Source organism: Ranitomeya imitator, chromosome 2 (assembly GCF_032444005.1).
Source record: "Ranitomeya imitator isolate aRanImi1 chromosome 2, aRanImi1.pri, whole genome shotgun sequence".
Lineage (NCBI taxonomy): Eukaryota > Metazoa > Chordata > Amphibia > Anura > Dendrobatidae > Ranitomeya > Ranitomeya imitator.
Window position 1 is genome coordinate 24434622 of NC_091283.1, and position 132694 is coordinate 24567315.

General features: G+C 46.9%; 2 protein-coding genes across 4 annotated transcripts; both read left to right on the top strand.

Annotated features, from left to right (window-relative positions):
• The first annotated feature begins 257 nt into the window (after nt 1-257).
• LOC138661478 (RNA-binding protein Nova-2-like) lies at nt 258-61385 on the top strand. The gene is made up of 4 exons (XM_069746188.1): nt 258-803; nt 50909-51055; nt 55637-55803; nt 59907-61385. The coding sequence occupies exons 1-4, from the start codon at nt 653-655 to the stop codon at nt 60747-60749; spliced, it is 1308 nt and encodes a 435-aa protein (XP_069602289.1). The 5' UTR covers nt 258-652; the 3' UTR covers nt 60750-61385.
• Nucleotides 61386-93078: 31693 nt separating this feature from the next.
• LOC138661479 (myb-related transcription factor, partner of profilin-like) lies at nt 93079-105176 on the top strand. 3 transcript variants are annotated; one of them, XM_069746189.1, is made up of 3 exons: nt 93079-93176; nt 98481-98918; nt 103837-105176. In XM_069746189.1, exons 2-3 carry the CDS (start codon nt 98516-98518, stop codon nt 104451-104453), a joined length of 1020 nt encoding a protein of 339 aa, XP_069602290.1. In that variant the 5' UTR covers nt 93079-93176; nt 98481-98515; the 3' UTR covers nt 104454-105176. The 3 variants fall into 3 exon arrangements, 2 of the variants coding, with proteins under 2 accessions (XP_069602290.1, XP_069602291.1); XM_069746190.1 differs by having other exon boundaries at nt 93165-93518; XR_011317934.1 differs by lacking the exon at nt 93079-93176 and having other exon boundaries at nt 98899-99037; nt 103837-103973.
• Nucleotides 105177-132694: the final 27518 nt, after the last annotated feature.

Consider the following 132694-nt stretch of genomic DNA (forward strand, 5'->3'; position numbering starts at 1 on the left):
CCGGATTTTGACCCCCCACAGACTATGACTATTGGGTAGGCCTGGGCGCAGTAGTCCCACTGCCGCATGCTGCCCGGCCTCATCCTCGGCCTTGGTGGAGGATGCACTTGCTGTTTTATCCTCATCCTTAGAATAAAGCCTGGAGAACATCTGCCTATCAGGGGCCGGGGGTGTGTGGAGAGAGGGCAGCTCCCGTCCAATTCCAGGCTCAGCATCCTGACGTCAGCCCCTGGCCCTCTGCTCCCAGCTCCTTCTATAGAGATGCTAATTCTGTGCCTCGTACAGGACTGATCCCCTCATCCCAATTCCAGAATCTGATCAGACTGAACCCCCCAAATCTTGCTTCCCCTCTTCATTGCGGCCCCCTCCCCCTCTCATCCTCTTCTCCGTATAAACCCTCTCACATCCCATTTCCTTCCTCCCTTTGTCTTTTCCATCCCTGATTTTTTTTTGTCCTCAGCTGTGGGGGAGGGATAATATGAAATGAAGAAACAGCAATAAGAGAGGCAGGGAGGACACACACCGGGGGCTCCAACATCATCACAGCCCAGGAGACCTTCTACATTAATGGCACTGTGAGACCCCCACCGCCCCACACTCAGCTCTCCAGCCTTCTAGTCTCTATTCCTCAGTTGCTGCCTCTAGGGCCACAATGGCTGGAGGGTCTCTCCATCAGAACGCTCCTTATCCTCCTGCACAGCAGCAGCAAAACCCACAGATGGAGACGGAGGCTTCAGATTCAAGGAAGAGACCCCTGGAGACCCCAACCGAGGCGTCCAGCACCAAGAGGTCCAACACAGCAGGTCAGTCCAGATATGTGGTATTATACGACAACACGATCATGAGGTCTATTTTTCTCGGTGGCTGCTGGGCTTCAAGGAGAACCTCAGCTCTATGGTGATGATTGTACGTCGGGCGGCTTTGACCCGATGACATTGATCTTTGTTCGCTCTACATGGGGGAGTTTTGACCCAATGGAGATGTTGAGGATTGAGTTCAGGATCTGCATTTTCCTTCTGTCATTTTGCTGCTGATCCTCGGTAGAACGTCATGGACAGGATGGTGCAACCTCCTCCATGTCATCTCCATTCATTAACCCTTCCATTGTCTGCAGACTGTGGACCCTCGGGCTTTTGTGTCCTTTGTCAATTCCACTAATTCCACCACAACATTTCATTTTCTTGAAGTCTGTTTTTGGGGGGAATCACTGAAATCTGAACATCCAGAGACTGGGGATCAGGATATTTTGAAAAGAAATCTCCTGGGTTGCACATTGAGCCTCTTAAAGCCCCCATTTTTCGAAACACAGAGGATCATATGGTGCTTGGCTCAGGCCTCCGAGTAGATGTTATAGTTCCTTATTCCACCAATATCTTCCTGCACACGGGGGGCAACAAAGGCAAGTGCCCATCAACAGAATAGATAGAAAGTAGCACGAACTCCAAACATCCAAACCTACAATGGACCGATGGGAGGAAGCGCGTGGAATATTAGTAGATATGGATGCCAAGGCCTGACTAGAGCAGGCCTGGGTAAGAACCTTGCCCTGAAACCAAAGATGTGATGGCAGAGTGCCTATTGCATCTCAGGAGTTAACCCCCTGTGATTGTGACGATATAGGAAAATCGATCAGCGCTCATTTTCCCATCACAATAATGGGTTGTACTCCATCACTATTGTTTACACGAGGGATCTGCTCCCGACCAAGATAATTTTTGTGCCCACATAAAAGAAGCGATCAACGACTAAAGAGCTTTTTCTTTGTCGATTGCCTGGCAGTTTACATTGGGAAATGATAGGGAATTAACATTTGAATGATCGTCGCCCTACGCAAAAGGCCCTTTGTATGATTAGGTCACATAGTCCTTCTCAGTGTCATCTTTTGGGGGCACCTGTTACAACTCCATCATGGGGGCAGATTTCTGAAGCTGCCTAAAAGCAACCCTGTCTTTTTTGCTCATAGCAACCAATCACAGAGCAGCTTTCATTTGTCAAGAGCAAAATATGAAATGAAAGCTGCGCTGTGATTGGTTGCTATGGGCAACAGAGGCCATTTTTCTTTTTAGACAGTTTCATAAATCTGCCCACACATGAAGAATGTGATCTAGACAAGGTTACCGCTGAGACGGAATAATGAGACATATTCTGTATATATTGACGTCACTGGCACAGACGTGGACAGCAGGGACAAATCACTGCTGATGGCTGAACGACTGTCATGGCTGGGGGGGGCGATATTCTAAACCCCCTGCCTTGGACACAAAGAGAGCTTGTCCCGCCTCTGCTGTGACGACTTGTTTTTTTTCCTTGGTGGGGATTTGCTTCCTTTCAGTGATGACAGAGAGGACAGATGTAGTAGACGCCATAGAAAAGCAATATTTTTCTGGAGATCTTCGGCAGATCCAGCTTATTTTAGTAGCATCTGCCGTTAATTTTATGTGCACGGCCATTATAGACTCCATATTATCAGCAGCTCTCACCACGGTCAGCCGGATTTGTGAACAGCTCGTGTGTATGGTTAGCGATAGTGTCATGCACAATCGCTGATACACGGCGTATAGCTGTCTGTCCAGCTGACACCTGTCTCTCCAGACTCCCACATACACCTGAACACTGGGCTCAGCTCAGCCTACATGTCAGGAGAGGGGAAAAATGCTATCAGACCATTTCAGACCCCTCTGTCCTCTTCCAAACTCCTCTGGCCTCTCCATACTCCTCTGTTCTTCTCCAGACCCCTTTGCCCCCTCCAAGGTCCTCTGTCCTTCCAAAGCCCTCTATCCTCCTCCAGACACCTTTGTTCCCTTGTTTCCTCTTTTCGCTCTAGACCCCTCAATCTCCTCTAGATTCTTCTGTCATCCTCCAGACTCCACTGCCCCTTTACTCCCTCCAAACTACTGTTGACAGCCCAAACCCTCTATCCTCTGCCACACTCCTCTGTCACCTCCAAACTCCTCTGTCCTTCTCCAAACTCCTCTATCCCTTCCAGTTCAATCTGTCCCCACCAGACCCCATTGTCCTCATTGAGACCCCTTTGAACCCTCCAAGGTCCTCTGTCCTTCCAAAGCCCTCTATCTTCCTCCAGACACCTCTGTTCCCTCCAGACTTTCTTTTCCTCTCTAGATGCCTCAGTCCCTTCAAGATTCTTCTGTCATCCACCAGACTCCTCTGTCCCTGACAGACCCTTCTGTCCCTGACAGACACCTTTACTCCCTGTAAACTACTGTTTACGGCCAAACCCATCTATCCTCTTCCACACTCCTCTGTCACCTCCAAACTCCTCTGTCCTCTCCAGACCCTCTGTCCTCCTCCAAACTACTCTATCTCTTCCAGGTCCATCTGTCCCTACCAGACCATACTGTACCCCTTCAGACCCGTCTGTCCCTTCCAGATTTCTCTGTCATCTCCAGACCCCTCTTTCCCGTCACACTCCTCTAGCCAGCATACCTAAATACAGTACAGTACTAACAGCCACCTTAATTCTAGTACACAGGACTTCTCAACCATACTTCTAATCATCATTTGAGAACATTTATAGGGCCAGATTTCTGGCTATAACGAGTGCTGACAAGTCAATTACCGCTAGGCTAGGAGCCTTATTTACATGGGCCGATGCAAACTATATGGGAACAATCATTAATAAGAACATTCAATCCGCAAACGAGCTTGTTTTTTGGTTGACTGCAGCCCTTTCTAAAACGCCTGTGTTATAAAGGTATAAAGGTAGGAGCAATGAACACTCGAGAAAAAGAAGACTGAATGGGACACAGGTGTCTGGAAAGAATAGAGAGGTCTTCAGATGTTGTGAGAGGTATGGGGGGGAATAAAAGAATCTGAAAAGGACAGATGAGTTCTGGGAGGAAAGAGGTGTCTGGAGATATTAGAGGAGCATGGATTAGACAGAGGGTTCTCGAAAGGACAAATAAGTCTGGGTATCTGTAAGGGAATAGATGGGTTTGAAGGAATAAACGGGAGGCTGGATGGACAATAAGACTGATAAAGATGGGATAAAGGGATCTGAAGGTCACAAATAGGTATGAAAAATTCCAGTTGGACAGGAGGGGGCAAATGGGTTTATATAGGGCAGAAAAGTCTAGAGGGGAAAGAGGAGAGATTCTATATAGGACAGTGAAGTCAGGCGAGGATAGTGGCATGCGAACTGAGAATGAGAAAAATGCATTGACCTCCTGAACACACAGAAAATATTTTTTTTATATTTCCTGCAGTCATTTTTGGAAATCTCTAATGTTTGATCACCTGCAGTCATCTCTAGTCTTGTGCAGTGTGTGGCCACCTTCAGTCATCTTTGGTTATCTGTAGCATCCATCTTCATAGTGTCATCTCTGATCATCTCTGGTATCTAAACACCTGTAGTTATCTCTGGTATCTCTTTCCTCCACCCATCTGCAGTCATCTCTAATGTCCGGCTATCTGCTGTCATCTCTGTTCATGTCTTGTTTCCAGACTTCTGCAGTCATCTCTGGTCTTTTCTGGTCTCTGTGGTGTTTGGGCACCCGCAGTTATCTCTATTATTTGGCTACCTGCTGCCATCTCTGTTCATGTCTAGTTTCTGACCATCCACAGTGTAGACATTTGTCGTCATCTAAATTGTCTGACCATGAGCAATCATCTCTGGTCATATCTAGTTTCTGGCCACCAGCATTTATCTCTGGTCATATGTGGACATCCATAGTGTCTGGCCATCAGCAGTTCACATTCTGTTATGATCTATAGGTCAGGGTGAGCAATATAGACCAAAAGATATGGCACAGTATTCAGGATTTGCATGACAGAACATGGAAAGGTATGCTGGAAGGCAGGCAGACAAATGGAGCAGGAAACAACAGAAGACATTGCTAGGAGTGGCATCATACACAGAAACTGTAGATGTATAGTCAGTCCAGGACATGCAGCAAACAAATTATTAATGGCAGAGTTCTATGCTATCAGTAGACAGATGGTCAAATGGCAGACAAATACAATAATCAAACAAGTTGTTAACCGCAGGCAATAGTGATGAACAAGCAAACTGAATACTTGCTTGAAGAAAAGATTACAAATTATTGCAGCAGCACAATAGTGTGAACAGCACCAGTAAAGGTACCATCACACATAAAGATATCGTTAACGATATCGTTGCTTTTTGTGACGTAGCAACGATATCGTTAAAGAAATCGTTATGTGTGACAGCGACCAACGATCAGGCCCCTGCTGGGAGATCTGAAGACACAAAAGAGAATAGTAAAACCAAAAACACTCAGTTTGAAAAAATGTTGCAGTAATCCGCAAGTGCTAGTAAAAGATGTAAAAAACAGGGTATTTGGTTGATACGTTTTTTGCAAAAAATGTATACTAAGCTGCTCTACCAATCTTCACGGTATACCCTTATCAGAGCAGTCCTAACTAATGTATGCAATCCCTATCTGATGTATTTAAAAACCTGATCATCTGTATATAACCTGTGTGAACAGGGTTCAGAGAGGAAAAATCCATGTGTGCATACAGGGTAGAACAGCTTTTGTGCAGATAGCCCAAGAGGAGTGGTGGAACTCCCCAGTCTTGTAGACACAAGAGAACAATTATGGAAACAGGAACACATGGGCTACTTGCACAGTGAACAAGTCTGTATGATCATGTTCACACACCACCAAGAAACCTGAAGACACAAAAGAGAATAGTAAAACCAAAAACACTCAGTTTGAAAAAATGTTGCAGTAATCCGCAAGTGCTAGTAAAAGATGTAAAAAACAGGGTATTTGGTTGATACGTTTTTTGCAAAAAATGTATACTAAGCTGCTCTACCAATCTTCACGGTATACCCTTATCAGAGCAGTCCTAACTAATGTATGCAATCCCTATCTGATGTATTTAAAAACCTGATTATCTGTATATAATCTGTGTGAACAGGGTTCAGAGAGGAAAAATCCATGTGTGCATACAGGGTAGAACAGCTTTTGTGCAGATAGCCCAAGAGGAGTGGTGGAACTCCCCAGTCTTGTAGACACAAGAGAACAATTATGGAAACAGGAACACATGGGCTACTTGCACAGTGAACAAGTCTGTATGATCATGTTCACACACCACCAAGAAACCTGAAGACACAAAAGAGAATAGTAAAACCAAAAACACTCAGTTTGAAAAAATGTTGCAGTAATCCGCAAGTGCTAGTAAAAGATGTAAAAAACAGGGTATTTGGTTGATACGTTTTTTGCAAAAAATGTATACTAAGCTGCTCTACCAATCTTCACGGTATACCCTTATCAGAGCAGTCCTAACTAATGTATGCAATCCCTATCTGATGTATTTAAAAACCTGATCATCTGTATATAACCTGTGTGAACAGGGTTCAGAGAGGAAAAATCCATGTGTGCATACAGGGTAGAACAGCGCCTCGACGCTTGCGCCCAAAAAACGCATGCATCACAAAACGCAACAAAACGCATGTCCATGTGCCCCCCATGTTAAATATAGGGGCGCATGCGTCGCCGCGGTTGCGCCCGACGCACCGCAAATGTGAACGTAGCCTAACAGGTTCTTAGGTTATTTGTTATTTACGAAGAAACTCTCATTTAGCAGCTTCATGTCTGTAAAGAAATAGGACTTGCACATCTGTTACCCTATAATCATTTAAAGGTATTTTATGGCAGATAAAATGTCTCCTGGACTGGAGGCAAAGAAATTCCAAACACGAACATCTACGGCAGGAAATGGCTTGCCTGTTACTTCCCGTCCCCGGTCCAGGCTTCATGCTGTAGAGAATAATGATGTACTTCTCCTCTAACTACCTAACGCCTTTGTTCCTTTCTCATCATGCTCAACATTCCTCTGTGCGCTGACAACCATCTACGTGGTTCTTCTCCTTGTATTTCGCCTTGTATCCCTTCACTTTGAACCTTTTGTTTGGAGTAAAAAATATTCTCATGTTAAAAAAATATTTCATCAAATTATAACTCATTAATTTAAAACATTTTCATCATTACTATGCATTATAAATTAAAAATTATTGCAATTTTATGTTGTGCTAACCATAACTTTTCTGTGAAATCTATATCTAAGCATAACAATACCTCTAACCTCAACCACCACCGCTCTAAGCCGGTCTCTAACAATAACCTTAGCACTAAACCCAACCGTAACCAAAACCAGAGCTCTAAAACCAAGCCTTTCTCCAATTCTAGCCTTAATCGTAACCTTAGCTCTAACCCAAAAGTAGCACACGGAAGTTTCCCTACACAGTTTGGCAATATTCCCACTAATTAGACATGTAATACTGGGAAGTGACACTTTACTATGACTAGGAGGATGTGAATAATAAATTGCCAGTTAATTTCATGGATATTTACTAAAACAAACTTAGCAGCAGAACCAAAAGAATAGACAAAAAATTACAAATATTTCTACATATTTCACCACTCTGGACAGATTCTCTATATATTACACCGTACAGGAGAGCTGACAGATCCTCTATATCCTGCACCACACAAGTCACGTAACCACAAGTATGCGATCTGGATACATGCGTTCATGTGCCAGGTGTGTTGGCTTATTGTATAGAGGATCTGTCAGCTCTCCTGTGTGGTGTAGTATATATAGGATCTGTCAGCTCTCCTGTGTGGTGTAGTATATATAGGATCTGTCAGCTCTCCTGTGTGGTGTAGTATATATAGGATCTGTCAGCTCTCCTGTGTGGTGTAGAATATATAGGATCTGTCAGCTTTCCTGTGTGCTGTAGTATATAGAGGATCTGTCAGCTCTCCTGTGTGGTGTAGTATATAGAGGATCTGTCAGCTCTCCTGTGTGGTGTAGTATATAGAGGATCTGTCAGCTCTCCTGTGTGGTGTAGTATATAGAGGATCTGTCAGCTCTCCTGTGTGGTGTAGTATATAGAGGATCTGTCAGCTCTCCTGTGTGGTGTAGTATATAGAGGATCTGTCAGCTCTCCTGTGTGGTGTAGTATATAGAGGATCTGTCAGCTCTCCTGTGTGGTGTAGTATATAGAGGATCTGTCAGCTCTCCTTGTGGTGTACTATATAGAGGATCTGTCAGCTCTCCTGTGTGGTGTAGTATATAGAGGATCTGTCAGCTCTCCTGTGTGGTGTAGTATATAGAGGATCTGTCAGCTCTCCTGTGTGGTGTAGTATATAGAGGATCTGTCAGCTCTCCTGTGTGGTGTAGTATATAGAGGATCTGTCAGCTCTCCTGTGTGGTGTAGTATATAGAGGATCTGTCAGCTCTCCTGTGTGGTGTAGTATATAGAGGATCTGTCAGCTCTCCTGTGTGGTGTAGTATTTAGAGGATCTGTCAGCTCTCCTGTGTGGTGTAGTATATAGACGATCTATCAGCTCTACTGTGTAGTGTAGTTGGAGCGCCCCCAGACACAGGGCCACGGGTTCTCGATACCGGGCCCCTCAGTCTCTGTATTGGGGTCGTCACGGTGGCTAGACCCGGTCCGTGACCCTGCTAAGGGGTGCCCAATGAAAGGTGATGGTTTGGTGCGTGGTGCGAGGCGCGATGAATAACAAGGACACAGGGTTGCAGTCTCTTTACCTCTTTACTGAAGGCTTTGGGATCCGCAATCCAGAGCACTCCTAATAGGGCTGGCTGAGACCGGCCGGTCCGAAGGCACATCCAGAGTTTCCTTTGCAGGTGGAAATCAGTGCCTACCCACTAGCGCCTGTGTGTTGTAGTCCTTCCCTGCTGAGCACCAAGGGATAGTCCTCACAACTGTTGTGTGTGTTAGTTGTTCTTTCTCTCTCTCTTCGTCCCCCAGATGATATGGTTAGGACGCACCCGTATGACGGGTAGGCCTGGAGTTATTCTGGGACCCTAGAGACGCCCCTCTCCCACAGTTGCCTCCCTTGTCTGCTTAGGTGATTTAGGTGAGACAGCCAACCTATAATTAACTGTCCTGCCGTGTTGAAGTAATGCGTAAAGTCTCTTACTTTCTCGGTGCTCCGGCCACCGCTATGCGCCTCAGAAGGATGTTGCCTCAGTCTCACGGCACGACTCCTACTGGCTCTATCTCTTTTACACTGTGATCCCGCTTCTCACTTCTCCACAATCAACTTCGCTTCGTGTCCTTTCTTAGAATACCGCCGCAAGGTAGTGCAGGCGCGGCTCCGTTACGATCTGTTCTCTTTCTAGACCGCTGTCAGGATCCCACCCATAACAGGTCCTCTCCCGAACTCTCCCGGGCTCTTTCTGTCTAACTTCCTGTCCAACCCCCAGTTTTACCAGAGTGTGAAGAGTGGCCTACTAGATAGAACCACTCCCCCTGGTGGCCGGAGTGTGAAGTGTCATGTGTGTTTGTGATACCTGGTCAGAACTCCTTTAGTGCCATCTGACGTACCATCACTCCCCTTAGTGGCAGAGTGTCATACTGCAACGACCAGATCTCTGGGGCGCTGCACTCCCCCCCCGGTTAAATCCAGTACTCCTGGACTGGGAAGAAGAAGAACAACAATACATGTTAACATAAAACATATAAAATTTGTGAAACATTATGAACAAATTAACATAACAGTACTTCCCTTTATGGGAGGTGAAGACGCTTGAACGTTGCAAAAGTTTGGTAACACACACAGTTCATGACTCTCAGTTCAGTTGGGTGCCACGTTAAAGCAGCAGGGACCCCGGGTAAACAAAGGGGCCCCTGTGAAGTTTTTGGAGCAATTCACTGTCCATTACTCCGTTGTCCATTTTTAAACTTGTAACAAAGATATTTACACAAACAATAGCACTTATCATTAGTATCTCCAAGCTTTGTAGCGAAGGGGAGTCTGATTCTGGGTGCTACGTGTGGACCTCCGCAGTGCAGGGGCTGTTATGGGCCTAACAGGGCCCACTAAGTTTGCTATCGCTGGTGTAGTGCACTGTCTTCTAGCTACACTCCTAGTGAGTCTGGGCAGTACTGGCACGTTGGAGTTCTCAGAACCGCTACTACTACCGATGGGCATGGCAGATTCACCATTAGCGGAGGGAAGACTTGCCGGTTCAGCAGTTGGCATGGCATCTTCTGGTGAGGTCTGTTGTGTTGGCGGATCGGGATGACCTGGCTGCACATCTAGTTCTGGCGGGGTCAGTTGGCGAAACGTCAGGACAGGTACCACGATGGCCTGATTTATATGCGTCCAAGACTGGGGAAAGTTGCCAAGAACAGTGTGTATCATCTTTTCTCCTTCCGAGGCCGGAGTCATCCCAGGGTTGGCTTCCCCATCTCTCAGTTTATCAGGGCATATTTTAAGGTGGTCCCTGGATATTGCCGTTGAGGTTTCCCCTCCATCTTTGCTGATGAGACAGACCTTTGTATTGTCGAAATCAGATGGCAGAATGGTATATGGTTCCGCTTCCCATTGGTCATCCAGCTTGTGTAGCCTCCTCTTCCGTTTGAGTACTTGCTCTCCAGGGGGCAAGGGAGCCGCAGGGGCATGCTGGTTGTAGTCCCTTTCTTGTTTCTGTCTGGCTTGGGCAAGGCTTCTTTCCACACATTCCTGTACTTTGCGGTACTTTTGCTGCCTCTCCGTATCCCAATCCGCATCGGGCGAGATATCTTCGGGGGTCAGGACCCCCATGTCCAGGTCCACAGGTAACTTACTAGACCTCCCTCGCATCAGGTATGCTGGGGTGCAATTGGTGGAATTCACTGGGATGTGGTTGTACATATCCACCAGGTCTGACAACTTTGTGGGCCACAAGTTCCGTTCCTCCACAGGTAAGGTCTTCAGCAAGTCGGTCACTACCTGGTTCATCTTCTCACACATCCCGTTGGTTTGTGGATGGTACGGCGTGGTTCTGATCTTCTTACACCCGTACAGATCACAGAACTCCTGGAACACCTCCGCCTCAAATGCTGGCCCCTGATTGGTTAGTACCTTCTCCGGGTACCCATGGGGTCTACAGAAGTACTGCTGGAAGGTTTTGGCAGCTGTCCTAGCCGTTAGATCCTTGACCGGCACGACTACCAGGAATCTGGAGTAGTGGTCCACGATGGTGAGAGCGTAGGTATAGCCTGACCGGCTGGGCGTTAACTTCACGTGGTCTAACGCAACCAACTCGAGCGGTCGTTTGGTGATGATGGGTTGCAAGGGCGCCCGTTGGCTGTCACGATCCTTCCTGCGTAGGCTACAGGGGCCACACTCTCGACACCACTTCTCAATGGCTTTCTTCATGCCAATCCAGTAGAATCTCCCACGGAGTAGCCTCTCCAGCTTCTTCCATCCGAAGTGCCCCGTCCCATCGTGGTATGCCCCCAGGACCACGGGCACATCTTGTCTTGGGACCACAATCTGCCACACCAATTCATGAGTGCGTGGGTCGATGTTCCTCCGGCACAGCTTTCCATCGTGAATAAACAGCTTGCTCCTCTCCTTCCACAGCTGTAATGTCTCCGGTGGATCATCCGGGCCGGGATGCAATCCTGCCTGCGTCAGGAGCTCTTTCACCCGACGGACCGCAGGGTCACCATCCTGGTTCTCTGCCCACCCATGATGGGGCAGGGGGTTCAACGGGGCGCCCTGTTTACTCTTGCGCCTATTCTCCACCTGATGAGAACACTGAGTCGCCTTGGGGCGATGGAAAGCGGGCAGTTCCACCTCTTCAAATGCTTCTGGGTCTTCCTCCGTTTCGGGCAAGTGAGGCATGCGTGACAATGCATCGGCATTCGCATTCTTGTGCCCAGCCCGGTATTTGATGGTGAAGTCGTAGTTGGACAACCAGGCCATCCACCGCTGCTCCAGGGCACCGAGTTTTGCTGTGTCCAAGTGCGTTAATGGGTTATTATCCGTGAAGGCAGTGAATTTCGCGGAGGCCAGGTAGTGCTTGAACCTCTCTGTCACGGCCCAAATGACGGCGAGGAACTCCAGCTTAAAGGAACTGTAGTTGTCAGGGTTCCTTTCAGTGGGGCGAAGTTCCTGCTGGCATAAGCGATTACTCTCTTTTTATCCTTCTGGACTTGGGATAGCACGGCTCCCAGTCCCACATTGCTGGCATCCGTATACAATACAAATGGCTGGTCGTACTCAGGGTGAGCCAGCACCTCTTCTCCCGTCAGCGCCGACTTTAAGCAGGTGAACGATTCTTCCAGTTCATCGTTCCAGTCGAATGGGGCATTTTTGCCCTTGGGTTTCTTGGACTGGCCCACCAACAGGTCTTGCAATGGCGCGGCCTTCTTGGTGAAGTCCTTGATAAACCTCTGGTAGTAACCCACCAACCCGAGGAATTGCCGGACTTCATGGAGGTTACCGGGCTGCGGCCAGTCCTTGATCACCGTGACTTTGTCAGGGTCTGGGGCCACTCCTTCGACACTCACCACATGGCCCAGGTACTGCACTTTGGGTTTCAGCAGATGGCATTTGGACGGTTTCACCTTTAAGCCAAAATTGGGCAGAGCTTCAAACACCTCGGCCAGGTGCTTCAAGTGGTCTTCATAGGTCTTCGAGAAGACAATGACATCGTCCAGATATAGCAACACGGTTTCAAAGTTCTTATGCCCCAGACAGCACTCCATCATCCTCTGGAACGTTGCCGGAGCATTACACAATCCGAAAGGCATGTAGTTGAACTCGCAGAGGCCCATCGGTGTCGTGAAGGCCGTCTTTTCCTTGTCTGCCTCCGCCTCAGGAACCTGCCAGTACCCACTGGTAAGATCTAAGGTAGAAAAGTAGCTAGCGGACTTTAAGGCAGCCAAGGACTCCTCTATCCTGGGTAGGGTATATGCATCCTTATGTGTAATGCGGTTTAGTTGCCTATAATCCACACACATCCTCATGGTGCCATCTTTCTTCTTAACGAGAACTAATGGGGCTTCCCAGGGGCTACAGCTGTCCCTCACTACCCCAGCCTCTTCCATCTCTCGCAACATGTCCTTGGCGCACTGATAATGAGCTGGGGGCACAGGACGGTACCTCTCTTTTATGGGCGGGTGATCTCCTGTGGGGATGTGATGTTGAATCCCTTTTACCTGCCCGAAATCTAGAGGGTGCTTGCTGAATACCCGCTCATACTCATGAACCACCTTGTAGGCCTCTTGTTTCTGGTGAGACGGGGTAGAGTCAATGCCCACATGCAATTCCCGGCACCAATCTTTTGACTGTCCTGCATAGCCATTGTCCTCCGCCGGCTCGAACGGAACCAAGGGCCCAGGTGCCTGTATTACATTATTACTAACAGTGAACAGCTTGGCAAGTGTGGCGTATGTGGTAAAGTGGACTTCTTCCTCCCCACAGTTAAGGACGCGTACTGGCACCCTCCCTTGGCGGACATCGACCACCCCTCTGGCTGTCAGGAGAGTAGGCCTTTTATCTGAATACACCGGCTCTATCAGGGCCTGATAGGGGTAAAAATTAAGGCCTATGGCTGCCCGACACCATATTAACATTTCACTCCTGGGGGGTATCGCAATGGGGTTTGAATCACTCACTGTGACCTGGCCAATTTTACCACCAGTCAACTCCACCTGCTGTCTCTGCATCAGAGCTCTGATCTCTTTCTGCAAGGCACACTGTTCGCTGTAACCAGCTGTTTCGGCTACCTGCTGCAACAAGACAATAACTTCTGCAAGACAATTTTCTATAACATTAGTACCGATAGTCATCATGGGGTTACATTCACGTCGATCAATATCAACAATAACAATGCCCTGGGCCTCCAATTCTACCCGCCCCACGTTGATGGTGACCTCCTTATACCCCACTTGTGGCAGTGGCTGACCATTACTAGCTATGATGGTGAAATCGTCATCAGGGCCACGGGTAATGTCGGTGTCCTCCCAATAGCGTTTATAGAGGACGTAGGGCATAGTCGTCACCTGGGAACCGGTGTCCAACAGAGCGTTCATGGGGATACCGTCGATCACGATGGGGAAAACTGGTCGCCCTCCAACGTATTTGGCTCTCCAATGTTGCGGGCCTGATCGTCCTATTCCTGGGGGTTGGCCCTTTGCCCCAGGGGTTGCTCGTTTAAAGGACAGTACCTTGCAAGATGGCCCATTTGGTGGCAGCGGCGGCAAATCGGTCGTCCATCCCGATGGAAGCGATCGTCGTCTCGGCCTCTGGTCGACGGGATCCTCCTCTGTCGCTGCCAGGGGACATCCTCCGGTCTGGAAGCCAGCTGGATCTTCTCCTTGGGGACCTCCTGTAGGGACTGGACGGTCCGGGCTAGGGCAGCAACGCTCTTGGTCAGCTCTTGCATCTGGAGGCGTAGTGCTGCAGGGGAGTCGTCATCCAGAGTCTGGGCATCGGCCTCAGCAGAGACGGGTGTTTCTGGTGCCACCTCCTGGTGGTACGTGAGGGATTGATGCCTGGGGAGTACAGCACGGCTGGGCTGTCGCTCTGGGAGCGCTTGGATGGCTTTATCTTTGAATTGCGCAAAGGTCAGGTCTGGGTTCTGCATGGCTAAGAAATATAACTGAGCCCTTTGATTACTGCACAGGAGCCCCTCGATGAACCGCTCTTTCAGGAGTTTATCTTCATCTTCATCTTGCATGCTGCTGGGGTCACTCTGCTTGATGGCCCGCAGTGCCTCCTGAAGATTGAGGGCATAGTCCTGTAAGCTATCCTGCGGCCTCTGCTTGCACCCATAGAATGTCAATTTAATTTCCGTAGCGGTGCGGGTGTCAAAGGTGGTTTTTAGCTTTGCAGGACCTGCTGTGCAGTTTTCTTATCCGCGGCGGGCCAGGACTTCGCTTCTCTCAAAGCCACGCCAAAGAGCTGTCCAGTTATCATATGAACCTTCTGAGGCTCTGTCAGGGGATAAAACTCGAGCAGGCTGCAAATCCCCTCTTTAAAGTCAGTGAACGAGTGGGCTTCTCCGGAGTATCGCGGGAGCCAGGTGGCTCCTGGTAGGTACGGCATGGAGAAGGGCATTATGGCTGTTGTGGCTGCAGCAGTGTCCAGCTGGCCGATGGGAGTGGCAGGCCCCGCGGCTTCCGGCGGTGGTACCAGGCCCGCGGCTGCGTCTACTACGGGGTCTGGAAGTGCCCCCGCGGCTGTGGCCGCCGCTTCTCCTGGATCTGACATGGCCGTTCCTCCTTCCTGCTAAACCCCCCCCCGGGGTCGGAGTTCCACTTTTGTAATCGGCACTTCACAGCGCCTTTTCGTTCCATGCTCTTTTCGGCCGGCTCCGCCCATGAAACAATGGTTCCTCCCCTCGCGCCACACTCGGTGCGGCAATGGCGGATTTTGGCGGCAATTAGCAATACACAGTCTTTGCAAGGGATCACAGTTCAAGTACAATTCAACACAGTTCCAAGGCACACATGACCTGATTCTTTCAGGTTTAAGTAGATCCTGTTCGTGACGCCAAGTTGGAGCGCCCCCAGACACAGGGCCACGGGTTCTTGATACCGGGCCCCTCAGTCTCTGTATTGGGGTCGTCACGGTGGCTAGACCCGGTCCGTGACCCTGCTAAGGGGTGCCCAATGAAAGGTGATGGTTTGGTCAGCTCTCCTGTGTGGTGTAGTATATAGAGGATCTGTCAGCTCTCCTGTGTGGTGTAGTATATAGAGGATCTGTCAGCTCTCCTGTGTGGTGTAGTATATAGAGGATCTGTCAGCTCTCCTGTGTGGTGTAGTATATAGAGGATCTGTCAGCTCTCCTGTGTGGTGTAGTATTTAGAGGATCTGTCACCTCTCCTGTGTGGTGTAGTATATAGACGATCTATCAGCTCTACTGTGTAGTGTAGTTGGAGCGCCCCCAGACACAGGGCCACGGGTTCTCGATACCGGGCCCCTCAGTCTCTGTATTGGGGTCGTCACGGTGGCTAGACCCGGTCCGTGACCCTGCTAAAGGGCGCCCAATGAAAGGTGATGGTGTGATGCGTGGTGCGAGGCGCGATGAATAACAAGGACACAGGGTTGCAGTCTCTTTACCTCTTTACTGAAGGCTTTGGGATCCGCAATCCAGAGCACTGCTAACAGGGCTGGCTGAGACCGGCCGGTCCGAAGGCACATCCAGAGTTTCCTTTGCAGGTGGAAATCAATGCCTACCCACTAGCGCCTGTGTGTTGTAGTCCTTCCCTGCTGAGCACCACGGGATAGTCCTCACAACTGTTGTGTCTGTGTTCGTTGTTCTTTCTCTCTCTCTTAGTCCCCCAGATGATATGGTTAGGACGCACCCGTATGACGGGTAGGCCTGGAGTTATTCTGGGACCCTAGAGACGCCCCTCTCCCACAGCTGCCTCCCTTGTCTGCTTAGGTGATTTAGGTGAGACAGCCAACCTATAATTAACTGTCCTGCCGTGTTGAAGTAATGCGTAAAGTCTCTTACTTTCTCGGTGCTCCGGCCACCGCTATGCGCCTCAGAAGGATGTTGCCTCGGTCTCATGGCACGACTCCTACTGGCTCTATCTCCTTTACACTGTGATCCTGCTTCTCACTTCTCCACAATCAACTTCGCTTCGTGTCCTTTCTTAGAATACCGCCGCAAGGTAGTGCAGGCGCGGCTCCGTAACGATCTGTTCTCTTTCTAGACCGCTGTCAGGATCCCACCCCTGACAGGTCCTCTCCCGAACTCTCCCGGGCTCTTTCTGTCTAACTTCCTGTCCAACCCCCAGTTTTACCAGAGTGTGAAGAGTGGCCTACTAGATAGAACCACTCCCCCTTGTGGCCGGAGTGTGAAGTGTCATGTGTGTTTGTGATCCCTGGTCAGAACTCCTTTAGTGCCATCAGACGTACCATCACTCCCCTTAGTGGCAGAGTGTCATACTGCAACGACCAGATCTCTGGGGCGCTGCATAGTATATATAGGATCTGTCAGCTCTCCCGTGTGTAGTATATAGAGGATCTGTCAGCTCTCCTTGTGGTGTAGAGTATAGAGGATCTGTCCTGTGTGGTGTAGAATATAGAGGATCTTTCAGCTCTCCTTGTGTAGAATATAGAGGATCTGTCAGCTCTCCATGTAGTGTAGAGTATAGAGGATCTGTCCTGTGTGGTGTAGAATATAGAGGATCTTTCAGCTCTCCTTGTGTAGTATATAGAGGATCTGTCAGCTCTCCTGTGTGGTGTAGTATATAGAGGATCTGTCAGCTCTCCTTGTGGTGTAGTATATAGAGAATCTGTCCTGTGTGGTGTAGTTTATAGAGGATCTGTCAGCTCTCCTGTGTGGTGCAGTATATAGAGGATCTGTCAGCTCTCCTGTGTGGTGTAGTATATAGAGGATCTGTCAGCTCTCCTGTGTGGTGTAGTATATAGAGGATCTGTCAGCTCTCCTGTGTGGTTGAGTATATAGAGGATCTGTCAGCTCTCCTGTGTGGTGTAGTATATAGAGGATCTGTCGGCTCTCCTGTGTGGTATAGTATATAGAGGATCTCTCAGCTCTTCTGTGTGGTGTAGTATATAGAGGATCTGTCCTGTGTCATGCAGTATATAGAGGATCTGTCAGCTCTCCTTTGTTGTGTAGTATATAGAGGATCTGTCAGCTCTCCTGTGTGGTGTAGTATACAGAGGATCTGTCCTGTGTCATACAGTATATAGAGGATCTGTCAGCTCTCCTTTGTGGTGTAGTATACAGAGGATCTGTCCTGTGTGGTGTAGTATATAGAGGATCTGTCAGCTCTCCTGTGTGGTGTAGTATATAGAGGATCTGTCAGCTCTCATGTTTGCTGTAGTATATAGAGGATCTGTCAGCTCTCCTGTGAGGTGTAGTATATGGAGGATCTGTCAGCACTCCCGTGTGGTGTAGTATATAGAGGATCTGTCAGCTCTCCTGTGTAGTGTAGTATATAGAGGATCTGTCGGCTCTCCTGTGTGGTATAGTATATAGAGGATCTCTCAGCTCTTCTGTGTGGTGTAGTATATAGAGGATCTGTCCTGTGTCATGCAGTATATAGAGGATCTGTCAGCTCTCCTTTGTTGTGTAGTATATAGAGGATCTGTCAGCTCTCCTGTGTGGTGTAGTATACAGAGGATCTGTCCTGTGTGGTGTAGTATATAGAGGATCTGTCAGCTCTCCTGTGTGGTGTAGTATATAGAGGATCTGTCAGCTCTCCTGTTTGCTGTAGTATATAGAGGATCTGTCAGCTCTCCTGTGTGGTATAGTATATAGAGGATCTGTCAGCTCTCCCTGTGGTGTAGAGTATAGAGGATCTGTCACCTCTCCTTGTGGTGTAGTATATAGAGGATCTGTCAGCTCTCCTGTGTGGTGTAGTATATAGAGGATCTGTCGGCTCTCCTGTGTGGTATAGTATATAGAGGATCTATCAGATCTCCTGTGTGGTATAGTATATAGAGGATCTGTCAGCTCTCCTGTGTGGTGTAGTATATAGAGGATCTGTCGGCTCTCCTGTGTGGTGTAGTATATAGAGGATCTGTCAGCTCTCCTGTGGTGTAGTATATAGAGGATCTATCAGCTCTCCTGTGTGGTATAGTATATAGAGGATCTGTCAGCTCTTCTGTGTGGTGTAGTATATAGAGGATCTGTCCTGTGTCATGCAGTATATAGAGGATCTGTCAGCTCTCCTGTGTTGTGTAGTATATAGAGGATCTGTCAGCTCTCCTGTGTGGTATAGTATATAGAGGATCTGTCAGTTCTCCTGTGTGGTGTAGTATATAGAGGATCTGTCCTGTGTAGTGTAGAATATAGAGGATCTGTCAGCTCTCCTGTGTGGTATAGTATATAGAGGATCTGTCAGCTCTCCTGTGTGGTATAGTATATAGAGGATCTGTCAGCTCTCTTGTGTGGTGTAGTATATAGAGGATCTGTCAGCTCTCCTGTGTGGTGCAGTATATAGAGGATCTGTCAGCTCTCCCGTGTGGTGTAGTATATAGAGGATCTGTTAGCTCTCCTGTGTGGTGTAGTATATAGAGGATCTGTCGGCTCTCCTGTGTAGTGTAGTATATAGAGGATCTCTCAGCTCTTCTATGTGGTGTAGTATATAGAGGATCTGTCAGCTCTCCTGTGTGGTATAGTATATAGAGGATCTGTCAGCTCTCCTGTGTGGTATAGTATATAGAGGATCTGTCAGCTCTCTTGTGTGGTGTTGTATATAGAGGATCTGTCAGCTCTCCTGTGTGGTGCAGTATATAGAGGATCTGTCAGCTCTCCCGTGTGGTGTAGTATATAGAGGATCTGTCGGCTCTCCTGTGTGGTGCAGTATATAGAGGATCTGTCAGCTCTCCCGTGTGGTATAGTATATAGAGGATCTGTCAGCTCTCCTGTGTGGTGCAGTATATAGAGGATCTGTCAGCTCTCCTGTGTGGTGTAGTATATAGAGGATCTGTCGGCTCTCCTGTGTGATGTAGTATATAGAGGATCTGTCAGCTCTCCTGTGTGGTGTAGTATATAGAGGATCTGTCGGCTCTCCTGTGTGGTGTAGTATATAGAGGATCTGTCAGCTCTCCTGTGTGGTGTGGTATGTAAAGGATCTGTCTGCTCTCCTGTGTGGTGTGGTATATAAAGGATCTGTCTGCTCTCCTGTATGGTGTAGTATATAGAGGATCTGTCAGCTCTCCTGTGTGGTGTGGTATATAAAGGATCTGTCTGCTCTCCTGTATGGTGTAGTATATAGAGGATCTATCAGCTCTCCTGTGTAGTGTAGTATATAGAGGATCTGTCGGCTCTCCTGTGTAGTGTAGTATATAGAGGATCTGTCGGCTCTCCTATGTAGTGTAGTATATAGAGGATCTGTCAGCTCTCCTGTGTGGTATAGTATATAGAAGATCTGTCAGCTCTCTTGTGTGGTGTTGTATATAGAGGATCTGTCAGCTCTCCTGTGTGGTATAGTATATAGAGGATCTGTCAGCTCTCTTGTGTGGTGTAGTATATAGAGGATCTGTCAGCTCTCCTGTGTGGTGCAGTATATAGAGGATCTGTCAGCTCTCCCGTGTGGTGTAGTATATAGAGGATCTGTTAGCTCTCCTGTGTGGTGTAGTATATAGAGGATCTGTCGGCTCTCCTGTGTGGTGTAGTATATAGAGGATCTCTCAGCTCTTCTATGTGGTGTAGTATATAGAGGATCTGTCAGCTCTCCTGTGTGGTATAGTATATAGAGGATCTGTCAGCTCTCTTGTGTGGTGTTGTATATAGAGGATCTGTCAGCTCTCCTGTGTGGTGCAGTATATAGAGGATCTGTCAGCTCTCCCGTGTGGTGTAGTATATAGAGGATCTGTCGGCTCTCCTGTGTGGTGCAGTATATAGAGGATCTGTCAGCTCTCCCGTGTGGTGTAGTATATAGAGGATCTGTCAGCTCTCCTGTGTGGTGCAGTATATAGAGGATCTGTCAGCTCTCCTGTGTGGTGTAGTATATAGAGGATCTGTCGGCTCTCCTGTGTGGTGTAGTATATAGAGGATCTGTCAGCTCTCCTGTGTGGTGTAGTATATAGAGGATCTGTCGGCTCTCATGTGTGGTGTAGTATATAGAGGATCTGTCAGCTCTCCTGTGTGGTGTGGTATATAAAGGATCTGTCTGCTCTCCTGTGTGGTGTGGTATATAAAGGATCTGTCTGCTCTCCTGTATGGTGTAGTATATAGAGGATCTGTCAGCTCTCCTGTGTGGTGTGGTATATAAAGGATCTGTCTGCTCTCCTGTATGGTGTAGTATATAGAGGATCTATCAGCTCTCCTGTGTAGTGTAGAATATAGAGGATCTGTCGGCTCTCCTGTGTAGTGTAGTATATAGAGGATCTGTCGGCTCTCCTATGTAGTGTAGTATATAGAGGATCTGTCAGCTCTTCTATGTGGTGTAGTATATAGAGGATCTGTCTGCTCTCCTGTGTGATGTGGTATATAGAGGATCTCTCAGCTCTTCTATGTGGTGTAGTATATAGAGGATCTGTCAGCTCTCCTGTGTGGTATAGTATATAGAGGATCTGTCAGCTCTCTTGTGTGGTGTTGTATATAGAGGATCTGTCAGCTCTCCTGTGTGGTGCAGTATATAGAGGATCTGAGCTCTCCTGTGTGGTGTAGTATATAGAGGATCTGTCAGCTCTCCCGTGTGGTGTAGTATATAGAGGATCTGTCGGCTCTCCTGTGTGGTGCAGTATATAGAGGGTCTGTCAGCTCTCCTGTGTGGTGTAGTATATAGAGGATCTGTCGGCTCTCCTGTGTGGTGTAGTATATAGAGGATCTATCAGCTCTCCTGTGTAGTGTAGTATATAGAGGATTTGTCGGCTCTCCTGTGTAGTGTAGTATATAGAGGATCTGTCGGCTCTCCTATGTAGTGTAGTATATAGAGGATCTCTCAGCTCTTCTATGTGGTGTAGTATATAGAGGATCTGTCGGCTCTCCTTGTGGTGTAGTATATAGAGGATCAGTCAGTTCTCCTGTAGATTCTCTAGATACTACACCTCGCAGGAGAGCTGACAGATCCTCTATATACTACACCACACAGAGAGAATCTGTCAGTTGTTCTGTGTGGTGTAATATATAGGGGATGTGTCATCTCTCCTGCGAGGTGTAGTATCTAGAGAATCTACAGGAGAACTGACTGATCCTCTATATACTACACCACAAGGAGAGCCGACAGATCCTCTATATACTACACCACAAGGAGAGCCGACAGATCCTCTATATCCTACACAGCACAAGGGGAGCTGACAGATCCTCTATATTCTACATCACACAGGACAGATCCTCTATACTCTACACCACAAGGAGAGCCGACAGATCCTCTATATACTACACCACACAGGAGAGCTCAGATCCTCTATACACTACACCCCACAGGAGAGCTGACAGATCCTCTATATACTACACTACACAGAAGAGCTGACAGATCCTCTATATACTACACTACACAGGAGAGCTGACAGATCCTCTATATACTACACCACACAGGAGAGCTGACAGATCCTCTATATACTACACTATACAGGAGAGCTGACAGATCCTCTATATCCTACACACCACAAGGAGAGCTGACAGATCCTCTATATTCTACATCACACAGGACAGATCCTCTATACTCTACACCACAAGGAGAGCTGACAGATCCTCTATATACTGCACCACACAGGAGAGCTGACAGATCCTCTATATACTGCACCACACAGGAGAGCTGACAGATCCTCTATATACTACACTACATGGGAGAGCTGACAGATCCTCTATATTCTACACACCACAAGGAGAGCTGACAGATCCTATATATACTACACCACACAGGAGAGCTGACAGATCCTCTATATACTACATTACACAGGAGAGCTGACATATCCTCTATATACTACACTACACGGGAGAGCTGACAGATCCTCTATATTCTATACACCACAAGGAGAGCCGACAGATCCTCTATATACTGCACCACACAGGAGAGCTGACAGATCCTCTATATACTACACTACACTACACAGGAGAGCTGACAGATCCTATACATACGACACTACACAGGAGAGCTGACAGATCCTCTATATACTACACTACACGGGAGAGCATACAGATCCTCTATATTCTACACACCACAAGGAGAACTGACAGATCCTCTATATACTACACTACACAAGAGAGCTGACAGATCCTCTATATTCTACACATCACACAGGAGAGCTGACAGATCCTCTATATTCTACATCACACAGGACAGATCCTCTATACTCTACACCACAAGGAGAGCCGACAGATCCTCTATATACTGCACCACACAGGAGAGCTGACAGATCCTCTATATACTGCACCACACAGGAGAGCTGACAGATCCTCTATATACTACACCACACCGGAGAGCTCAGATCCTCTATGCACTACACCCCACAGGAGAGCTGACAGATCCTCTATATACTACACTACACAGAAGAGCTGATAGATCCTCTATATACTACACTACACAGGAGAGCTGACAGATCCTCTATATACTACACCACACAGGAGAGCTGACAGATCCTCTATATACTTTACTACACAGGAGAGCTGACAGATCCTCTATATCCTACACACCACAAGGAGAGCTGACAGATCCTCTATATTCTACATCACACAGGACAGATCCTCTATACTCTACACCACAAGGAGAGCCGACAGATCCTCTATATACTGCACCACACAGGAGAGCTGACAGATCCTCTATATACTGCACCACACAGGAGAGCTGACAGATCCTCTATATACTGCACCACACAGGAGAGCTGACAGATCCTCTATATACTACACTACATGGGAGAGCTGACAGATCCTCTATATTCTACACACCACAAGGAGAGCTGACAGATCCTCTATATACTACACCACACAGGAGAGCTGACAGATCCTCTATATACTACATTACACAGGAGAGCTGACAGATCCTCTATATACTACACTACACGGGAGAGCTGACAGATCCTCCATATTCTACACACCACAAGGAGAGCCGACAGATCCTCTATATACTGCACCACACAGGAGAGCTGACAGATCCTCTATATACTACACTACACAGGATAGCTAACAGATCCTCTACATACGACACTACACAGGAGAGCTGACAGATCCTCTATATACTACACTACACGGGAAAGCTTACAGATCCTCTATATTCTACACACTACAAGGAGAAATGACAGATCCTCTATATACTACACTACACGGGAGAGCTGACAGATCCTCTATATTCTACACACCACACAGGAGAGCTGACAGATCCTCTATATTCTACACCACACAGGAGAGCTGACAGATCCTCTATGTACTACACCACACAGGAGAGCTGACAGATCCTCTATATACTACACTACACAGGAGAGCTGACAGATCCTCTATATACTACACTACACAGGAGAGCTGACAGATCCTCTATATACTACACCACACAGGAGAACTGACAGATCCTCTATATACTACACCACACAGGAGAGCTGACAGATCCTCTATATACTACAGCACACAGGAGAACTGACAGATTTTCTATATACTACACCACACAGGAGAGCTGATAGATCCTCTATATACTACACCACACAGGAAAGCTGACAGATCCTCTATATACTACAGCAAACAGGAGAACTGACAGATCCTCTATATAATACACCACACAGGAAAGCTGACAGATCCTCTATATACTACAGCAAACAGGAGAGCTGACAGATCCTCTATATACTACACCACACAGGAGAACAGACAGATCCTCTATATAATACACCACACAGGAAAGCTGACAGATCCTCTATATACTACAGCAAACAGGAGATCTGACAGATCCTCTATATACTACACCACACAGGAGAGCTGACAGATCCTCTATATACTACACCACACAGGAGAGCTGACAGATCCTCTATATACTATACTACAGTGGAGCGCTGACAGATCCTCTATATACTACACCACACAGGAGAACTGACAGATTTTCTATATACTACACCACACAGGAGAGCTGATAGATCCTCTATATACTACACCACACAGGAAAGCTGTCAGATCTTCTATATACTACAGCAAACAGGAGAACTGACAGATCCTCTATATAATACACCACACAGGAAAGCTGACAGATCCTCTATATACTACAGCAAACAGGAGAGCTGACAGATCCTCTATATACTACACCACACAGGAGAACTGACAGATCCTCTATATACTACACCACACAGGAAAGCTGACAGATCCTCTATATACTACACCACACAGGAGAGCTGACAGATCCTCTATATACTATACTACAGTGGAGCGCTGACAGATCCTCTATATACTACACCACACAGGAGAGCTGACAGATTTTCTATATACTACACCACACAGGAGAGCTGATAGATCCTCTATATACTACACCACACAGGAAAGCTGACATATCCTCTATATACTACACCACACAGGAGATCTGACAGATCCTCTATAAACTACACCACACAGGAGAGCTGACAGATCCTCTATATACTACACCACACAGGAGAGCTGACAGATCCTCTATATACTATACTACAGTGGAGCGCTGACAGATCCTCTATATACCACACCACACAGGAGAACTGACAGATTTTCTATATACTACACCACAAGGAGAACTGACAGATCCTCTATATACTACACTACAAGGGAGAGCTGACAGATCCTCTACATTCTACACCACACAGGAGGAGAGCTGACAGATCCTCTATATACTACACTACACAGGAGAGCTGACAGATCCTCTATATTCTACACACCACAAGGAGAACTGATAGATCCTCTATATACTACACTACACAGGAGAGCTGACATATCCTCTATATACTACACTACACAGGAGAGCTGACAGATCCTCTATACAATATACCACCACAGAAGAGCGATGACACACACTCTATATAAAACGCCTCACAGGAGAGTTGACAGACCCTCTATATACACTACACAGGAGAGCTGAGATTATATACTGCACCACACAGGGGAGCTGACATATCCTCTATATACTATACTACAGTGGAGCGCTGACAGATCCTCTATATACCACACCACACAGGAGAACTGACAGATTTTCTATATACTACACCACACAGGAGAACTGACAGATCCTCTATATACTACACCACACAGGAGAACTGACAGATCCTCTATATACTACACTACACAGGAAAGCTGACAGATCCTCTATATACTACACCACACAGGAGAACTGACAGATCCTCTATATACTACACTACACAGAAGAGCTGACAGATCCTCTATATACTACACCACACAGGAAAGCTGACAGATCCTCTATATACTACAGCAAACAGGAGAACTGACAGATCCTCTATATACTACACCACACAGGAAAGCTGACAGATCCTCTATATACTACAGCAAACAGGAGAGCTGACAGATCCTCTATATACTACACCACACAGGAGAGCTGACAGATCCTCTATATACTACACCACACAGGAGAGCTGACAGATCCTCTATATACTAGACCACACGGGAGAGCTGACAGATCCTCTATATACTACACCACACAGGAGAGCTGACAGATCCTCTATATACTATACCACACAGGAAAGCTGACAGATCCTCTATATACTACACCACACAGGAGAGCTGACAGATCCTCTATATACTACAGTAAACAGGAGAGCTGACAGATCCTCTATATACTACACCACACAGGAGAACTGACAGATCCTCTATATACTACACCACACAGGAAAGCTGACAGATCCTCTATATACTACAGCAAACAAGAGATCTGACAGATCCTCTATATACTACACCACACAGGAGAGCTGACAGATCCTCTATATACTACACCACACAGGAGAGCTGACAGATCCTCTATATACTACACCACACAGGAGAGCCGACAGATCCTCTATATACTACACCACACAGGAGAGCTGACAGATCCTCTATATACTACACCACACAGGAGAGCTGACAGATCCTCTATATACTATACTACAGTGGAGCGCTGACAGATCCTCTATATACTACACCACACAGCAGAACTGACAGATTTTCTATATACTACACCACACAGGAGAGCTGATAGATCCTCTATATACTACACCACACAGGAAAGCTGACAGATCCTCTATATACTACACCACACAGGAGATCTGACAGATCCTCTATATACTACACCACACAGGAAAGCTGACAGATCCTCTATATACTACAGCAAACAGGAGAGCTGACAGATCCTCTATATACTACACCACACAGGAGAGCTGACAGATCCTCTATATACTACACCACACAGGATAGCTGACAGATCCTCTATATACTAGACCACACGGGAGAGCTGACAGATCCTCTATATACTACACCACACAGGAGAGCTGACAGATCCTCTATATACTATACCACACAGGAAAGCTGACAGATCCTCTATATACTACACCACACAGGAGAGCTGACAGATCCTCTATATACTACAGTAAACAGGAGAACTGACAGATCCTCTATATAATACACCACACAGGAAAGCTGACAGATCCTCTATATACTACACCACACAGGAGAACTGACAGATCCTCTATATACTACACCACACAGGAGAGCTGACAGATCCTCTATATACTACACCACACAGGAGAACTGACAGATCCTCTATATACTACACCACACAGGAAAGCTGACAGATCCTCTATATACTACAGCAAACAGGAGATCTGACAGATCCTCTATATACTACACCACACAGGAGAGCTGACAGATCCTCTATATACTACACCACACAGGAGAGCTGACAGATCCTCTATATACTACACCACACAGGAGAGCCAACAGATCCTCTATATACTACACCACACAGGAGAGCTGACAGATCCTCTATATACTACACCACACAGGAGAGCTGACAGATCCTCTATATACTATACTACAGTGGAGCGCTGACAGATCCTCTATATACTACACCACACAGGAGAACTGACAGATTTTCTATATACTACACCACACAGGAGAGCTGATAGATCCTCTATATTCTACACCACACAGGAAAGCTGACAGATCCTCTATATACTACACCACACAGGAGATCTGACAGATCCTCTATATACTATACTACAGTGGAGCGCTGACAGATCCTCTATATACCACACCACACAGGAGAACTGACAGATTTTCTATATACTACACCACAAGGAGAACTGACAGATCCTCTATATACTACACTACAAGGGAGAGCTGACAGATCCTCTATATTCTACACACCACACAGGAGAGCTGACAGATCCTCTATATACTACACCACACAGGAGGAGAGCTGACAGATCCTCTATATACTACACCACACAGGAGAGCTGACAGATCCTCTATATACTACACTACACAGGAGAGCTGACAGATCCTCTATATTCTACACACCACAAGGAGAACTGATAGATCATCTATATACTACACTACACAGGAGAGCTGACAGATCCTCTATATACTACACTACACAGGAGAGCTGACAGATCCTCTATACAATATACCACCACAGAAGAGCGATGACACACACTCTATATAAAACGCCTCACAGGAGAGTTGACAGACCCTCTATATACACTACACAGGAGAGCTGAGATTATATACTGCACCACACAGGGGAGCTGACATATCCTCTATATACTATACTACAGTGGAGCGCTGACAGATCCTCTATATACCACACCACACAGGAGAACTGACAGATTTTCTATATACTACACCACACAGGAGAACTGACAGATCCTCTATATACTACACCACACAGGAGAGCTGATAGATCCTCTATATACTACACCACACAGGAGAGCTGACAGATCCTTTATATACTACACCACACAGGAAAGCTGACAGATCCTCTATATACTACAGCAAACAGGAGAACTGACAGATCCTCTATATACTACACCACACAGGAGAGCTGACAGATCCTCTATATACTACACCACACAGGAAAGCTGACAGATCCTCTATATACTACAGCAAACAGGAGAGCTGACAGATCCTCTATATACTACACCACACAGGAGAGCTGACAGATCCTCTATATACTACACCACACAGGAAAGCTGACAGATCCTCTATATACTACACCACACAGGAGAGCTGACAGATCCTCTATATACTAGACCACACGGGAGAGCTGACAGATCCTCTATATACTACACCACACAGGAGAGCTGACAGATCCTCTATATACTACACCACACAGGAGAGCTGACAGATACTCTATATACTACACCACACAGGAAAGCTGACAGATCCTCTATATACTACACCACACAGGAGAGCTGACAGATCCTCTATATACTAGACCACACGGGAGAGCTGACAGATCCTCTATATACTACACCACAGAGGAGAGCTGACAGATCCTCTATATACTACACCACACAGGAGAGCTGACAGATCCTCTATATACTATACCACACAGGAAAGCTGACAGATCCTCTATATACTACACCACTCAGGAGAGCTGACAGATCCTCTATATACTACACCACACAGGAGAGCTGACAGATCCTCTATATACTACACCGCACAGGAGAGCTGACAGATCCTCTATATACTACACCACACAGGAGAGCTGACAGATCCTCTATATACTACACCACACAGGAAAGCTGACAGATCCTCTATATACTACAGCAAACAGGAGAGCTGACAGATCCTCTATATACTACACCACACAGGAGAGCTGACAGATCCTCTATATACTACACCACACGGGAGAGCTGACAGATCCTCTATATACTACACCACACAGGAGAGCTGACAGATCCTCTATATACTACACCACACAGGAAAGCTGACAGATCCTCTATATACTACAGCAAACAGGAGATATGACAGATCCTCTATATACTACACCACACAGGAGAGCTGACAGATCCTCTATATACTACACCACACAGGAGAGCTGACAGATCCTCTATATACTACACCACACAGGAGAGCCGACAGATCCTCTATATACTACACCACACAGGAGAGCTGACAGATCCTCTATATACTACACCACACAGGAGAGCTGACAGATCCTCTATATACTATACTACAGTGGAGCGCTGACAGATCCTCTATATACTACACCACACAGGAGAACTGACAGATTTTCTATATACTACACCACACAGGAGAGCTGATAGATCCTCTATATACTACACCACACAGGAAAGCTGACAGATCCTCTATATACTAAACCACACAGGAGATCTGACAGATCCTCTATATACTACACCACACAGGAGAGCTGACAGATCCTCTATATACTACACCACACAGGAGAGCTGACAGATCCTCTATATACTATACTACAGTGGAGCGCTGACAGATCCTCTATATACTACACCACACAGGAGAACTGACAGATTTTCTATATACTACACCACAAGGAGAACCGACAGATCCTCTATATACTACACTACAAGGGAGAGCTGACAGATCCTCTATATTCTACACACCACACAGGAGAGCTGACAGATCCTCTATATACTACACCACACAGGAGGAGAGCTGACAGATCCTTTATATACTACACCACAAAGGAGAGCTGACAGATCCTCAATATACTACACTACACAGGAGAGCTGACAGATCCTCTATATTCTACACACCACAAGGAGAACTGATAGATCATCTATATACTACACTACATAGGAGAGCTGACAGATCCTCTATATTCTACACCACACAGGAGGAGAGTTGACAGACCCTCTATATACACTACACAGGAGAGCTGAGATTATATACTGCACCATACAGGGGAGCTGACATATCCTCTATATACTATACTACAGTGGAGAGCTGACAGATCCTCTATATACCACACCACACAGGAGAACTGACAGATTTTCTATATACTACACCACACAGGAGAACTGACAGATCCTCTATATACTACACCACACAGGAGAGCTGACAGATCCTCTATATACTACACCACACAGGAGAGCTGACAGATCCTCTATATACTACACCACACGGGAGAGATGACAGATCCTCTATATACTACACCACACAGGAGAGCTGATAGATCCTCTATATACTACACCACACAGGAGAGCTGACAGATCCTCTATATACTACACCACACAGGAGAGCTGACAGATCCTCTATATACTATACTACAGTGGAGCGCTGACAGATCCTCTATATACCACACCACACAGGAGAACTGACAGATTTTCTATATACTACACCACAAGGAGAACTGACAGATCCTCTATATACTACACTACAAGGGAGAGCTGACAGATCCTCTATATTCTACACCACACAGGAGGAGAGCTGACAGATCCTCTATATACTACACCACACAGGAGAGCTGACAGATCCTCTATATACTACACTACACAGGAGAGCTGACAGATCCTCAATATTCTACACACCACAAGGAGAACTGATTGATCATCTATATACTACACTACACAGGAGAGCTGACAGATCCTCTATATACTACACTACACAGGAGAGCTGACAGATCCTCTATACAATATACCACCACAGAAGAGCGATGACACACACGCTATATAAAACGCCTCACAGGAGAGTTGACAGACCCTCTATATACACTACACAGGAGAGCTGAGATTATATACTGCACCACACAGGGGAGCTGACATATCCTCTATATACTATAATACAGTGGAGCGCTGACAGATCCTCTATATACCACACCACACAGGAGAACTGACAGATTTTCTATATACTACACCACACAGGAGAACTGACAGATCCTCTATATACTACACTACACAGGAAAGCTGACAGATCCTCTATATACTACACTACACAGGAGAACTGACAGATCCTCTATATACTACACTACACAGGAGAGCTGACAGATCCTCTATATACTACACCACACAGGAAAGCTGACAGATCCTCTATATACTACAGCAAACAGGAGAACTGACAGATCCTCTATATACTACACCAAACAGGAGAGCTGACAGATCCTCTATATACTACACCACACAGGAAAGCTGACAGATCCTCTATATACTACAGCAAACAGGAGAGCTGACAGATCTTCTATATACTACACCACACAGGAGAGCTGACAGATCCTCTATATACTACACCACACAGGAGAGCTGACAGATCCTCTATATACTACACCACACAGGAGAACTGACAGATCCTCTATATACTACACCACACAGGAGAACTGACAGATCCTCTATATACTACACCACACAGGAGAGCTGACAGATCCTCTATATACTACACCACACAGGAGAACTGACAGATCCTCTATATACTACACCACACAGGAGAGCTGACAGATCCTCTATATACTACACCACAGAGGAGAGCTGACAGATCCTCTATATACTACACCACAAAGGAGAGCTGACAGATCCTCTATATACTATACCACACAGGAGAGCTGACAGATCCTCTATATACTACACCACACAGGAGAGCTGACAGATCCTCTATATACTAGACCACACGGGAGAGCTGACAGATCCTCTATATACTACACCACACGGGAGAGCTGACAGATCCTCTATATACTATACCACACAGGAAAGCTGACAGATCCTCTATATACTACACCACACAGGAGAGCTGACAGATCCTCTATATACTACACCACACAGGAGAGCTGACAGATCCTCTATATACTATACCACACAGGAGAGCTGACAGATCCTCTATATACTACACCACACAGGAGAGCTGACAGATCCTCTATATACTAGACCACACGGGAGAGCTGACAGATCCTCTATATACTACACCACACAGGAGAGCTGACAGATCCTCCATGTACTATACCACACAGGAAAGCTGACAGATCCTCTATATACTACACCACACAGGAGAGCTGACAGATCCTCTATATACTACAGTAAACAGGAGAGCTGACAGATCCTCTATATACTACACCACACAGGAGAACTGACAGATCCTCTGTATACTACACCACACAGGAAAGCTGACAGATCCTCTATATACTACAGCAAACAGGAGATCTGACAGATCCTCTATATACTACACCACACAGGAGAGCTGACAGATCCTCTATATACTACACCACACAGGAGAGCTGACAGATCCTCTATATACTACACCACACAGGAGAGCTGACAGATCCTCTATATACTACACCACACAGGAGAGCTGACAGATCCTCTATATACTACACCACACAGGAGAGCTGACAGATCCTCTATATACTATACTACAGTGGAGCGCTGACAGATCCTCTATATACTACACCACACAGGAGAACTGACAGATTTTCTATATACTACACCACACAGGAGAGCTGATAGATCCTCTATATACTACACCACACAGGAAAGCTGACAGATCCTCTATATACTACACCACACAGGAGATCTGACAGATCCTCTATATACTACACCACACAGGAGAGCTGACAGATCCTCTATATACTACACCACACAGGAGAGCTGACAGATCCTCTATATACTATACTACAGTGGAGCGCTGACAGATCCTCTATACACCACACCACACAGGAGAGCTGACAGATCCTCTATTTACTACACCACACAGGAGATCTGACAGATCCTCTATATACTACACCACACAGGAGAGCTGACAGATCCTCTATATACTACACCACACAGGACAGCTGACAGATCCTCTATATACTACACCACACAGGAGAGCTGACAGATCCTCTATATACTACACCACACAGGAGAGCTGACAGATCCTCTATATACTACACCACACAGGAGAACTGACAGATCCTCTATATACTACACCACACAGGAGAACTGACAGATCCTCTATATACTACACCACACAGGAGAGCTGACAGATCCTCTATATACTACACCACACAGGAGAACTGACAGATCCTCTATATACTACACCACACAGGAGAGCTGACAGATCCTCTATATACTACACCACAGAGGAGAGCTGACAGATCCTCTATATACTACACCACACAGGAGAGCTGACAGATCCTCTATATACTATACCACACAGGAGAGCTGACAGATCCTCTATATACTAGACCACACGGGAGAGCTGACAGATCCTCTATATACTACACCACACAGGAGAGCTGACAGATCCTCTATATACTATACCACACAGGAAAGCTGACAGATCCTCTATATACTACACCACACAGGAGAGCTGAAAGATCCTCTATATACTACACCATACAGGAGAGCTGACAGATCCTCTATATACTATACCACACAGGAGAGCTGACAGATCCTCTATATACTACACCACACAGGAGAGCTGACAGATCCTCTATATACTAGACCACACGGGAGAGCTGACAGATCCTCTATATACTACACCACACAGGAGAGCTGACAGATCCTCTATATACTATACCACACAGGAAAGCTGACAGATCCTCTATATACTACACCACACAGGAGAGCTGACAGATCCTCTATATACTACAGTAAACAGGAGAGCTGACAGATCCTCTATATACTACACCACACAGGAGAACTGACAGATCCTCTATATACTATACCACACAGGAAAGCTGACAGATCCTCTATATACTACAGCAAACAGGAGATCTGACAGATCCTCTATATACTACACCACACAGGAGAGCTGACAGATCCTCTATATACTACACCACACAGGAGAGCCGACAGATCCTCTATATACTACACCACACAGGAGAGCTGACAGATCCTCTATATACTACACCACACAGGAGAACTGACAGATTTTCTATATACTACACCACACAGGAGAGCTGATAGATCCTCTATATACTACACCACACAGGAAAGCTGAAAGATCCTCTATATACTACACCACACAGGAGATCTGACAGATCCTCTATATACTACACCACACAGGAGAGCTGACAGATCCTCTATATACTACACCACACAGGAGAGCTGACAGATCCTCTATATACTATACTACAGTGGAGCGCTGACAGAACCTCTATATACAACACCACACAGGAGAACTGACAGATTTTCTATATACTACACCACAAGGAGAACTGACAGATCCTCTATATACTACACTACAAGGGAGAGCTGACAGATCCTCTATATTCTACACACCACACAGGAGAGCTGACAGATCCTCTATATACTACACCACACAGGAGGAGAGCTGACAGATCCTCTATATACTACACCACACAGGAGAGCTGACAGATCCTCTATATACTACACTACACAGGAGAGCTGACAGATCCTCTATATTCTACACACCACAAGGAGAACTGATAGATCATCTATATACTACACTACACAGGAGAGCTGACAGATCCTCTATATACTACACTACACAGGAGAGCTGACAGATCCTCTATACAATATACCACCACAGAAGAGCGATGACACACACTCTATATAAAACGCCTCACAGGAGAGTTGACAGACCCTCTATATACACTACACAGGAGAGCTGAGATTATATACTGCACCACACAGGGGAGCTGACATATCCTCTATATACTATACTACAGTGGAGCGCTGACAGATCCTCTATATACCACACCACACAGGAGAACTGACAGATCCTCTATATACTACACCACACAGGAGAGCTGATAGATCCTCTATATACTACACCACTGTTATGTTTGCTAATGACAGGTGTTATGAAGGCAATCCAGAAACACAGTGTGCTTAGCGATCAGAGCGCACACAGTGATCTGACAAATACCCAAAAATACAAGAACGAGCTCTGAGACGTGGAAACTCTGTAGACTGCACACCTGATCCTATCCTAAACACAACTAAAAGGGGCTGTGGATTGCGCCTAACAACTACCTAGGCAACTCGGCACAGCCTAAGAAACTAGCTAGCCTGAAGATAGAAAAATCGGCCTGACTTGCCCCAGAGAAATTCCCCAAAGGAAAAGGCAGCCCCCCACATATAATGACTGTGAGTAAGATGAAAAGACAAAACGTAGGGATGAAATAGATTCAGCAAAGTGGGGCCCGATATTCTAGGACAGAGCGAGGACAGTAAAGCGAACTTTGCAGTCTACAAAAAACCCTAAAGCAAAACCACGCAAAGGGGGCAAAAAAAACCCACCGTGCCGAACTAACGGCACGGCGGTACACCCTTTGCGTCTCAGAGCTTCCAGCAAAACAAAAGACAAGCTGGACAGAAAAAAAGCAACAAAAAAGCAAAAGGCACTTAGCTATACAGAGCAGCAGGTCACAGGAACAATCAGGAGAAGCTCAGATCCAACACTGAAACATTGACAAGGAGCAAGGATAGCAGCATCAGGCGGAGTTAAGTAATGAAGCAGTTAACGAGCTCACCAGAACACCTGAGGGAGGAAGCTCAGAAGCTGCAGTACCACTTGTGACCACAGGAGTGAATTCAGCCACAGAATTCACAACAGTACCCCCCCCCTTGAGGAGGGGTCACCGAACCCTCACCAGAGCCCCCAGGCCGACCAGGATGAGCCGCATGAAAGGCACGAACAAGATCGGAAGCATGAACATCAGAGGCAAAAACCCAGGAATTATCTTCCTGAGCATAACCCTTCCATTTAACCAGATACTGGAGTTTCCGTCTAGAAACACGAGAATCCAAAATCTTCTCCACAATATACTCCAATTCCCCCTCCACCAAAACCGGGGCAGGAGGCTCAACAGATGGAACCATAGGTGCCACGTATCTCCGCAACAACAACCTATGGAATACATTATGTATGGAAAAGGAGACTGGGAGGGTCAAACGAAAAGACACAGGATTGAGAACCTCAGAAATCCTATACGGACCAATAAAACGAGGTTTAAATTTAGGAGAGGAAACCTTCATAGGAATATGACGAGAAGATAACCAAACCAGATCCCCAACACGAAGTCGGGGACCCACACGGCGTCTGCGATTAGCGAAAAGTTGAGCTTTCTCCTGGGACAAGATCAAATTGTCCACTACCTGAGTCCAGATCTGCTGCAACCTATCCACCACAGAATCCACACCAGGACAGTCCGAAGACTCAACCTGTCCTGAAGAGAAACGAGGATGGAACCCAGAATTGCAAAAAAATGGAGAAACCAAGGTAGCCGAGCTGGCCCGATTATTAAGGGCGAACTCAGCCAACGGCAAAAAGGACACCCAATCATCCTGGTCTGCAGAAACAAAACATCTCAGATATGTTTCCAAGGTCTGATTGGTTCGTTCGGTCTGGCCATTAGTCTGAGGATGGAAAGCCGAGGAAAAGGATAGGTCAATGCCCATCCTACCACAAAAGGCTCGCCAAAACCTTGAAACAAACTGGGAACCTCTGTCAGAAACAATATTTTCAGGAATGCCATGCAACCGAACCACATGCTGAAAGAACAAAGGTACCAAATCAGAGGAGGAAGGCAATTTAGCCAAGGGCACCAGATGGACCATTTTAGAAAAGCGATCACAGACCACCCAAATGACTGACATCTTTTGAGAAACGGGAAGGTCAGAAATGAAATCCATCGAAATATGTGTCCAAGGCCTCTTTGGGACCGGCAAGGGCAAAAGCAACCCACTGGCACGAGAACAGCAGGGCTTAGCCCTAGCACAAATCCCACAGGACTGCACAAAAGTACGTACATCCCGTGACAGAGATGGCCACCAGAAGGATCTAGCCACTAACTCTCTGGTACCAAAGATTCCAGGATGACCAGCCAACACCGAACAATGAAGTTCAGAGATAAGTTTATTAGTCCACCTATCAGGGACGAACAGTTTCTCTGCTGGACAACGATCAGGTTTATTCGCCTGAAATTTTTGCAGCACCCGCCGCAAATCAGGGGAGATGGCAGACACAATGACTCCTTCCTTGAGGATACCCGCTGGCTCAGATAAACCCGGAGAGTCGGGCACAAAACTCCTAGACAGAGCATCCGCCTTCACATTTTTAGAGCCCGGAAGGTACGAAATCACAAAGTCGAAGCGGGCAAAAAATAACGACCAACGGGCCTGTCTAGGATTCAAGCGCTTGGCAGACTCGAGATAAGTCAAGTTCTTATGATCAGTCAATACCACCACGCGATGCTTAGCTCCTTCAAGCCAATGACGCCACTCCTCGAATGCCCACTTCATGGCCAGCAACTCTCGATTGCCCACATCATAATTACGCTCAGCGGGCGAAAGCTTCCTGGAAAAGAAAGCACATGGTTTCATCACTGAGCAATCAGAACCTCTCTGTGACAAAACCGCCCCTGCTCCAATCTCAGAAGCATCAACCTCGACCTGGAACGGAAGAGAAACATCTGGCTGACACAACACAGGGGCAGAACAAAAACGACGCTTCAACTCCTGAAAAGCTTCCACAGCAGCAGAAGACCAATTAACCAAATCAGCACCCTTCTTGGTCAAATCGGTCAATGGTTTGGCAATGCTAGAAAAATTACAGATGAAGCGACGATAAAAATTAGCAAAGCCCAGGAACTTTTGCAGACTTTTCAGAGATGTCGGCTGAATCCAATCCTGGATGGCTTGGACCTTAACTGGATCCATCTCGATAGTAGAAGGGGTAAAGATGAACCCTAAAAATGAAACTTTCTGCACACCGAAGAGACACTTTGATCCCTTCACAAACAAAGAGTTAGCACGCAGGACCTGAAAAACCATTCTGACCTGCTTCACATGAGACTCCCAATCATCTGAGAAGATCAAAATGTCATCCAAGTAAACAATCAGGAATTTATCCAGATACTCACGGAAGATATCATGCATAAAAGACTGAAACACAGATGGAGCATTGGCAAGTCCGAACGGCATCACTAGATACTCAAAATGACCCTCGGGCGTATTGAATGCAGTTTTCCATTCATCTCCTTGCCTGATTCTCACCAGATTATACGCACCACGAAGATCTATCTTAGTGAACCAACTAGCCCCCTTAATCCGAGCAAACAAGTCAGATAACAATGGCAAGGGATACTGAAATTTAACAGTGATCTTATTAAGAAGGCGGTAATCAATACACGGTCTCAGCGAACCATCCTTCTTGGCTACAAAGAAGAACCCTGCTCCCAGTGGTGATGACGATGGGCGAATATGTCCCTTCTCCAGGGATTCCTTCACATAACTGCGCATAGCGGCGTGTTCGGGCACGGATAAATTAAATAATCGACCTTTAGGGAATTTACTACCAGGAATCAAATTGATAGCACAATCACAATTCCTATGCGGAGGTAGAGCATCGGACTTGGGCTCTTCAAATACATCCTGATAATCAGACAAGAACTCTGGGACCTCAGAAGGGGTGGATGACGAAATCGACAAAAATGGAACATCACCATGTACCCCCTGACAACCCCAGCTGGATACCGACATGGAATTCCAATCCAATACTGGATTATGGGTTTGTAGCCATGGCAACCCCAACACGACCACATCATGCAGATTATGCAACACCAGAAAGCGAATAACTTCCTGATGTGCAGGAGCCATGCACATGGTCAGCTGGGCCCAGTATTGAGGTTTATTCTTGGCCAAAGGTGTAGCATCAATTCCTCTCAATGGAATAGGACACCGCAAAGGCTCCAAGAAAAACCCACAACGTTTAGCATAATCCAAATCCATCAGATTCAGGGCATCGCCCGAATCCACAAACGCCATGACAGAAAACGACGACAAAGAGCATATCAAGGTAATGGACAGAAGGAATTTGGACTGTACAGTACCAATGACGGCAGACCTAGCGGACCGCTTAGTGCGCTTAGGACAATCAGAAATAGCATGAGTGGAATCACCACAGTAGAAACACAGACCATTCAGACGTCTGTATTCCTGCCGTTCAACTCTAGTCATAGTCCTATCGCACTGCATAGGCTCAGGTTTAACCTCAGGCAGTACCGCCAAATGGTGCACAGATTTACGCTCGCGCAAGCGTCGACCGATCTGAATGGCCAAAGACAAAGACTCATTCAAACCAGCAGGCATAGGAAATCCCACCATGACATCCTTAAGAGCCTCAGAGAGACCCTTTCTGAACAAAGCTGCCAGCGCAGATTCATTCCACTGAGTGAGTACTGACCATTTCCTAAATTTCTGACAATATACTTCTATATCATCCTGACCCTGGCACAAAGCCAGCAAATTTTTCTCAGCCTGATCCACTGAATTAGGCTCATCGTACAGCAATCCGAGCGCCAGGAAAAACGCATCGACACTACTCAATGCAGGGTCTCCTGGCGCAAGAGAAAATGCCCAGTCTTGAGGGTCGCCGCGCAAAAAAGAAATAATAATCAAAACCTGTTGAATAGGATTACCAGAAGAATGAGGTTTCAAGGCCAGAAATAGCTTACAATTATTTTTGAAACTTAGAAACTTAGTTCTATCTCCAAAAAACAAATCAGGAATAGGAATTCTTGGTTCTAACATAGATTTCTGATCAATAGTATCTTGAATTTTTTGTACATTTATAACGAGATTATCCATTGAAGAGCACAGACCCTGAATATCCATGTCCACACCTGTGTCCAGAATCACCCAAATGTCTAGGGGAAAAAAAAAAAAAAGTGAACACAGAGATGAAAAAAAAAAAAAATGATGTCAGAACGTTTTCTTTCCCTCTATTGAGAATCATTAGTTTGGCTCCTTGTACTGTTATGTTTGCTAATGACAGGTGTTATGAAGGCAATCCAGAAACACAGTGTGCTTAGCGATCAGAGCGCACACAGTGATCTGACAAATACCCAAAAATACAAGAACGAGCTCTGAGACGTGGAAACTCTGTAGACTGCACACCTGATCCTATCCTAAACACAACTATGGATTGCGCCTAACAACTACCTAGGCAACTCGGCACAGCCTAAGAAACTAGCTAGCCTGAAGATAGAAAAATAGGCCTGACTTGCCCCAGAGAAATTCCCCAAAGGAAAAGGCAGCCCCCCACATATAATGACTGTGAGTAAGATGAAAAGACAAAACGTAGGGATGAAATAGATTCAGCAAAGTGGGGCCCGATATTCTAGGACAGAGCGAGGACAGTAAAGCGAACTTTGCAGTCTACAAAAAACCCTAAAGCAAAACCACGCAAAGGGGGCAAAAAAAACCCACCGTGCCGAACTAACGGCACGGCGGTACACCCTTTGCGTCTCAGAGCTTCCAGCAAAACAAAAGACAAGCTGGACAGAAAAAAAGCAACAAGAAAGCAAAAGGCACTTAGCTATACAGAGCAGCAGGTCACAGGAACAATCAGGAGAAGCTCAGATCCAACACTGAAACATTGACAAGGAGCAAGGATAGCAGCATCAGGCGGAGTTAAGTAATGAAGCAGTTAACGAGCTCACCAGAACACCTGAGGGAGGAAGCTCAGAAGCTGCAGTACCACTTGTGACCACAGGAGTGAATTCAGCCACAGAATTCACAACACACCACACAGGAAAGCTGACAGATCCTCTATATACTACAGCAAACAGGAGAACTGACAGATCCTCTATATACTACACCACACAGGAGAGCTGACAGATCCTCTATATACTACACCACACAGGAAAGCTGACAGATCCTCTATATACTACAGCAAACAGGAGAGCTGACAGATCCTCTATATACTACACCACACAGGAGAGCTGACAGATCCTCTATATACTACACCACACAGGAAAGCTGACAGATCCTCTATATACTACACCACACAGGAGAGCTGACAGATCCTCTATATACTAGACCACACGGGAGAGCTGACAGATCCTCTATATACTACACCACACAGGAGAGCTGACAGATCCTCTATATACTACACCACACAGGAGAGCTGACAGATCCTCTATATACTACACCACACAGGAAAGCTGACAGATCCTCTATATACTACACCACACAGGAGAGCTGACAGATCCTCTATATACTAGACCACACGGGAGAGCTGACAGATCCTCTATATACTACACCACAGAGGAGAGCTGACAGATCCTCTATATACTACACCACACAGGAGAGCTGACAGATCCTCTATATACTATACCACACAGGAAAGCTGACAGATCCTCTATATACTACACCACTCAGGAGAGCTGACAGATCCTCTATATACTACACCACACAGGAGAGCTGACAGATCCTCTATATACTACACCACACAGGAGAACTGACAGATCCTCTATATACTACACCACACGGGAGAGCTGACAGATCCTCTATATACTACACCACACAGGAAAGCTGACAGATCCTCTATATACTACAGCAAACAGGAGAGCTGACAGATCCTCTATATACTACACCACACAGGAGAACTGACCGATCCTCTATATACTACACCACACAGGAGAGCTGACAGATCCTCTATATACCACATCACACAGGAGAGCTGACAGATACTCTATATACTACACCACACAGGAAAGCTGACAGATCCTCTATATACTACAGCAAACAGGAGAACTGACAGATCTTCTATATACTACACCACACAGGAGAACTGACAGATCCTCTATATACTACACTACACAGGAGAGCTGACAGATCCTCTATATACTACACCACACAGGAGCGCTGACAGATCCTCTATATACTACACCACACAGGAGCGCTGACAGATCCTCTATATACTACCCTACACGGGAGAGCTGACAGATCCTCTATATACTACACTACACTGGAGAGCTGACAGATCCTCTATATACTACACCACACAGGAGAGCTCAGATCCTCTATACACTACACCACACAGGAGAGCTGACAGATCCTCTATATACTACACCACACGGGAGAGCTGACAGATCCTCTATATACTACACCACACGGGAGAGCTGACAGATCCTCTATATACTACACTACACAGGAGAGCTGACAGATCCTCTATATACTACACCACACAGGAGAGCTGACAGATCCTCTATATACTACACTACACAGGAGAGATGACAGATCCTCTATATACTACACCACACAGGAGAGCTGACAGATCCTCTATATACTACACCACACAGGAGAGCTGACAGATCCTCTATATACTACACCACACAGGAGCGCTGACAGATCCTCTATATACTACCCTACACAGGAGAGCTGACAGATACTCTATATACTACACCACACAGGAAAGCTGACAGATCCTCTATATACTACAGCAAACAGGAGAACTGACAGATCCTCTATATACTACACCACACAGGAGAACTGACAGATCCTCTATATACTACACCACACAGGAGAGCTGACAGATCCTCTATATACTACACCACACAGGAGAGCTGATAGATCCTCTATATACTACACTACACAGGAGAGCTGACAGATCCTCTATATACTACACCACACAGGAGAGCTGACAGATCCTCTATATACTACACCACACAGGAGAGCTGACAGATCCTCTATATACTACACCACACAGGAAAGCTGACAGATCCTCTATATACTACAGCAAACAGGAGAGCTGACAGATCCTCTATATACTACACCACACAGGAGAGCTGGCAGATCCTCTTTATACTACACCACACAGGAGAGCTGGCAGATCCTCTTTATACTACACCACACAGGAGAGCTGACAGATCCTCTATATACTACACCACACAGGAGAGCTCAGATCCTCTATACACTACACCACACAGGAGAGCTGACAGATCCTCTATATACTACACCACACAGGAGAGCTGACAGATCCTCTATATACTACACCACACAGGAGAGCTGACAGATCCTCTATATACTACACCACACAGGAGAGCTGACAGATCCTCTATATACTACACCACACGGGAGAGCTGACAGATCCTCTATATACTACACCACACAGGAGAGCTGGCAGATCCTCTTTATACTACACCACACAGGAGAGCTGACAGATCCTCTATATACTACACTACACAGGAGAGCTGACAGATCCTCTATATACTACACCACACAGGAGAGATGACAGATCCTCTATATACTACACCACACAGGAGAGCTGACAGATCCTCTATATACTACAGCAAACAGGAGAGCTGACAAGATCGTCTATATACTACACCACACAGGAGAACTGACAGATCCTCTATATACTACACTACACAGGAGAGCTGACAGATCCTCTATATACTACACCACATAGGAGAGCTGACAGACCCTCTATATACTACACCACACAGGAGAGCTGACAGATCCTCTATATACTACACCACACAGGAGAGCTGACAGATCCTCTATATACTACACCACACAGGAGAGCTGACAGATCCTCTATATACTACACCACACAGGAGAGCTGACAGATCCTCTATATACTACACCACACGGGAGAGCTGACAGATCCTCTATATACTACACCACACAGGAGAGCTGGCAGATCCTCTTTATACTACACCACACAGGAGAGCTGACATATCCTCTATATACTACACTACACAGGAGAGCTGACAGATCCTCTATATACTACACCACACAGGAGAGATGACAGATCCTCTATATACTACACCACACAGGAGAGCTGACAGATCCTCTATATACTACAGCAAACAGGAGAGCTGACAAGATCGTCTATATACTACACCACACAGGAGAACTGACAGATCCTCTATATACTACACTACACAGGAGAGCTGACAGATCCTCTATATACTACACCACACAGGAGAGCTGACAGACCCTCTATATACTACATCACACAGGAGAGCCGACAGATCCCCTATATACTACACCACACAGGAGAGCTGACAGATCCTCTATATACTACACCGAACAGGAGAGCTGACAGAAACTTTATATACTACATATCACAGGAGAACTGACAGATCCTATATATACTACACCACACAAGAGAGCTGACATCCTCTATATACTGCACCACACAGGAGAGCTGCCAGATCCTCTATATACTACACCACACAGGAGAGCTGACATCCTCTATATACTGCACCACACAAAAGGGCTGACAGATTATATACTGCACCACACAGGAGAGCTGGCAGATCCTCTATATATTGCACCACACAGGAGAGCTGACAGATCCTCTATACACTGTACCACACAAGAGAGCTGACAGATCCTCTATAAAACATACCACCACAGAAGAGAGATGACAGATCCTCTATATAACAAACCACGTAATAGAGCTGACAGATCCTCTATACAATAAACCAACAAACAGACGGCACGTGACCGCATGTATCCAAATCGCATACTTGCGGTTATATGACCTCCCACTCTATCCGCCAGCACTGGAGAATCCTAACATCGAGCTTTGTGCACACTGAAGATTCAGAAGTCTGCAGTCACGCTAGAATTTCATTACAAACCTGGACAATCCCTTTAATTCAGCTGACCTGGTGTGCTGATGGAAATTCCTCTAAGGGTGGTCCAGCAGTGCATAATGAGGGTGGAGATACCAGGTGAAATGTGATCCTATGATAGCAGATGTAATCAAATGGAAAAATTAACAAAAAAGAACCAGAATCCCTATCAGTACAGAAATACATCATTGGAACCACCAAATGTACAGAACTACATCACAAGAACCACCATCAATACATGAGTACATCACAAGAACCACCATCAATACATGAATACATCACCAGAACCACCATGAGTACATAAATACATAATTGCACTATCAGTACATGACTACATCATCAGAACCACGATCAGTACATTAATAAAACACCATGCTTAGTACAGTGATCAATTATAATGTAAGGCCACTCCATATACAGTTGTATTATATAACCCTATAATTTAATTCTGAGTATGTCCTTAACAATGGTAAGGAGAAACTAGGAGTTGTTGTTAGCAGCCATTGTCAGACTACATACCTTACAGCAGTATCACAAATAACCATTTACCTCCAGGTACCTTATAGATAACATTTTCTCTGATTGGAGTCCTTCTCCTTCTTTTCTTCTCCATCTTGTCTTGATACCAGGATTGCATTTCACATCCACTGTTTACCTCTGTAGACTTCTTTCTTCTCCGGTCTTCTGTGGCACATCTTGATATGGTACCCTTAAAAGTAGCAGCCAAATACTGAGCCCCTAAATAAGGGCCCCTCACTATGCTCCCTGAACAAAACAAGACCCTCTCACACTGTCACTCTTATGGTAAATGACCTACACACTGTCTTCTCCTTTCCATACTATGCCCTCTCTTCACACTGTCCTCTCACACTTTGTCCCTCCCCTGTACAGCAGTCTCTAGTCCTCACACCCTCCCTCCTTGGGATACTATCTCCTCCTTGCTTTGCCCTCATAATGTGTCCCACCTATACTGCCCAATCTCTATATTGTGCCCCCTCATACTTTTCTACTCCATACGGTCTCCTCACACTATTCTCCTCAATAGTGTCCCCACACTTATCTACTACCATTTACCCCCTCCTTCCTCATAGTTTCTCTTTACACAATCCTGCACCACTCTCCATATTGGTCTCCTCACACATTCCCCTGCTCACCATACTATCTCCTTACATTTCTCCCCCTTTGCTCCCCATACTGTCTCCTCATGCATTTCCTTTCCCATTCCCCATACTGTCTCTTCACATATTTTCCCCCACTCCCCATATTTTCTCCTCACACATTCCCCTCCACTCACCATACTATCTCCTTACACATTCCCCCTGCCCCCATTACTGTCTACACATGCACACACATTTCCCATCCCACTCTCCTCCCTAATCCCCAAACTGTCTCCTCACATATATAAATCCTACACAAAACCAGAAGTGAGATAGTCAAAATTGATAAAAATATGATTTGACTGAAAAACACATAATACAGAAAATGTAAAAACAAAAACTTAAAAGTAGAATTTAAAACAGAGATAGACACCAAACTGGGTGTCTGTACAAGTGAATTAATTTCTTCCAATCCAAACTATATATACCGTATATATATATCTCACACCACACTACTGTATATTCTATAGTAGAATTCAATACACTGGAGTATGATATCTATGGTAGAATGAAGAGACAGGACGTGAGCAATACTGGAGAGAGTGCACGGGTAGGTTCCCACACCATACGTATAGATTAAAAGAATCCGGCACTCAACACGGCACGCCACCATCCTCACAGACAAGCGGTAGACACCGTGTCTATACGCAGATACTATAAAGGCACAGATGATTGGCCTCGGGGAGACCAAAACATCCAACACTGCGGAGACACCATCACGTGTTTCTCAACGCAGTGATTCCAGAACACTGCCCCCATCCCTTATGGGAAATATGCAGATGCAGGTAAAGAAGCTGCGGAGACACCATCACGTGTTTCTCGACGCAAGCAGTGAATAGCCAGGCCTTTCCCCGGGAAGGAACAACCACGGGAAGGGCAGCATCCTATGAAGGAAAGCCACCTATGCCAAGCATGGTATCCATCCACAGACAGCTGTTTCGGGGTGTTTGCCCCTCATCAGTGTGGAGTAGGAATCTGGCTATTAGGAGCAGTGCCTAGTAAAAAGGCTATAAAGGCACAGATGATTGGCCTCGGGGAGACCAAAACATCCAACACTGCGGAGACACCATCACGTGTTTCTCAACGCAGTGATTCCAGAACACTGCCCCCATCCCTTATGGGAAATATGCAGATGCAGGTAAAGAAGCTGCGGAGACACCATCACGTGTTTCTCGACGCAAGCAGTGAATAGCCAGGCCTTTCCCCGGGAAGGAACAACCACGGGAAGGGCAGCATCCTATGAAGGAAAGCCACCTATGCCAAGCATGGTATCCATCCACAGACAGCTGTTTCGGGGTGTTTGCCCCTCATCAGTGTGGAGTAGGAATCTGGCTATTAGGAGCAGTGCCTAGTAAAAAGGCTATAAAGGCACAGATGATTGGCCTCGGGGAGACCAAAACATCCAACACTGCGGAGACACCATCACGTGTTTCTCAACGCAGTGATTCCAGAACACTGCCCCCATCCCTTATGGGAAATATGCAGATGCAGGTAAAGAAGCTGCGGAGACACCATCACGTGTTTCTCGACGCAAGCAGTGAATAGCCAGGCCTTTCCCCGGGAAGGAACAACCACGGGAAGGGCAGCATCCTATGAAGGAAAGCCACCTATGCCAAGCATGGTATCCATCCACAGACAGCTGTTTCGGGGTGTTTGCCCCTCATCAGTGTGGAGTAGGAATCTGGCTATTAGGAGCAGTGCCTAGTAAAAAGGCTATAAAGGCACAGATGATTGGCCTCGGGGAGACCAAAACATCCAACACTGCGGAGACACCATCACGTGTTTCTCAACGCAGTGATTCCAGAACACTGCCCCCATCCCTTATGGGAAATATGCAGATGCAGGTAAAGAAGCTGCGGAGACACCATCACGTGTTTCTCGACGCAAGCAGTGAATAGCCAGGCCTTTCCCCGGGAAGGAACAACCACGGGAAGGGCAGCATCCTATGAAGGAAAGCCACCTATGCCAAGCATGGTATCCATCCACAGACAGCTGTTTCGGGGTGTTTGCCCCTCATCAGTGTGGAGTAGGAATCTGGCTATTAGGAGCAGTGCCTAGTAAAAAGGCTATAAAGGCACAGATGATTGGCCTCGGGGAGACCAAAACATCCAACACTGCGGAGACACCATCACGTGTTTCTCAACGCAGTGATTCCAGAACACTGCCCCCATCCCTTATGGGAAATATGCAGATGCAGGTAAAGAAGCTGCGGAGACACCATCACGTGTTTCTCGACGCAAGCAGTGAATAGCCAGGCCTTTCCCCGGGAAGGAACAACCACGGGAAGGGCAGCATCCTATGAAGGAAAGCCACCTATGCCAAGCATGGTATCCATCCACAGACAGCTGTTTCGGGGTGTTTGCCCCTCATCAGTGTGGAGTAGGAATCTGGCTATTAGGAGCAGTGCCTAGTAAAAAGGCTATAAAGGCACAGATGATTGGCCTCGGGGAGACCAAAACATCCAACACTGCGGAGACACCATCACGTGTTTCTCAACGCAGTGATTCCAGAACACTGCCCCCATCCCTTATGGGAAATATGCAGATGCAGGTAAAGAAGCTGCGGAGACACCATCACGTGTTTCTCGACGCAAGCAGTGAATAGCCAGGCCTTTCCCCGGGAAGGAACAACCACGGGAAGGGCAGCATCCTATGAAGGAAAGCCACCTATGCCAAGCATGGTATCCATCCACAGACAGCTGTTTCGGGGTGTTTGCCCCTCATCAGTGTGGAGTAGGAATCTGGCTATTAGGAGCAGTGCCTAGTAAAAAGGCTATAAAGGCACAGATGATTGGCCTCGGGGAGACCAAAACATCCAACACTGCGGAGACACCATCACGTGTTTCTCAACGCAGTGATTCCAGAACACTGCCCCCATCCCTTATGGGAAATATGCAGATGCAGGTAAAGAAGCTGCGGAGACACCATCACGTGTTTCTCGACGCAAGCAGTGAATAGCCAGGCCTTTCCCCGGGAAGGAACAACCACGGGAAGGGCAGCATCCTATGAAGGAAAGCCACCTATGCCAAGCATGGTATCCATCCACAGACAGCTGTTTCGGGGTGTTTGCCCCTCATCAGTGTGGAGTAGGAATCTGGCTATTAGGAGCAGTGCCTAGTAAAAAGGCTATAAAGGCACAGATGATTGGCCTCGGGGAGACCAAAACATCTAACACTGCGGAGACACCATCACGTGTTTCTCAACGCAGTGATTCCAGAACACTGCCCCCATCCCTTATGGGAAATATGCAGATGCAGGTAAAGAAGCTGCGGAGACACCATCACGTGTTTCTCGACGCAAGCAGTGAATAGCCAGGCCTTTCCCCGGGAAGGAACAACCACGGGAAGGGCAGCATCCTATGAAGGAAAGCCACCTATGCCAAGCATGGTATCCATCCACAGACAGCTGTTTCGGGGTGTTTGCCCCTCATCAGTGTGGAGTAGGAATCTGGCTATTAGGAGCAGTGCCTAGTAAAAAGGCTATAAAGGCACAGATGATTGGCCTCGGGGAGACCAAAACATCCAACACTGCGGAGACACCATCACGTGTTTCTCAACGCAGTGATTCCAGAACACTGCCCCCATCCCTTATGGGAAATATGCAGATGCAGGTAAAGAAGCTGCGGAGACACCATCACGTGTTTCTCGACGCAAGCAGTGAATAGCCAGGCCTTTCCCCGGGAAGGAACAACCACGGGAAGGGCAGCATCCTATGAAGGAAAGCCACCTATGCCAAGCATGGTATCCATCCACAGACAGCTGTTTCGGGGTGTTTGCCCCTCATCAGTGTGGAGTAGGAATCTGGCTATTAGGAGCAGTGCCTAGTAAAAAGGCTATAAAGGCACAGATGATTGGCCTCGGGGAGACCAAAACATCCAACACTGCGGAGACACCATCACGTGTTTCTCAACGCAGTGATTCCAGAACACTGCCCCCATCCCTTATGGGAAATATGCAGATGCAGGTAAAGAAGCTGCGGAGACACCATCACGTGTTTCTCGACGCAAGCAGTGAATAGCCAGGCCTTTCCCCGGGAAGGAACAACCACGGGAAGGGCAGCATCCTATGAAGGAGAGCCACCTATGCCAAGCATGGTATCCATCCACAGACAGCTGTTTCGGGGTGTTTGCCCCTCATCAGTGTGGAGTAGGAATCTGGCTATTAGGAGCAGTGCCTAGTAAAAAGGCTATAAAGGCACAGATGATTGGCCTCGGGGAGACCAAAACATCCAACACTGCGGAGACACCATCACGTGTTTCTCAACGCAGTGATTCCAGAACACTGCCCCCATCCCTTATGGGAAATATGCAGATGCAGGTAAAGAAGATGCGGAGACACCATCACGTGTTTCTCGACGCAAGCAGTGAATAGCCAGGCCTTTCCCCGGGAAGGAACAACCACGGGAAGGGCAGCATCCTATGAAGGAAAGCCACCTATGCCAAGCATGGTATCCATCCACAGACAGCTGTTTCGGGGTGTTTGCCCCTCATCAGTGTGGAGTAGGAATCTGGCTATTAGGAGCAGTGCCTAGTAAAAAGGCTATAAAGGCACAGATGATTGGCCTCGGGGAGACCAAAACATCCAACACTGCGGAGACACCATCACGTGTTTCTCAACGCAGTGATTCCAGAACACTGCCCCCATCCCTTATGGGAAATATGCAGATGCAGGTAAAGAAGCTGCGGAGACACCATCACGTGTTTCTCGACGCAAGCAGTGAATAGCCAGGCCTTTCCCCGGGAAGGAACAACCACGGGAAGGGCAGCATCCTATGAAGGAAAGCCACCTATGCCAAGCATGGTATCCATCCACAGACAGCTGTTTCGGGGTGTTTGCCCCTCATCAGTGTGGAGTAGGAATCTGGCTATTAGGAGCAGTGTCTCCCATCAAGAAGCACGGATCTCCCCCTATCTGACTTGATGGCCATATATCTTTGATTAAACAGATTACACGGTAACGGACTTACCACATACTTCTACTAATCACTCTCTACTACGCCAGTACGTAACTGATGAAGGTCTCTATGACCGAAACGTTTGTTGGTACTACGAATAAATCTGAGTGCATCATATATACTTAAGTTGAGTGCTGGGTTCTTTTTATCTATGGTAGAATGGCTGAATCCCACTTCAGGGCACGGCAAAATTTGGCTGCCTGGGAGACACCTACTCTCCTGTATCACACAGGAAAGCTGACAGATCTTCTATATACTTTATTGGGCAGGGGAATTCACCAGATTGATCATGCAGGGATAATCTGATGGTCATTTTTATTGTTGAGATGTGTTACAGCAGAATTGTGTTATATTTTTCAGGAGATGACAGTGAGCTTTTCCTGAAGGTACTGATACCGAGTTATGCTGCTGGCTCCATTATCGGAAAAGGAGGTCAAACAATTGTCCAGCTTCAGCGCGAAACAGGGGCCACCATCAAACTGTCCAAGTCTAAAGACTTTTATCCAGGTCAGTCTATGTGCTATGGACATGCCAACTTTCTTGTCTGTTATGTGTGCACATTGGTACAGTAAAGGTTGGTTGGGGAGGTCCAATCTGATCTATGTGCACAACAATGGGTATGTACTTACAGTATGCAAAGCTGAAGATGATGCTTTATAACAGACAGAGAGAAATCATAACTGTAAGAAAGCTGAGGAGCTCTAATACCCTGAAGTTATAATCTAGAGGTAAATATACCAGAATGCAGACACAGTCTGTGATGCAAAACTCTTATAAAGACGGGCCGTCTGTGAGCAAGAGCTCTTCTGGGGATGGCATGTCTATGAGGAAGAGCTCTTCTGGTTATGGACTGTCTATGAGGGAGAGGTCCTCTAGTAATGGACTGTCTATGAGGGAACGTTCCTCTAGTAATGGACTGTCTATGAGGGAGAGCTCCTCTGGGAATGTGCGGTCTATGAGGGAGAGTTCCTCTGGGAATAAACTGTTTATGAGAGCTCTATTGATATGTTGGCTGTGTATGGGGGAGAGCTTCTCTGGGGATGGTCTGTCTATCAGCAAGAGTTTCTTTGGGGATGGGCTATCTGTTAGAGCTCTTTTGATATGGGGTGTGTAAGGGGAAGAGCTTCTCTGGGGACGAGCTTTTGTTCCTATGGGGATGAGCTGTGTAAGTGCTCCTCTGTGTATGGACTGTTTATAAGGAGGAGCTTCTCTGGTGATAGGCTGTGAATGGAATCTCCTCCAGGGATGGTCTGTTCTCAGAGAGAGCTCCTCTGGGGATTGGCTGTTTATGACTGACAGCTCCTCTGGAGATGAGCTATGTATGAAGGAGAGCTCCTCTGGGGATGGGCTGTCAAAGAAGGAGAGCTTCTTTGGGGATGGACAGTTTTCAGACAGCAACTGTATATAGGCTGTGAATGGGGGATAGCTCCTCTGGGGATAGGCTGTGAGGGAGGAAATCTCTTCTGGGGATGCTCTGTTCTTAGAGAGAGCTCCTCTGGGGATTGGCTGTTTTCAGAGATAGTTCCTTTGGGGATGGGCTGTCTATGAGGGAGAGCTACTATGGGAATGAGCTGTCTATGAAAGAGAGCTCCTATAGGGATGGGTTGTCTATGAGAGCTTCTCTAAGGATAGGCTGAGGGAGAGCTCCTCTGGGGATGGGATGTCTATGAAGGAGAGATCCTCTGGGGATTGGCTGTTTATGAGGGGAGAGTTCCTCTGGGGATGGGCGGTCTATGAAGGAGAGTTCCTCTGGGAATGGGATGTCTATGGAAGCTCTCTTTTTATGGGCTGTGTATGGGGAAGTGCTTCTCTGGAGATGGGTTGTCTATGAGCGAGAGTTCCTATGGGGATGGGCTGTCTATGAGGGACAGCTCCTCTGAGGATGGGCTGTTTTCACAGAGAGCTTCTCTTGGGGTGGATGTTGAGGTTTATGTATGTAGCAGAATGTTATGTTGGCTTCTTTGGGTATGACGGATGGACACTATAAGTAATCTATGGACTGTGACCTGACGGCGCACACAGTAAAGCACACATGAGCTGAAATTGTTAAGGTCGGCTACTTTGGTGACAATATTGACTTTTTGTGATGCTGTGATGGATTGTAACCTTTCAGATTATGTAGGGCTTTATCTGCCACTTGGGGCCGTTATACACTGTGTATGGTGACGCCTTGTGGACATTTCTGTTCTCACAATCTTTTAGAATGTAGAAACTTGTGTGATGTCCCGGAAAAAGGTGAATAGGTGACTGTGGAGAGATCTGGACTGTGTATGGTTCTGACTGGTTTCTTGTGACATTGGAGCTTGTGTACTACTTGGAATTTGCACTTGTTGTCTCACGTCACACTTGGTGTTATAGGCCTCCATTTTGGAAGCCTTTTTCCTTACATCTGGGATGTTCCTTGAAGACCCCTATTTAAATTCCTGATGAACAAATGGGGGAAGGGTAAATGTTTTAAGGTGGTGTTGGCTCTAGGGGTGGAGCCTGGGTGGCGGCTTCGGCTCGTTTTGGCCCTATTAGGCCAAAGCTTAATTTAAAAAAGGTTTCCATGGTGATGGCTCACAGCCAGTCAGGCTCAGCAGAAGACAGCAGGCCTCTGTTGCCATGACGATAGCTGATGGTGAATGGCTGCCCATTGTGTAATGGGCTGCGGCTCAGACCTTTTGCTGTTTCCATAGTAAGCGCTGAACCCTGGCGTCACCATGGAAACGTCAATGTTAGCCGGCACCAGGCGCAGAGATGCCGAAACACTAGGGAGGGTGCAGCGAATCTTCTCACTGAAGCGTGTGATAAATCATCTCTTTGTCTCCACTTTTCCCACTTTTGCTGCTTTATTTTTCTAGGTAGATTATAAGCAATCACTAAATCCTCTTGGAGTCTGTAACCTCCACATCGGCAGCGAATGTCGCACCAAAGTGTGTGTGGCGCTCGACAGGTACCTTCCCACCCCCAAGATTACACATGAGTGGAGGAGTGCACCCCAAATCATGCACGGCATCTCATGTTCATGTCACACGCTCCATAGTCACCCCGAGTGTCCCAAACTGGGGTTCACATGGGAGCTCGGGACTGTAGATCAGGCAGCTACGACCTCCACATATGATGAAAGGGAAAGTCAAAATTACAAGACCCTTTGAAAGCCAACTCAAAGCACCATGAACTTCCATTTAATGGAGACCAACCTTAGATAGATATGTGTTAACGAGGGATCTTCACTGTAGTTTTTAATCTAACGCTCCTCCAATTGGCGCAGTTTCACTGATTTTGGAAGCATTTTTCTTTTTCTTCTCTGTCCCTCCATTCCAAAGTAAACGAGGCAGGACAGCAGCTCAGACAGGAGCATCTTAAGATGGTACAAAAAATAGCAATAAAAATCTACAATCAGAATACAAAACAGTACAGGAATACAATAAAAAACTAAGCATCATTATAAATAAGATTTAGTGAAATTATGTGGATATGAATGTTAATATGATTCCTGACACATCTGATCTTTTCTCTTATATTTTCCTTGAGTCGTGTCCTCAGCTCCATCTAGTTAGACACACAAAAAACATTGTAAGGATTGATGGCAGCTGCAGGGTTAGTGACTTTGTCTGGGGTGTTAATATCGTACCGAGTGATAGTGACATCATTGGAGTAGGTGACATTTGGAGAGTAACTACGCTGTAGATGACATCATCAGGGTAACTGACATTGTCAGAGTAAGTGACATCATCGGAGTAACTGACATCATCAGAGTAAGTGATATCATCAGAGTAACTGACGTTACCAGAGAAAGTGACATCATCAGAGTAACTGACGTTACCAGAGAAAGTGACATCATCTGGGTAACTGATATTATCAGAGTAAGTGACATCATCAGGGTAACTGACATTATCAGAGTAAGTGACATCATCAGGGTAACTGACATTATCAGAGTACGTGAGATGCAGTGAAAATTTAAGTGACACTGGACTAGCGGTGGACACCGCGTCCGTTACTTCTTCTGTTTGTGCCAGACACGGCCTTAACAAAGACTGGCTCCTTACTACTAATGTGGCTAAATTTACCCTTTGTGACCCAATAAATCCATAAGCTCTAAGAGAGGTACATTGATGAAGGTCTAATTTTGACCGAAACGTCTACTGTATGTACTCCTCTCCATTAAATTTTCACTGCATCTCACTATGTGTGTGCCAATTTTATCTCTAATATTATACGGTTTGGGCAGCTACTTGAGCACCACAATCATAGTAGTGCCTACGGTCTTATTTCTAATTATCAGGGTAAGTGACATCATCGGAGTAACTGACATTATCAGAGTACGTGACATCATCGGAGTAACTGACATTATCAGAGTAAGTGACATCAGAGTAACTGACATTATCAGAGTAAGTGACATCATCAGGGTAACTGACATTATCAGAGTAAGTGATGTCATTGGGATAATTTACCTTGAGAGTTAAACTGAATCATTATGAGAACATGATGAGCATAAATTATATAATGAGGGCAACTATAAATGTCAGGGTAAGTGACATGTAAGGTATGTAATGGAGATTTCTAGAATGTGACATCATTAGATAACAGTCATTGCCAGGATAGTGACATCATCACATCATGGGACATGTGACTGTGAAGCCTGCTGCCTCAATTGGTCATTGCTGTGTCACGTGATGCATTTTTGATTATTCTCTGTAATTTTGTGGGTACAAATGGTCCATCTGTGTCCATGAATCATCAGCTGTAACCTCCGGGGGCAGTGACATTCATGGAGGTATATATTACTGAGAGGTCAGAGCTGCCTACTGACGCTCTCCAACAGACCCCACCGCAGCCTCTGCTGCCCAAGGCAAGAAGTGATCTTGTGCCATTTCCTCCAGACTATAAACTGCATGGATAATCTGCACAGAAACTAACACTATGCTGCCAACGAGGGGCGCCGCTGAGCAGGAGCTCCCATCTAAAAGATCCAGGTGACAGTGAGGAGGGCAACACTGGAGGCAATGGGGCTTCTGATGGAGAGCAGTTAGGTGGGCGGCTGCTGATCTCCTCAACGTTTCTCATGTTCTTCTTGTTATTTACTCTGTTTGTCATGTGTCATAGGGACAACGGAGCGCGTGTGTCTGGTGCAGGGAACCGCAGAGGCGCTAATGTCTGTGCATAACTTCATAGCAGAGAAGGTGCGGGAGGTGCCACAAGGCGCAACCAAGTCGGACCTGGGTGTGCTCATCCCGGCCCAGAACAACATCAGTGCCGAGCGGGCCAAGCAGGTCAGTACCACTTCGAAAATGGCAGCATGTTGTAGATGTTGTCACAGTACATATGTTGCCCTGATGCTATCACTGATCAATATTTCTCAACCTCACGTTATTCCTACCCAATATTTGCCACCTGATGTCATCCTTGTCCAATATTTAACTCTCATCTTATCCCTACCCTCACCATATTCGTCCAATATTTACTACCATGACTCCACTGCGTCCAATATTAGGCCAATGATCCCATCCCTGTCCAATATTTACCAACTCTATCCATCTCAGCCCAAAATTTACCATGCTAACCCCTTTCCATACAATATTTTCCACCCTGATTCCGCTCCTGTCTACTGTTTACCTCTCAGAGCCCATCTTGCCCAATATTTACAAGCATGGCTCCATCTATAGCCAATATTTACCATTCTGACACTATTCCTCCCATTGTAGCCCAAGATTTACCACCCTGATCCCATCCTAGCCCAATATTTACCACCCTAATCCCATCCTAGCCCAATATTTACTACCCTAATCCCATCCTTACCCAGCATTTACCATCCTGATCCCATCCTTGCCCAATATTTACTACTCTAATCCCATCCTAGCCCAATATTTACTACCCTAATCCCATCCTTACCCAGTATTTACCACCCTGATCCCATCCTTGCCCAATATTTACAAGCATGACTCCATCTATAGCCAATATTTACCATTCTGACACTATTCCTCCCATCGTAGCCCAATATTTACCACCCTGATCCCATCCTAGCCCAATATTTACCACCCTAATTCCATCCTAGCCCAATATTTACTACCCTAATCCCGTCCTTACCCAGTATTTACCACCCTGATCCCATCCTTGCCTAATATTTACAAGCATGACTCCATCTATGGCCAATATTTACCATTCTGACACTATTCCTCCCATCGTAGCGCCATATTTACCACCCTAATCCCATCCTAGCCCAATACTTACCACTCTAATCCCATCCTTACCCAGTATTTACCACCCTGATCCCCTCCTTGCCCAATATTTACAAGCATGACTCCACCTATGGCCAATATTTACCATTCTGACACTATTCCTCCCATCGTAGCGCCATATTTACCACCCTGATCCCATCCTAGCCCAATATTTACCACCCTAATCCGATCCTAGCCCAATATTTACTACCCTAATCCCATCCTTACCCAGTATTTACCACCCTGATCCCATCCTTGCCCAATATTTACAAGCACGACTCCATCTATGGCCAATATTTACCATTCCGACACTATTCCTCATATCGTAGCCCCATATTTACCACCATAATCCCGTCCTAGCTCAATATTTACTACCCTAATCCCATGCTTACCCAGTATATACCACCCTGATCCCATGATTGCCCAATATTTACCACACTGATCCCATCCTAGCCCAATATTTACTACCCTAATCCCATCCTAGCCCAATATTTACTACCCTAATCCCATCCTTACCCAGTATTTACCACCATGATCCCATCCTTACCCAATATTTACAAGCATGACTCCATCTTTCGCCAATATGTACCATTCTGACACTATTCCTTTCCAATATTTTCACCCTGACTTTGTCCTTGTACAATATTTCACACCCTTATCACATTCCTGCCCAATATTTCACACCCTGATCCCATGCTTACCCAATTTTTGCCACCTTGATCCCATCCTTACCTAATATTTACCACCTTGATCTCATGCTAACCCAATATTTACCACCCTGATCCCATGATTGCCCAATATTTACCACACTGATCCCATAATTGCCCAATATTTACCACCCTGATCCCATCCTAGCCCAATATTTACCACCCTAATCCCATCCTAACCCAATATTTACTACCCTAATCCCATCCTTACCCAGTATTTACAACCCTGATCCCATCCTTGCCCAATATTTACAAGCATGACTCCATCTTTCGCCAATATGTACCATTCTGACACTATTCCTTTTCAATATTTTCACCCTGACTTTGTCCTTGTGCAATATTTCACACCCTTATCACATTCCTGCCCAATATTTCACACCCTGATCCCATGCTTACCCAATTTTTACCACCTTGATCCCATCCTTACCTAATATTTACCACCTTGATCTCATGCTAACCCAATATTTACCACCCTGATCCCATGATTGCCCAATATTAACCACACTGATCCCATAATTGCCCAATATTTACCACCCTGATCCCATCCTAGCCCAATATTTACCACCCTAATCCCATCCTAACCCAATATTTACTACCCTAATCCCATCCTTACCCAGTATTTACAACCCTGATCCCATCCTTGCCCAATATTTACAAACATGACTCCATCTTTCGCCAATATGTACCATTCTGACACTATTCCTTTCCAATATTTTCACCCTTACTTTGTCCTTGTGCAATATTTACCACCCTTATCACATTCCTGCCCAATATTTCACACCCTGATCCCATGCTTGTCCAATTTTTACCACCTTGATCCCATCCTAGCCCAACATTTACCACCTTGATCCCATCCTTACCCAATATTTACCACCCTGATCTCATGCTAACCCGATATTTACCACCTTGATCTCATCCTAGCCCAATATTTACCACCCTGATCCCATGATTGCCCAATTTTACCACACTGATCCCATAATAGCCCAATATTTACCAACCTTATCACATTCCTGTCCAATATTTCACACCCTGATCCCATGCTTGTCCAATAGTTACCACCCTGATCCCATGCTTGCCCAATTTTACCACACTGATCCCATAATAGCCCAATATTTACCACCCTAATCCCATCCTAGCCCAATATTTACTACCCTAATCCCATCCTTACCCAGTATGTACCACCCTGATCCCATCCTTGCCCAATATTTACAAGTATGACTCCATCTTTCGCCAATATGTACCATTCTGACACTATTCCTTTCCAATATTTTCAGCCTAACTTTGTCCTTGTGCAATATTTACCACCCTTATCACATTCCTGCCCAATATTTAACACCCTGATCTCATGCTTGTCCAATAGTTACCACCCTAATACCACGCTTGCCCAATTTTTGCCACCTTGATCCCATCCTAGCCCAACATTTACCACCTTGATCCCATCCTTACCCAATATTTACCACCTTGATCTCATGCTAACCCAATATTTACCACCTTGATCTCATCCTAGCCCAATATTTACCACCCTGATCCCACGCTTGCCCAATATTTACCACCCTGATCTTATCACTGTCCAATATGTATTACCCTGTTCCCACCCTAGCCCAATATTTACCAGGTAGAAAAACACAATGGAGCAGCCATCTGCTCAGCGGGTTGAGAAATTCCTAGAATAAGGGTGCGGTGCACAGAAACTTTAGCCTGGTTTCCTGAGTAAATTTTAAAAAACATGATAATGGTGGATGCGTTTCAAGCAACACTAGCTCTTTTGCAGCTCGAAATGCGTCGACCGTTATGTTTTTAAAATTTTTCCCTTTCATGTTTTAATCTACTAATAAATGTGATTTTTTATGACTTTTGCAATTGCTGGATTTTCCCTGCCCAATATTTACCACCGACTTCTTCCTAGCCCAATATTTACCATCCTGATTTCATCCTAGTCCAATATTTACCACCCTAATCCCATCCTAGTTCAATATTTATCACCCTGATCCCAGGATTGCCCAATATTTACCATCCTGATTTCATCCTAGTCCAATATTTACCACCCTAATCCCGTCCTAGTTCAATATTTATCACCCTGATCCCAGGATTGCCCAATATTTACCAAACTGATCCCATCCTAGCCCAATATTTACCACCCTGACACCATCCTAGCCCAATATTTACCACCCGGATCCCATTCTACCGAATATTTACCACCCTGATCCCATGCTTCCCTAATATTTACCACCCTGATCTCATCATTGCCCAACATTTTCAACCCTGATCCCATCATTACTGAATATATTCCTCCCTGATCCCATCACTATTTCTGTCTAACATTTAATACTACTTTTATTCCAATATTTATCACCTTAATCTCATCCTTGTCCAATATTTACCACTTTGCCCCCTTCTGTGCCCATAATTTACCATCCAGCCTGAAGTACTTTTCTTGTTTTACTTCCTTAGGCCAAACTAATTGTCCCTAACACAACAGCGGGGCTAATTATTGGCAAGGGTGGAGCCACAGTTCGGAGTATCATGGAAGAGTCAGGGGCGTGGGTTCAACTGTCCCAAAAACCTGCAGGACCAAACCTCCAGGAACGGGTGGTGACAGTGAGTGGAGAGCCAAATCAAGTTCAAAGAGCCATACGAAACATCATACACAAAGCACGAGAGGACCCCCCACAGGGGACAGCCCATCTGAACATCAGCTACATCAACTCTCAGGGTCCTGTGGCCAACTCAAACCCAACAGGATCCCCTTATGCTGGAGGGAGTGCCGAACCTACCATTGCCCCTTTTCCTACTGCACCTCCAGCCCCTCCAGCCATTTCTGGTGGGGACCTCTTGGCCATCTCTACCGCCCTGAATACGCTGGCCAGTTATGGTTACAGTACAGGCCTTGGATTTAACCCCCTTGTCGGTGGCGTCCATCCTGCAGCAGTCAGTCTTTTAACATCCTATACAGGTGAAGCTACTCCCGCTCTCGGGCTCGGCGGGGGAGGAATTCTCATGGACAAGTTGGCTGCAGAAAGTGTTGCAGGCAAAGAAACGCTAGAGATGGCCGTGCCAGAGACATTGGTGGGTGCAATACTGGGCAAAGGTGGCAAGACGCTTGTGGAATATCAAGAGCTGACAGGAGCCAGAATTCAGATCTCAAAGAAAGGGGAATTTGTTCCAGGAACGAGAAGCAGGAAAGTGACCATCACTGGACCCCCAGGAGCCACACAGGCAGCACAGTATCTGATCGGGCAAAGGGTGGCATATGAGCAAAATGTGCGGTCAAGCAACCCACAAAAAGTGGGATAAAATGCTTCTTTAATGTGGTGGGGGGAGAATTGACGAGTGGGTGGGAAGGGTGGGATGGGGTCATAGAGACAAACAGATTCCATTTATTTGTCTCTGTGGGTTAAACGAGGACTTACACCTACACATCATTAAGAAGGACTCGACAATGGCGCCATAATATCAGGAAGCAGGACCAAACGGATTCTGTTATTGCCCCTTCTACCCTCCATAGACGGCAACATTAAAAACCCGAAAAATGTGAAGACTCAAAAGGAGCAAAAGCAATAAGAGTAGATTTTGCACTGCAAAGATGAGTCCACTCACGGCCCCCCTGGACCTGACCCCCGGATGATGATGCAGAAGCAAGACTGGATGAAAACATGGAGGATGCTGTATTATGTGAACATATCACATGTTCCGGCCCGGCGACCGGACTGAACCCTCGCAGGTGGCAATGACCTGCACCCGACAACATCTCATAGACTCATATGTGCCAAAACCTAGAACTAGTGCCAAACCACTGTCCTACTCTCGCAGGGAACCCCGCACAATGCCAGACCTGGTAGTTAGAATCCCACTGGGACAATGATAGAGACTGGATGATGTTATCCTCTCAGCTGCTTCTGTGATAACATTAAAAAAAAGGCCAAAATTGCTCCTTTTACTCCAGGTGTAGATTTTTTTTTTGCAGGTGAGTGTCTGAGAAATCAACGTCAAGTGGCAGAAATATTTCCTGATTTTCTGATCAAGGGCAGTGTGTGGTTATTGGGATGTGCTCAGTGGTAAGTAATGTCGCCCTGCAACCCAGGTGTAGAGAAAAACTGACAGCCCCCTCACTGGACCTAGCTGTACTGTATACCAGTGTCACCCCATTGGGGGAGGTTACGCTAAAGGCTCTGTTCACACCACATCAGGGCTCGCCACAAACCTACAGTTGTGTGGAAAAGTATTTGCCCCCTTCCCGATTTCCTATTCTTTTGCATGCTTGTCACACTTAAATGTCTCATATCACCAAACAAATGTAAATATTAGACAAAGATAACACAAATGATCACAAAATGCAGTTTTTAAATTAAGGTCTTTATTATAAAAGAAATCCAAACCTACAGGGCCCTGTGTAAAAAAGGGATTGCCCTCTAAACCTAATAACCTTAATTGGATTAAGGTCAGGACTTTGACTACGCCACTCCAAAGTCTTTATTTTGTTTTTCTTAAGCCATCCAGAGGTGGACTTGCTGGTGTGTTTTGGATCATTGTCCTGCTGCATAACCCAAGTGTGCTTCCGCTTGAGGTCACGAACAGATGGCTGGACATTCTCCTTGAGGATTTTTTGGTAGAAAGCAGAATTCACGGTTCAGTTAACCATAGCAAGTCTTCCAGGTCCTGAAAATGCAAAACAACCCCAGACCAACACACTACCACCACCATATTTTACTGTTGGTATGATGTTCCTTTTCTGAAATTCTGTGTTACTTCTATGCCAGATGTAATGAGACATACACCTTCCAAAAAGTTCAACATTTGTCTCATCAGACGACATAATATTCTCCCAAAAGTCTTGGGGATCATCAAGATATTTTCTGGCAAAACTGAGAAGACCTTTTATGTTCTTATTCCTCAGCAGTGGAATTCATCTTGGAGCTCTGCCATGCGGGCCATTTTTGCCCAGTCTCTTTGTTATCGTGGAGTCATGAACACTGATTTTAACTGAGGAAAGTGAGGCCTGCAGTTCTTTGAACGTTGTTGTGGTTTCTTAAGTTACCTCTTGGATGAGTCGTCGCTGCGCTCTTGAGGTAATTTTGGACGACCAGTCACTCCTGTGAAGGTTCACCAATGTTCCATGTTTTCACCATTTGTGGATAATGGCTCTCACAGTGGCTTGCTGGAGTCCAAAAGCTCTAAAAATGGCTTTATAACCTTTTCCAGACTGATAGATCTCAGTAACTTTGTTTTTCATTTGTTCCAGAATTTCTTTGGATCACGACATGATGTCTAGCTTTTGAGGATCTTGTGGTCTACTTCACTTTGTCAGACAGGTCCTATTTAAGTCATTTTTTTATTGAGAATAGGTGTGGCTAGGGAATGTGAACTCAGCTGCCCAAAGATGTGATAAACCACAATTAAAGGGAACCTGTCACCCCAAAAATCGAAGATGAGCTGCGGCCACTGGCATGAGGGGCTTATCTACAGCATTCTGTAATGCTGTAGATAAGCCCCCGATGTATCCTGAAAGATGAGAAAAAGAGGTTAGATTATACTCACCTAGGGGCGGTCCCGGTGTGGTCATGTCCGATGGGCGTAGTGGTCCAGTCCGGGGCCTCCCATCTTCATACGATGACGTCCTCTTCTTGTCTTCACGCCACAGCTTCGGCGCAGGTGTACTTTGTCTGCCATGTTGAGGGCAGAGCAAAGTACTGCAGTGCGCAGGTGCCGGGTCTCTCTGACATTTCCCAGCGCCTGCGCACTGCAGTACTTTGCTCTGCCCTCAACAGGGAGATAAAGTATGCCTGTGCCGGAGCCGCAGCATGAAGACAAGAAGAGGACATCATGTTATGAAGATGGGAGGCCCCGGACCGGACCACGACGCCCATCGGACTGGACTGCACCGCACCGGGACCACCCCTGGGTGAATATAATATAACCTCTTTTTCTCATCTTTCAGGATACATCGGGGGCTTATCTACAGAATTACAGAATGCTGTAAATAAGCCCCTGATGCCGGTGGCCGCAGCTCATCTTCGATTTTTGGGGTGACAGGTTCCCTTTAATTTATGTTTTAGGAGGGGGGGTGGCAATCACTTTTTTTCACACAGGGCCCTGTAGGTTTGGACTTCTTTTTCCCTTGATAAAAAAGACCTTCAGTTATAAACTGCATTTTGTGATTACTTGTGTTATCGTCTTCTAATATTTTCATTTGTTTGGTGATCTGAAACATTTAAATGTGACAAACATGCGAAAGAATAAGAAATCAGGAAGGGGGCAAAATACTTTTTCACACAGCTGTATGTGACTTTCAGGATTGCAATTTGGGGTGAAAATAAATTTGTCATGGAAAATTTTTCTGTTTGTGGCTTCATCGCTGCTTGAAATATCCAAGCCACACAAAGAAGAACATAAAAGTAGGACATAAGAACTTACCATCCACACAGCCATGATGTACAGGCACGTTTTATCCAATTTTGGGAGATAAAAACCATAGTACTCAATGTTCACATATCCGTCTTGATTTCTGTATGAATCTTCAGTCGTCAAATACAGACCGAATCATTGGGTGCAAAATCTCCCATTCAAGTAAATGGGTCCATGAAAAAAAAAAAAAAAAATCGGACGGCACTCCGATACCATCCATGTTGTATCTGTGCGCTGTCTGACTTCCACTAAGGCCGCGTCCACACATCTACTTTTTTTCCATATGAGAAAACTGGATTGATTTTGATTGGCAGTTTTTGGCCCTTGCGGCAGGTATTTTTTAGTTGTATGCAAAAAAAAATAAAAGAAGACGATTTCCAGGATTCTCACACTCACTGCTACTCGTTCAGCCAATTTCATGGTTCGTGAAAAAAAAAAAAGTTCTCAATCTTCTACCACAAAATCAGTGAAAGGCCGGCTGCAGACGAGCGAACGGAAAACGTCCGAGTCTCATCCAGAACACTTGGATGATTGTCATTTGATTTTAATCAGGGTGCCTGTTCTTTACATCTGCGTCCGATCAGTTTTCATACATCTATATTTAAAAGTTTACATGATGGAATACAGTTTTCCATGTTTAGAAATGTATCAGGAAAAAATCAGGTGGTGCTCAGACGTTCCGTGTGGGATGCAATTTTTTTTTTACGCACACGAAGACTTGAATGGATGAGATTCATCCAAGACTCGTAAGAGAGTCGTGCAGAAAGAGAAATGGTTAATCTGAACAGTGCTATTGGATATCCGAGTGCTGTCTGTGTGCTGCCCGTGTGCTGTCTTAGGCTACTTTCACACTAGCGTCAGAATTTCACACTAGCGTCGCATTGCGTCGGGCCGAGATACCGACGCTAGCGTTGTTAGCGCCACACAACGGGTGCAGCGGATGCATTCTCCGGCGCATCCGCTGCCCCATTGTGAGGTGCGGGGAGGTGGGGGCGGAGTTCCGGCCGCGCATGCGCGGTCGGAAAAAGCGGTCCGTCTGGAGCAAAAAACGTTACATGTAACGTTTTTTGCTCCCGGCGGTCCGCCACAACACGGCGCAACCGTCGCACGACGGTTGCGACGTGTGTCAATATGTCGCAATGCGTCGGTAATGTTACGCTATGGGGCAAAAACGCATCCTGCAAACAACTTTGCAGGATGCGTTTTTTCCCCTAAACAACGCATTGCGACGTATTAAAAAAAACGCCAGTGTGAAAGTACCCTTAGTGCCGACCATGTGCTGTCCAAGTGCTGCCCGTCTGCTGACCGTGTGCTGTCCGAGTGCTGCCCGTGTGCTGTCCGAGTGCTGCCCATGTGCTGTCTGAGTGCTGTCCGAGTGATGTCCCTGTGCTGCCCGAGTACTGCCCCTGTGCTGTCCGAGTGCTGTCTGTGTGCTGTCCGAGTGTGGCCCGTATGCTGTCCGTGTGTTGTCCTATCCAAGATCGTTCAGCACATGTTGGATTTATACGCCTGTCTGCATGAGCACACCAGACAGACATCACATGGATTGAGCTAGGACGTCCGTTTTTCATGGATCTCTAGACTTATGTGGGGGGCTTGATTGACCGTGACTTGGATCAAAAAGGGACACTGAAAAAAACAGAGGTGTGAACAGGGACATATCCTTGGTGCAACCTGTGCAGCGGCCCAAGAGGTCAGGGGCCCATTTCGACATCCAGAACAGGTGGAATTGTGCTTTATGACGAGCTATTAGACTGGAAAGGTCCCATATATTGTTCTTACACAAGGGCCCTCTCCTGTGTGTGTCCGACAGTGGGGTGTGAACAGCTACATAGACTATAATGGGTACCCGTTCCTACTGTTAAAAACAGATGTCTGAGTGAGTCCTTAGGCTAATCGTAGACGGACGTAGTAAAACTCGGACCAGTCAGGTCTGCAAATAGCGTTGAGTGTTTCCACCGCTCCGTGTGCTCGTCCGCAGGAGCCGCCTGCGGTTTACATGCGCTGAGACAGTCTGTAAATCGGACTGGACTGGTGCATTTTGGGTCCGTGTACAGTCCGTTGTCCACACGAGAAGCACACGGAGCGAATGTATGTTTGTCTGAGCGTACCCTTAATGAAAAGCTGACCCGTGATTATGTAATAAGGGCATGTGACCTGTGGCCCCCACAGAAGTCAACAATACTGGACAACCCCTTAAGGGGGGTAAAGAAAAACCGATACTCACCTCCCGATACAGCGCCGCTCCTCTGTACTCCATGCCGCTGCCCAGGGATCCACATTCGACGGAGGCGTCCGGCTACAGGGTTGTGACCATACATTGCGCTGCCGTGGATGTTAGTGGTTTCTCCTGGACGTCTCCTCCGCATCTGACGTGGTCTGTGAGTAAGAAGGGTTAACCCAGGAACTGTGACATAAATAAGTAATGGCCTGTACGAGGAAGTGGCCATGACGTAAATGTTAGCTGCAGCCTGGGAGCCAAAAACGAATGGTGGCGGGCGGGCGACAGGCGATGGTTCCTCTTCAGTCCGCCGGGAGAAAGGACAATCAGGAGATGCACAGACGTGGGATGTACGGCTACACACAAACGGGTCAGGAACGATCCCTATATAAAAACAAGGGAGAAAGCATCAACCGAAACTAAAGGACAAAAATGCACAAGCAATAAGGCCGATCTCCATCACAGCGAGCAAAGAGCCAAGACCACCACCTTATCCTTACTCTGAAATGGGGGAGGGTCATCGGAAACTAAAGGGGTCCTCAGCATTTAATATAAGAGGATGGGGGCTCTGATAGTCTGATGCTCTGAAAGTCAAATAACACCATCATACAGTGCTCAAATAATACCACCATTGAGTACTCAAATACGACCATTCAGTACCCAAACAATACCATCATACACTGCTCAAATAATACACCATTCAGGGCTCAGTAACACCACCATACAGTACCCAAATAATACCATCATACACTGCTCAAATAATACACCGTTCAGGGCTCAGTAACACCACCATACAGTACCCAAATAATACCATCATACACTGCTCAAATAATACACCATTAAGAGCTCAGTAACACCACCATACAGTACCCAAATAATACCATCATACACTGCTCAAATAATACACCATTCAGGGCTCAGTAACACCACCATACAGTACCCAAATAATACCATCATACACTGCTCAAATAATACACCATTCAGAGCTCAGTAACACCACCATACAGTACCCAAATAATACCATCATACACTGCTCAAATAATACACCATTCAGAGCTCAGTAACACCACCCAAATAATACCATCACACACTGCTCAAATAATACACCATTCAGGGCTCAGTAACACCACCATACAGTACCCAAATAATACCATCATACACTGCTCAAATAATACACCGTTCAGGGCTCAGTAACACCACCATACAGTACCCAAATAATACCACCATACAGCGCTCGAATAATACCACAATACAGTGTTCAGTAATACCACCACAGAGTGCTTCATAATACCACTATACACTGCTCAAATAATATTAAAGGAGAAAACTCATTGCTATAGAGCACATAAAGTAAATAGCCATGGATCATGGGTGAGTGGAGACCACTGTGGATCTATAGGTGGTGCTATGTGCTCACATGGACATAATCAAAGGACATAATTGGTGAACATACCATGCAAAAAGAGAGAAACCGACAAATAGTCCAATATATACCGTAATGGATAATGAACTTTATTGAAAAATTATATCAGTATGGTAAAAAGTGGGGAATACCAGAGGAAAAAGAGGGCACAACACAAGGGACAAGATGAATGTGCACTATTGGATAAGATGATAAATATGTATATGTGTCTTGGATATATAGGTAGATATAATAATAACCATACACTCAAATCATAGTTATAATATATGATTGCTGGGAGACATCCAGGCCTCTCTCAGACATCCACCGCTCAAATACCCATACACTGCTCAAATAATACCACCATACCGTCCTCAAATAAAACCACCATACAATAATACTCCCATTCAGTGCTGAAATCATACCACCATACGGGGCTCAAATAATACCTTCATACAATAATACAGGGCTCAAATAATATCCAAATAATATCACCATACAGTGCTCAAATAATACCAATATATAGTAATCAAATATTAGCATTATACAGTGCTCAAATACCTCCATACAGTGATCAAATACTACCATACAGTGCTCAAATAATACCACCATTCAGTGCTCAAATAATTCTCATTGCCGCCCTGATCCACTCCCGCCTGGACCACTGTAAAGCTCTATTAATTGGCCTCCCCCTCACTCGACTTTCCCCTCTCCAGTCCATCCTTAATACAGCAGCCAGGGTCGTCCATCTGACTAATTGGTACTTGGACGTGACTGCTCTGTGACGATCGTTACTCTGGCTGCCCATTCATTACAGGATACAATTCAAAGTACTTGTTCTCACCCACAATGCTCTCCACAGTGCGGCCCCCCATACATCTCCTCCCTCGCTATTTATTGGCCTACCTGCTTGTTACGCTCTGTAAGCGACTTTCGACTATCCTCTGCACTAATCCGTACCTCCCACTCCTGACTCCAAGACTTCTCCCGTGTTGCGCCAATGCTCTGGAATGCTCTACCCCAAGATATTAGGACCATCCACAACATACACAACTTTAGACGCTCCCTCAAAACACACCTGTTCAGGGCGGCCTATCACATTCCCTAATCAAAGTGTGTGTGTGTGTGTGTGTCATTCGCTATCTGTGTGTGTGTGTGTGTGTCCCATTCACTGTGTGTGTGTGTGTGTGTGTCCCATGCACTATCTGAGAATAACCCTGCATCAAACTCCACCGCACCCAATAGAACCACACATACTGACAGGTGAGCAGATCATGCGGCCTTTATTTATCCCCCATTCCCTCAAGATGGCTGACCATCACTGTAAATAAGCTCCTGTGCGTTGTCTCTCTCCCACCTCATTGTAGACTGTAAGCTCTTACGAACAGGGTCGTCACTATTGTGCTTTAATTATTGTATTATTTTTAACGTTGGAGTCCGGCTCAACAGGACTGGATTTTCTTTTTCTTTTTCAAATGAAAATATGGTGGATACAAAAGCAAAATTTACATGGTTGTCATGACCCAGTCGAAGCGTTTCGACTGCACTAGGCAGCCTCACTCATGACGTCATGAGTAAAGGTACCGTCACACTAAGCAACTCTGCAGCGATACCGACAACGATGTCTGTGTGACAGCTCTCCAGCGACCAACAATCCTGAAGTCCCCGGGTAACCAGGGTAAACATTGGGTTACTAAGCACAGGGCCGCGCTTAGTAACCCGATGTTTACCCTGGTTACCGTTGTAAATGTAAAAAAACAAACACTACATACTTACATTCACGGTGTCTGGTCAGGTCCCTCACCTTCAGCTTCCAGCACTGACTGAGCGCCGGCCGTAAAGTACAGCGGTGACGTCACCGCTGCACAGCGTGCTTTACGGCTGGCCGGCGCTCACCAGTCAGTGCGGGAAGCTGAAGGCGAGGGACATGACCAGACAGCGGAATGTGAGTATGTAGTGTTTTTGTTTTTTTACATTTACAGTGGTAACCAGGGTAAATATCGGGTTACTAAGCGCGGCCCTGTGCTTAGTAACCCGATGTTTACCCTGGTTACCAGTGACGACATCGCTGAATCGGCGTCACACACGCCGATTCAGCAATGTCAGCGGGAGATCCAGCGACGAAATAAAGTGCTGGACTTTCCCCAGCGACCAACGATCTCCCAGCAGGGGCCTGATCGTTGGTTGCTGTCACACTGAACGATTTAGTTAACGATATCGTTGCTACGTCACAAAAAGCAACGATATAGTTAACGATATCATTCAGTGTGACGATACCTTTAGACTGTGTCCTGAGTAAGGCTGCCTAGTGCAGTCGAAACACGTCGAATGGGTCATGTCGACCATGTAAATTTTGCATTTGTATGCACCATATTTTCTTTTGAAAAGGAAAATCCAGTCCTGTTGAGCCGGACTCCAATTTTTTCTATTTTCCTTGATGTTAGGCCAGGGTGAGGCCGGTGTCTGAGCCCCAGGTGGATGAGCCTAGAGCAACTGGGTGAGCTGGAATCAAGTTTCTATCATTTCTAACGTTGTTACTTATGACTTGTGTATGAACTGTTAAACTGTAAAGTGCTGCGGAATATGTTAGCGCTATATAAATAATGATTATTATTATATTATTATTATATAGTGCTTAATAATACCACCATACAATCCCCAAATAATACCACCACACAGTGCTCAATAATGCTGCCTGTAGAGGTTTGTGCTCACTCAGCTGCGGTTGAGGTCGACACAGGAGGCCATATTGCTGCAATGTCCAGGCAAATTTATTTAAAGTACATAAAGTGCTCCGGCAAAACAAAACCGAGCAAGTCCTGGCACTAAGTGAAAACAGAAAGTAACAAGTGCATACAACACACAGCGGGTCCGCCTGCTCATGGTAGCGTCCGGTTCTTTAGGCCTTAGCACAGTCCAATACAATGTAGATCCACACATCTCCAGCTCCAGGCACTGAATGAGACACTCAACCTCCATTTTATCTGCCAAACCACTGTGGTTGGAATATGTGAGCGGTCGTTCCCACCCATCTCCTATGACCACTCGTAAAAGCCGGCCCTGAAATGGCCTAATAACTCTCTCAGCACTATATGTGCTGGAGCATGCTTCCGAACTCACATCACCGCAGCTAATAGCCACAATGACACATATCTCCCCTCAAGGACTCGTCCGGCGGCCACCTTACACACCATACCCTGCCCAACTAATACCACCATACGGTGCCCAATAATACCACCATACACTGCCCAAGCAATACTACCATACAATACTCAAATAATACCGCCATACAGTGCTCAATAATACCACCATATAGTGCTCAAGTAATACCATCATACAGTGCTCAAATAATACCACCATATAGTACTCAAATAATACCACCACTTAGTGCTCAAAAAATACCACCATACCCTGCCCAAATAATACCACAATACAGTACTCAGATAATGACACCTGTGAAAAAAATCACTGGTAAAGTGCTGGAGGGGAGATATGTGTCACTATGCTTAATATATCAGTGATATAAAACCCATAGTTTTTTCCTCCAGCACACTAAGTGCTGTGAGGGGTTAAACTAATTCCTATAATGGGCTGGCTTTTATGTGGACATCCATAGAGTGGGTGAGAAGATGTCCACCATATCTCCACCCCACGGCGTGATCTGGGGCTTAAATAGATGGACTGCAGAGTGTGGGTTCAGCAGGACTGGAGAGAGGATCTCCAGTAGTTTGTGTCCTGAGGAGGAAAGACTGAACCTGTGCAAATGTATGGACTGTGTTACAGCATTTTGTTTTTGTTTGTGGTTTTCCTGTTTTGCCTGAAGGGCTGTGTTACTTTTCCCTTCATGTTGGTTTATGCTGCTATATAATAAACCAACAGAAGATTTAAAGAGACAGTGTTCCTGTTTTGCACATATTTTTCCCTAATATTCAAAAGCAGTATTGCTATTCATATTTCATAGATTTCACATTGACATGCTTTAGCACGATAATAGTGCAACCTTTATTTGTATCCAATAATAAAACCAAGCAATAGTACACTCATACACTCCTCAAATAATACCACCATACAAAATTCAAATAATACAGTGCTCAATAATACCACCATACAGTGCTCCAATAACACGAAAAAGTGTTCAAATAATCCCATGATACACTGCTCAAATAATACCACCATACACTGCCCAAGTAATACCACCATACACTGCTCAAGTAATATCACCATACACCGCTCAAATAATGCCACCATACACTGCTCAAATAATGCCACTATATAGTGCTTAATAATACCACCATACACTGCCGAAGTAATACTACCATACACTGCTCAAATAATGCCGCCATACAGTACTCAATAATACCACCATACAGTGCTCAAATAATACCACCATACAGTGCTCAAATAATACCACCACATAGTGTTCAAATAATGCCACCATACAGTGCTCAAATAATACCACCACATAGTGTTCAAATGATGCCACCATACAGTACTCAATAATACCACCATACAGTCCAGAAAGAAGAAAAAATGAATGTCACTGAGATAAATGTAATGAGTTACTTACTGGTATTGAGGGGTACACTCTGAATCATTGGCACATTGTGGGAGTGGAGTCACTTGGTGGAGGGTGCTTGCCAGAAGTAAAACATGTAGATAAATCCAAAGGAAGAAGAAAGCAGCAACACTTACGTTATGTGACGAAGAAACCTTAGTCCTTTATTTCCAATATAAATTCATGGACAAGGTAATAAAGGCAGAGACAGTGCAAGTAAAAGGACCACCATACAGTGCTCAAATAATAATACCATACACTGCCCAAGTAATACCACCATACAGTGCTCAAATAATAATACCATACACTGCCCAAGTAATACCACCATACAGTGCTCAAATAATAATACCATACACTGCCCAAGTAATACCACCATACAGTGCTCAAATAATACCACCATAGTGCTCAAATACCACCATATAGTGCTTAATAATACCACCATACAGTGCTCAATAATACCAACATATAGTGCTCAAATAGTAAGAAAAACTGCTCACATAATCCCACCATACAGTGCTCAAATAATCCCACCACATAGTGCTCAAATAATACAACTCTACAGTGCCAAACTATTATCATCATACACTGCTCAAGTAATACCACCATAAAGGGGCAGCATGGTGGGGTCCTTGGTTCAAATCCCACGAATGACATCTGCAAGGGGTTTGTGTGTACTCCCTGTGTTTGCTTGAGTTTACTCAGGCTCTCTGGTTTCCTCCCACATTCCAAAGACTGATAGGGAATCTAGATTGTGAGCCCCAATGGGGACAGGGATGGGGGGATAACACAGGATCAGTAATGTAATGTATGTACACAGTGACTGCACCAGCAGAATAGTGAGTGCAGCTCTGCAGTATAATACAGGTTGTAACTCAGGATCAGTAATGTAATGTATGTACACAGTGACTGCACCAGCAGAATAGTGAGTGCAGCTCTGGAGTATAATACAGGATGTAACTCAGGATCTGTAATGTAATGTACGTACACAGTGACTGCACCAGCAGAATAGTGAGTGCAGCTCTGGAATATAATACAGGATGTAACTTAGGATCAGTAATGTAATGTATGTACACAGTGACTGCACCAGCAGAATAGTGAGTGCAGCTCTGGAGTGTCATACAGGAAGAAGCGGAGCCTGCTTGCCGTGTGCTCTGTGTGCTGCCTAGAGAGAGCTCCTGGGAAGGGAGGTAAAGTTTTTCATCCAGGACTTTTTGTCTGCCCCCTTCCCAAGAAAGAAGGCTCATTTTGGGACTGGCCTCCGGGGCTGGGCCCCCGGCTCCCACCTCCCGGTCCAAGCCGGCAGGGGGTGGGAGGACTCCCAATCTGGCTAGGGTCACAAGATCTGGCCAAGCATCAGGTAAGGGATCCAGTATGAAGACCCGTAGGACCCCTGAGGCCGCGGCGGCTCCTTCCCCCGGAAGGGGAAACGGTTTGGTTCCTCCCGACAGCCGGGCAAGGGGTGGCCAGGCGGAATGTGGTCCATCTTCGGTGGAGGGGCAGTGAAGTGTGCCCACCAGGGGCGAGGGTTGTGGAGCTCCTTCTGAAGATGGACTTCAGGGCAACGGACATCTTTGTCCTGATTCATCCGTTTGGCACCTCCTTCTTCGATGTCAGTTTTGTTCGGCCAGAGGGCTTGGAGCTTTTCTGGTCGAATTTCGAACTGGCAAAGGGGGAGCCCGGCTGGCGAGACTTTGCCGTACAGGCGGTGTCTCGGCAAAATAGTGTAAAGAGGGTGACCGTTCTGACAAGTAACGAGTCACTCTCTGGGGTCGACATAATGACGTGGATTTCCCGTTATGGGGAAGTCACCGAGGTCCCTAAAAAAAATAGTGACAAGTTTGGCATTTGGTCAGGGGGCTGGACCTTCATGGTAAAGTTGAAGGTTTCAGGAGGTACAGTCACCCACATCCACTCCTCAGCATTTCTGGGGAGGGACAGAATCCAGATCTTCTACCAGGGGCAACCGAAGGTCTGCACAGGTGCGTTGATCCCCGCCACTTGCAAGGTGCAGAAATGTGCCTTGTGTGGTGGGGTAGGCCATCTTGCCGCGGCCTGTGGTGACATTAGGTGTCACCTGTGTGGTGACCTAGGTCACCCGTATAGCCGCTGCCCCCGTTCCTTTTCCAGCACCATCTCTGGCCCAGCAGGGGGGAGCCAAGGGGGGGTCCCCGGTGGTGCAACTTCTGCTGGGGCTGAGGGTGGAGGCGTGAGGGGAGCTGAAGGGTCAGTGAGGAAAGGCGAGGCTGGTACATCTGCCCACCAGTGGCAACAGGTGAGGCGCCGTAAGGGCAGGGGGCAGGATAAGCCTCAGGCAACTGGGGCGATGACTGCCCCCACCCTGGAGGCGGCAGCCGAAGCATCTGAGGCCCTGGGGGGAGAAGGCGGTGAGCGAGGAGATCCGGAGGATGGAGAGGGAGGAGTTGGCTGCGTCTGATAACTCTTCCCAGTATGAAAGTCTGGATGAAGAGGTGGTGGAGCAGCCTTAAAAAACAGGTGACAATTGTACCGGTAAGAGTCGGAAGAACAAGGGTAAAAAATGTAATGCCCCCCCTGGCCACTAGGGTGCCTACGGAAGGGCTCACCAGCTCCCCTCTGGATCCCCTCGCCAATCGGTTCCAAGCCGTCAATGACTTGCTGTGTCGGAGTTCGGGGGTGAGGGGCCGGACGCAACATCTGGGGTGCCTTCGGGGAGTGGTGAGGTCTGTCCTCTGGGGGATTCACACTCCTCTGGAGGGGGGACTACATCGGGGTCCAGGGGCGAGGAATCTTTCCAGTGCTGTAAAGGAGGATATGGACACCTCGGTGTCTTTAAAGAGGAGGGGTGAGTCGGGCTCCTCCTCAGAGTGGGAGAGGAAATCAGGGGGTACGGTTAAAGAACAGGCCATCTAACTCAATCACTCATGATGGTGGAACCTGCCCCGTTGACTCTGGCGTCTATTAATGTCGCCAGCATAAAGTCATATACGGCTAGATTTACGGCCTTTGATTTTTTCACCCGGGTTGAGGCTGATATTTTATTTTTGCAGGAGACCAGACTAACGGACCTGGGGTCCATCTACAAAGCAAAGAGGGAATGGAGGAGTGGGCCCTCATACTGGTCTCTTGCGGCCGAGCCATATAGCGGGGTAGCGGTTCTTTTTAAGACCGCAGAGGTGGAATGCAGGCGGGTGATAGGGGTAGAAATGGGGAGATGTTTGGTTCTTGACGTCTTCATGAGGGGACAGGAGCTTCGGCTCATCAATATCTATGGCCCGCAATCTAAGTGGGACCGTAAATGTCTCTTCCTGAGGATCAAGCCCTATCTTTTTACAAGCCGGCAGGTGGTCTTCGGTGGGGATTTTAATACTGTAACCAGACTCCGTGATAGGGGAGGCCCGGAGACCGGCTAGCTTATGATAGCGTAGCCTTGAATAGCATAGTAAGCGAAGATCGCCTGGTGGATGTCCACATCCGGCACACCCCAGGTCACGGGGGTTTCACCTTTTTTAGGGGAAGCAGTAGGTATAGAATAGATAGGTTTTTTTTTAAAGGAGGAAGCCGTCTCTTCTGCAGTGTTGAGGTGGAGTTCTCCGATCACTGTTTCATTTTCTTTACTTTGAATGTTACAGAGCCCCCCCGGATGGGGACAGGCCTATGGAAGCTGAATTTGTCCCTTCTGGAAGAAGCAGAAGTAAGACAGTCCTTTGAGGAATTTCTTCAGAGCCAGGTACCTCTCTTGGGTCTTTGTAGCAGTAAGTCTGAGTGGTGGGAGATCTTCAAAAGAAGGGTCGCAAGGTTCTTCCGTCAGCTGTCGAGCCTCAGGGGCCTGAACAGGTACCGCCTGTATCGGGAGCTGGGGAGGAAACTCGAGCAGCTCATCTCGACTGGAGGGGACTGAGAGGAAATCTCCAGGGTGAAGACCTTGCTCAAGGGGTGCCAGTATGATAGGCATACATCCTTGGTTTTTGAGAGGGATTTCGGGAGGTACCGCTCGCCCGACCCTTACCGAAACTGCAGGTTGTCAGTGAATTGTAAGATGGTGACAGGACAGATTGAAAGTACGGGGTCCCTGAAAAGATCCAAATCAGGGATCCTGGAGGTGGTCAGATCCTTCTACTTGCACCTCTTGGGGAGGAGGGATCCTGATCGGGATGAGATGTCGGCTTTCCTGACTGAAACCATCCCTGAGCCAGGGGATGACCCCTCTCTTCATGTTTTGGCGGAAGCAATAAGGGAAGAGGAAGTGAGACGGGCGATTGATGGGCTCCGGCCCAAAAAGTCGCCCGGTCCGGATGGCTTAAAGGGAACCTGTCGCCCCCCTCAGGCGTTTGTAACTAAAAGAGCCACCTTGTGCAGCACTAATGCTGCATTCTGACAAGGTGGCTCTTTAGTTACAAACGCCTGCACACGCTGAAATAAACCCTTTATAAAATTTGCCTCCACATACCCTGAATCCATCCGGGAGGCGGGACTTTCATTTCTAATGAGACGCAGCACAGCCATCACTCTTGGCTTCTGCGCGCCGGGCGCCACCTCCTCTTCCTGCATTTGTAACTAAAGAGCCACCTTGTCAGAATGCAGCATTAGTGCTGCACAAGGTGGCTCTTTTAGTTACAAACGCCTGAGGGGGTGACAGGTTCCCTTTAACATTCGAGTTCTACAAGACTTTTAGGGACTCTTTGGTCCCCCTCTTGACTGAGGTGTTTAACCCCTTAGCGACCGCCGATACGCCTTTTAACGGCGGCCGCTAAGGGTACTTAAACCACAGCACCGTTAATTAATGGCGCTGTGGAAAAAGTCAATAGCGCCCCCCATAGGCCGATTTTCTCCGGGGTCTCGGCTGCCGGGGGTAGCCGAGACCCCAGAGAACATGATTCGGGGGGTTTTTAACCCACCCCGCATTTGCGATCGCCGGTAATTAACCGTTTACCGGCGATCGCAAAAAAAAAAAAAAAACGCGATCTCTTTTTAATTTCTCTGTCCTCCGATGTAATCGCACATCGGAGGACAGAGAAAAGGGGTCCCAGGTGGCCCCCCAATACTCACCTAGCTCCCCCGATGCTCCTCGTGTCTCCTGGTGGGCGCCGCCATCTTCAAAATGGCGGGCGCATGCGCAGTGCGCCCGCCGGCCGACACCGGGAGAATCTTTGGGGTCTCGGCTGTGACCGCAAAAAAAAAAAAAAAGTAAAGTGTAATTCTCTGTCCTCTGATGTGATCGCACATCAGAGGACAGAGAAATAGGGGGATTCGGGGACCCTAGCATACTCACCTAGGTCCCTGGATCCTCTTGCTGCTCCTCCTGGCCGCCGGCAGAAGAAAATAGCGGGCGCATGCCCAGTGCGCCCGCCATCTGTCTCCATCTGCCGGCCGGCAGGAGAACAGCAGTTGGGGCTAAAATTAGGGTTAGGGGTAGGGTTAGGGGTAGGGCTAGGGGTAGGGTTAGGGGTAGGGTTAGGGGTAGGGGTAGGGTTAGGGTTAGGGGTAGGGTTAGGGGTAGGGTTAGGGGTAGGGTTAGGGGTAGGGTTAGGGGTAGGGTTAGGGTTAGGGCTAGGGTTGGGGCTAAATTTAGGGTTAGGGTTGGGGCTAAATTTAGGGTTAGGGTTGGGGCTAAATTTAGGGTTAGGCTTCTTTCACACTTACGTCGGTACGGGGCCGTCGCAATGCGTCGGCCCGACATACCGACGCACGTTGTGAAAATTGTGCACAACGTGGGCAGCAGCTGTAGTTTTTCAACGCATCCGCTGCCCAATCTATGTCCTGGGGAGGAGGGGGCGGAGTTACGGCCACGCATGCGCGGTCAGAAAATGGCGGATGCGACGTACAAAAAAACGTTTCATTGAACGTTTTTTTGTGCCGATGCTCCGCCAAAACACAACTGATCCAGTGCACGACGGACGCGACGTGTGGCCATCCGTCACGATCCGTCGGCAATACAAGTCTATGGGCAAAAAACGCATCCTGTTGGCACATTTGCAGGATCCGTTTCTTGTCCAAAACGACGGATTGCGACGGAATGCCAAACGACGCAAGTGTGAAAGTAGCCTTAGGGCTAGGGTTAGGGTCGGGGCTAAAGTTAGGGCTAGGGTTGGGGCTAAAGTTAGGGTTAGAGCTGGGATTAGGGTTAGGGTTTGGATTAGGGTTGGTATTAGGGTTAGGGTTGGCATTAGGGTTACGCTTGGGATTAGGGTTAGGTTTGGGATTAGGGTTAAGGTTAGGGTTGTGATTAGGGGTTGTAGCATGGCTAAAGCTTGTATAGTCGATGGGAGGTATGTATCACAGAGAAGGCTTGCCGCTGTGATGTAACCCGGAGTGTTTTGTTTAATACACATAAGGCAATAAGGAATTGTTTAGGATGTTTGGGTCCGGGTTACGGGTAGCTATGAGAGATGGGAGGGTCTGGCTACCCATATACCTCACCCCTGGGTAAGGGGCATAACCATGCCTATTTGTGTTTGTTTCAGGACCTGTGGTGATGTCATAGCCACATGTCTAATCATGTGACGTTACTTCACCAATGGGTGTGGTTTCAGGCTACTTAATGGAGATGTGTAGCACATGGTAAGAGAGTGTTTGGGAATCTGTCAGGGTGGACAGAGGTCCCTGTGTCCAGATGGGACACTACAGACAGGAGTCTGTGTGTGTGGAGGAGAAAGCCTCCAAAGTGTGTTAAGGCTGCAGGACTGAGCCTGAAGGACTGGACTTTTGTATTTTCCTTTCCTGAGCTAAAGACTGTTTGTTTACCTGTGGTTCACACTGTTATGTGGTTTATGGAGCAATAAACCTGAGAACTTCTAAAGAACCGTGTCTCCTGAGTGTCACCCGCCGCACCTAAGCGAGTGTCCCCTAGACCCGTAGCGGGTGAAACGCTACAATTGGTGTTTTTAGACTGCGGGCAACGATCCAAGGAGCACGTGTTGCAGCGCTGGCTGGTCTGAGCCAGAGGAGTGGACGGTCTTGAAAACCGTGAGTAAATACTGATCGGGATCAGTGAGAACTGTTGTTTTGGGATACCTCTGAGGAGAAGAGGGATCCGGGAAACTGTGTGGCCGGCACCAACAGGTAACGGACAGGTGTCCGTGTGTACTGACCGGGGTCAGACTGGAAGAAAACATAGACAGTGCGTCTGGGCATCTCTGAGGCTGAGGGGTGTTCAGGAGCCCGTGAAGTTGCCAACGGGTAACGGTCTGAAAACCGTGTGATACTGACTGGAGTCAGTGAAAATTGTGTTTGGGCTGTAAAGCCGGGTGTGAAACAGACCAGTGTCTGTGTTGTTCTGACCAGCGTCGGTGAAAGACTGAAGTTTTTTTCCTGAAAGTCAGCTTGCTGTGGCTCGGTGAGGTCACGAAGTTTGTGTTGTAACTCGGAGGGGTTACGAAGGTGACAAGCGTCTTGCTGTAACTCGGCGGGGTTACGAAGGTGACAAGGGGCTTGCGGTGGATCGGCGGGTCCACGAAGTCTGCGGTGGAGCTGTACAGAGAATTGTGGAGTGCGGCTGCAGTTGCAGCAAGAGGTTCAGCAGAAGCGGCTTGTGATTGCCAGCAGGAGCTGGTGAAGTGTTGAAAAAAAGAAAAAAAAAAAAAAAAAAACATTTTTTTTCCTCTTTGCAGACTCTTAAAGGGCCAGTACAGGCCCAGAGACTAAGTGGTGTACTGTGCGAACTGGGGCCTGAGTGCCGTGGGGAAGTCCACAGAGTGTACCCCAGGGAAGGGAGTGTCCCTAAAAGTGGGCGGGGACCCAAACGGGGGTGGAGTCCCAAAAAGGGGCGGTAACCCAGATAGGGGTAGTAGCCCAAAAAGGGGTGGAATCCCAAAAGGGGGCTGTAACCCGAACAGGGGTGGTGTCAAAAAACAGAGCACTTGCCCAAAAGGGGGCGGAACCAAAAAAAGGGGAGCCGATCAGTGACGAATCACGACTGTGTCCTTTTTGGCTGGATGGAGAGCGTGTGCGGGGGTTGTTAGACCCGGGGAGGGAAGCGTCTTTGCTGAGGACCCTTCCAGGAAGTTCTGTGTCACCTGGGACAAAGGCGAAAATAAGTGGCATAAGTGGGGACGCTAAAGGTCTTCAGGTAGCCACTCTCTACATTGTCGCAGCTGATGTTTCCACATACCATGAGGTGGCTGTAGTCCCGAACTTGCCGTGTCCTATGGTAATAGGACAAGATTTGGAAGCACTGTGGGACTGGTGGGAAAAAGGTGAAGTGTTTGTGGAAATTATGTGTATGGGAGGTAGTAATGTGAATGCGCCCCCTAGTGTGGACAGACCTAAGCTGGACATGCCCAAAGAAAATGGTGAACGGGCCCAACTTGGTGAGATAACATTGGCAGAAACACCTCCCAACACTGATGGGTCAGGTATAAGGGCGACCAGAGGAAACCGTGCGTCTGCCGAACTTACTGACCTGACGTCACCTGAAGTGTGCGACAGTGTGACTGGTTATGAACTGGTAGATAAGGATGTGGTGGTTAAACAGAGTGGAGCTGACACCCAGTTAGAGTGTGACTTGGGGGGTCGCCTTATTGTGGGGTGTGACACAGACTCCAAGGGTGACTGTGACATGACAAAGCCAGTAACAAGTGCTACAACTGAGTATGATGTACCGGTATCAGAAATACTGACACAGGGGAACGACAGGGCTCCACAGGGTGAAGACAGGATGGCAGTGACAGCCATGCCAGAAATTGTGACCTGTTTAAGTGGGGACTGTCGGTTCCAGGAAGACCAATTGGGTGGTGGTGACTTCCATTCAGATGATGACACCAGTGGAAAAGAGTGCAGTAAGGCTGACTCAGGTTCCGCTGGCAAGTCTTCCTCCCGTCGCCGGAGACGTAGAAAAGGCAAAGGAGCTGAACCAGTTGCACCTTGTGAAGATGTGACGGAAGAGGGTGAAGGCTCCAGAAAATCTGGTGCTGAGGACTTGAAGTGTCTGGAGTACTTTAAAGTCCCAGGGGAACGGGATGAACCTAAGGATGTCACCGCTAAGACCCCAGAGAGGGTTGACGCTGACAGTGCAAAGTCTGAGGGTGCAGAAGTGGAGGTGGCCACCAAAGAAGTGGTGCCTGAATTAGATACCTCCTCAAGTGATGCATGCTCCACCAATCCGGAGGATGGGAGAAGCGAGATAGAGCTGCTCAAAGAGTCTCTCGAACAAGAAAAGGCCCTGAGACAAATGGCGGAGCACAGGTTGGATGAGATGGAGAAGGAGGTCTCTGAGCTCAGAGGTCACCTGACAGTGTGGCACAGTGAGAATAAGGCCTTAGGCGAAAATGTGGTAGTGCTCCGAGAAGCAGTAAGAAGTCTTCTGTCAGAGGAGAAGTTACGGGTCCGAGACGTACAGCAGTCATCCCCGAGTGATAACAAGGCGGAGCTGCCGATACCCATCCTGGCAAAGGTTGTTGAGAAGGGTAAAACTGAGGAAGAGCTCGCGGTAAAGGCAGAACAAGACAGTCACCCGGTCATGGCAGATGTCTTAATGGAAAGGTCCAAAGAAGAACCGGAGCCGTCCGTCCATGAAGAGAGTGAGACCCCGCTCTTCAAGAGTGTGATAGATGTACCCGAGGATGTGCAAGAAGCCTGTACCGGTGAAGGTGTGCATGAGGCCTTTAGAAAAGCGGTGGAAGCATGTAGTGTGCACTGGGCACCAGAGACTAAACAGTTGGTGATACTGTCGACTATGGAAGTCACAGTGAAGCGGGTGGCTGTCCTGAGGGATATGCACCTACACTGCCTCCGTACAAAGCAGAAGATCATTTTGAAGAATGATGAAGCCATTCGACGTTTGGAGCGTGAAAGGAAAGCTCTTAGTCGGCTGGGCTTAGTGGAAGACTCAGTCCAAGTACCTAAAGGTCTGGTGGCGAAAGTCATTGGGAAACTTGGGAGAGTGATGCAGGAGATGGTGGATAAATCCGGTCTGAAGAGACTGAGGATACCCGCTGATGAAGAGGTCCAGGTCTTGGGTGAAGATGGGATGGTTCCGTTCCTGGTTGTCGGATCCAGAGAGAGTCTCAGGAATATCCGCATGCTCCTGGAACATCGCATGGCATACCTAAGGGAGGTAGAGCAGCTGAGACTTGAGAGATGGCAAGTTAATAGACAGCTGCCAGAGATGCGAAGAAGTTTGCGTAAGACCAGAAGTCCTCAAGCGGAAGCTAGCAGGGGACATAGAGAAAAGTGGATGGATTGCTCTCCAGGCAATAAAAACCATGGGAGAAGGTGGCCTGATGAAACGGGTGGAAGCAGTGATGCCTCAGTTAGCTCAGGGTTAAGTGACCTAAGCAGGAGATCCTGTAGCAGACGAGATGACAAGGGGTCATCGTTATTAAGGGATCTGACCGAAAGGGATGACGAATGCCGACGAAAGGGTTCAATGACAGGCCCTGACTTAAACGGACGGTTTGACTGTCAGGGACGACTGAGAGGGGTCTCTAGTCGGTTTAGGACAAGTGCCAAGCCCCACGGCTTTAGGCAGAGGGGGGAGGTATGTAGCATGGCTAAAGCTTGTATAGTCGATGGGAGGTATGTATCACAGAGAAGGCTTGCCGCTGTGATGTAACCCGGAGTGTTTTGTTTAATACACATAAGGCAATAAGGAATTGTTTAGGATGTTTGGGTCCGGGTTACGGGTAGCTATGAGAGATGGGAGGGTCTGGCTACCCATATACCTCACCCCTGGGTAAGGGGCATAACCATGCCTATTTGTGTTTGTTTCAGGACCTGTGGTGATGTCATAGCCACATGTCTAATCATGTGACGTTACTTCACCAATGGGTGTGGTTTCAGGCTACTTAATGGAGATGTGTAGCACATGGTAAGAGAGTGTTTGGGAATCTGTCAGGGTGGACAGAGGTCCCTGTGTCCAGATGGGACACTACAGACAGGAGTCTGTGTGTGTGGAGGAGAAAGCCTCCAAAGTGTGTTAAGGCTGCAGGACTGAGCCTGAAGGACTGGACTTTTGTATTTTCCTTTCCTGAGCTAAAGACTGTTTGTTTACCTGTGGTTCACACTGTTATGTGGTTTATGGAGCAATAAACCTGAGAACTTCTAAAGAACCGTGTCTCCTGAGTGTCACCCGCCGCACCTAAGCGAGTGTCCCCTAGACCCGTAGCGGGTGAAACGCTACAGGGTGTATTGGGATTAGGGTTAGGTTTGAGGTTAGGGTTGAGATTAGGATTAGGGGTGTGTTGGATTTAGGGTTTTGATTAGGGTTATGGTTAGGGTTGACATTAGGGTTGTTTTGGGGTAAGGGTTGTGATTATTGTTAGGGTTAGTGATTAGGATTATGGATCAGGTTGAGATTAGGGTTAGGGGTGTGTTGGGGTTAGGGTTGGAGCTAGAATTGGGGGGTTTCCACTGTTTAGGTACATCAGGGGGTCTCCAAACACGACAGCCAATTTTGCGCTCAAAAAGTCAAATGGTGCTCCCTCCCTTCTGAGCTCTGCCGTGCGCCCAAACAGTGGGTTACCCCCACATATGGGGCATCAGCGTACTCGGGATAAATTGGACAACAACTTCTGGAATCCAATTTCTCTTGTTACCCTTGTGAAAATAAAAACTTGGGGGCTACAATATCTTTTTTGTGAAAAAAAAATATTTTTTATTTTCACGACTCTGCATTCTAAACTTCTGTGAAGCACTTGGGCATTCAAAGTTCTCACCACACATCTAGATAAGTTCCTTGGGGGGTCTAGTTTCCAAAATGGGGTCACTTGTGGGGGGTTACTACAGTTTAGGTATATCAGGGGCTCTGCAATCGCAACATAATGCCCACAGACCAGTCTATCAAAGTCTGCATTCCAAAAAGGCGCTCCTTCCTTCCGAGCTCTGCCGTGCGCCCAAACAGTGGTTTACCCCCACATATGGGGTACCAGCATACTCAGGACAAATTGGACAACAACTTTTGGGGTCCAATTTCTCTTGTTACTCTTGTAAAAATAAAAACTTGGGGGCTAAAAAATCTTTTTTGTGGGAAAAAATTTTTTTTTTTATTTTCACAGCTCTGCATTATAAACTTCTGTGAAGCACTTGGGCATTCAAGGTTCTCACCACACATCTAGATAAGTTCCATGGGGGGTCTAGTTTCCAAAATGGGGTCACTTGTGGGGGATTTCTACTGTTTAGGCACATCAGGGGCTCTCCAATCGCGACATGGCGTCCGATCTCAATTCCAGCCAATTCTACATTGAAAAAGTAAAACGGCACTCTTTCTCTTCCAAGCTCTGCGGTGCGCCCAAACAGTGGTTTACCCCCACATATTGGGTATCGACGTACTCAGGAGAAATTGCACAACAACTTTAGTGGTCTAATTTCTCCTGTTACCCTTGTGAAAATAAAAATTTGTGGGCAAAAAGATCATTTTTGTAGAAAAAATGCAATTTTTTTTTTTCACGGCTCTACGTTATAAACTTCTGTGAAGCACATGGGGGTTCAAAGTGCTCGCCACACATCTAGATAAGTTCCTTAAGGGGTCTAGTTTCCAAAATGGTGTCACTTGTGGGGGGTTTCCACTGTTTAGGCACATCAGGGGCTCTCCAAACGCGACATGGCGTCCAATCTCAATTCCAGCCAATTCTACATTGAAAAAGTAAAACGGCGCTCCTTCACTTCTAAGTTCTGCGGTGCGCCCTAACAGTGGTTTACCCCCACATATGGGGTATTGGCGTATTCAGGAGAAATTGCATAACAAAATTTATGGTTACATTTCTGTTTTTACACTTGTGAAAATTAAAAAATGGTTCTGAATTAAGATGTTTGCAAAAAAAAGTTAAATGTTCATTTTTTCCTTCCACATTGTTTCAGTTCCTGTGAAGCACGTAAAGGGTTAATAAACTTCTTGAATGTGGTTTTGAGACCCTTGAGGGGTGTAGTTTTTAGAATAGTGTCACACTTCATTATTTTCTATCATATAGACCCCTCAAAATGACTTCAAATGTGATGTGGTCCCTAAAAAAAAAATGGTGTTGTAAAAATGAGAAATTGCTGGTCAACTTTTAACCCTTATAACTCCCTAACAAAAAAAAATTTTGTTTCCAAAATTGTGCTGATGTAAAGTAGACATGTGGGAAATGTTATTTATTAACTATTTTTCGTGACATATCTCTCTGATTTAAGGGCATAAAAATACAAAGTTTGAAAATTGCAAAATTTTAAAAATTTTCGCCATATTTCCGTTTTTTTCATAAATAATCGCAAGTAATATCGAAGAAATGTTACCACTAACATGAAGTACAATATGTCACGAAAAAACAGTCTCAGAATCAGCGGGATCCGTTGAAGCGTTCCAGAGTTATAACCTCATAAAGTGACAGTGGTCAGAATTGCAAAAATTGGCCTGGTCATTAAGTACCAAATTGGCTCTGTCACTAAGGGGTTAATGAGTGCCTCTCCTCGGACATTCTGCCCAGTTGAATGAGAAAGTCAGCCCTGATTATCCTGTCAAAGGGTAAAGGCTCGTCCAGTATTGAGAATTGGCGTCCCATAGCGCTTCTCAATACGGACCGAAAGGTTCTAACAAAGGTGATTTTTAATCGGTTGGTGCAGTTTGCGCCCTGGCTCCTTTCGGGGGTCCAGCACTGCTCTGTTCCAGGCCGCAGTACATTTAGTGCTGTGCTCGGTGTCCGGGAAGCAGTGTAGCAGGGCAGGGCAGATCACTGGAAGGGGTACTTGCTATCCTTAAACCAGGCGAAGGCCTTTGACCGGATTAACCATGAGTACCTCTGGTCCGTCCTTCTGAGGTATGGTCTGCCTAGGAGGTTTGTTGATTGGTTGAGAGTTTTATACAATGGGGCAGAGACTTTTCCACTCGTGAACGGTTGGGTTGGACACCATTTTGAGGTGAGGTCTGGTGTCCGCCAGGGCTGTCCTCTGAGCCCACTGTTATACGTGTTTGCGATCGACCCCCTTTTAAGGAAGGTGGAGCGCGGACCATTGGTGGGAGTCGGGATGGACCAGGCGGAGCCAAAGGCTGCGTTGAGGGTAGTGGCGTACGCTGACGATGTTTCCCTTTTTGTAACCTCGAGAGAGGAGGCAAATTGGGTGATGTCTGAGGTTGAACGCTACTCTGTGGCATCCGGGTCCATGATCAACCGGGACAAGTGTGAGAGTCTCTGGCTGGGAGGGGGAGATCCAAGTTTTGATCTCCCGGACACCCTTCCAGGGCCTCAGGCCACAGCAAAAATATTAGGCATCAGTTTCGGCCCAGGGGACTATCTCCAGCAAAACTGGGAGGGCAGACTAAAGATTGCCGCCCAGAAGGTGGATCAGTGGAAGGGTTGGTCTTTGACCCTAAGGGAAAGGGTTAGTCTTGCCAAGGGCTATTTGATTCCTTTGCTAATATATCTGGGCAGCATCTGCATCTTGCCAGAGCCTTTTTGGACACGGGTCTACAGCCTGTTTTTCCAATTATTATGGGGAAATAGGCTGAACCTAGACAAGAGGGAGGTCACTAGGAGGGTTGGATATGGTCATCCCAGTGGTGTTTCTAGTAAACACCTTCTTAAGGCAAACATCACCAACCTCTGGTTAGAGAGGGCTCCTCTGTGGGTATTCTCCTGTAGGGGGTGGTTTCGGCCTTTCTTCCAGGAATGGGAGACAGGAGGGCAGGTGAAGGACCTTCGTACACCTTATGGGCATCTTCCGGCTTATGCTACCCCGGATCTGAAGGTGATCCGTTGGTGGGGTCTGGGAGTGTGGGAGATCAGGACCATGTCGAGAAGGTTTCTTGACAATAGGGTTGTGACAATTCTAAGAGAAAGAATTAGTGGACCCTCTGGACCGTGACGACGGACCCCCCACGGACGAGCTGACCAGGTGGACCACCCCCTATACAGGGAGAGTTAGGGGCAGGCCCGTGAGGGACTATCGCCACGGAAGCTGGAGGACCGAGACAAACAAAGAGACAAAATGGAGACGAGGAACCAGAGGAAACGGAAGATAAACCAGACTGGCGAGAAAGGCTGAAACAAAGAACCGCAGAGACACAGGGAACACAGAAATACCGGATGGCTGAGACACGGAGCTACAGGGATACTGAGACTTTAGAGACAAGGAAGGGCTGAGAGACTGGACTGAAGAGGTACCGGGACTGCAGGGTCAACTAGGAGAAACGGATCTGCAGAGACACAGGATCTGACGCTGGAAGAAACGAAGGATAAAGCAGAGTTAGGCAAAGGAGAACACGAGACTAGCGTGCGGCCAAGAGCATTCGAAGAAACAAATGATCACCAGGCAAGGAAGCGTGGACGGAAACAGATTAATATAACTGCACAGCACAGCACTTCCGGGTGACAGTCCTCCAGGGTGAAAGAGAGGAAGAAGAAAGATGCCGGCCGGTGAGTTAGTAGTGCGCACGCGCCGAGCTGAACCTGGCATGCGCGTGCGCCCGACGGACAGCAAAGGTCGGCAGAGGAAGACGGAGCAGAGGAGGACACGCGCCGGGACGCCGAGGACAGGTAAATACGACAGGGCGCGGCGCGCGACAGAGACGTGACAAGGGTCCTTTTGACCCACTTTCAGAAGCCCCTGGCGCTCAGGGATTGCCCAAGCTGGGATGTGGAGGTGGGGCTTGGGTTATTGAATTCTAAGCGGATCCCCTTGAAGTTTTGGGACTTGGCTTGGCGCTGCTTCCATGGGAAGCTGTATGTGAGGGACAACCTGAAGTGCCGAAGCTCTGATGACCAGGATTGTCCCCGCGAGGAGTGTGGCAGTATGCTTGAAAGCATGGAGCATTTCCTGCTGCGGTGTCCCTTTTAATACAGAGGTCTACAGCAGGGTGGGTGCTTCCATTGGCTCGCCCAGGCTGGCAGGCCTTTCCTATGCGGAGTGGGCCTATGGGGCATTCAGGTCCCTTGGTGGCCGAGATCGGGGCACTGTTTTCCTAGTTAGTTTAGTAACTAGGTTCCACACGTGGAATGCACGGTGTCTAGTGTCTACTCGGCGGAAAGTCCTCCCCGGGGAAGAGGTGATTAGGAACATCCTGGGTGACCTGGCAAAAGTGCGCTTGCTGGAGTTTGAGAGGCTGGGTGAAGGGAGGGCCTCTCTTCTATGGAGGGGTTTCTCCTTTAATGTGCCCTAGGGAGAGTTAGGTTCTGTGTGCCTGTGATAGAGTTGAGTTAGCCTGTTTTATCCTTGTATCTTTATTTTGTAGGGTCAGATAGATGTGTAGGGACAGGGAGGGACAGTCTTTAGGGACAGGTAGTTAGTATTAGGTTGGTAGTGAGGGACAGGTAGGGGCAGGTAGGGAGAGATTGGTAGGGCTATAGGGACAGGATTTTCTCTTTTGTGTTGTTAGGGAGGGTCAGGGTGATGTGCGGTAGATTAGGGTGAGAGCCTCTGGTCTCCAGTTCCTGGTGGTGGGCTGTAACCCTCACTTACAGATTTTTGTTTTGTAATTGGTAACCCGGGTATAGGGCTTGCAAGCATTGAACTTCGGCCTGTTCTTTGGTCATGGTTAAGGTGTGTACTGGGTATTATTGATATGTTATGATTGATATATGTTATTATAAGGTTGTATATTGTAGCGTTTCCCTTACTTCGGGTCTTGGGGAACACTCGCTTTGCACGGGAATAACGCATACAGGCACGATATCTCACACAAATCAATCCATACGGTTTATTAATTGTCATAAACCGCACCGTAAGTCAGGTTGTACATCACCAGCTTACACAGTCTGTTGCTTTAACACATGTGGTTTTACAAAGCACTCAGTAGACACGCCTGTAACTCTCCAGCGACCAGGTTACTGCACAGTTCCACAACTGTCGTATGTTTGCGCACAGTTCTTTTCCCCATACCAGGGGTTACCTCTCAGGAGCTCCTGCTCCACAGGTTGACTCTACGTCAGTCCCAAGTCCTCCACATGGACTGTCCAGGTCGATGGACTGTCAGTGCTTCCAGGACATCTCCACTGCCAGGAGACTCCAACACTGACCGTCCAGGTCGACGGTCTGTCAGTGCTTCCAGGACATCTCCACTGCCAGGAGACTCCAACACTGACCGTCCAGGTCGACGGTCTCTCAGTGCTTCCAGGACATCTCCACTGCCAGGAGACTCCAACACTGACCGTCCAGGTTGACGGTCTCTCAGTGCTTCCAGGACATCTCCACTGCCAGGAGACTCCAACACTGACCGTCCACTCAGTGCCAAAACCCAACCATGTGCTATTCAGGAATCTTATTCCCCAGGACTTCCAACACAGGCTTCCAGGGCCTTGCACTTGGATCATTCAGATCCATACACAGGAACCACATTACATACCTGTAACCACTGCCCTGGTTGGGAGTGTGGGTGTGTGTGGCTAGTTTGACCCTCCCATCTCTCATAACTAGCCCTGACAGTCTCCCATTAGAACTACACCATTACTTGTGGGACTACAGGTCCCAGAACACAACATAACTTTAGACTGACAACGCAGAATGTCTTCCTCTGTGACACACATACTGGCCATTTATAATGCTGCCGGACTTTGTCTCATCGCCACAGTTAAACAACCAAGCGCATCCTGCAGCGGACTAGGGACTGACGTAGAGTCAACCTGCACACACAGCACCCCCTGGCTGTCACATTGGTCACTGCACCACAATGTATATGTGTACTATGATGCGTGTAGCGGGATTTAGTTTAGGTGGGGGGATGGGTTTTGGAGAATGGGCGCCCAGCGGGATGCCAAGAAGAGGAAAAAAAGGCCATAAACTTTTATGGACCTTGCTGTGTAGGAAAGGCCACAAACTTTCGTGGGACCTGGTGTGATAGGCCACAAACTTTTGTGGGACCTTTGGGGGAATGGTGGTGGTTTACTTTAAGAGAAAACAATAAAAAAATATATTAAATTATATATATATATATATATATATATATATAATTATTATTATTATTATATTATTATTATATAAATATATATATATATATATATATATATATATATATATATATATACAATTACCGTATGTGTGTGTATATATATATATAATATGTGTATATATGTATCTAATATATAATTGCCTAGAATACTACTTCCTGCAATTTGTGCCAACTTCCTGTCCGGAGCTAAGTGACGTCAACAGTGTCCAGTGTCTGCTCACAGCAGGCGGCAACCAATCAGAAACGTGCCGTACTGTGACACACTCCGCCCACCATTTTGGTGTGATTTTTGAATTTTTACCTCACAGCAAGTTTCTACTGCGTGGAGGCGGGCCCAGTGACGTTGCTCTTCAAGCTCCTGCCGAATTTCGTCAAAAAAATGATAATACCATTTACCAAAACTATATATATTTAGTTGTGAAGTGGTTCAGTGACATTTTCACACCAATTTTGAACTTTTGTTTGGTGTTTTCTCCATATACTGCCTATTATTTTTGTTCTTTCTTACTATTATTTATTAATTGTATTATTCTTACATTTGAATAAATAAAGTATATATGGATTCTAGACTCCCGATTCTTTAAAATCGGGCTGCCATCTAGTATATACATAATTGTCTAAGGGGTACTTCCGTCTGTCTGTCTGTCCTTCTGTCACGGTTATTCATTCGCTGATTGGTCTCGGCAGCTGCCTGTCATGGCTGCCGCGACCAATCAGCGACGGGCACAGTCCGATTAGTCCCTCCCCTACTCCCCTGCACTCACTGCCCGGCGCCCGCTCCATAATCCCTCCACTCACCGCTCACACAGGGTTAATGGCAGCGGTAACGGCCCGCGGTGTAACACACTCTGTTACCGCTGCTATTAACCCTGTGTGTCCCCAACTATTTACTATTGATACTGCCTATGCAGCATCAATAGTAAAAATATGTCATGTTAAAAATAATTAAAAAAACAAAAAACCTGCAATACTCACCATCCACTGCCTTTCCCGCTCCTCGCCACGCTCCCGGGACCGCTCCATTTCAAGCGGCAGCTTCCGGTCCCAGGGCTGGTGTGCGACAAGGACCTGCCGTGACGTCACGGTCATGTGACCGCGACGTCATAATAGGTCCTGCTCACACCAGCCCTGGCAGCGGAAGCTGCCGCTTGCAATGGAGCGGTCCCGGGAGCGTGGCGAGGAGCGGGAAAGGCGGCGGAGGGTGAGTATAGCAGGACTTCAACGGGCTATAGGTGAGTATATGTTTATTTTTTTTTAAGTCTCTATACTACGTAGCTCTGTGCTGGGTAATATACTACGTGGCTCTGCTATATACTACGTGGTTGGGCAATATACTACGTGGCTGGGCAATATACTACGTGACTGGGCAATATACTACGTGACTGGGCAATATACTACGTGACTGGGCAATATACTACGTGACTGGGCAATATACTACGTGACTGGGCAATATACTACGTGGCTGGGCAATATACTACGTGACTGGGCAATATACTACGTGACTGGGCAATATACTACGTGACTGGGCAATATACTACGTGACTGGGCAATATACTACGTGACTGGGCAATATACTATGTGGCTGGGCAATATACTACGTGGCTGGGCAATATACTACGTGGCTGGGCAATATACTACGTGGCTGGGCAATATACTACGTGGCTGGGCAATATACTACGTGGCTGGGCAATATACTACGTGGCTGGGCAATATACTACGTGGACATGCATATTCTAGAATACCCGATGCGTTAGAATCGGGCCACCATATAGTGTATATATAGATATCATTTAAGTTTCGGCCAGGTGACCTATTTACTTTCTTTAGGGCAGTTGGCTGACTTTTGTTTATTTTTCTAGGGATGAATGCATGGGTATGTGTGTATGAGGGGAAAAAAAGATACAAAGGAAGGGAAAAAGGATATAGGTTGAGGTCTCTTCCCTTGCTGGGGGTATTAATGAAATGGAGGAACATTTTGTTTGTATAAATCTGCTGGACATTGGACTTTTGGGGATTGTGAATAATTTGTTTTGTTATTGAGTTTGTCTGTAAGCTTTGTTTTGTACTTTTATAATAAAAAAGAGATACAGGATGTAACTCAGGATCAGTAATTTAATGTATGTACACAGTGACTGCACCAGCAGAATAGTGAGTGCAGCTCTGGGGTATAATACAGGATGTAACTCAGGATCAGTAATGTAATGTATGTACACAGTGACTGCACCAGCAGAATAGTGAGTGCAGCTCTGGGGTATAATACAGGGTGTAAGTCAGGATCAGTAATGTAATGTATGTACACAGTGACTGCACCAGCAGAATAGTGAGTGCAGCTCTGGGGTATAATACAGGATGTAACTCAGGATCAGTAATGTAATGTATGTACACAGTGACTGCACCAGCAGAATAGTGAGTGCAGCTCTGGAGTATAATACAGAATGTAACTCAGGATCAGTAATGTAATGTATGTACACAGTGACTGCACTAGCAGAATAGTGAGTGCAGCTCTGGAGTATAATACAGGATGTAACTCCGGATCAGTAATGTAATGTATGTACACAGTGACTGCACCAGCAGAGTAGTGAGTGCAGCTCTGGGGTATAATACAGGATGTAACTCAGGATCAGTAATGTAATGTATGTACACAGTGACTGCACCAGCAGAATAGTGAGTGCAGCTCTGGGGTATAATACAGGATGTAGCTCGGGATCAGTAATGTAATGTATGTACACAGTGACTGCACCAGCAGAATAGTGAGTGCAGCTCTGGAGTATAATACAGGATGTAGTTCAGGATCAATAATGTAATGTATGTACACAGTGACTGCACCAGCAGAATAGTGAGTGCAGCTCTGGAGTATAATACAGGATGTAGCTCGGGATCAGTAATGTGTGTACCGTGACTTACTTATTGAGGGGCGTCTGCTTGCTCACGTGTAATTCAAAATTAATTAACAAATTCAGTTCACTTATGAGAGGGTCGCAGATTTCCCTTCTGCCGGCAGAGGGCGCACGTTCTACTCCGCACATGCGCACTGCCCTCTGCGCCCTACAGCCTTGTCAGGATCGCTACCTGTGGTGTGGGCGTGGCTTGCAGGCGTGGTTAGGTTGGTCTCTTCATCCCGCTGTTTACCGCACTTTTACATTTGTTCACATTGCGCCATCTGGTGGTGGAAAGTTAGGTGCTCAGAAATCCTTTCCATGATGCTCTGCGCTGCCGTCTGTGAGGATGACGCAGTGCGGCGCATGCTCCGTGGGCGGCGGGAGGAGAGGAAGTGGAAGAGGTGGAGCAGGAGCCGGAGCGGCTACAAAAAGGTAAAATCCCCCGAAATCACCCCGGATACTAAGCACCTGCCCCGCCCCCACCCGCAGGGCGGCCCCGGAGCCTGAGCGCCTACAGCATGAGGCCAGAGAGCCGCGTCCTCACACACAGACAGCCCGGAGAGCTGCAGAGATGTGCTGGAGAGCGGTGTGTGGTCATAAATGCCTGGAGACCACCGTATATACCCTGAGACCACCATATATACACTGGGATCACCGTATATACCCGGTAGCCACTGTCTATCCGGTGACTATCATATATACTTGGAAAGCACTATATATACCTGGTAACCATCGTATGTACCTGGAGACCACCATAGATACCCAGAGACCACTGTATGTATCCAGTATCAATCATACGTAACTGGAGACCACCACAATTTAATCTCTCTGAGACAGAAATCCTGACACCTCCAACCTCCACTGCTGTCACCCCGGGAGAGGGGTCCGGAGGCGCTGCCACCCCGGGAGAGGGGCTTGGAGGCGCTGCCACCCCGGGAGAGGGGTCCGGAGGCGCAGTCACCCCGGGAGAGGGGTCAGGAGGTGCAGTCACCCCGGGAGAGGGGGCCGTAGGAACTGCCACCTCGGGAGAGGGGTCCGTAGGCGCTGCCACCCCGGGAGAGGGGTCCGGAGGCGCTGCCACCCCGGGAGAGGGGTCCGGAGGCGCCGTCACCCTGGGAGAGGGGTCCGAAGGCGCTGCCACCCCGGGAGAGGGGTCAGGAGGTGCAGTCACCCCGGGAGAGGGGGCCGTAGGAACTGCCACCTCGGGAGAGGGGTCCGTAGGCGCTGCCACCCCGGGAGAGGGGTCCGTAGGAACTGCCACCTCGGGAGAAGGGTCCGTAGGAGCTGCCACCTCGGGAGAGGGGTCCGTAGGCGCTGCCACCCCGGAAGAGGGGTCAGGAGGCGCTGTCACCTCGGGAGAGGGGTCCAGAGGCGCTGCCTCCCCGGGAGAGGGGTCCGGAGGCGCTGCCTCCCCGGGAGGAGGGGTCCGGAGAAACGTGGCCTGGGGATGTGGTAAAACAGCATCTCGGACACTTTCATGCACCCTCTTGAGGCCTCTTCATGGCGTCGCCCATGTTGTCTCCAGACCGATCTCCAGCTATAACTGCATCTAATAGATACACTGGTGTACAAAAAAAAAATTCAAATCTGATCTTATAATTTCTCTATCACATCACGTTTTTGCGCTATAGGTATATAGCCCATTTTCATTAATTCCATGATAAATGATACAGCAGAGCATTGGGTGAAAACTGAATGGCCTCCGCGACAGAGTTTGGCATCTGGCGATAAGAATGTCATCCATGATCCTCTAGTGCAGGGGTCCCCAACCTGTAGCTCGGGAGCCACATGTGGCTCGCGGTCCCATGAATTGTGGCTCGCGGCTGTCTGTCAGCTTAGTGCACTAGCTCCAGGTCTAGCAAACAGGTATGAAGAGCACATCTGAAAATGGTGAATTTTGGGAGCAGCTCTGTATAGAAGAGCAGATCTGGATTTACATATACTGTTCTTAGGGGTTTTGAGATGATATAAGTATGGTATGATGGAGACACGATGACCCCACCTGTCAGAGGAGATGTTTGAAGCTGGATGTGACAGTGTCTTATAGGAGAATACTGAATGGGGGGTATTGTAGGAACCCATGGATCTTTGTGTACTGCTTTGGGTGATTGATTTTTGTGGAAAAGCTTTGGTTACCATTATACCTGTAATGGGGGCTTTGGTTGCCACTATTGCGAGGGGGCGGAAGCTGAATGTGGCTCGCGACCCTCTCTCAAGGCTGGATGTGGCTCGCGACCTTCTCTCAGAGCCGACTGTGGCTCTCAAGGTCAGAAACGTTGGGGACCTCTGCTCTAGTGGATAGGAAGAACATTGTCTTTCCTCCCTTACACATAAAACTTGGATTGATGAAGCAGTTCGTCAAAGCTCTCAATCACAGTGGAGAATGCAGTAACTATATATGTTCAACTCTTCCTGGTCTTAGTGAAGAGAAGAAGAAGGCTGGAATATTTGATGGACCTCAAATAAGAACACTTAGGAGAGACCCAAATGTTATTACATCAATGAATGAGACAGAAGAAAGAGCTTGGAGGCATTTTGTAATGTGGTGCAGAATGTTCTAGGGAATAAGAAAGCCGACAACTATGAAGAGATTGTGGAAGAGAAGATCTACTAACGAGTCTGCGAAATCTTAGATGTAGAATGAGGATCAAGATTCACTATTTACAGAGAACCTTGGGGATCTGAGCGAGGAACAAGGGGAGCGTTTTCATCAGGACATTAAAACAATGGAAGAACGGTATGAAGGCCGGTGGGACTCACATATGATGGCGACTATTGCTGGAGCTCGATGAGAGACAACCCAGAAGCCGTACATCACAGATCAGCCAAGAAAAGAAAGTCCAAATACCTGCCATTTGTCATTCATCTGTACGCCATATATATGTGTTTTTATATTTTGTAGTTTAATTCTGTAAGTATATTTGATTTGCTGCACATAGACGTTGTAATCTTTGTTATTCCTTGACTAAAAATATACAATGTAGTACCGAAAATCATGTGTTTTTATCATAAAACATTAGGAGTAATTTTCATCAAAAATCGAAAATATCTTGAAATCCTGATGTGATAGCCAAAAACGGAGTTCATATTCGTAATCAGCAGCCAAAATTGACTTAAAATATGCTTTAAAACCTTTTGCCAGAAAAATTGCGTTGACCAGTGTATAATCTGGACTGGCCTGTCAGGAGGACCGCGCCGCTCCAGCCTCCATTGCTGTCTCACTTTGCACCATGATTGCCCTTGAGAATGGTGACATGAGGTGGTTGGACGCCTGTAGCCGCTCGCCGGCCTGTGGCCCAATGTGGGGTGAGCGCCTTCTGATGGTTTGTGTGGACGCTGACGCCTCGGCTCAGTGTCATGTGTAAGTTCAGTTGTGCCTTAGGCTAGGTTCACATTGCGTTAATGGGTTAACGCTAACGGACTGCGTTGCACGGCAAAAATGTCGCAATTAACGCTGTGCAACGGGTCCGTTAGCGCACCCATTGACAGCAATGTGATTTTTTTTTTTTTTTTTGCTGTAGCGCATCGCTAGCGCATGCCATTTTCGGCACGCGCTAGTGATGTGCCGTTCTTTTGTGACGGACCTCGGACGCTGCAAGCAGCGTCCGAGGTCCGTCCCTCGCTAGCGCAGATCGGGGATCTGCGCTAGCGGGGACGCCGAACGCGGACCCTAAACAAACATTGCGTTAGCGCAATCCGCTTAACGGATTGTGCTAACGCAATGTGAACCTAGCCTTAGATGGATCACTATGCGCCATTCTCCGAAGATGGAGACCACTTCAGCATCGCCATGAAGAGGCTTCACAAGGGACGTCGCATGGGTCCTACTCTCAGGACTCTTGTGGAGTGACATAGTGGCCGGTAGCTGGACCCCTCTAGTCTTCATTCCAGGAGCACTAACACCTCTGCGTTGCATTGACTTGTTGGTGGACTCTGGTGCGGCCTTTTCTCCAAAATGTCAGGAGTTTTTCCACACCACGTTTCCAGGCCACCTGCGTCTTGAGCTCCTGTGAGCAGCGTGCGTGGCCTCAACCCGCTTCCGTGGTGGCAGCGTTTCCGGACTTGTCTCCATCGAGCACTTTTGGACGTCATTGGTCAGTGATTACATAGGAGCTGCCGGCTGCAGATCCTGATGATTTCCTTCCTCAGACGACCATTAATATCCTCTGTGATGGCAGCTGAGGCCGGAGGTGCCGAGATTTCTGCACGAGGCTCAGACTCCAAACTGAAGAGATCCAGGGGCTTTGAAAATGTTGTTTTAATTTAGTTTTAATTATTTGCCTATCAGTAACGTCTCCATCACTCCACAGCTTTTCCTTTTTGGTGTTTCAATTTCATTATTGAGAGTCATTTTATTTTCCACCCAAATGCAAAATTAAGCAATGTTGAATGTATTCCTCATCAATAATTTCCTACCATTTTCCTGCTGCAGAGTCTGCAAGCCCTTCACCTGTACAAAATCTGATGGACCCCCATCAGTGCTCCTTGGTCTGACTCCTGTGTTAGGCCGTGTTCACATATTCAGTATTTGGTCAGTATTTTACATCCGTATTTGCGAACCAAAATCAGAAGCGGCTGAAAACTGCAGAAGTGGTGCATATGTTTCTATAATACTTTTCCTCTTAGTTGTCCCACTCCTGGTTTTGGCTACAAATACTGATTAAAATGCTGACCAACTACTGAACATGTGATTGTTGGCTTAAGGATACCAGCATGGAGCGGTGTGTGCTTCATATCAGACAGAAGGAGCAGGCAGCAAACTCGGGCTGTAGATAGGGAGGCACAGGAGTCATCTGCTATAGGAGGTGAAATCACTGCAGTAATGGAGCTGTGCTCATGTTGGATAGTTAGTGAAGACAGCACCCTGTACACACAGACCTCACATCCAGCCTATATTACTGGGAGAGACACACAGACCTCACATCTAGCCTATATTACTGGGAGAGGCACACTGACCTCACATCCAGCCTATATTACTGGGAGAGACACACAGACCTCACATCCAGCCTATATTACTGGGAAAGGCACACTGACCTCACATCCAGCCTATATTACTGGGAGAGACACACAGACCTCACCTCCAGCCTATATTACTGGGAGAGACACACAGACCTCACATCCAGCCTATATTACTGGAAGACACAGACCTCACATCCAGCCTATATTACTGGGAGAGACACACAGACATCACATCCAGCCTATATTACTGGGAGAGACACACAGACCTCACCTCCAGCCTATATTACTGGGAGAGACACACAGACCTCACATCCAGCCTATATTACTGGAAGACACAGACCTCACATCCAGCCTATATTACTGGGAGAGACACACAGACATCACATCCAGCCTATATTACAGGGAGTAACACACAGAACTCACATCCAGCCTATATTACTGGGAGAGACACAGACCTCACATCCAGCCTATATTACTGGGAGAGACACACAGACCTCACATCCAGCCTATATTACAGGGAATGACATACAGAACTCACATCTATCATGTATTACTTTGCACCCCCAAGTGCCCCTACTCATCAAATATGTCTTCCTTAGTACCACAGACTTTCAAACAAACCATCTTGTCCTTGTTTGGGTGGTCCTGGGTCCAGTTAGTTTTTAGCTGTGCGATATGCCCAGGGGACCGGTGGGATGTCTGTCTCCTGGCTGTGTTTTGTTTTTCTTGGACCGACCAGTATAACCAGTTAAATCTCTGTTCTCCATTCTCGTTTAGCCTGAACACTGGAGGCCATAGTGAATGCCCTCGCCATGTCTGGCGACACGGAGGAGGTGACTCGCCTCCGTAAGCCCAGGTTTTCTTATGAGGAGAACCAGATCCTGATCCGAGAAGTGCGAGCCCATTATTCTATGCTGTACGGTGCACAGAGCCGGCGTCTCAGCGTGGCAGAGCGACGCTGTGTGTGGGAGGGCATCGCCGCAAAGATCAACGCCATCACCAACTGGAAGAGAACCGCCCAGGAAGTGCAGAAACGCTGGAATGACTTTAAGAGACGGACCAAGGAGAAGTTGGCTCGTATCCCTCACTCCACGCAGAACGGCACAGCAGAGGACGTTCTCACGGCGGAGGAGGAAACCATCTTTGCCATCCTGGGGCCGGGGGTGGTGCCTGGGAGGGACTCCTATCTCCATGGGACGCGGCTGGGAGCTATGGGTGAGCATAAAATTGCCGATACTTCCAGTTCTCAGTGTTTTGTAGGACTCCAGTCTGTGTTTCAGATCTGAAGATTTCAGGTGCCCGCTCCCCGGACTGCTGTAGTTAGAGAGACTCAGGTCAGTGATGTTATGGTCTGCTGTACATTATAACCTTAATCTTCTCCTCAGCATCCTCATCGTGCTGATGTCCTCCTGACCTCACGTCTTCTGGAGGCTCCAGATACATAGAGCAAGTCAGTGCCGAAGGAAAGGTGTAATGGTTCCCCTGTGTTTGTCATGTTCACTGGCCTTCAAGGGATTGTCCGGAACGTCTATATTGCTGACCTGTCTTTTATATTGGATCCTCCGATCAGCTGTTTGCACATCGGGCCACCATAAATGCTGCACAGTACAGAGCTGGAACAACACAGCGCCATAAGTTGTGAGGTGGCCGTTCTTGGTACTGCACCCAGATGCCATTCACAGAAATCAAAATTTAGCCGCAGTACCCAGAATGGCCACTAGCTGTGCTGTTCTGGCTCCGTACACTGCCCATCCGGCTGCCATAGGAGCTGCAAGCAGGTGATCACTTGGGGTGAGGGTGGGGTGTCATCAAACCTCCACAGGTCCGATATGGACGACCCCATTCATGGACAAGAGACGGGGCCACATCAATCTGGGTGCAGGGGAAAAAAAATAAAAATTCTCGCTTTTGTAATGTGAAAAAGGATGCTATCTACTGAGCCTGTTTACAGGAGAGACTTTATACAGTCATGGCCAAAAGTATTGACACCCCTGCAATTCTGTCAGATAATACTCATTTTCTTCCTGAAAAGGATTGCAAACACAAATTATTTCGTAATATTATCTTCATTTAATTTGTCTTAAATGAAAAAACACAATGTCCTAAAGCCAAATTGGATATAATTCCACACCAAACATAAAAAGGGGGTGGACAAAAGTATTGGCACTGTTCGAAAAATCATGTGATGCTTCGCTAATTAGTGTAATTAACAGCACCTGTAACTTACCTGTGGCACCTAACAGGTGTTGGCAATAACTAAATCACACTTGCAGCCAGTTGACATGGATTAAAGTTGACTCAACCTCTGTCCTGTTTCCTTGTGTGTACCACATTGAGCATGGAGAAAAAAAAGAAGACCAAAGAACTGTCTGAGGACTTGAGAAACCAAATTGTGAGGAAGCATGAGCAATCTCAAGGCTACAAGTCCATCTCCAAAGACCTGAATGTTCCTGTGTCTACCGTGCGCAGTGTCATCAAGAAGTGTAAAGCCCATGGCACTGTGGCTAACCTCCCTAGATGTGGACAGAAAAGAAAAACTGACAAGAGATTTCAACGCAAGATTGTGCGGATGTTGGATAAAGAACCTCGACTAACATCCAAACAAGTTCAAGCTGCCCTGCAGTCCGAGGGTACAACAGTGTCAACCCGTACTATCCGTCGGCGTCTGAATGAAAAGGGACTGTATGGTAGGAGACCCAGGAAGACCCCACTTCTTACCCCGAGACATAAAAAAGCCAAGCTGGAGTTTGCCAAAACTTACCTGAAAAAGCCTAAAATGTTTTGGAAGAATGTTCTCTGGTCAGATGAGACAAAAGTAGAGCTTTTTGGGCAAAGGCATCAACATAGAGTTTACAGGAGAAAAAAAGCATTCAAAGAAAAGAACATGGTCCCTACAGTCAAACATGGCGGAGGTTCCCTGATGTTTTGGGGCTGCTTTGCTGTCTCTGGCACTGGACTGCTTGACAGTGTGCATGGCATTATGAAGTCTGAAGACTACCAATAAATTTTGCAGCATAATGTAGGGCCCAGTGTGAGAAAGCTGGGTCTCCCTCAGAGGTCATGGGTCTTCCAGCAGGACAATGACCCAAAACACACTTCAAAAAGCACTAGAAAATGGTTTGAGAGAAAGCACTGGAGACTTCTAAGGTGGCCAGCAATGAGTCCAGACCTGAATCCCATAGACACCTGTGGAGAGATCTAAAAATGGCAGTTTGGAGAAGGCACCCTTCAAATATCAGGGACCTGGAGCAGTTTGCCAAAGAAGAATGGTCTAAAATTCCAGTAGAGCATTGTAAGAAACTCCTTGATGGTTCCCGGAAGTGGTTGGTCGCAATTATTTTGGCTAAAGGTTGTGCAACCAAGTATTAGGCTGAGGGTGCCAATACTTTTGTCTGGCCCATTTTTGGAGTTTTGTGTGAAATGATCAATGTTTTGCTTTTTGCTTCATTCTCTTTTGTGGTTTTTCATTTAAGACAAATTAAATGAAGATAATAATACCAAATAATTTGTGTTTGCAATCATTTTCAGGAAGAAACTGAGTATTATCTGACAGAATTGCAGGGGTGTCAATACTTTTGGCCATGACTGTAGACAGGACACAAAATTCAGCCACAGATCTGTGCAGAAAATGCCCCCAACAGATCTAGAAAGGCAAAACACAGTGATGGGGAAAAGTAAGTGCCCCCCTCCATGTAAAGCATTTATTTACCCATTGGTGTCTGCTCCAGAGTCACAGAAAATAAAGGGACAGAACTAAATGAAAAGAATAAATCACAATTCTGATTAATATAAGTTTTCACTAAACTCCATAGATAAAGTAAGTGAACCCCACTGCCCTTGATTTTGCTTCTACCAACATTGAGAGCATCATGCAGCAACCATTGGTATCCGAACCTTTTTACACCTCACAGTGTTACTTCTGCAGTTTTGCAGTGATTCTAGAAAAGAAGTCATGGATTTTCTTAGTTTTTTTTTTTTGGCAGCTCTGAATGCACAGGCAGCATAAAGGACAGTGGTCTCCAGTGCGGACAGTCAGGGGATGCTGGGAGTAGGGTTGAGCGAAACGGGTCGGCCATTTTCAGAAGTCGCTGACTTTTGGCAAAGTCGGGTTTCACGAAACCCGACCCCTGTGAGGGGTCGGCCATTAAGTCGGCGATCTTCTGAATCTGGAATCGGAATTCCGATACCGATTCCCGATATGTTTAAGATATCGGGAATTGGTATCGGAATTCAGATTTAAGTGTAAAATAAAGAATAAAAATAAAAAATATTGCTATACTCACCCTCGGACGCGCCCTGGTTGTAAGCGGGAGCCTTCCTTCCTAAGAATCAGCGCTTGAAGGACCTTTCGATGACATCACGGCTTCTGATTGGTCGCGTGACGCCCATGTGACCGCTCACGCGACCAATCAGAAGCCGTGACGTCATCGAAAGGTCCTTCAAGCGCTGATTCTTAGGAAGGAAGGCTGCGGATTACAACCAGGGCGCGTCCGAGGGTGAGTATATTCCTAATACGTATATACTCACCCTCGGACGCGCCCTGGTTGTAACCCGCAGCCTTCCTTCCTAAGAATCAGCGCTTGAAGGACCTTTCGATGACGTCACGGCTTCTGATTGGTCGTGTGACGCCCATGTGATTGCTCACGCGACCAATCACAAGCCGCGACATCATCGAAAGGTCCTACAAGCGCTGATTCTTAGGAAGGAAGGCTCCCGGTTACAACCAGGGCGCGTCTGAGGGTGAGTATAGCAATATTTTTTATTTTTATTCTTTATTTTACACATTAATATTGATCGCAGGGCCTGAAGGAGAGTTTCCGCTCCTTCAGACCCTGGGAACCATTAGAAACCCAATGCACTGCATTGGGTTTCGTGTTTCGGCCGACCCCGACTTTTCTATAGGATCGGCCGATTTCACTCGACCCGACTTTTGAAAAAGTCGGGTGTCGTGAAATCCGACCTGATCCTATAAAAACAAAAGTCGCTCAACCCTAGCTGGGAGTTGTAGTTTTTATTGAAACCCAGTGATATAGTGCACGGCGGGCATCATAAACTTCTGGGATCATCTTCGTTCTGCCATTACGTATAATTCAAATCGGTTGCATCAAGACAAGATCTCCAGGTCTGGACGCTCACCCTTGGACACTTGGCTAAGGAGGTTCCAGATGTCAAAGGTCGTGCAAAACAAGTGTCATTAGTCCTTCTGCCCAGAATGTCAGGATCACTCGCTGAACGCAAAGAAATGGTGACTTCTCTTTAAGTCCAAAACTTTATTTCAGGGCCTACAAGAAGCGGCCACCACTACTGGAGGGGAGAGAAGGGGCATGTGTGCAAAGAGGAGACCATCACCGTTTAGGAAGATCAGTCCTAGAAAGTGCTGAAAGACATTTTTAGAAGCCGAGAACTTCCATCATAGCAGGTCTTATGTGGCCAAAAGACCTCAGACAGTGTCTTGCCTGCAGTGTAAAGCATGGCGGTGAAGATTGTTTTGTGGCCACAGACAGGAATTTGAGAACAACTTTATGGTGGTAGCAAAATTGTTCTACTTTAGACTTCTCACCATTTAAGTTCAACCAAAAGTGAACCTTGTAATTTGACAATAACTTATCATTCACTAAAGAATGGTCGGACAAAATAAACCAAGAGGAGAAGATGGCGTGTAATCAGTGATAGTGCGCTTCTGTCTTTCCGTCAATTCCGTGCTTTATCTTTAGTTTTTGTTCAGTGAGGAGCGGACTCTGAGGTGTTTGTCTGTAGGGGGCACTTACTTTTCTACATGACTGTATTACGAAGTGGTAGATGTTCCCTCATTATCGGCCTCGTTAGGACCTAGAGTATCTGCTGGACGCGTCTGAAGCTCCATCATCCTGATGCCCAATGGCTACAAGATTTTGGAAGTAAAGCGGCAGTCGCTGGGCATCACGGTGGTCAGAGCGCCAGCCGCAGTGTGTGGTGTCACCCATAGAACGGACTGTAAGAATTGTGACGAGGACTCCCACACTTTATTTATTCCCCCTTTCTTGGAGCTCTCATTATTTTGATGCCAGTATTTCCTCCTGTAGTTGTGACCTCCATGGGGGGCAGCAGTGACAACGCTGCACATGGCTAACGCAATGTCTCTTATCATCCGCAGATTTACATTTAGCCGGCCCTGGCTCGTCTAGTACTGAAAACTCTCTGAGTGGTCCCTGCTGCCCCCCGGACCCACCAATGCTGCTTCATCCTAAGGCTTCTGCTTCCCCAACGCCTCAACTTCACATCGTTCAGTTGCCCCAGCTGAGCCCCTCGCCAGATCCCTCAGATGGGGACTCTCCAGAACAGCTGCCCCCTGGTTCTCCTTTACTTGCCCCCGGTGGTGTCAGTCAGCACTACGACCCGACTGTTGCCATGCTGAGAGCCCAGCAAGAAACTGCAGAAGCTATAAGGCACCTTACCTACACCCTGCGGCAAAGCATGGACCGTTTGACCAATGTCCTGGCCACCCTGTTGCCTCTTATACCTCCCCAGCCAGCGTCCCCGGCCCCCTCGGCCATTATTGAACCTGTTTACTTTCCCACAAAGACAGAGCCAGAGTCTGAGCCTTGTTCTGTAAGTTATGAGGTAGAGAGTCACGAGGCGCATGAAGATGGCGCCCAGGAGACTACAGAAGTGCAGCCGCAGCCTCCGTCCTCCCCACCGCCCCCAAACAAGAGGAAGAGATTTTCCTACTTGACCTCACGTAAACGCAGAGGCCGCTGGAAAAACCTATAGGATCTGGCGAACTGTACGAGGAGACACAGAACTTCAGGACTTTTACTCCCCAGACAGAAAACGCTGAAATCTTCCTGATGGCTCCTTACATTTGTTTCTGTGTTTGAAATGCGACTTCCACAATCCTCTTGTAGTAGGAATTGTTGGGGATAGTGTAGTACAAGCACAGGTGACAGGGACCTCGGCCTAAATATCATGCTCCTCTCAACTCACGGGGGGATGTAGGTATTTGCGGCCTTGCACCCTTATGGCCTCTTATATGCTTTGTTCTAATTCGAGATGTCTATGGCTGGCCCCAGAGGAAGGCTCCTGATAAAGCACACTGGTTTGGGGGTTAGAAGCAGGGGCCAAGCTCTAGCATCAGGGTGAATGCACGAAAAGATCCCTCGCATCAGGGTGAAGCTTCAGTATATTTCAGGTCTTGAACTGACTCGACTGATGGATCTGATAGGGGGCTGCTGGGTAGTTTTCGGGGTCCGCCTGTCCAGCGTTCGTTTCTTGCTGCTCTCAGGTTTTCATATGGAAGCGTTCGATGCTGTGACGGACGTCTCCGGTCCTGTCCTCCTCTCTTGACACCCATGTGGCTAACCCAGAAAGCAATATATATGTATAGAAATGCGCATCCTCACTAGATGGTTTCCCCGCCTCGTTACGTTAAATAGACGGATGGGCGCGTTGATTCTGTATGTAAATAACATCATATTAAAAGCTTCTGATTCATAACATGGCGTCATCATTAAAGAGAGGACAGAAAACTGCACGGCGAGTCATCGACCCGGGAGATGGGTAAGTACACCTGAGGGTATGTAATCTGCCCAGGAGACAAGAGAGTATATGCGAGGATGTACCCAGGAGACAAGTCAGTACACCTGAGGATACGAAATCTACCCGGGAGATGGGTGAGTACACCTGAGGGTACATAATCTACCCAGTAGACAAGTGAGTACACATGCGGATACGTAATCAACCCAGGAGACAAGTGAGTACACCTGAGGATACGAAATCTACCCGGGAGATAGGTGAGTACACCCAAGGATACAGTACTATGCCCAACAAAGAGAGGAAAACTGAGAGAAGAGAGTGCGGAAGAAAGTGCTGGACGACATCCTGCCACATAGCGCTATCACCAGCCCACTACCGTGGAAATAGCTGCTATCAGAAGACAGTAGGGTGCATTTTCCTATCATACTGACTCCGTGGCCTGAGATGGCTGATGTCAGTAAACAATTAAATTCCCCCACATCTGTACTAGAAAGGAGATGGCAGGACTGTTTCAGTAGGATCGGCCCTGGCAGTGTAGGTGTTTAGACCGGTAGTTTGTCCTGGACTTACGTATGTTATATGGATGCACATGTGCCCATTTGTCACGTATTAGAACAGCGTTTCTTAACTCCAGTCCTTAAGATCCACCAACAGGTTATGTTTTCAGGATTTCCTTAGCATTGCATAGGTGATGGAATTAATACTTGAGCAGGTGATGAAATTATTACCTGTGCACTACTAAGGATATCCTGAAAACTTAACCTGTTGGTGGCTCTTAAGGACTGGCGTTAAGAAACACTGTTGCGGCATCCAATGAAGTGTTGGCGTTGTTAGTTCTTAATATGAGGAAGAACCAAATTGGTTGTCATTGTTAAATTTGTTTTTTTAGAAACTGATACAAAACAATAATTTTGTTTATTAAATTCTGATGGGTTTCAGAGAAGAACATTGTATGCCAGGGGTTTATGGTACGAACGGAATTGTAGGGTGACCAGGAACCGTGCAGCAAAACTCCACAAGCTTCACAGCAAGTACAGATGAGGCGCATAAAAGCCACAAACTTCACCTGGACTTGTGGCAGATCCATCAAATCTTGCAGTTTTCACATGGCGGCAAACTACCGTCCAGCCCTTGCCACGTCAGAACTCAAGCCTAATACATTTCCTCCAAAGTTAACAATCCTGCAGAGCCATGTGAAAGAAATACATGGTGGTTTCATAGCCTGAAGACCTACTGGGAACACCCCAGCTAAAGGTGACATAGTGGGGAGAAGAGAGCAGAAGTACTATAAGTGAAAGTGAGTCATGGTTATACCCCAGTCTATACCTAGGGGGCACACTAATGACTTTACACATAAACCACTGGTCATTTATAACCAGGACTATAAGAGGGACATATACAGTGGGTACGGAAAATATTCTGACCCCTTTAAATTTTTCACTCTGTTTCATTGCAGCCATTTGATAAATTCAAAAAAGTTCATTTTTTTCTCATTAATGTACACTCTGCACCCCATCTTGACAGAAAAAAAAAACAAATGTAGAAATTTTTGCAAATTTTATAAGGAAAACTGAAATATTACATGGTCATAAGTACTCAGACCCTTTGCTCAGACATTCATGCAAGTCACATGCTGTCCATTTCCTTGTGATCCTCCTTGAGATGGTTCTACTCCTTCATTGGAGTCCAGCTGTGTGTAATTAAACTGATAGGACTTGATTTGGAAAGGCGCACACCTGTCTATATAAGACCTCACAGTTCACAGTGCGCTTATGTGGTTCTTTGAAACTCAGAAACGCGTTGAATAAAGACCACTTTTTCACAATACCTTTGGACTACATGATTCAGCAGCGCAGAATTTGACCACATTCTACATTGTATTCTCAACGGCCGGTCCCTCGTGGATCTGCAGCAGCGAATCTTTCCAATGCTTGTCTTAAGCTACGTCTGGTGAGTGCTTTTACCTTGCATTGACTGCTTAATCTTGGATAAAACCGTATTGCGCCACTTTCCTCCAACAGGTTTCATAGCTCACAGTGCATGTCAGACCAAATGAGAATCATGAGGTCAAAGGAACTGGCCAAGGAGCTCAGAGACAGAATTGTGGCAAGGCACAAATCTGGCCAAGGTTACAACAGAATTTCTGCAGTACTCAAGGCTCCTAAGAGCACGGTGGCCTCCATAATCCTTAAATGGAAGAAGTTTGGGACCACCAGAAGTCTTCCTAGATCTGTCCGTCCAGCCAAACTGAGCAATCGTTGGAGAAGAGCCTTGGTGAGAGAGGTAAAGAAGATCTCCAAGATCACTGTGGCTGAGCTCCAGAGATGCAGAAAGGAGATGGGACAAAGTGCCACAAAGTCACCTATCACTGCAGCCCTCCACCAGTCGGGCCTTTATGGCAGAGTGGCCCGACGGAAGCCTCTCCGCAGTTCAAGACATATGAAGGCCGCATAGAGTTTGCTAAAAAACACATGAAGGACTCCCAGACTAAGAAATAAGATTCTCTGGTCTGATGAGATGAAGATAGAACTTTTTTGTGATAATTCTAAGCGGTATGTGTGGAGAAAACCAGGCACTGCTCATCACCTGCCCAGTACAATCCCAACAGTGAAGCATGGTGGAGGCAGCATCATGCCATGCGGTGTTTTCAGATGCAGGAACAGGACGACTGGTTGTCATTGAAGGAAACATGAATGTGGCCAAATACAGAGATATCCTGGATGAAAACTTCTTCCAGAGTGCTCTGGACCTCATACTTGGCCAAAGGTTCACCTTCCAACAAGACAATGACACTAAGCACACAGCTAAAATAACAAAGGAGCGGCTTCAGAACAAGTCTGAGACCATTCCTGACTGGCCCAGCCAGAGCCCTGACCTAAACCCAATGGAGCATCTCTGGAGAGACCGGAAAATGGCTGTCCACCAACGTTCACCATCCAACCTGATGGAACTGGAGAGGATCTGCAAGGAAGAATGGCCGAGGATCCCCAAATCCAGGGGTGAAAAACTTGTTGCATCATTCCCAAGAAGATTCATGGCTGCACTAGCTCAAAAGGTGCTTCTACTCATTACTAAGCAAAGGGTCTGAAGACTTATGACCATGTGATAGTTCAATTTTTCTTTTTTTATAAAATTTGCAAAAGTTTCTACATTTCTGGGGTTTTTTTCAGTCAAGATGGGGTGCAGAGGGTACATTAATGAAAAAAAATTAACTTTTTTTGAATTTACCAAATGGATGCAATGAAACAGTGAAAAATGTAAAGGGGTCTGAATACTTTCTGTACCCACTGTAAATCACCTCTTATAAGTTGTGGAGCAGTGACCCATGTTGCAGCCAGGGGGCGCTGTGTATGTACTTCAGGATGCGCTTGGAGGCGTAATTATGATGGTGAATTAGGGAATCGCATTATTGTAAATGGCCGGTATGTGTCGCAGAGGTGCGCTGTGCTGTAAGCCCAAAATGGTATGGTTATGCTGGGACTTATAGTTCCACAAGTGTTTGTTGTGTTTACTTATCCAAGAAGTATCGTTTCTCCTTGCAGAGATCGACATGCTAAGCATGCCGAGATGAGGAGACTTAAAGCCGCAATACTCCTCTGGGAAATATGCCAATTATGCAAATTGTCTCTTCAGAGAGGAAGAGAACTAGAACTCTAGTGCCACCTATTGGAGGGTAGCTATAGGATTGCTACCTTCCAACAGGTGGCACTAGAGTTCTAGCTCTCTTCCTCTCTGAAGAGACAATTTGCATAATTATTGTGTTTACTTATAAGGGTGGGCTTATAGGGTTAGCTGGTGAGCTGGGCGGGACTTGCTAACCACACACACCACCCACCTATGGGGGTGGTTACAGCTACATAATGTGACCAGGGTGTGGGTCACATGGTTAAGAGTGTGGACCTAAATGGTCTGCTGTTGGGCCTGGAAAAGCCTATGTGTTGGGAGTGCTATCTCCCTGAATAGCATGTGGTGGGGCTTTGGACCTGGTTGTCTGTGTTGGAAGCTCCTGTGAGTGGAGTCTTCCTGGAAGAACCTGGAGAGACCGTGGATCTAAAGAGCCTGGGACGGCTTCTGCGTTGTCAAAGAGAGGACTGACAAGGAGTCAGCGTGAGGAGCGGAGCTCCTGGAAGGTAACCCCGGACAAGGGGACTGTAATACACGGCAGAGAAGTTTATCTGCTGCATTAACCGACTGGTGGTCATGATAAGTTCATGGATGTAAAGAAATAGACTGTATGTTATGTGGTTTATGATGTTTAATAAACCAAATAGACTGACTTAAGTGGAGAAACCGTGCCTTGATCTTGTGGGGTGTTTCCAGTATACGGCAGATCTTGTGGGGTGTTCCCAGTATACGGCAGATCTTGTGGGGTGTTTCCAGTATACGGCAGGTTTTGTGGGGTGTTTCTGGTATACGGCAGATCTTGTGGGGTGTTTCCGGTATACGGCAGATCTTGTGGGGTGTTTCCAGTATACGGCAGATCTTGTGGGGTGTTTTGTTATGTAGGCAATCCAGTGACACAGTGCCAGCAATCAGAGCACATACAGTGATCTGACAATAACCCAAAAACAATAGAACGAGCTCTGAGACGTGGAATCTCTGTAGACCGCAATACCTGAACCTAACCTTAACACAACTAAAGGCAGCTGTGGATTGCGCCTAACACTACCTATGCAACTCGGCACAGCCTGAGGAGCTGACTAGCCTGAAGATAGAAAAACAAGCCTGACTTGCCTCAGAGAAATACCCCAAAGGAAAAGGCAGCCCCCCACATATAATGACTGTTAGCAAGATGAAAAGACAAACGTAGGGATGAAATAGATTCAGCAAAGTGAGGCCCGATATTCTAGATAGAGCGAGGATAGCAAAGAGAACTTTGCAGTCTACAAAAAAACCCTAAAGCAAAAAACCACGCAAAGGGGGCAAAAAGACCCACCGTGCCGAACTAACGGCACGGCGGTACACCCTTTGCGTCTCAGAGCTTCCAGCAAAACGAAATGACAAGCTGGACAGAAAAAGTAGCAACAAAAGCAAAAAGCACTTATCTAAGCAGAGCAGCAGGCCACAGGAAGATCCAGAAGCTCAGATCCAACACTGGAACATTGACAAGGAGCAAGGAAGACAGAATCAGGTGGAGTTAAATAACAAAGCAGCCAACGAGCTCACCAGAACACCTGAGGGAGGAAGCTCAGAAGCTGCAGTACCACTTGTGACCACAGGAGTGAATTCAGCCACAGAATTCACAACAGTGTTTCCAGTATACGGCAGATCTTGTGGGGTGTTTCCGGTATACGGCAGATCTTGTGGGGTGTTTCCGGTATACGGCAGATCTTGTGGGGTGTTTCCGGTATACGGCAGATCTTGTGGGGTGTTTCCGGTATACGGCAGATCTTGTGGGGTGTTTCCGGTATACGGCAGATCTTGTGGGGTGTTTCCGGTATACGGCAGATCTTGTGGGGTGTTTCCGGTATACGGCAGATCTTGTGGGGTGTTTCCGGTATACGGCAGATCTTGTGGGGTGTTTCCGGTATACGGCAGATCTTGTGGGGTGTTTCCGGTATACGGCAGATCTTGTGGGGTGTTTCCGGTATACGGCAGATCTTGTGGGGTGTTTCCGGTATACGGCAGATCTTGTGGGGTGTTTCCGGTATACGGCAGATCTTGTGGGGTGTTTCCGGTATACGGCAGGTCTTGTGGGGTGTTCCCAGTATACGGCAGTTCTTGTGGGGTGTTCCCGGTATACAGCGGGTCTTGTGGGGTGTTGCCGGAATACGGCAGGTCTTGTGGGGTGTTACCGGTATACTGCGAGTCTTGGGTGTTTCCTTTATACAGCAGGTCTTGTGGGGGTGTTCCTGATATGTGGCAGGTCTTGTGAGGTGATCTCGGTATACGATGGGTTCTTGTGGGGTGATCCCGGTATATGGCAGGTCTTGTTTGTGGGTTGTTCCCAGTATACAATAAACCTTGTGGGGTGCTCCTGGTGGAGGATCTGTGAGAAGCTCCCAGTATACGTAAGGTCCTGGTGGGCGTTTCCAGTTTGTCGTAGGTCTCAAGTTACAGCAGGTCTTGTGGCATGTTGCAACTATATGGCAGGTCCTTTAGGGTGTTCCATATATGGTGAGTCTTGTGTAGTGTTCCTGATAGACTGTGGAGACCCCTGTGTCTGAAACACTGCCTTCCCCCCTCCCACCATGCCTGTAATGAAACACAGACAGGCCTAGATGGGTTGAACAGGTCGTCACAGTTTACTAATTACATACACAAAGAACGGCAATTACATGTCATAACAGGCTCATCGCCGTTGGTGAGTAGGCCAATCAGCGGTTATAAACTTTGCCCTCCTCTACATATTCCACCATGGAGGATCATATGTACGACCTACACAGGACTCCGACCTCCACCCATCAACATTGGGGCCTGCTCGACTCCGTCCTGCAAGCTGGACAAAAATATATCGAGACCAATATGCGTAAGGTGAACTCTGCTCTCAATAGTGACAAGTTATCTCCTTCCAACTGGTGGTCACGAACCACAATACCACATTTTCCTCACGAATTTTGCCATCCGCCGTTAAACTTCCTCCTTGCGCGCTCTATGGCTTTTTGACCTCAGGGCTCTCACGACTTATAGGACCCGTCTTGTCCGGATGATGGCGGTGAAACATACTAACCAGCCGGTCCGCATGTATGTCCGAGGCTGGTACCCAGGACCTCTCTGGTCCATAACCAAGCCAGTGTACCAGATACTGTAATGTACGACGCACTACTCGAGAGTCAACCACCTTGGAGACTTCAAATTCCAAATTGCCATCCACCAAGACAGGAGGTGGCATCGGCGCCGTGTCCACGGAACCCACCACCTTTTTTAATAACGATCTGTGAAACACGTGTATCTTATATACTGTAGGAAGCTCCAATCGGTAGGCTACCGGGTTGATGATGGCGGCGACCCTAAATGGACCAATAAACCTTGGACCCCATTTCAAAGATGGTATTTTGAGTTTTATGTTTTTGTGGACAACCACACCCAGTCACCCACACTCAGGTCCGGACCTGGCACACGTCTGCTGTCAGCCACACGTTTGTACCTTGCACTCATGCTTAGCAAGCGCTGTTTCACTCTCCTCCAGACGGATGACAGTTGTGCTCCTAGCTGGTCCTCCGGAACGCCAGAAGAGCCCCCCTGATGTAAAGTACAAAATTGAGGATGGTGCCCGTAAACACAAAAGAACGGGGACACCCCAGACGATTCCTGGCGGTGATTATTTATGGCAAACTCAGCCAAAGGAAGGAACGTCGACCACTCCTGGTTGTCAGAAACAAAGCAGCGTAAATACTGCTCCAAATTTTGGTTCATACGCTCGGTCTGACCATTTGACTGAGGATGAAACGCCGAAGAATGCGACAACTTGATCCCCAACCGTAAGCAAAATGCCTTCCAAAATTTTGCCACAAACTGAGTACCCCTATCAGACACGATGTCAGACGGGACCCCGTGAAGTCTGACCACCTCCTGCACAAATACCTGAGCCAGAGTCTTAGCATTAGGCAACGAAGGCAAGGACACAAAGTGCGACATCTTTGAGAACCGATCAACAACCACCAAAATGACCGTGTTCCCAGCTGAGAAGGGCAAATCTGTGATAAAATCCATGGAAATCTCTGTCCATGGTCTACTGGGTACCCGGAGAGGATGGAGTGTGCCAGCAGGACAGGAACGGGGCGTCTTAGCCCTAGCGCACGTGGTGCATGCTGACACATACGAGACCACGTCCTGTCGGATTTTAGGCCACCAAAACCGACATGACACCAACTCCAAGGTACCCCTCATCCCCGGATGGCCGGCCAGAACAGCATTATGATGCTCACCCAACACCTTTAGGCGAAGATGGAGCAGTACAAATGATTTAAGGGGAAGCCCTGGTGGTACCCTCTCCTGAGCCTCGGCAATCTCAGCCTCAACCTCGGTCGTGAGAACTGAGACCACTACACCCTTTTGGAGGATAGGTACCGGATCTTCCCGAGGTTCTTCCCCTGGAAAACACCTGGATAAGGCATCCGCCTTAGTGTTTTTAGACCCAGGACGGTAAGTAACAACAAAGTTGAAACGTGTGAAAAACAATGCCCAACGAGCCTGCCTGGGGGACAGACGCTTGGCTGACTCCAAATAAAGTAGATTTTTATGGTCCGTGAAAACTGTAACCTGGTGGACCAATCCCTCCAAGAAGTGACGCCATTCCTCAAAAGCTAACTTGATAGCCAACAACTCCCTGTTGCCGATATCGTAATTACGTTCGGCGGACGACAGCTTCTTGGAGAAGTAGGCGCATGGACGCAACTCGCCCAATGATGAGCCTTGTGATAACACTGCCCCCACTCCAACCTCAGACGCATCGACTTCCACGATAAACGGTTTCGATACGTCCGGTTGCACCAGAATGGGGGCTGAAGCAAAACAGTTCTTCAGAAATTCGAATGCGCGCACAGCAGCCTCCGGCCAGGTGGAGAAATTGGTTCCCTTTTTCGTCATGTCAGTAAGCGGTTTAGCAACGGTAGAAAAATCTTTGATAAATTTTCTATAGTAATTAGAAAATCCAAGGAACCGCTGGAGTGCTTTTAGGTTATCAGGCCGTTCCCAATGCAGCACCGCTTGCACCTTAGCGGCGTCCATTTTAAACCCTGAAGCAGACACAATATAACCCAAGAAAGGCAACTCCTTTTGCATAGAGCTTATTTTCTCTGAGTAACTGTAACACCTGCCTCACATGCTCTAAATGAGTATCACGGTCGCAACTAGATACACAATAACGAATTTCCCCAGTACATGCGAGAACACATCATTTATGAAATGTTGGAATACAGCAGGCGCGTTTGTCAACCCAAATGGCATCACCAAATTTTCAAAATGACCCTCAGGAGTATTAAAAGCCGTCTGCCACTCATCACCTTGACGGACTCTTATGCGGTTGTATGCCCCCCTGAGGTCAAACTTGGAAAACCACTTAGCACCCGCCACCTGGTTGAACAAATCAGGTATCAGTGGCATAGGGTATGGATCACGAACCGTAATCTGTTTTTTTTTTTTTTATCAGATTGTTTATTCTTTGCGGATAATAAAAATCTATCAGAATATTTCTCATGACAATGTTTCATTAAACATTTACAGATAACTTTTTCCCCCCGACCCAGAGCCCCCCCACCCCGCCCAACCCCAGAGACCTCAGCCAGAGCCACCCCACTTCCCATCATCATACAAACATTTGAATAAACATCCGTTATATTTCCATTGAATACTAGGCTCCCTATGTTCTCATTTAACCGTAATCTGGTTTAACTCCCTGAAATCCAGACACGGGCGTAGTCCACTGTTGTGAATTCTGTGGCTGAATTCACTCATGTGGTCACAAGTGGTACTGCAGCTTCTGAGCTTCCTCCCTCAGGTGTTCTGGTGAGGTCGTTGGCTGCTTTGTTATTTAACTCCGCCTGATTCTGTCTTCCTTGCTCCTTGTCAATGTTCCAGTGTTGGATCTGAGCTTCTGGATCTTTCCTGTGGCCTGCTGCTCTGCTTAGATATGTGCTTCTTTGCTTTTGTTGCTACTTTTTCTGTCCAGCTTGTCAATTCGTTTTGCTGGAAGCTCTGAGACGCAAAGGGTGTACCGCCGTGCCGTTAGTTCGGCACGGTGGGTCTTTTTGCCCCCTTTGCGTGGTTTTTTGCTTTAGGGTTTTTGTAGACTGCAAAGTTCTCTTTGCTATCCTCGCTCTATCTAGAATATCGGCCCTCACTTTGCTGAATCTATTTCATCCCTACGTTTGTCTTTTCATCTTGCTAACAGTCATTATATGTGGGGGGCTGCCTTTTCCTTTGGGGTATTTCTCTGAGGCAAGTCAGGCTTGTTTTTCTATCTTCAGGCTAGTCAGCTCCTCAGGCTGTGCCGAGTTGCATAGGTAGTGTCTGGCGCAATCCACAGCTGCCTTTAGTTGTGTTAGGATAGGTTCAGGTATTGCGGTCTACAGAGATTCCACGTCTCACAGCTCATTCTATTGTTTTTGGGTTATTGTCAGATCACTGTATGTGCTCTGATTGCTGGCACACTGTGTCACTGGATTGCCTACACAACAGTACAAGGAGCCTACCTAATGATTCTCAATAGAGGGAAAAAAGAAGTTCTGACATCATTTTTTTTCTCAGCTCTGTGTTCAGTCTTTTTTTTCCCCTAGACATTTGGGTGTTTCAGGACACAGGTGTGGACATGGATATTCAGGGTCTGTGCTCTTCAATGGATAATCTCGTTACAAATGTACAAAGGATTCAAGATACTATTGATCAGAAATCTATGTTAGAACCAAGAATTCCTATTCCTGATTTGTTTTTTGGTGATAGAACTAAGTTTCTTAATTTCAAAAATAATTGTAAGCTATTTCTGGCCTTGAAACCTCATTCTTCTGGTAATCCTATTCAACAGGTTTTGATTATTATTTCTTTTTTGCGCGGCGACCCTCAGGACTGGGCATTTTCTCTTGCGCCAGGAGACCCTGCATTGAGTAATGTCAATGCGTTTTTCCTGGCGCTCGGATTACTTTACGATGAGCCTAATTCAGTGGATCAGGCTGAGAAAAATTTGCTGGCTTTGTGCCAGGGTCAGGATGATATAGAAGTATATTGTCAGAAATTTAGGAAGTGGTCAGTACTCACTCTGTGGAATGAATCTGCGCTGGCAGCTTTGTTCAGAAAGGGTCTCTCTGAGGCTCTTAAGGATGTCCTGGTGGGTTTTCCTATGCCTGTTGGTTTGAATGAGTCTATGTCTTTGGCCATTCAGATCGGTCGACGCTTGCGCGAGCGCAAATCTGTGCACCATTTGGCGGTATTGTCTAAGATTAAATCTGAGCCTATGCAGTGCGATAGGACTATGACCAGAGTTGAACGGCAAGAACACAGACGTCTGAATGGTCTGTGTTTCTACTGTGGTGATTCCACTCATGCTATTTCTGATTGTCCTAAGCGCACTAAGCGGTTCGATAGGTCTGCCGTCATTGGTACTGTACAATCCAAATTCCTTCTGTCCATTACCTTGATATGCTCTTTGTCATCGTATTCTGTCATGGCGTTTGTGGATTCAGGCGCTGCCCTGAATCTGATGGATTTGGATTATGCTAAACGTTGTGGGTTTTTCTTGGAGCCATTGCGGTGTCCTATTCCGTTGAGAGGAATTGATGCTACACCTTTGGCCAAGAATAAACCTCAGTACTGGACCCAGCTGACCATGTGCATGGCTCCTGCACATCAGGAAGTTATTCGCTTTCTGGTGCTACATAATCTGCATTATGTGGTCGTGTTGGGGTTGCCATGGCTGCAAACCCATAATCCAGTATTGGATTGGAACTCTATGTCGGTATCCAGCTGGGGTTGTCAGGGGGTACATGGTGATGTTCCATTTTTGTCTATTTCGTCATCCACGCCTTCTGAGGTCCCAGAGTTCTTGTCTGATTATCAGGATGTATTTGAAGAGCCCAAGTCCGATGCCCTGCCTCCGCATAGGGATTGTGATTGTGCTATCAATTTGATTCCTGGTAGTAAATTCCCTAAAGGTCGATTATTTAATTTATCCGTGCCTGAACACGCCGCTATGCACAGTTATGTGAAGGAATCCCTGGAGAAGGGACATATTCGCCCATCGTCATCACCACTGGGAGCAGGGTTCTTTTTTGTAGCCAAGAAGGATGGTTCGCTGAGACCGTGTATTGATTACCGCCTTCTTAATAAGATCACTGTAAAATTTCAGTATCCCTTGCCATTGTTATCTGACTTGTTTGCTCGGATTAAGGGGGCTAGTTGGTTCACTAAGATAGATCTTCGTGGTGCGTATAATATGGTGAGAATCAGGCAAGGAGATGAATGGAAAACTGCATTTAATACGCCCGAGGGTCATTTTGAGTATCTAGTGATGCCGTTCGGACTTGCCAATGCTCCATCTGTGTTTCAGTCTTTAATGCATGACATCTTCCGTGAGTATCTGGATAAATTCCTGATTGTTTACTTGGATGACATTTTGATCTTCTCAGATGATTGGGACTCTCATGTGAAGCAGGTCAGAATGGTTTTCCAGGTCCTGCGTGCTAATTCTTTGTTTGTGAAGGGATCAAAGTGTCTCTTCGGTGTGAAGAAAGTGTCATTTTTGGGGTTCATCTTTTCCCCTTCTACTATCGAGATGGATCCGGTTAAGGTCCAAGCCATCCAGGATTGGACTCAGCCGACATCTCTGAAAAGTCTGCAAACATTCCTGGGCTTTGCTAATTTTTATCGTCGCTTCATCTGTAATTTTTCTAGCATTGCCAAACCATTGACCGATTTGACCAAGAAGGGTGCTGATTTGGTTAATTGGTCTTCTGCTGCTGTGGAAGCTTTTCAGGAGTTGAAGCATCGTTTTTGTTCTGCCCCTGTGTTGTGTCAACCAGATGTTTCTCTTCCGTTCCAGGTCGAGGTTGATGCTTCTGAGATTGGAGCAGGGGCGGTTTTGTCACAGAGAGGTTCTGGTTGCTCAGTGTTGAAACCATGTGCTTTCTTTTCCAGGAAGTTTTCGGCTGCTGAGCGTAATTATGATGTGGGCAACCGAGAGTTGCTGGCCATGAAGTGGGCATTCGAGGAATGGCGTCATTGGCTTGAAGGAGCTAAGCATCGCGTGGTGGTATTGACTGATCATAAGAACCTTACTTATCTCGAGTCTGCCAAGCGCTTGAATCCTAGACAGGCCCGTTGGTCGTTATTTTTTGCCCGCTTCGATTTTGTGATTTCGTACCTTCCGGGCTCTAAAAATGTGAAGGCGGATGCTCTGTCTAGGAGTTTTGTGCCCGACTCTCCGGGTTCATCTGAGCCGGCGAGTATCCTCAAGGAAGGAGTCATTGTGTCTGCCATCTCCCCTGATTTGCGGCGAGTGTTGCAAAAATTTCAGGCGAATAAACCTGATCGTTGTCCGGCGGAGAAACTGTTCGTCCCTGATAGGTGGACTAGTAAAGTTATCTCTGAACTTCATTGTTCGGTGTTGGCTGGTCATCCTGGAATCTTTGGTACCAGAGAGTTAGTGGCTAGATCCTTCTGGTGGCCATCTCTGTCACGGGATGTACGTACTTTTGTGCAGTCCTGTGGGATTTGTGCTAGGGCTAAGCCCTGCTGTTCACGTGCCAGTGGGTTGCTTTTGCCCTTGCCGGTCCCAAAGAGGCCTTGGACACATATTTCGATGGATTTCATTTCTGACCTTCCCGTTTCTCAAAAGATGTCAGTCATTTGGGTGGTCTGTGATCGCTTTTCTAAAATGGTCCATCTGGTGCCCTTGGTTAAATTGCCTTCCTCCTCTGATTTGGTGCCTTTGTTCTTCCAGCATGTGGTTCGTTTGCATGGCATTCCTGAGAATATTGTTTGACAGAGGTTCCCAGTTTGTTTCAAGATTTTGGCGAGCCTTTTGTGGTAGGATGGGCATTGACCTATCTTTTTCCTCGGCTTTCCATCCTCAGACTAATGGCCAGACCGAACGAACCAATCAGACCTTGGAAACATATCTGAGATGTTTTGTTTCTGCTGACCAGGATGATTGGGTGTCCTTTTTGCCGTTGGCTGAGTTCGCCCTTAATAATCGGGCCAGCTCGGCTACCTTGGTCTCTCCATTTTTCTGCAATTCTGGGTTCCATCCTCGTTTCTCTTCAGGACAGGTTGAGTCTTCGGACTGTCCTGGTGTGGATTCTGTGGTGGACAGGTTACAGCAGATCTGGACTCAGGTAGTGGACAATTTGACCTTGTCCCAGGAGAAGGCTCAACTTTTCGCTAATCGCAGACGCCGTGTGGGTCCCCGACTTCGTGTTGGGGATCTGGTTTGGTTATCTTCTCGTCATATTCCTATGAAGGTTTCCTCTCCTAAATTTAAACCTCGTTTTATTGGTCCGTATAGGATTTCTGAGATTCTCAATCCTGTCTCTTTTCGTCTGACCCTCCCAGACTCCTTTTCCATACATAATGTATTCCATAGGTCGTTGTTGCGGAGATACGTGGCACCTATGGTTCCATCTGTTGAGCCTCCTGCCCCGGTTTTGGTGGAGGGGGAATTGGAGTATATTGTGGAGAAAATTTTGGATTCTCGTGTTTCTAGACGGAAACTCCAGTATCTGGTTAAATGGAAGGGTTATGCTCAGGAAGATAATTCCTGGGTTTTTGCCTCTGATGTCCATGCTCCAGATCTTGTTCGTGCCTTTCATGTGGCTCATCCTGGTCGGCCTGGGGGCTCTGGTGAGGGTTCGGTGACCCCTCCTCAAGGGGGGGGTACTGTTGTGAATTCTGTGGCTGAATTCACTCCTGTGGTCACAAGTGGTACTGCAGCTTCTGAGCTTCCTCCCTCAGGTGTTCTGGTGAGCTCGTTGGCTGCTTTGTTATTTAACTCCGCCTGATTCTGTCTTCCTTGCTCCTTGTCAATGTTCCAGTGTTGGATCTGAGCTTCTGGATCTTTCCTGTGGCCTGCTGCTCTGCTTAGATAAGTGCTTCTTTGCTTTTGTTGCTACTTTTTCTGTCCAGCTTGTCAATTCGTTTTGCTGGAAGCTCTGAGACGCAAAGGGTGTACCGCCGTGCCGTTAGTTCGGCACGGTGGGTCTTTTTGCCCCCTTTGCGTGGTTTTTTGCTTTAGGGTTTTTTGTAGACTGCAAAGTTCTCTTTGCTATCCTCGCTCTATCTAGAATATCGGGCCTCACTTTGCTGAATCTATTTCATCCCTACGTTTGTCTTTTCATCTTGCTAACAGTCATTATATGTGGGGGGCTGCCTTTTCCTTTGGGGTATTTCTCTGAGGCAAGTCAGGCTTGTTTTTCTATCTTCAGGCTAGTCAGCTCCTCAGGCTGTGCCGAGTTGCATAGGTAGTGTCAGGCGCAATCCACAGCTGCCTTTAGTTGTGTTAGGATAGGTTCAGGTATTGCGGTCTACAGAGATTCCACGTCTCAGAGCTCGTTCTATTGTTTTTGGGTTATTGTCAGATCACTGTATGTGCTCTGATTGCTGGCACACTGTGTCACTGGATTGCCTACACAACAGTACAAGGAGCCTACCTAATGATTCTCAATAGAGGGAAAAAAGAAGTTCTGACATCATTTTTTTTCTCAGCTCTGTGTTCAGTCTTTTTTTTCCCCTAGACATTTGGGTGTTTCAGGACACAGGTGTGGACATGGATATTCAGGGTCTGTGCTCTTCAATGGATAATCTCGTTACAAATGTACAAAGGATTCAAGATACTATTGATCAGAAATCTATGTTAGAACCAAGAATTCCTTTTCCTGATTTGTTTTTTGGTGATAGAACTAAGTTTCTTAATTTCAAAAATAATTGTAAGCTATTTCTGGCCTTGAAACCTCATTCTTCTGGTAATCCTATTCAACAGGTTTTGATTATTATTTCTTTTTTGCGCGGCGACCCTCAGGACTGGGCATTTTCTCTTGCGCCAGGAGACCCTGCATTGAGTAATGTCAATGCGTTTTTCCTGGCGCTCGGATTACTTTACGATGAGCCTAATTCAGTGGATCAGGCTGAGAAAAATTTGCTGGCTTTGTGCCAGGGTCAGGATGATATAGAAGTATATTGTCAGAAATTTAGGAAGTGGTCAGTACTCACTCTGTGGAATGAATCTGCGCTGGCAGCTTTGTTCAGAAAGGGTCTCTCTGAGGCTCTTAAGGATGTCATGGTGGGTTTTCCTATGCCTGCTGGTTTGAATGAGTCTATGTCTTTGGCCATTCAGATCGGTCGACGCTTGCGCGAGCGCAAATCTGTGCACCATTTGGCGGTATTGTCTAAGATTAAATCTGAGCCTATGCAGTGCGATAGGACTATGACCAGAGTTGAACGGCAAGAACACAGACGTCTGAATGGTCTGTGTTTCTACTGTGGTGATTCCACTCATGCTATTTCTGATTGTCCTAAGCGCACTAAGCGGTTCGATAGGTCTGCCGTCATTGGTACTGTACAATCCAAATTCCTTCTGTCCATTACCTTGATATGCTCTTTGTCATCGTATTCTGTCATGGCGTTTGTGGATTCAGGCGCTGCCCTGAATCTGATGGATTTGGATTATGCTAAACGTTGTGGGTTTTTCTTGGAGCCATTGCGGTGTCCTATTCCGTTGAGAGGAATTGATGCTACACCTTTGGCCAAGAATAAACCTCAGTACTGGACCCAGCTGACCATGTGCATGGCTCCTGCACATCAGGAAGTTATTCGCTTTCTGGTGCTACATAATCTGCATGATGTGGTCGTGTTGGGGTTGCCATGGCTGCAAACCCATAATCCAGTATTGGATTGGAACTCTATGTCGGTATCCAGCTGGGGTTGTCAGGGGGTACATGGTGATGTTCCATTTTTGTCTATTTCGTCATCCACTCCTTCTGAGGTCCCAGAGTTCTTGTCTGATTATCAGGATGTATTTGAAGAGCCCAAGTCCGATGCCCTGCCTCCGCATAGGGATTGTGATTGTGCTATCAATTTGATTCCTGGTAGTAAATTCCCTAAAGGTCGATTATTTAATTTATCCGTGCCTGAACACGCCGCTATGCGCAGTTATGTGAAGGAATCCCTGGAGAAGGGACATATTCGCCCATCGTCATCACCACTGGGAGCAGGGTTCTTTTTTGTAGCCAAGAAGGATGGTTCGCTGAGACCGTGTATTGATTACCGCCTTCTTAATAAGATCACTGTTAAATTTCAGTATCCCTTGCCATTGTTATCTGACTTGTTTGCTCGGATTAAGGTTCACTAAGTTCTCTTTGCTATCCTCGCTCTATCTAGAATATCGGGCCTCACTTTGCTGAATCTATTTCATCCCTACGTTTGTCTTTTCATCTTGCTAACAGTCATTATATGTGGGGGGCTGCCTTTTCCTTTGGGGTATTTCTCTGAGGCAAGTCAGGCTTGTTTTTCTATCTTCAGGCTAGTCAGCTCCTCAGGCTGTGCCGAGTTGCATAGGTAGTGTCAGGCGCAATCCACAGCTGCCTTTAGTTGTGTTAGGATAGGTTCAGGTATTGCGGTCTACAGAGATTCCACGTCTCAGAGCTCGTTCTATTGTTTTTGGGTTATTGTCAGATCACTGTATGTGCTCTGATTGCTGGCACACTGTGTCACTGGATTGCCTACACAACAGTCCACCATCTTTCTTAACGAAGAAGAACCCCGCTGCCACCGGCGAGGATGAAGGCCTGATGTGCCCTTTGCTCAGACTCTCAGCAATGTAGTCCTTTAGGGCTTTCCTCTCAGGACCAGAGATGTTAAACATCCTAGCTTTCGGCAATTTGGCCCCTGGTTTAAACCTAATAGTACAGTCGTAGGGTCGATGTGGTGGCAATTCAGAGCAACCCTTCTCAGAGAGCACATCTGCGAAATCCAGCAGTGGCTCAGGAATGCTAGGAGACACAGCGGACACACATGTGGCCAGGCAATTCTCCTGGCAGAGTCCGCTCCACTGAATAATATCCTGAGTTTTCCAGTCAATCACCGGGTTGTGCATAGACAACCATGGAAAACCCAGAACCATTTGTGCAGGAAGATTACTGAGCACCCTACATGTAACTTGCTCAGAATGTAGGACCCCAATGTGGAGTTTAACCTCAGCCACAAACTCAGTAATCTCCCCCTGTGGGAGTGGAGTAGCATTGATGGTGACCACTCGGATAGGATGAGGCAGTTCATCGACTGTGAACCCGGCCGTGCGTGCAAACTCCGCATCAATGAGATTAGTGGCCGACCCACTATCTACAAAAACAGTGATTGGCAGCTCTCTGCCAGCGACCGTCACTCTGGCAGGGAGCATACATTGAGAGACCCCCATGGAGGATATGCATAAGCTCAGATTGACCTCCTCCACACCCTCTGAGCTTAGAAGTTTTCCACCGTTGCGCTTTTCTTAGAAAACAGAGGACAAGCAATAACATAATGCCCTTTTTACCACAGCAAAAACAGGCTCCCTGCTTCCTGAGTGAGGAGGCAAGATGATGTGACACCCCTGCGATTTGCATAGGCTCCGTGGGCTCACCTGCAGCAACCACACGTGCACCAACGCTCTCCCCCATAGACGGCGTCTCTTGCGCCCCCTGACGCAAACGGCAATCAATGTGGACAACAAGACTCATGGCAGACTCTAGAGAAGCAGGAGTCTCATACATAAGGAGGGCTTGTTTAACCCTTTTCGAAACCCCATGTAAAAATTGACTCCGCAACGCAGGGTCATTCCATTGTGTGTCCACCGCCCAGCGGCGAAATTCAGAACAGTAATCCTCAGCCATTCGCTCCCCCTGGCGGAGAGCGCGTATTTTAGACTCTGCTAGAGCCAGTCTGTCAGGATCATCATAGATGAGTCCAAGAGCAGAAAAAAAATCTCCACTGAGATAAATGCAGCTGAATCAGATGGTAGTGAAAACGCCCATGCTTGGGGGTCTCCGTTCAATAATGACAATACCAGGCCCACACGCTGAGCCTCATTACCTGGGGAAACAGGGCGCATATGAAAATACAATTTGCAAGCTTCACGAAAAACAACAAATTTACTGCGTTCCCCAGCAAACCTCTCAGGTAAAGGGATCTTTGGCTCTGCGACTCTACCTGCAGTTTCAGCTTGCACATTAGATACTAGAAGACCCTGTTGTTGGACTGCTCCCTTCAACTCAGTGACCTGTAAGGACAGCGCCTCCAACTGGCAGGTTATGGAAGTCATGGGATCCATGGCATCCAAAATTTATTTAGGCCGATTATAATGTCACGGGGCTGCCAAGAGAGACTAAGGCTGGTTACCCAGGCCCCTGCGTTATCCCTCAGACTAGGGGAAACCCTGTCTGTCCCTCTCCCAGAATTTACACTGATGGTGTGCTTGTCTGGGCCGCCAGGCCTGACCCTGACTCCTGTTTCAGCCCTATGCTGAAACCTCCACCCGCCACCCAGTGAAGAGACCAAACACCAATCCCCCACAGAAAGCACAGACAGGAAAAACTAAAAATGCACCACGCCGCAAGCACAAGGGAAAATACGATAATGTGCACAGGGCAAAATAAGTACAAATATAGGAAGGAGAAATTAACAACGGATCATACACCACCAGATACGATATCACTTCTCCAAGACCACCACTCCTGACCGGAATCACGAGGCACAAGCTATAATCGGCGACGCCCAAAGTCCAGCAAGACTATTTAAAGGCCATGGGCGTAACCCAACCTCCAATCCGATTACCAACTAAATTAACCCCGAGAAACCTGAATAAAGTCTAGCCGACGCCACTGAGAGTATAGTGGTCGTAAATGGAATTACCGCTGTCTGTCGGACGCCCTAGTGTGAATAGCGCTCAACATGACAGCACCAGACAGCTCGTGGCTTTATTTCCAACCACACCAGTGCCATATCTGTGAATAAACAGGTGAAACGTTTCATGTCTGTTGTCATCGCTGTGTAAAGGTCGGCAAATTGGTGTTTGCCAAGATCATTGCTACCAGCGTGTATCACTATTATTACCGGGTGTTTCGCCCTCCTGAAGATGTCAACTATCTATTGGAACACCTGCTGCCATTGGAGCCCTCTGATACCTCTCCAGTTCACTTTTAGACCCGGGAAGCCTAGATTTTTTTCCTCCAGGCCGAGGCTCAGCCTTTTTTTTAAATTTTTTTTTTTTTTACGCCCAGTAGACATGAATGTCCTAAAACTCAAACTTCTACTCCTGTGAAAGATAAAATGTGTTACTTTCAGCAAATCAGGTCTTATGTATCTGGTGAAGCATGTGGATTTCCATCAACCCGTTCCCTGCACTTCAGACTCCGATACTCCTGCCCTTGCCGCTTCTGTGGCTGCCCCAATTTGAAAGGAATGTGTCCCATATTCCTTCGGATTAGTGCCGATTTTCTCTAAGCATAACTTGAACATTGCCTGAAAATGATACTTGGTAAGTGGGGACCCGTCTGTATGTGAGAGAAAAAATCTGCTTTCGTGTCTTATTACTGTGTATCTTTTGACAATCTTTAGTGGGCATACTGGGCCATTTGCCGAGTTAACCAGGACCCACGCGCCCCTACCGGTAGGATCGCACTTGGATTTTCGCTCTGGAATGCGCACAGCATCTCTGCATATGACTATGTCCTTGTTAATTATACTGCCTTTGATGCATTTTTTGACCGTGGCAACAACTCGCTAATGCGCAGTGCCCAAAAAAAGCAATAGCGAAAGCTGCAGATATGAGGGTCTTCTCATATTGCGATTTGCAGACCGATGGGGATATTGAAATAATGTCATGCAATAGTCTCAATGAATGGTTGAAGCCTTTTCCAGCCTTTAATGGCTTGTTTGATAAAAAAAGAACTTAGTAACATCCACCCACCCGAATAGTTGAAAGGAAAAGGCCATTCCCGATAGATTCCTTTGCGTGGATGTACCCGACACCCCTCTTTCCTTGAGCCGAACTAAAAATTCCGTCTTCTCTTCGCCTCTTGCTCGGTCGCTCTTATTGACTGGCCTACCCCGAATTTATGAGCACCACTCCTCCCAAGCCTTACTATAAACCTGCCAGGTAGGCGGTGTAACGGAGGCGTGGAATAAGGGCATCGGTGATTGCCCACTGTGTCCCATGGCGGACACTGAATACCCAAAGGTTGCGCATTGGGACGCTGGACTCTGAAGACCTGACAATCGGAAGATAATAGTTAATTAGATTGTCTGCCTCCACCACTAATGTGGCTCGACACTAGATATTGTTTTCCAAACATAGCGCTAGCCGGCGTAAAAGAGCGAGTATGGGCAGAGATGCAGAAGACATATGGCTTAAGCTCTTTGCCGTTCTTATGTTTGTCTTTTGGAAATGAATGTTCACGTTTCTCAACCGAGTACCCCATATCTCAACTGATGCTACTACTGTGAAAATGTCCCACCAGGCTGGATCGCTCCCCCAGTTTGTGGTCCATAGCTCTGGCCGGTTGCTTTTGCACCATTGGGTTTAGTAGGTTGCTGCAAATCCCTCTTTGTAACGCCCCCCTATTGCCAACCCTATGTCCTTGCTTGACGTTTCTTTAGCCATGACACATGTATGGCCGTTGTATGATTGCAGGAACGTTTTCCAGACTAAGAAGTCTGCTTTTAACGAGCGAGTAAGCCTAATTCTATGGCCGTTGCTGGGATATTCCCTTTGATTGCCAACGATAAACGGCGAGAGAAGGCCCTGCCGACTGGCATTGCACGGCTGGAGAATGTCAGCAGACTCAGTAAGACCTGCATCTGTTGAAGGGTGATTTTTTTTTTTTTAACTTCACAGAAACCTTCCAACATCTGCAGTGTTTTCTGTATTTTTTCGGCAGGTAAGTAAAAAAACCATTGATCAGGTGTCTATTTCTATACCAAGGAACATTACATGTTCCGACTGTTTTCTCTGGTGATAGCGGTATGCCGAAATGCCGTGATACAAATTTAAATTTTCCTAGAAGGAAGGAGCAAAGTTTTGAATTTTTGGGGCCGACGAATAAAAATAAAATTGTCGAGGTAATGAATCACTGCCTTGCTGCCTGTTTTTCTAACAGATTACCCAGTCCAGGAAAGTACTGAGTAGCTCTTAATCGTGACACAAAATGGAACATCCCATAGGCAGGCACATATCAAAATAATAGTGCTGGTTTACTTTGCATCCTAATAGGTGGAAATGTTCGGGATGCACGGGTAAAAGGCGGAATGCCGATTCTATGTCTGATTTAGCTAGCAGCGCGCCGGGCCTGACTGCGTGGACTAGTGCTACCGCCTTGTCGAATGACGCATAAGTCCCAGATGCTTCCTCCAGTGGGATAGCGTCATTAACTGATTTGCCTTTTGGGTGTGACAAATGATGGATCAGATGATATTTACCAGGTTCTTTTTTAGGAATAATGCCTAATGCGAATTATAGGGGCCGGCCAGTCTACCTAGTTCAACTTCCTTTTCGATTTTTTTTTTTTTTTTTATTCAAAATTTCGGGGAATTCTTGAGCGGATTTTAGGTTATCGGCTAGAGTTGGTGTTTTACTGAATTTGTAGGGGATAAAAAAGCCGTCTGTAAAGCCAGAGAGTAGTGGGATAAGAAAACCATCCGTAAAGCAGGAGTGTAATTGCCGTGCCGCTTGCTTATTGGGGTAGTGATTTAGCCAGGGGCCCATTGCAGTTAACCTCACTGGGGTTTTGAGCAGTCGAGTGGTCGTAGATGTAAAGGGGGGGTGGGGCGCTGCTTTTGTGACAGTATCAGTCACAGCCACACATCTGACTCTTTAACTCCCCAGCCCATTAATAATCTAATTTTTCTGTCCTCTGAGCTCTTCCTCAGTCCACCTCAGGGACCCATATTCCACCATCTGCTGAGTCCACCTCAAGGACCTATAATCCACCGTCCACTGAGTCCCCCTAGGGGATCCATAGCTGATCATACACCACAACTGTTGCCTTTACCCCCCAGCCAAGATCGGGTTGCAGGGCCATGCACCTACAGAACTCCTAGTCATACCGTCACCAGGCGGAATCACCATGCGATGTATACGAATTAAACATCAGATCTTGAAGCAGCGTTCCGTACGCTTCAGTTGGAACCTCATGGTTGCGTTAAGTGTTGAATTAGCTCCTTAACCCCGTTCCACATTGATTCATCATTGGCTTTCGAACACTCACCGCTGTGTGACGCAGGAGGAGTGACAACCGATGCTGGAGGAACCCCGGCTCCAGCTGACGCGGGAGGGGTGATATCCCAGGATGGAGGAACTCCGGCTCCTGCTAGGGCGTTGGTCTGGTTATTGCGTTGGCTGGAAGCCCAGGGAGATTGGGAAGCGTCTCCCCGGCTGATAGCCGAAGTTGGAGCGCGTGACCGTTCTGAAAGGCCGTGCGCTCGATCCTGAGTGAAACCAAGTGATGGTGGAACTCCGACTCCGTCTTGGGCGATGGCCTGGTGGTTCACTTGGCTGGAGGCTCTGGGAGATGGAGATGGGACTCGCCGGCCTGCAGCCCCTGATGTAGCATGTGACTTTTGGCATTTGTCAGGGGTCAGCCACAGGAAAAAGGAAGTTGATGACCCGGGCACCTGGATTTAACCCCTGTATGTGTGGCTGTCGGACCCTTCCCCTTCGTTCTATTGGACAGCTGAGCATCCCAAATTATTTTTTGTATTTTCATGACTATGAAAATTGTACATTCACACTGAAGGCATCAAAACTATGAATTAACACATGTGGAATTATATACTTAACAAACAAGTGTGAAACAACTAAAATTATGTAGATGAAGCAAAGAAAAGAAGGCGCATATAAAGGTGCATATGCCTGTTATAACCGTGAAAATAGCTTTATTTGAACAACACTGAGTGCACAACCATATAAAAAAAAACATTAAAAACAAGTACAAATATGGCTACTAATAATCATGGTGACACATAAATAATGGGACATTTTTATATTCATGTCTCATTATGTATGTGTCACCATGATTATTAGTAGCCATATTTGTACTTGTTTTTAATGTTTTTTTTATATGGTTGTGCACTCAGTGGTGTTCAAATAGCTATTTTCACGGTTATAACAGGTATGTGCACATTTATATGTGCCTTCTTTTCTTTGCTTCATCTACTATAGTATTGGGCACATTGGTAGCACCCCTGATTACTTATATATGTATATATTAGTGGTGCCCGCTTTTCTTCCATTATCTGAACTGAAATTATGTCTTATATTCTAGGTTCTTCAAAGTAGCCACCTTTTGCCTTGATGACTGCTTTGCACACTCGTGGCATTCTCTTGATGAGCTTCAAGAGGAAGTCACCGGGAATGGTCTTCCAACAATCTTGAAGGAGTTCCCAGAGATGCTTAGCACTTGTTGGCCCTTTTGCCTTCACTCTGCGGTCCAGCTCACCCCAAACCATCTCGATTGGGTTCAGTTCTGGTGACTGTGGAGGCCAGGTCATCTGGCGTAGCACCCCATCACTCTCCTTCTTGGTCAAATAGCCCTTACACAGCCTGGAGGTGTGTTTGGGGTCATTGTCCTGTTGAAAAATAAATGATAGTCCAACTAAACGCAAACCGGATGGAATAGCATGCCGCTGCAAGATGCTGTGGTAGCCATGCTGGTTCAGTATGCCTTCAATTTTGAATAAATCCCCAACAGTGTCACCAGCAAAGCCCCCCCACACCATCACACCTCCTCCTCCATGCTTCACGGTGGGAACCAGGCATGTAGAGTCCATCCGTTCACCTTTTCTGCGTCGCACAAAGACACGGTGGTTGGAACCAAAGATCTCAAATTTGGACTCATCAGACCAAAGAACAGATTTCCACTGGTCTAATGTCCATTCCTTGTGTTATTTAGCCCAAACAAGTCTCTTCTGCTTGTTGCCCGTCCTTAGCAGTGGTTTCCTAGCAACTATTTTACCATGAAGGCCTGCTGCACAAAGTCTCCTCTTAACAGTTGTTGTAGAGATGTGTCCACTGCTAGAACTCTGTGTGGCATTGACCTGGTCTCTAATCTGAGCTGCTGTTATCCTGCGATTTCTGAGGCTGGTGACTAGGATAAACTTATCCTCAGAAGCAGAGGTGACTCTTGTTCTTCCTTTCCTGTGGTGGTCCTCATGTGAGTCAGTTTCTTTGTAGCGCTTGATGGTTTTTGCCACTGCACTTGGGGACACTTTCAAAGTTTTCCCAATTTTTCAGACTGACTGACCTTCATTTCTTAAAGTAATGATGGCCACTCGTTTTTCTTTACTTTGCTGCTTTGTTCTTGCCATAATACAAATTCTAGCAATGTATTCAGTAGGACTATCAGCTGTGTATCCACCAGACTTCTGCGCAACACAACTGATGGTCCCAACCCCATTTATAAGGAAAGAAATCCCACTTATTAAACCTGACAGGGCACACCTGTGAAGTGAAAACCATTCCCGGTGACTACCTCTTGAAGCTCATCAAGAGAATGCCAAGAGTATGCAAAGCAGTCATCAAAGCAAAAGGTGGCTACTTTGAAGAACCTAGAATATAAGACATAATTTCAGTTGTTTCACACTTTTTTGTTAAGTATATAATTCCACGTGTTAATTCATAGTTTTGATGCCTTCAGTGTGAATGTACAATTTTCATAGTCATGAAAATACAGAAAAATCTTGAAATGAGGTGTGTCCAAACTTTTGCTCTGTACTGTAGGTAACACTAATGATGACATCACCAGAGATGGATGTAGGTGACACTACTGATAACCTCAGTGGGAATGTAGGTGACACTACTGATAACGTCAACAGAGATGTAGGAGACACTACTGATGATGTCACCGGTTATGTAGGTGACACTACTGATGACCTCACTGGGGATGTAGGTGACACTACTGATGACCTCACTGGGGATGTAGGTGACACTACTTATGACCTCACTGGGGATGTAGGTGACACTACTGATGACATCACCGGAGATGTAGATGACACTACTGATGACTTCACCAGGGATGTAGGTGTCACTATTGATGACATCACCAGAGATGTAGATGACACTACTGATGACTTCACCGGGGATGTAGGAGACACTACTGATGACGTCTCCGGGGATGTAGGCGAAACTACTGATGACGTCTCCGAGGATGTAGGCGACACTACTGATGACGTCTCCGGGGATGTAGTTCAATTTTCATGTTTGCATGTTTTTGCGCCGCAGTGTGCTGCCTTATTTATTTGACTGTATACGAGTTGGTGACTCTAGGTTCAGCACCTGTTCACACTTAGTCTATCTTTGGATGTGACTTTCAGTTTTTTTTTTAATTTGTAATCACCGGGAATGTAGGTGACACTACTGATAACTTCACCAGAGATGTGGGAGACACTACTATTGACATCATTAGAGATGTAGGTGACACCACTGATGATGTCACCGAGGATGTAGGCGACACTACTGATGACTTCACCAGAGATGTAGGCGACACTACTGATGACTTCACCGGGGATGTAGGCGACACTACTGATAACTTCACCAGAGATGTGGGAGACACTACTATTGACATCATTAGAGATGTAGGTGACACCACTGATGATGTCACCGAGGATGTAGGCGACACTACTGATAACTTCACCAGAGATGTAGGCGACACTACTGATGACTTCACCGGGGATGTAGGCGACACTACTGATAACTTCACCAGAGATGTGGGAGACACTACTATTGACATCATTAGAGATGTAGGTGGCACTACTGATGATGTCACCGGGGAAGTAGGTGACACTACTGATGACATCACCAGAGATGTAGGTGACACCACTGATGATGTCACCGAGGATGTAGGTGACTACTGATGACATCACGGGATGTAGGAGACACTACTGATGACTTCACCAGAGATGTAGGCGACACTACTGATGACTTCACCGGGGATGTAGGCGACACTACTGATGACTTCACCGGGGATGTAGGCGACACTACTGATGACATCACCGGGGATGTAGGTGACACTACTGATGACGTCACCGGGGATGTAGGCGACACTACTGATGACATCACCAGAGATGTAGGCGACACTACTGATGACGTCATTAGAGATGTAGGTGACACTACTGATAACTTCACCAGAGATGTAGGCGACGTCATTAGAGATGTAGGCGACACTACTGATGACGTCACCGGGGATGTAGGCGACACTACTGATGACATCACCAGAGATGTAGGCGACGTCATTAGAGATGTAGGCGACACTACTGATGACGTCACCGGGGATGTAGGCGACACTACTGATGACTTCACCGGGGACGTAGGCGACACTACTGATGACGTCACCGGGGATGTAGGCGACACTACTGATGACATCACCGGGGATGTAGGCGACACTACTGATGACATAACCGGGGATGTAGGAGACACTACTGATGACGTCACCGGGGATGTAGGCGACACTACTGATGACGTCACCGGGGATGTAGGCGACACTACTGATGACGTCACCGGGGATGTAGGCGACACTACTGATGACGTCACCGGGGATGTAGGCGACACTACTGATGACGTCACCGGGGATGTAGGCGACACTACTGATGACGTCACCGGGGATGTAGGCGACACTACTGATGACGTCACCGGGAATGTAGGCGACACTACTGATGACTTCACCGGGGATGTAGGCGACACTACTGATGACGTCACCGGGGATGTAGGCGACACTACTGATGACGTCACCGGGGATGTAGGCGACACTACTGATGACGTCACCGGGAATGTAGGCGACACTACTGATGACTTCACCGGGGATGTAGGCGACACTACTGATGACGTCACCGGGAATGTAGGTGACACTACTGATGACGTCACCGGGGATGTAGGTGACACTACTGATGACGTCACCGGGAATGTAGGCGACACTACTGATGACGTCACCGGGAATGTAGGCGACACTACTGATAACATAACCGGGGATGTAGGCGACGTCATTAGAGATGTAGATGACACTACTGATGACGTCATTAGAGATGTAGAT

Coding starts and splice junctions, on each gene's coding strand:
- LOC138661478 (XM_069746188.1), top strand. CDS start 653: ATGGCTGGAGGGTCTCTCCATCAGAACGCTCCTTATCCTCCTGCACAG. Junction 804..50,908: donor CAAGAGGTCCAACACAGCAG/GTCAGTCCAGAT, acceptor TATATTTTTCAG/GAGATGACAGTGAGCTTTTC. Junction 55,804..59,906: donor GTGCCGAGCGGGCCAAGCAG/GTCAGTACCACT, acceptor TTACTTCCTTAG/GCCAAACTAATTGTCCCTAA.
- LOC138661479 (XM_069746189.1), top strand. CDS start 98,516: ATGTCTGGCGACACGGAGGAGGTGACTCGCCTCCGTAAGCCCAGGTTT. Junction 98,919..103,836: donor GACGCGGCTGGGAGCTATGG/GTGAGCATAAAA, acceptor TATCATCCGCAG/ATTTACATTTAGCCGGCCCT.